Genomic DNA, 102,725 nt, shown 5'->3' with positions numbered 1-102,725 from the left:
TAACCAGCCTCTCATATCCCTTGATAATAGAGCATGCTTTGAGTGACACGCAAGCAGCCAATCATTTAAAAGGTGTATTGTTCTGTCACACCATCGACATTTGACAGAACAACAGAAACAGCGTGGAGTGAGGAAATGAGTGCAGATACTGAGGAGATTGTTGATAAAAGTAAAGCAGTTCAATTCAAAATTATGATGGAGTATTAGGGCCACATTGAGGAAGAAAAAAAATTCTGAGCTTCTGAGAATAATGTCGTAGTGTTACGTGAATAAAATAGTATTAGGAGAATAAAGTTGTAATTTTACAGGAAAAAAGTGATATGTAAGTAGTAATTTTAGGCTTTGTGTTATGTTAGAGGGGAAATATCAGGAGAGCAGCCTGCCGCCTGTGTTAAAATGAGGAACATGGAACATCTTGTGAAGTTATATTTTAGTACAAGTTTCACAAACAACAAAATACTTAATCTTTTGTCACGTCAGCAGCACATTATCATATGTATCAGTACAAGAAACAAGAAACCGTGTCTATTCCAAAGAAAGAACCACATGGACTTGGAGGAAATTGTCTCTTTTGTTAGGATTTTATTCTTGTAATATGATTTTTTCTTGTAATATGATTTTTTCTTCGACTTTTTATCTTGATATATTATGCCTTTATTCTCATTAAATTACGACTTTATTCTCGTAATATTATTACTTTTTTCTCAATTACGACTTCGATCTTATTCTCGAAATCTCAGAATTTTTTCCCCCTCAGTGTGGTCCAATACTCTGTCACACAAAATATAGTCATTAAATTCAACCTTTTTTTCTTTTCTCCTGTAATTTATCAAAATAGGTCATCAAAATCATCCATAATTATCAATATAGACTGAAAGGAAAATTTTTATGAGGATATTTTTTTCAGCTATATCTCCCAGCCCTGAGCCTAATCATAAGGGCTACACGTTTGCCCCCTCGCAAATCTCAAATGCCCCCACTGTCATTGCACCCTGCAGCCGGCCCTGGTATATTTAAAGCAAATAAATCAAGTTGAAATAACCTGAATTCGTGAATTTCCATGTATTACTTGAAATTATTGCAGTCGAAAAAGCCATTAGTTCGACCAACTAAAACCAGTCATGTAAAATGCACTAGAATGAATTATGTTTATCCAAGTCTCACGGATGTCCCTGCCATTGGGAGACTGCATCTGCAGCAACTGTGCGAAAATCACTGGATGGAAAGAAACAGTAAGAGTTCCTTCCAGTAAGGCAGCTTACAGCTCATACAGCTGAGACTTGGTTTTCAATTGTTAGTGCATGCCTATAACACCGAGTTTGTTGTGGTTTTTCAGGTGGTTTTCCATTTAAATGACAAAGAATCTATCATTAGGTTTATATTTACATGTTTATTGAATCTTAATTTGTTAGATCAAACTTTGAATGAACATGCTTTATTTTCGTGGAAAAACCTTCCCCAATGAAATTAAAAGGGTTTTCACACTGTTTCACACTAGACCTGGGTTAAGTGTCCGTTGGAATACACGACTAATGTTCACATTCTACCATTGTTTACTTTACCCCCGTTCCACACTGACACCTTCTAGCCCCATGTTTACTGGAATTTCAGGGGATAACACTTTGCTGGTCAGTACACCGGTTTTAATTTTCCGAACAGTATGAATTTTTCATATACCGCCATTCTGTAACATAGCTGAAACAACAGCTATAACATATCAATAAGCAGTAAATTACATGACGTTGTTCGCCGTTAGAAGCTGGAGCAGTATGCAGAGTTTATTAGAGGGGACCCCTGTGCATATCCTCCTTACACTGTTATAACTTTGACACAACAATTGATTACCCACAACTCATTCTCTTTAATAAGGAAAAGCTCTATAGCTCACAACAATTTGTGACACATACACAATTTGTAATACTAATAATTGTACGTTCACAAAATTACACCGCCGAGCGGCATACTGGGTACAGTTTGCCAGGTAGCATAACAGTCTGTTAATAGCTGGGAGAAACTCCGTTGGTAGATTAAAGAACAGAAAAAAGAGATCGAGGATGAAAAAAGTGGGACTGGAGATGCACCAGAAGAACCTGTGCCCAAGAAAGGAGCTGTGTCTGCAGTTTGGAAGTTTTTTGGTTTGAAAAAAATCCGACGCAGACAAAAGACTCGTCCACACCAAGCTGAAGCTGAAGTTAAAACTGAAAACGCAGATTTTATGTTAAAACGTTTCTCCGTACACAATGTCATTTTTTGTACCATTTTCCAAATTTTCCACGTCCACGCCAAAACGCTGAAACGTTTACAGAGCAGCACTGACTCCATTTCGCCTGCCATGTTTGACTGTGTCTTCAGCACGTCATTGTTTTCTCTGTCCACATTTACAACGCGAACCCAACGTTCTCAAGTTTATGCATCTCATAGAGCGTTTTCAAAAAGTATTGTTTTCTGGGGAGGAAAACACTGTTTTAGTATGGACGGAATGGTTAAACGGAGAAATAATCATGTCTTTTCAAATTTACCTGGGTTAGTGTGGACAGGAACACTTTGAGTATGTTAGGTCAGTTTACAGTGTTTATCGAACTATCTTAAAATATTTCGTTTTAAAAACAAGCAATGTTAAAGTTGTTGAATCTATTTATTTTTAAGTTCTGTTTTTACTATGTTGCAGTTTGCACAATAAAAACTGTTTACATTTTGCAACTGTTTCATGGATATACTGTGTTATTACATATGATGACATATTGTATCTTTTTTCGGGGTCCACGCAAACACTATAACGAAAGGCTTCATTTTACATTCAGAATCTCAGTGATTAATAATCCAACTTGTCTTCCTCTGAGTATGTTTGTAGAAGTAGAAAAAAAAAACATATTGTTGGCAAAAGTATTATTTCCTCATCATATCTTCATTCATTTGTGTATGTGTAGAAAGAAGAAAAGGGGGAGCAATCCTGCAGAACAAAGTTCAAAACAGGCACGTATTCTTGTTTATTATTATTATTATTATTATTATTATTATTACTATTATTATTATTATTGACATTGTTGTTGTTTTCATTGTTGTTCTATTTATTCCTGAATCTCTCAGGATGTTGCCTGAAGTGCTGTTACAGTATCATGCTATTCTGATTTGGTTTGGCGAGTGAATGAGTCTTTAATTGATTTAATTGATAGATTCAATAAAAATAATAATCAGCAAGTCAGTGCTTATGCACACTGATGTTTTTAGGTTGTGTTATTAACTAATTCCGGCAGAACGCTGGGGGCATGTGTTGAACATTGTTTGTTTACTCTTCTTACAGTAAGTTGAGAGAAAAGACAAAGATTTTCCATTTTGGTTTACGGTATAAGGTTTGGTGAACAGGGATCATGTACTTCCATGCTACTGTATCAGGGTTTTTTTTTTCATCTTTTTGTCCATGACAAAGCCACAGCCTCCTGTGTCAAACCATCTACACATTCCTCCACTCCACCCCTCTACTGGAGGAACTGTGGTGAAAACACTAGGGATGATTATCCCGTAGTTGTCCCTGTTCAACCCCTGCATCAGCACAGGCCCAGGAAGTCAAGATCTCTCCTGTTTGGTTAAGGAGCTTTACAATGGGCCACTGAGCAAAGGACAGGGGAGGAACATTTTATGTCTGTGTGATGAATTACTGCCACTTCATAAACTGATATGAAACCCAAGTCATGCAGGAAATTGCTGTTAATGTTGGTAATGAATTAAGACAGGAGCTGGAGCATGTGCTCAGTGGTGTTTGATTGCTCCTCTGATGTTAAGTTTGTGTTGGAGTTTGTGATGTAATAGTGAGTTTGTTAAAACTGCACCAAAAGAGTAACACTGAGAAGTGATTTACTTGATTTTGTTTGTTGTTGTTCTTTTGTTTTGTTTTGTTTTGTTTTGTTTACCCAGAATTTTTTTTTTTTATCGAAATTGTCAAGTCATCATTTAAATACTCTAGAATGAACAGTTATGTAAGTTTATGCTGTATAAAAACGATTTTTTTTAAATTGCTTTACTAATGTGTCTTACAGGACATTCTGTATAATAATGTCCCACCAAGCGGCTTCAGTGATGGCACCAAATCACATGACCCAAACACTCAGGATGACCCAGCCAATCAGGATGATGAACTGTATGCCAACGTTTCTTTTTCAAAAACTGAGTCATCATGCTCTGTCTCTAACATCTGTTACGATGATATATATGCTAACATGTAGACATGGTGACAATGTCATGAAAACAACACAGGCACATGACATTGGATGACAGTGGAGCTTAGAGGTTTCCTCTTTATTTTGTTTCTTTATTTACTCCACAATACTGTTTCTGGTCTGTCTTTTGGGTTAAGCATTTTGGGACAGTTGTCATTTACATTTACATATTTTAAAATTGTACTTATGCATTCATTGTTTAAATGTTAAGTATAATGTTTTTAATGCAATGCTGAGACCAGTGTAAAGTTATTATTTGAACTATTGCCTCTCTGTAGATTGATATCATTAAAAATACTTCTTTTATATTCTACACAGTGTCATTTTGCTGAAATCTGCCATTTTGAGTTCTCGTTTGAAATCATGAAATGAATGTAAATTCCTGATAATCAAAGTTTTAAAATGCTTTTCTGTTATTGTCCTTTAGTGACATTGATTTCAGATGTGTTTTATGTTATGTTTTTATCACAGTTTGATGTTGCCCAATACTGATATGATTTTAATGTTGTATATGTTCAGGAAAATGAATATATTCATTCTCCTGATGTACCTGGAAGTGGATCATTGTTAATGTTCAGTAAACATGTCATTTCAGTCCGTCACTGTGGATGATTCTTGCGTTACTATGGCTACTGAATCTCCAGACTAGAGTGTATGAGCTCAGCAGTATTGAGACAATATCTCTGCTCTGGACACTGATGTCAATCCGTTTGGCTTCGTGGGTTTACCAAATCACTCTGCCTGCCATTAATAAATACCTCACATCTCCACACTTGTGTCCAGCCCAGTGGTAGTCTCTTGACACTGGTAAGACTACATTTTAAAGTGAAACTGAAATTATTAGCACCAGTTTGACTTAATCCAAAAAAAAAGAGGGCAAACTTTCATAGGCAGGCACAGACAGAAAACGGTCACAATCTGTCAAAGAACAGACGCCAGCACAGGACTTAAATACACAGAACAATTGTCTTGAAGGACAGGTGATTGGTGGAAGTAAATGATGCAATGATAGAGATCAGGTGAGGGGCGGGGACAGGAGAACACAGGAACAAACAGAAGCACATGGCAATACTAGACACAAACAAAGGCACATGGCAACACAATACCCAGAATGGCCAGCAGGGCGGCCAAAAGACAAAGTCCTGACAAGAGTGCTGACAGGAACCATCTTCAGTCCTGTAATGGTTACATGCTTTGAAGTGGTGTCTCTACATTTGGTAGATTGACAGCTCTGGAGTGTAGTGACGTTTCCAACCTGTTCTCATGGAACTGGAATTGAACATTAACATGTGTTCACATACACCATGGACAAAACACCAATGTTACTTCCCCGCGAGTAAAATCTAGGGACTGTGGGAGGTAACAACAAAAAAAACTCAAAAAGAAAACAGAAATATGTAGAATTTATTAAGCCAAGAAAAGAGAAAGAAAAGGGTTACAACAAAACCAAATGTAATATTCAAAGCTACTTAATCTCGTCATCCGAATTAAACACACAGCGTAATTGCTGTAACTATGCAATATACACACAGGGATAAAACACACACAGCGATATATCCCTGTTACAAGTCACAAACATACGCGCACGCGCACACACAGCATTAACCCTGCCGTCTGGCCCACTGGCCCCGTCTATCGGTCTCCCCAGGACTTTTAAAACAGCCGGTTCCAGTGAACAGTTAAGCACCGCCGCTGCTAACCATTCATGGTGACAATGAGGACAGGGTAGGGCGTTACCCGGAGAGAGAGATGGAGAGAAAAAAAACCACACCCCAACACCAAAGCCGTAACACCAATAATCGAATTTACTTGAGAAACTGTTGCAGTTCTTTGTTGAATCCTTTAGAGGGCACTAGTTCACCTCTCTCAGTTCTCAATTTCATTTCCAATACGATGTCTTGAATGTCATTGCATTAAGAACTGATATACAAAAGGTTGTTTTAGAAACTTTTCTGATGCTTAAGATTAACACTTATGGGTAAAAGCAAGTTCACAACTGCTATACAATTATGAAGGACAGGCCCAGCAGGTAGACAGCTAATCAAAACAATCCCTGAAGAAGACACCAGTACAACAGAGGGTGAACAGACACATTGACAGCCACTGTCAGAACCGTCTCTTGATGATTCATGCCAAATTTGATGGTTATATATTCACCGGTCTAAGACAGGTTTGCAAAAGAAGGTTTTTTTGAAAAATTCCAAACATGATTTTTTTTTTTGAAAATGCAATACAGTGGACGATTCTGTTCAGTTCATCGTGACCCGGGGATTCAGGGGACATACAGATCACAAATCTAGCACAAATGGTTCAAAAGTCGTAAGCGAAAATGTACTCTGAAATTTGGCCTGTTGGTGGCGCCACAGGGAGTGACAGATTGACCCCCCTTTTTTTTTTCTTTTTTGCTTGTCAGAAACATAAATCATAAAGACAGCAATTAATATTTGAATGATGAACTTTATTAACCTTTTTTTATGGCAGAGTTTGTGTTTTTGAAGCAAAAACAGGAAGTGACAGGGCACCTCGCAATGAGAGAAGTGTGAAAGAACGGAGTGTTACCATAGCAACGGTGCCACGTTGCTCACACATTACTTAGAATAACCTTTGAATTCACAAGTTAAAATTTTATCGATCGCTCCTTATCAAAAGCGAGAGAGAGAGAGAGAGAGGGAGAGAGAGAGAGAGAGAGAGAGAGAGAGAGAGACAGGACTTCCTCATCCTGTGACTGAGTGCACTCCTCTCTATCTCTCATTACATACAAATGACTGACTCTAGTTCATTTTTGGTTGATCTGAAAACTCCAACCAAACTAACATATGGTCTAAATAGTGGAAACTTTGGCTGACTGAACTCACATCAGTCACAGACAACTATTGACATGGTAAGTATTTTGATATCGGGTATCAATATCGGGCATCGATACCAAAGGTACCACCATAGATGGCATGCAGGCAGTTGTTAAGAAATATTGACAGATGTTAAACAGCTAATTAATTAATATTTTAATAACAGCTTTGTCATCTATAATCAATTACAATAATTACAAACCTGGTATAACCTGAGGTAACAATCAGTCTGTCCTCCACTGGGAGCGTTTGTTAACATGTTCATGCTTTTGCACAGCAATTTTCTATTTTGTCTGGTAATTACTAAAAGCATAGAGGTTCAGGTCTGTGTTGGATGCTCAAATGTCTGAGGCATGTAAAAAAATTAAACAAATAAATAAAAAAAGGTCAGTAACCATGACAACCTGTGTTTGAGATAATGCCCTACTGCTCTATCTACATATATATCTGTTAAGAGTGTAACTTCTGTGCTTTGAGTGTTAACCTTCGTAGCATTAACCAAAGATCTTTTTTGGGTTCGTGTGAAAAGTTCAAACCGTATGTCCGCAGTTTCACGCCCCGGAAAGAAACAAACTGTGACAGTTGGTGGCTGATTGGCATCTCCAACCCCAGACACCATAACACTCTTAATGCTGTTTACGCTGCTCTGACCTAAGAACTTCCCTTTACCATTTTTTCGGTGGTTTCATGAGGGCATGCAGCCATCTCAAATCACACACTCAAAGAATTGAGGATCGTTAGTGCTACAGCAAATCTTTTGTTGAAGAGGCCAAGGAAATCCCCCAGGCTTCAGCTCAAAGCCCAGTTAGATGATTCTGGAAGAACCTGTTGCTACTGCAGCTGGAAGGTGATAGAATAAGCTTAGAACATTAAAATCCACCAACTGTTACAGTATCTGACCGGGCCAGACTAGAGGCAACATCTGTTAGTTTGTCAAAATGTGGACTTTTTATGTTCATTTGAATTGTTCTCTCACACACATGCACAACAAGTGTGTGTATGTTTATGTGTGTGTGTGTGTGTGTGTGTGTGTGTGTTTGTGTGTGTGTGTGTGTTTGTGGTCGGGGGCAGAGTTAATGAGATAGAAGAGCGTGTTGTAATGTGATATATCTGTGATAGAACTGATGTTTCTCACTCAGTTGTGTGCCACTCTGCTGAGAGGAAACAGGGTCGCTAAAAAACAGGATCTGTGCTACTGTCTGAAGTTGGTGTGACTGGCTGTAACTGGTCAGAATGAAGATTGTTCCTGTTGTCGTTTGTTGTCTCCTCTCTGGTGAGTTTAGTCTTCCTCTGTTTAGTCTACTACACTGCGTCAGACATTTTACATCAACATGTGAAGAGAAAGGTGATTAGATGAGAACTGTGTCTCGTTTCTTCATGACATGTGTGAATGGTTATTCAATGTATTCTTTTTTAAATTGTTTATTTATTTATTTTTTATTCTCTTTTATTTGTAAGGGACCATGTACAACATTAACCATAAATGTTACCATTTGATGCATTGTACCAGAGTTAGCCTAAGGCTAATTTTCATCGGCAATATCCTGGCAGGTCACAATTAAAACCTCCACTTGGTAACAGAGCAACATTAAGCAAACTAAAGCACAAAATACAAACCGCAAACAATGATGTATCACACACACACCTTGTCAGGACCATGAGTATGTTAAAGAACTTAAAAGCAAAGGTAGTGGAGTACTAATAAAATGAAAATAATACAAAGTCAAGCGAAACACATAGAAAATACAGTCAGTGACTGCAAGGTTGAGAGGCTTTTAACAGATTTTTCAATATGACTTTAAAGCTTTTGATAGAACTACAACACTTTGTCATCTGGTAGTGTCAGGGCACACTCAAGGACTCAGATGCAGATCCAGCAAAATCAGGTTTATTAGCCAACAGTCAAAAATCAGGAGGCAGAAGTCGAAATCCAAAACACAGTATAGGTATACTTGCTGTCCTAACACAGGGACACCAAAAGATGTAGGTGTGATAGAATTAATAAATCAGTCTTATAAAATTTATTAACCATTAATTTGGGTGTTCAATATTTTATAAATTAAACAACTAAGATTAATGGGATAAGCTAGCTGTAACACTGTGCCACAGTCTTAGAGAGTATTGCAGTACTAATGTATTACAATTACACTACTAAACCATAACACTCATGAACAACCAGGTTGGTGAAGGTAACTGGGAGTGCTTTGATGGCAGAGGTTGGCATTCGGTGAATACTGCGGCAGAAACAGACAGGACAACAGTTTATTTCAAAGATACTATTTATTAACCTAATCAACACTACTTGGCAAACTAATACTGATATGGTACAATCAATAATCAGCAGCAAATAGAATGATCAGAGGGTAAATGGTAACAAAATGGTGATGAGTCTATGTACAGGTATTCAGTGTAGGACTGAATGAGTGTTAGACCAGAGATGAGTGAGCGCGTGTGTGTGCGTGAGAGAGAGAGAGAGAGAGAGAGAAAGAGAGAGAGAGAGAGAGCGTGCGTGTATGTGGGCGTGTGCCCAGCTGCGCGCTGAAGAGAGAGGGAGGAGTTCTTTGGAGAGAGGCTGTGCGCATGTGCACAGGCAAGAGGTATGCGTGGCATGTGGATGTAGTAATCCCAATGTTGGAGGTGTGCAATCAGGAAAAGGGAGTTAGAGAGAGAACGCATGCCAGATCAATCCTTCATAAGAAAATAATAAACGGCTAAAAACCGCAGCGTACATGAAATACAGTGTGTACATTAAAACCATAAAGAATTCATATGATAACACTTTCTTCACGTTAACCGCATATAATCTTAATACTAAAGTGTGCCCAGATGCCAGCCTTACTTTGAATAGCTCATTGTGTGGCGACCGAAGGTGCATCTTTGGTGGCCTGATGAGCAGTGCAGTTTGCAGGTCCAGGGAGAAGTTCCTTTCCTTGTCACTTGAAGATCTTCGGGGCTCCGTTACTCGTCCGACGATCTTTAAGGGTTCTTGATTTAGTTCGTCGACGTTTAAAGAAATAAAAAGGGCTCCGGTCGCCTTTTCTTCCGTCGAATACTGTGTGCGTTACAGTGTAACTAGCCGGTAGAAGTTAAAGTTGCAACTGCGCGAGAGAAAGTAAATTAAACTTTGGTTGTACAAATGCTTCGTTGTTACTTTGTCCTTTTCTTCGGCAGAGAAAAAGAGACACCCGCTGCTAGCGAGCTGCTGCTAGAGCGAGCCGCTGCTAGGGGGTTGCAGAATTGCAGAGCTGGAAAGAGAAAGAGTTTGGAATTTTCCGCGGTTTTATGGCGAAAATTGCGTCATCACTGTATATGGTAGCTGGCTCCATTGCTGTATCCAATACCGTTACAGTGAAATCTGAGAAGATGGGTACAGATTACCCATGCGGTCAAGCAGGGAATTATGCGTAATATGTTCTACGGGCCTGACGACCCCTACAACAGGCAGAGTTCATAACCAGGAGAGCAATCAGAAACAGGCAAACAGTCCAAACAGCAGGCAGAGATCAGATCCAGAGACAGGCAAAAATCTAAAAGCAGGATACAGGCAAGCAGAGAATCTCACATCCAAGGGGCAAGAGTAACGTCAAATATACCAGGCAGAGGTCAAAACCATACAGCGCTTACAGAGCAACATGTAATACAATAAGACATGTGAGAAAGGATCATGGCATGCATAAATATCTTGGCTGCATCCACAGAGAGAGAGAGAGAGTTTCTCTGCCAAGTTGAATTTAATGGTTTTTATCATTTTCTTGACGTTTTTTTTTTTTAAATTAAGCTGTGGATTCAATATTACGCCAAGATATTTAAGTATAGTAACTATATCAGTCTTTTCATCCTTAATGAAGATGTCAACATTAGGACGCTGTACGTTGGTTTTGGAGAAAATCATACCTTTTCTCTTAATAATGTTCAAGCTTAAACAGGATTGATCAAGCCATTCAGCAATCCTTTCCATAGAAGCGGTTAGCTTCATACATTTGTAACTCTGTCCCATGGCACTGTTGTGGAAAATCATTAATATACAGTCTAAACAATCAGTATTTTAGACTTTACAATAAGGCTCCCTTTTTCCAGATACTTTGCTCACACAACATTTGTTTAGACACAAATGATCGCCTACCAATGTATTATTAGACATCATGTATAATGATGATGTGTGTTTTATGTGTTTCAGGTATTTATGGTCAGAACTGGGGTGTGAAATATCCTGACAGTATCTGTGTACTGAAGGGTTCATCAGTAACCATGTCCTGCTCCTACACATATCCCAATGATAATACAGTTGAAAGAACTTTCTGGACAAAAGGTGATGGTTCTGACGCCCCTGATTTGTCTGAAGACCCAGGTTATAAAGGCAGGGTTCATTACCTTGGAGATAAACAGTCAGACTGTACCGTGCAACTGATTCATGTGACTCAGACAGATTCAAGGATGTATCGATTCAGATTTATTACAGATAAGGCTTACAAGTGGCTTGGTCAACCTGGAGTTACACTGTCAGTTACAGGTACGTTTTCACACAGAAAATCTCCTGTTCTCTCTGTGAACAGTATAAAAAGCCCATCAGTTGTGTTCATACTGAATGTACTGAGAGACCAAATTGACAGATAACTCTCATTATGCATTGGATGGTTTGACTGTATCTGAGATCTTCTCTGTTCTCTCCTGTTTTCAGACCTACAGGTGGAGACTCCAGAGAGAGTGAAGGAGGGTGAAACAGTCACTCTGAAATGCAGAACCACCTGTTCTCTGAGTAACACACCAACCTTCATCTGGTATAAAAATGGGCATGATTTAACAAGGAAAAACATGAAAAACAATGAACTCTCTCTCCAGTCAGTCAGCTCTGAGGATAGCGGCAGTTATATGTGTGCTGTACAAGGTCATGAGAATCTTCCCTCTCCTGCTGTCACTCTCACTGTCATATGTGAGTAGAAATTTATTTTATGAAACATATTTACTGTGACATCACTCATAGACTTAAACAATCACAGACAGATGTCCGTGAAGATTCTCAGTAATCCAGGTCATGGTTATCCAAGAAGGGGTTAAGTCGAGGTCAACTGGACTTGATCTGTAGATACCTAAAGACCTTTCACCTTTCATCCAAGAGGCTTCTTCAGTTCTGACTGACTGCTGTGGAATTCCATGCATTTAACCTCTGTGGGCTCATTATCAAGGCCATTCATGTCACTTGGTTTGTTAGTTCTCCTGGTAGTTGTGACGACAGTAGATAGAGTCGCTGGCGTCACACGCGGCCATGTGCGAATGATTGTTAAATCTCCTACGAAGGGATGAAAGGACAGCATTGTAGGTGAGAGGTGAAACATCTTCAATGATCTCCAAAGCAAGTCCAGCTGCCCTCCACTTAAGCCCCTCTTTGACAATCACAGACAGCTTACACCTACTTCACATCACAAGGTGAACAGTTATACCTCCATTAGATATCTCTGTAGAAATGCATATATAACTAATGGAGATTAAAATATATGATGTGACTCTTTTCGTGTTTGTAGTTTCTTTCTGGCCTCAGTGGTCACTGTGATTTTTCTATATTTTTGTTTTGACTAGATTCTCCAAAGAAGACCACAGTGTCAGTCAGTCCCTCTGGTCAAATAGTGGAGGGCAGTTCAGTGACTCTGACCTGCAGCAGTGATGCTAATCCACCAGCCACCTACACCTGGTTTATGAAGAATGAAACTGTCACTACAGGAAAAGAAGAGACCTACAGGATCAACAAGATCAGCTCTGAGGACAGTGGAGAATATCACTGCAAGTCCAGTAATCAACATGGACATCAGTATTCAAATGCTGTATCTCTAAATGTTTTATGTAGGTAAGATATGATGTGACTCTTCGTGTTTGTTGTTTCATTATTACCTCAGTGGTCACTGTGATTTCTCTATATTTTTGTTTTGTCTAGATTCTCCAAAGAAGACCAAAGCGATAGTCAGTCCCTCTGATGAAATAGTGGAGGGTAGTTCAGTGACTCTGACCTGCAGCAGTGATGCTAATCCACCAGCCACCTACACCTGGTTTAAGAAGAATGAAACTGTCACTATAGGAAAACAAAAAACCCACAGGATCAACAATATCAGCTCTGAGGACAGTGGAGAATATCACTGCAAGTCCAGTAATCAACATGGACATCAGTATTCAAATGCTGTATCTCTAAATGTTTTATGTAAGTAAGATATCATGTGACCCTGTGTTTGTGGTTTCATTATTACCTTAGTGGTCACTGTGATTTTTCTATATTTTGTTTTGACTAGATCCTCCAAAGAAGACCACAGTGTCAGTCAGTCCCTCTGGTCAAATAGTGGAGGGCAGTTCAGTGACTCTGACCTGCAGCAGTGATGCTAATCCACCAGCCACCTACACCTGGTTTAAGAAGAATGAAACTGTCACTATAGGAAAACAAAAAACCCACAGGATCAACAATATCAGCTCTGAGGACAGTGGAGAATATCACTGCAAGTCCAGTAATCAACATGGACATCAGTATTCAAATGCTGTATCTCTGAATGTTTTATGTAAGTAAGATATGATAAGACTCTTCGTGTTTATAGTTTCTTTATTACCTCAGTGGTCATTGTGATTTTTCTATATTTTTGTTTTGACTAGATTCTCCAAAGAAGACCACAGTGTCAGTCAGTCCCTCTGGTGAAATAGTGGAGGGCAGTTCAGTGACTCTGACCTGCAGCAGTGATGCTAATCCACCAGCCACCTACACCTGGTTTAAGAAGAATGAAACTGTCACTATAGGAAAAGAAGAGACCTACAGGATCAACAAGATCAGCTCTGAGGACAGTGGAGAATATCACTGCAAGTCCAGTAATCAACATGGACATCAGTATTCAAATGCTGTATCTCTGAATGTTTTATGTAAGTAAGATATGATAAGACTCTTCGTGTTTATAGTTTCTTTATTACCTCAGTGGTCATTGTGATTTTTCTATATTTTTGTTTTGACTAGATTCTCCAAAGAAGACCACAGTGTCAGTCAGTCCCTCTGGTCAAATAGTGGAGGGCAGTTCAGTGACTCTGACCTGCAGCAGTGATGCTAATCCACCAGCCACCTACACCTGGTTTATGAAGAATGAAACTGTCACTACAGGAAAAGAAGAGACGTACAGGATCAACAAGATCAGCTCTGAGGACAGTGGAGAATATCACTGCAAGTCCAGTAATCAACATGGACATCAGTATTCAAATGCTGTATCTCTAAATGTTTTATGTAAGTAAGATATGATGTGACTCTTCGTGTTTGTTGTTTCATTATTACCTCAGTGGTCACTGTGATTTCTCTATATTTTTGTTTTGTCTAGATTCTCCAAAGAAGACCAAAGCGATAGTCAGTCCCTCTGATGAAATAGTGGAGGGTAGTTCAGTGACTCTGACCTGCAGCAGTGATGCTAATCCACCAGCCACCTACACCTGGTTTAAGAAGAATGAAACTGTCACTATAGGAAAACAAAAAACCCACAGGATCAACAAGATCAGCTCTGAGGACAGTGGAGAATATCACTGCAAGTCCAGTAATCAACATGGACATCAGTATTCAAATGCTGTATCTCTAAATGTTTTATGTAAGTAAGATATCATGTGACCCTGTGTTTGTGGTTTCATTATTACCTTAGTGGTCACTGTGATTTTTCTATATTTTGTTTTGACTAGATCCTCCAAAGAAGACCACAGTGTCAGTCAGTCCCTCTGGTCAAATAGTGGAGGGCAGTTCAGTGACTCTGACCTGCAGCAGTGATGCTAATCCACCAGCCACCTACACCTGGTTTAAGAAGAATGAAACTGTCACTACAGGAAAAGAAGAGACCTACAGGATCAACAAGATCAGCTCTGAGGACAGTGGAGAATATCACTGCAAGTCCAGTAATCAACATGGACATCAGTATTCAAATGCTGTATCTCTGAATGTTTTATGTAAGTAAGATATGATAAGACTCTTCGTGTTTATAGTTTCTTTATTACCTCAGTGGTCATTGTGATTTTTCTATATTTTTGTTTTGACTAGATTCTCCAAAGAAGACCACAGTGTCAGTCAGTCCCTCTGGTCAAATAGTGGAGGGCAGTTCAGTGACTCTGACCTGCAGCAGTGATGCTAATCCACCAGCCACCTACACCTGGTTTATGAAGAATGAAACTGTCACTACAGGAAAAGAAGAGACGTACAGGATCAACAAGATCAGCTCTGAGGACAGTGGAGAATATCACTGCAAGTCCAGTAATCAACATGGACATCAGTATTCAAATGCTGTATCTCTAAATGTTTTATGTAAGTAAGATATGATGTGACTCTTCGTGTTTGTTGTTTCATTATTACCTCAGTGGTCACTGTGATTTCTCTATATTTTTGTTTTGTCTAGATTCTCCAAAGAAGACCAAAGCGATAGTCAGTCCCTCTGATGAAATAGTGGAGGGTAGTTCAGTGACTCTGACCTGCAGCAGTGATGCTAATCCACCAGCCACCTACACCTGGTTTAAGAAGAATGAAACTGTCACTATAGGAAAACAAAAAACCCACAGGATCAACAATATCAGCTCTGAGGACAGTGGAGAATATCACTGCAAGTCCAGTAATCAACATGGACATCAGTATTCAAATGCTGTATCTCTAAATGTTTTATGTAAGTAAGATATCATGTGACCCTGTGTTTGTGGTTTCATTATTACCTTAGTGGTCACTGTGATTTTTCTATATTTTGTTTTGACTAGATCCTCCAAAGAAGACCACAGTGTCAGTCAGTCCCTCTGGTCAAATAGTGGAGGGCAGTTCAGTGACTCTGACCTGCAGCAGTGATGCTAATCCACCAGCCACCTACACCTGGTTTAAGAAGAATGAAACTGTAACTATAGGAAAAGAAGAGACCTACAGGATCAACAAGATCAGCTCTGAGGACAGTGGAGAATATCACTGCAAGTCCAGTAATCAACATGGACATCAGTATTCAAATGCTGTATCTCTGAATGTTTTATGTAAGTAAGATATGATAAGACTCTTCGTGTTTATAGTTTCTTTATTACCTCAGTGGTCATTGTGATTTTTCTATATTTTTGTTTTGACTAGATTCTCCAAAGAAGACCACAGTGTCAGTCAGTCCCTCTGGTCAAATAGTGGAGGGCAGTTCAGTGACTCTGACCTGCAGCAGTGATGCTAATCCACCAGCCACCTACACCTGGTTTATGAAGAATGAAACTGTCACTACAGGAAAAGAAGAGACGTACAGGATCAACAAGATCAGCTCTGAGGACAGTGGAGAATATCACTGCAAGTCCAGTAATCAACATGGACATCAGTATTCAAATGCTGTATCTCTAAATGTTTTATGTAAGTAAGATATGATGTGACTCTTCGTGTTTGTTGTTTCATTATTACCTCAGTGGTCACTGTGATTTCTCTATATTTTTGTTTTGTCTAGATTCTCCAAAGAAGACCAAAGCGATAGTCAGTCCCTCTGATGAAATAGTGGAGGGTAGTTCAGTGACTCTGACCTGCAGCAGTGATGCTAATCCACCAGCCACCTACACCTGGTTTAAGAAGAATGAAACTGTCACTATAGGAAAACAAAAAACCCACAGGATCAACAATATCAGCTCTGAGGACAGTGGAGAATATCACTGCAAGTCCAGTAATCAACATGGACATCAGTATTCAAATGCTGTATCTCTAAATGTTTTATGTAAGTAAGATATCATGTGACCCTGTGTTTGTGGTTTCATTATTACCTTAGTGGTCACTGTGATTTTTCTATATTTTGTTTTGACTAGATCCTCCAAAGAAGACCACAGTGTCAGTCAGTCCCTCTGGTCAAATAGTGGAGGGCAGTTCAGTGACTCTGACCTGCAGCAGTGATGCTAATCCACAAGCCACATACACCTGGTTTAAGAAGAATAGAACTGTCACCATAGGAAAAGAAGAGACCCACAGGATCAACAAGATCAGATCTGAGGACACTGGAGAATATCACTGCAAGTCTAATAATAAACATGGACATCAGAATTCAAATACTGTATCTCTAAATGTTTTATGTAAGTAAGATATGATGTGACCCTTTGTTTGTGGTTTCATTATTACCTCAATAGTGACTGTGCATTTTGTATATCTTCTTTTCTCTAGATCCTCCAAGAAATACCACAGTGTCAGTCAATGTCTCTGATGAAATAGTGGCAGGCAGTTCAGTGACTCTGACCTGCAGCAGTGATGCTAATCCACCACAGATAAACTGCACCTGGTATAAAGAGAGTGTAACTTTACCCATAGGATATGGACAGAGTTACATCATCAACAACATTCAGTCCAGTAACAGTGGACTATACTACTGTGAGGCCCAGAATAAACATGGCTCTCAGAAAACCACCGCTGTACCAATCACACTGAAAGGTATGGAAACTGTCATAGATGTTGTCATATAAAATCTGACTTAACTAGAGATGCATTTTCACAAGAAAAAATGAATGTGATTGCACTGCAGCATCATCAAATCTTAACTGTAGAAATACTGGATCTGTGTCCAGCTGAAGTTCAGAAACAGAGCAAAAGACCATTGAATCCAACTATCGAGTGCTGCTGTGTGCAATTAGTCATCGTACCCCTAGAGACCCAAAACTTATCCAATTTATTTTCAAAGGGAGAATAAGTTATTGAAAAAAATTGAGTGGATCGATCAAACAAACAGCAGTCAACAATCATAATACTTCAAAACGAGAGCTAACATTCTTATTAAAAGTTCTGTACCTTTTGCAAAGAACCAGTAATTCTCAGCAATGCGCTGGCTACCTGAGCTTGTTTACCCAGCAGATCACGAGCTTTGCGGACAATCGTCAGGCCATGTACATTCAGCAATCACATAAATGACAAAAACAAAACAAAACAAAACAAAACACAAATAGTATTGTTAAAACCGAAAACATATTAACAGAGCTCCATTACATTGGGTTAACAGTACATCAATGGCGCCTAATGCCGTCAATGCCACCTAAGATAAAATTGTTGTCCCCTCAGACCGTGGCCTTAAACTAAGGTGATAAAACGATAGCGATACGTACCGCGATAGACACTTTATCAACAGCAATAAGAAAACTGTTCAACAGAATGTTCTATAGTTTCACTTATATACATTAAATACAAACCGTAAGGAAAGCACATAAGGAATACAAAAAGTTTGTTTGCATGAACAAACCCCAAGTATGCTCACCCCCGGCTCATAATCAGCCTATCATATCCCTTGATAATAGAGCATGCTTTGAGTGACACGCAACCAGCCAATCATTTAAAAGGTGTATTGTTCCGTCGCACCATCGACATTTGACAGAACAACAGAAACAGCGTGGAGTGAGAAAATGAGTGCAGACGCTGAGGAGATTGTTGATAAAAGTAGGGCAGTTCAATTCAAAATTATGATGGAATATTAGGGCCACATTGAGGAAGAAAAAAAACTTCTGAGCCTCTGAGAATAAGGTCGTAGTATTACGTGAATAAATTAGTATTAGGAGAATAAAGTTGTAATTTTACAAGAAAAAAGTGATACTATTACAAGAATAAATTTTATGAGAGAAAAAGTTGTAATTTTAGGCTACGTGTTATGTTAGAGGGGAAATATCAGGAGAGCAGCCTGCCGCCTGTGTTAAAATGAGGAATTCGGAGCATCTTGTGAAGTTATATTTTAGTACAAGTTTCACAAATAATGAAATACTTAATCTTTTGTCACATCAGCAGCACATTATCATATGTATCAGGACTTGAAAAGATTGTGCAGGAAACTGTGTCTATTCCAAAGAAAGAATCACATGGACTTGGAGGAAATTGCCTCTTTTGTTACGATTTTATTCTTGTAATATGATTTTTTCTTGTAATATTACGACTTTTTTCCTGATATATTACGTGTTTACTCTAATTAAATTGTGACTTTTTTTTTTATCAGTTTCGACTTCAACCTTATTCTCGAAATCTCAGAATTTTTTCCCCCTCAGCGTGGTCCAATACTCCGTCATACAAAAAATAGTGGTTCAGTTCAACCTTTTTTTCTTTTCTCCTGTAACTTCAACTTGGGATTCTGGACACCCAATGAAGCAGGAGGATGCAGTACGCTCAAACCGTATTTGAAACAGCTGCGTTCTTGCTGGCTAGAGCTAGCTAGCTCGGTCCTTTAGTAGATGTCACATCTCCAAACATTTAGGACTTTCAAGGGGGCGCTACCGACCCACATTCGGATTCTGAAATGTTTATTTCTTGCCTGAAAAATCTTAAAAACTACATTGGGTGACAGAACAACACTATGTGGTCGCTCATCTGCCACCATTGCTGTTATTTTTGTGAAATTTGAATGAAATGCATTCTGGGAAACCTCCCCCCACAAGTCCACACAAGTCACCTCCTTGAGAAATGGCTATAAAGTTTCTCTTCATGTAGATGGCAAATTACTGAAAATTTAGTTACAATTTGTAAGGAGAAATATTGACCAGATGAAGTGTCAATGAGGAAGCTTTTAATTTCATGTTGTAAATTTAAGCTTCTTGTACAAGTGACCATACTTGTTATCAAATTTATCTACTGTTCTTTGAATATTTGAATATTAGCCAGTAAACAAAGTGTGAGTAATCATATCTGTTTTGCTCTAGTTCTGTGTGGAACATGGCTGGCCCTTTAAGATTGATTGATTCGATTAGGATGTTGAAGGATAGTTGTATGACATGCTAAAACTAGCTAATTCTGGTGGTGTTCTACTTAGACTGCGAGTCAGAGTATGGGTCTCCCCATGTCTCAAAAGTAAACCCATGTCTCAAAAGTAAACCCATGTCTCAAAAGGCAGACAGTAATCTATGCACTGTAGTATCTCTTCTGGCAACTATAGCAACAAAACTACAAGGGATATATTAGCATGTTCATAGACACAATCCAAAATCAATAAATAAGCAAAAAGGCGCTTATATCAGGTGTGTGTGTGAGTGTGTGTGTGAGTGTGTGTGAGAGAGAGAGAGAGACAGTTGAGAGGGTTGTGATGTCTACCCAGTCACTGCGTGCACATGTTGGAGAAACAATTAAAGTGACTTGCTCAGTTCGTTTGGCCAGGGAGGAAACTATCAAGTATGTCTGTATGTAACCATGCAATAAGAGTGACATCCTCATCAAGTCTGATCAGCCATTGATCGGGAGATACACACTGGACGACTCAGGAACAAAGCAGTTCAATAAACTGAAGAAGTCAAACTTAAAGACATAAGAAGTACATTACGTATATTAAAACAGATTTATTTATTGATTGATTAATTGATTGATTGATTTATTGTATAGCCCCTTGCTCCCTTTACCCAATTTCATGATCTTGCCAAATGCCAGATTCTGGGGACCCTCTACTGATTTCCACTTTGACAAAAGTAAAGAATAACAACCTAATCCTTTCCCTACTCTAAAGAAACATACTTTAACGCTTTTAGTTTTATCAGTAACAGCATCCGTCACCCCCACACACACACGTAGTCACTGCTAAATTCAGCAAAGATGGTAAGAGATAGAAGCCAGACATGCTATTCCCCAGAAATACAGTTGTACCATGAGGGACAGGATGCATGACCATATATGGTGATCTGTGAGGCAGTAACACAGGCATTTGGTCTCGCAGAGCAAAAGAGAGACACAAAACTAGTCAGAACCCCCCCCCCCCCCCCCCCCAAAGAATAAGATACGTAATGTAAATTAATGCGACAGTTCATGAAAGTAGGCACGACAGGACAGGATATCAGTATTCTGATACTGTCAGTACATCTGCCAGGATTGGGGAATTTGGCCGCCCTGCTGGCCACTCTGTGTATTGTCATGCCTTGTGCTTTTGTTTGCTTTGGTTTTGCCATGTGCTTCTGTTTGTCCCTGTGTACTCCTGTCCCCACCCCCCACCTGATCCTTATTATTACCTGGCTTGTTTTCCCCAATAGTCTGTCCCTGCTGTTAATTGTTCTGTGCATTTAGATCCTGTGTTTGTACCTGTTCCTTGTCAGATTGTGACCTTTTGTTCCTTCTGCCTGTTTGTGTGAGTTTTGTCTTCTATAAGTTTGACCATGTTTACCCGGGCCTGTTTTTGCCTAACGATTTGGATTTGTTTGCTTTCTGGATTTGTGGCTTTGACCTTGAACTGGACACTGTTTTGAGATTGCCTCTTGATTTTTTTGAATAAACCTTATTCTACCCAGTGGGTCTGTGATTGGGTCGTGGTCAAAACCTCACAGATATGGAGAAGCTGGCTGAGGTAATGAATGTCAGAGGGTCGTGCCTCCAGTCCCTGCTCTGAAGCAGGCCTTGCTAGAGGAAACAGTAGAGGGTGTTGTGTTGTGTGCTTGAAATCAACCTGCTTCTGGATGGCTTAATTAGCCACTCCCCCTTGAGTTTCATGGTTTTGAGATGTGGTTTACAGTGCTGGGGCTTTACAGGACTTTGCCAGTAAAGACACAGCCTGTCATAGTTTGACCTATCAGTTTGACCTATCATAGTTTCACAGTCTGAAAGCACCTCTGTGGGATGAACATTCGTCATATGTTGAAATAAACAGCAACTGATAAAACAGATACAGCCACACTTAGGAATGTACAGAGTTTAAGTCAGTATAAGGTTTAGGAGTCGTTATATGTACTGAGAAGCTATGCCCTCTCTTGGAGACTATGAAACACATTATACATATTTTATTGTTATATTTCTTTGAGTCAGTAGATTAAACAAACTCCATTTAAAATGTACTTATACTTTCCTTCTTTCACTAATATTTCTCTCTCTCTCTCGCTTTCATTCTAACAGGAAACACTGACTTGCAAAAGGCGTGGAAGGTATACATGAGAGTAACTGATGATTATCACAGATTTCAGACCAGTGACCAATGTGCTGTCATAACATTAACTTTTTTGACTTTGATGCAATGTTTATAGTTTCCTTTTTTGAAATAACTTGGCAGGATGAATACAGTTATATTGAACAGATTTATAATGTAGTGACACACTTGGATGTAGGAATTTTATATTATGTTGAAATGCAGGAAAGTTCCAGCAATGATCATGGTGTGCAATTCCATATTTTAAGCTTCATTTTTCCTCATGCGCGAATCAGCAAACTGGAGTCTCATTCTGCCAGTTGCAGTGTCCATTTGCCTTAAGCAGCAATGGAGGCAAAAAAAGATCCGAGAGAAATTTAAAAATGGAAGGGGCAGAAAAGGTTACATGTGCGAGTGATTTAGTGAAATACTTAGCCGTGATGAGTCAAATGCTGGGTATGTCATATGCAACAGCTGCGAAACGTAGACTGCTTTGATCTACGAATACAGACTGATGCCGGCAAATAAGGCACGGAGCCCACTATTCACCATACGCTTTATTTATCGACCTAATACATGGAACATGGAAATACTACGTACATGTGCATACTGCAGACAATTTGCAGTGCTTTCCCATTTTGTTCTGTGTACTCACATGGATGTCTTAAAGTACTCATGTAATATACTACATTCTCTGCCGTTTCCCCTTCATTGGTAATTGCAGTTCAATTAAAATGATAATAAAGTCCCACTTGCAGGAAATACTATAAAAAGAATGACAGTGTAGAAAGGTTTCATTACAAATTTCAGATTCAATATTCATGTTTCAGAGGGCAGCAATTCATATTATCTGTTAATTGTTCATAATTGTCCCTCCTTTTTGTACAGAGTATAACAGCACAACTGGATGAGGAGTTAAATACACTGGAGAGGAAATCTGATAAATCCAGTGAATCAGTAAATCTGGCATCATGGGCAAGCACATTTCTGAACAATTCTGAGACACTGGTCTCTTCACTGGTGAAACCAACAGACACAGAAAAGCTCCTCAACTTTACCTCCAACACCACTGGTACATAATGTCTTTACCCTGACATCATACACACAGTCCTCTCTATCAGATATGTTTACCTATGCATGGATGGGCACCTCCATGTCAAATACATTTAAAACAGATCAGTGTTCACTTCTGACAGGAGTGCTACTGTAGTCCAGGTGTGCTCAGTTCCTGTCTCTGAGGGTAAAAGTCCAACCGCTCTTGTCTTGGATTGTCTGAGAACTACATCCACAAAAACGAGAAGCACTTTGGTCCTCCAGCTCTGGATTTATATACCCCTGTTTTAGACCAGTCTACCTAAAGGGTGCAAGACAACAAAAGCCTAACCGTGTATCTGTAGCTTAATACTTCCTGTTCAGTTAGGAACACAAGCAATGGACTCAAATGTCCGCAGATGTGTTTTAACAGGAACAATGATACACTTCATGGAGAGAAGAACATTACATGTGCATATATGTGTATATGTGCATACCCTTTTTGTCTTCTGATTGATGTGATGTGGAATTGTCTGTTTTAATTCATATTGTCTGTCAGAAGTGAAAGTCTACACTGTCGGACCAAACGCCACTGTAAGGAATGTCCTTCGGCTCAGTAATACTGCCGCTCTCATGGATATCGACATCATCAGTATTGCAGAGAACAACAAGGGTAAGTTCAAAATCTGAACAGTCCATGTTATGCAGAAATTACGATGGTTGGATGTGTGTTTGTAAAGTTTAAGTAAATGTTAAGGACTCAACATTAAACACACTGAGTAACAGAAGGTACTGTGGTGATAATTTTTTGGTAGTTTGGATTTAAAACGTTGTTTATCTGAAACTCAGGACATGCATCTGTGGCCTTCATGACGTACAACAACATGTCAGAAATACTGAAGCCCACCTTCTTCCCCTCAAAGAAAGACACAGTCAACACTATGATGTCCACAGTAGTCTCAGCCTTCCTGCCCGAAACCACCAACAAAACGCTTACCAATCCAGTTAACTTCACCCTGAAACACATCAGAGTAAGCATTTTGACTCCTTAAATGGATATATGGAAGGAAACAGATGGATCGTTACATGATAACAGCATTATGTATGATAAATGAGAAATTATTATGCATCAGCAATAATAACACATGCCACAATAAGCATACTTACAAATCATTAAAAAAAAACATGTGATATACATGTGAATGTACATTTAGACATGTGAGAGGGAGGCACCTGTGTAGTAAGGCAGAAACACACAAGCATTCCATTTCACTTTATTGGATTTTACACTTTTACAAGTTTACACATGTTCCACCTCCACTGACCAGGACATGGATCCTACAGGAACCCTTTACTGTGTCTATTGGGACAAAACTGAATGGAGCACAAATGGCTGTGTGAGAATCAGTGAGAAAAATTCCAACCATACAATCTGTTCTTGCAAGCAATTGTCTACCTTTGCTCTCATCATGCAAACTGAAAAATTACCTGAGGTAAGGGAATGCAGGTACTTTATCATGCAGATAAAAGTAAAATATATTACAGAATGAGAAAGTAATAGCAATTAAATATACATATTACTTCATGTCATCAATAATGTGTGCAGTGAAGTTTTACCACAGCATTTTGATGTGAGAAAGTGTCATGACGTAGTTGTGATGTCACGGTCTGTCCATTAGTGGCCGCTATTTTCCCCATCTCATTTTTACTTTCAGCATGATTTATTGAATTTCTCATTCGTAAAAGTGACCAACAAGGTCATGTTTCCAAAGTCATATTATAGCTTGTGAGATATTTCATAAGGAATGATAGATCAACATTTTATGATGATTTTTAATGGTTTTCATTAGGGCTATACCCGACTCAGAATTTTGTCAGTGGAATCGGATTTAGCGGTTCAACATGACTATTCGACTGTTTGTTCCTTTTTTTCCCTGCCATATAGGTTATCTGACAATCAGAAAATCCATTGGCATGAGTTCCAGTGTATGATTTCGGCCACATTAACATGCTCAAATGCAACAAAATCATGGCAACAAATTTTTGAGCATTTAAAAATCAATAAAAGATTTGAATTGCCGCCTATTTTAATTGCCGACATACAATGTCGGGCTACCATGTTAATTTGTTGGAATAATGAGACAGGCAGCACGCATGTATTTTGTTTAAATTCAGGTCTTGTAGCCTATTTTTTTTTTTTTCATTTCCACTTTAAGCATTAAAAACAACGTGTAGCCAGAAATGAATAAACAAATGAAACAGTTTAAAATAAATTCACAGCATTTTTCAACATTCTTGCATACGGAATTAGCATTTAACACTGTTAGGACTGTCCTTCAAAAGTTCGTAATGCCGCTTTAGACTTCTTCTTAATGCTTTAGACTTCTTCTGTGATATGGTTATAGCCAGCCTAGTTTACCAACCACTCCACCTCAGGTTTCAGCTTCTCTCATCAGTTAACCACCAGCGCATGTTGTCACATGGATTCTTTTTATTTAGGAAGCGCACCAGCTAACCCTGCTAGAATCTAAAAATATATCTATGATTTCCCTTATTTATAATTCTTCACTGAAATGCTATCCCTGTACAACAGTGGACGGGATTTATATAGAAATGTGTGTCAAAAAACACCCTCTGAGCAGCAGTTCTGGGGATAAAAGTAACTCTTCAAACTTCAGAGTTTAAAGTTGAATGCCAGAAATAGTTCAATTTTGCACGAGGATGACAAGCACATGAATTATGGTGCAGAATCACACTGGAGTGCAGAGCGGTATCTTAGAATATGTAAAACTTGACGGCCCCTGTCAGAGATAGGCTTTAGCAAAATATGACCCCACCTGGTTCTGTTTCCACTACCACTACCACCAACACCAACCAGCTGAGTAGAAAAACATCCCAGTGAACCCTGGTTCTTTGTGCATCAAGCTGTGAACAGAGTCTGGATTTAGTGTGAGCAGTAACAAACCGTGGTCACATCCTGTCTAGTAACAAAGTCTGGTTGTTGTGGTTTAATAGTGAGGGAATGATTTCATTAGATCTGTGAGGTCATTTTGAAATAGATGCTGGTACACATAAATGCCACAGCTTACCATAATATTAGAACAGGCCCAGTGCATGTTTCATATTCAAAGTTTATCCTTTACCACTTGGATGTGTTGGATAGGCAGAGAGTTCACTTTTCTTTAGACCTTTTTCAGTGTGAATGTGGAGTCCATTACAGCAGCATGGACCATTATTCCATTGAAACCTTTCGAGCAACTGGTAGGATCAAAGGTCTGAAGAGTTGAGAAAAAGCTCATCTGACCCTGTTCAACCTGAACCACTTGTCGTTTTTTCAGTGGAGTCATCGCTTGGAGCTGCTGAACACCATTGGTTTTGCAGGAGGGCTGACATTGCTGTCCTTGGCTGTTTTCACCTTCATCCTGTTTCGTAAGAACTCGAGAGTGAGCAGCGTACTTCGACTGAACCTCTGCATCTGTCTGCTGCTAGCACAACTCCTCTTCCTGCTTACTCAACGTTTTCTGGCTCACAGCAGTTACAAGGTGTTGTTAATGGCATATCATCCATCATCAGTTCACTTCTATTAATGAAATGATAACAGTGGTATACATGAAAAATAGGTTGATATTAAATTACTTTATCAAAATCACGAGGATGCTGCTGATGTTTTTAGGGATGATGAAGATGATGATGATGATAATGATGATGATAGTAATGGTGACAACTAACATGTTTCTTTCTCTAACATCTCGCCTTCTGCTCAGAGAGCATGTGCTGTGTTTGCTGGAATATTGCACTTCCTTTTTCTTTCTGCATTTGTGTGGATGTTCCTTGAGGCCATAACACTCTTCATCTCAGTGATGAACCTATCAAAGATCAAATCCAGGCGGAGGGAGGTGCTTCACTGGAAATACCAACTTGTGATTGGTTATGTGCTCCCCACTCTTGTGGTCGGTGTATCTGTGTCTGTTCAGTGTGACGGTTATGACAGTGAGACGTGAGTACGGACAGAGGATCCAGTTCTATCCACCATCGATTAAACTTCTCAATTGATTTTAAAGTTTATCAGTGAGCAAGAATATGAAAGTAATTGCACATTACTGAGGATGTAGAAAACAAAGTGTGATTGACAGGATGATGCATTCCATTTCGAAGTGCTGTGTTGGTCAGTATTAAACAATAACAAACCATTTGGTGTAATAGCTTACACTGTATGATTTGTGATGGACACTCTTCTCTTCTGTGTAGGTGCTGGATTAAGTTGGGGACGAATTTTCTCTGGAGTTTTTTGGGTCCTGTTTGCTTCATTCTTGTAGTGTGTATCCTTTAGTAATCCTATTCTGTGATGCTCAGATAGACTTGCCTCTTATACTGTGAATATACTAATACAGAAGGTGATGGGAGTTCCCTAGGTCCTGAACAGGTTTTAACTAATGTACTTAAACCAGTTGTAGAATCAGCAGTTGAAACTATAATTTGCTCTCACCTGTCCAGATGAATTTGATCCTCTTCATCACCATCATCATCACTCTTCAGTGTACACTGATGCACCTGAGCGGTGATGTCTCACAGATCAAAACCAGCAGGTAACACAGAAAGACCCACAACACACGCCTTCACATAAACATCTACATTTTTCTACCACTCCATTACTAATGTCATTAATGCACCTGCAAATAAATTGACACATTTTAGGACTATGGTGTTCAAAGCGCTGGCCCAGTTTTTTATACTGGGTTGCCCCTGGATACTGGGGTTCTCCACAAACATCAGTGAGGGGGCAGAGATCATCTTCCTTCTCCTCACTTCCCAGCAAGGCACCTTCATCTTCCTGGTCCACTGTGTCCTCAATGAAGAGGTAAAGCAGAATCAATTTCAAAAATCTTTGATTTTATTTAGCATGCTTATGTTTCCAGATGTACTGCGACCTGCATCCATGAACTCTGGTCATGATATCAACACCCCCCGCACAACCACCCCACACCCCTATCTTTTTACGTTTGTCTTCAGGTCAGAAAGCAGTACAAAAAGTTGTGGTACACCCTCTGCCCTCACCATGACATCGATGCATTGTCAAATGAGCAGATGACAGAGGTGAGTGACATTAGCTGACACCAGTCAGATTCAAGTGTTATATTTCTGACATGAGTGAGATGTAGTATGTCTTGGCTTAGGACATGACTGGGATTTGGAATTAAAATAAAAGACTTAGGGAAGTCTTGAGTTTCTGAGGTTGCTTTTGCTCCACCAATTCACTGTACAGCATATAAACGCATTAAGATATGTAATGAACTGTTGGAAACAATTATGCTGGTTGGATATCTCCAAAGGGTCTGTTTAACACCTGTTATCAGTGTTAAGGTTACGATTAAAAATGAAAGTGTATATAAAATAATTGTTTTCCCCTGAGTCTGTGACCATTAATTTGACTTTTGTGTGTGTGTGTGTGTGTGTGTGTGTTCTGCAGAACATGAGGACTGTCCAGAGTACCATTTACAGCACTGATGCTGTAAGTGTCGACTTGAATAAAAAGGATTAGCAGGGAGAGGGAGCAGAAGAGAGGAGAGGAGTCTACAAGCAATTTAGTCCTTGGCTTTGTCTTTTAGCCCCAAATTCATTGTTTTCCATATATTTAGAGAACAATCCATGAACAGCCTGGAGTAGCCTGACAGTTCAGTACAAATCAGAGCTGTTTTACTCAGCCCAAATCTTAAACAATTTTTTTATTGTTTGAGTGTCCATTATATGTATGTGTTCTTAAGATCATGAGGACACAGTGCAGGGTTCGTATGGTCATGAAAAGCCTGGAAAAGTCATGGAATTAGAAAATAGCAATTTCCAGGCCTGGAGAAGTTTTGGAAAAATAAATAAACCCTGAAAGTTTTGGAAAAGTCATGTAAATATGCTCCACAGATACCTGTTTAACAGAGTATATGTGGTTCAGTAGGGCTGTGTCGAATGCCACTTTTTGCCAATCGAATTTCAAGCAACCTTTTTCGAACAAAGCTTCAAAAGTCTCTGACGTGATTGTTTTGGTCTGTTTCGGAATACTCTACTTTCTACTCAATAATATGAAAAAAGAGATGATTGATATGAGGGAACTGCAAGTCACATTTTTTATTTTGAAAAGTTTGACACTCTTTACTAGACATTATTTACATCACTTGATCCTGAATTTGCTGTCTTTGTGGTGTCCACGGTTGGCATTCCTTCCATAGCTGAGGAGGCCTAAGGCTAAGCTAAACTTAGGCGTAACTAACGATATTGTACACCTTCATTTACTAAGAGAGCCATTTTACGAATTCAGAAATTAACATTTCAGATGGTTTCCCAGATTTGTTGTTGAGCGATGGTACACGAGTTTTATCTTGCATGTCTGGCACGTTCCTATTTTTTTAAAAAATCATTTTCAGTAAGCTTAAAATGCTTTCCAACCAAGGATTTTTTGGACATTTTTTGTCCAGGGCTGAGAATCACGAAAGAACGTTATTCCTATTTTATCCGCGAATTTAGGACGCCTTCATAGAGAGCAACACGAGGCTTTCGTTGCTGAAATTGAAAAAGTACAATGTGTTTACTGGCAAAATTGTTCGTTAAATGATAATAAAAGTTGGCCGCTTTGACATCTAAATTTCTTGTCTTGCAGTAGCAATAACCTTAAAACTCCAACCGAGCACACCTAATCATAGAATGCTTAGTTTCACAATCGAATGCCAATTCAGTGAACCAAGCCTCGAATTTTTCAGCACCACCCTATGGTTCAGTTAAGATGGACTGAGAAAAATCTGTATTGGTTAAACGGTACTTTAATATTCTGGCAGATCAGTCACGTCATGTTACTTTATGTTGTTCTCTGCGTGGAGCAACGTCAGACTCCGACGTGAGTTGCAGCTTGTACTTTAACAAAATGTAAATTCGCGCAATGCCAGGAAAATGGCGATTTAATCATGTCTGGCTTCAAACCGCACAGCTTGTCATTAATTTTAGTTAAAATATACTGTGATAAATTTGGACATGGATTTTTATTCTTATTTTTCTTTTTATGTATACACAGACATTTCAGAGAATGTAAGGTCATGAAATTTTGCTCATGGAAATTTATTGGTAAAAATGTGTATGAATCCTGACAGTAGTATTTACAGCGCTGATGCTGTCTCTAGTGTTGACTCAGATAAAATGCATTGGTAGGGAGGGGAGCAATCAGTGTATAGTTCAGTCCCCAAGTCTCTCTTTACATATTAGATACTAATGAAACATAAAGAGGACATGACAAAATAAAGGCATGGAAGAACAGGGGGTTAAGAAACCATTAAAAGGCAAAAAAAAAAAGAGTGATTTACAATGCCTCTTTAAAAGCACTGTTAAATGTATTAATGAATGTGTTAAAATGAGTTCATTTTAAAATTGCGAAGTGTATCCATAGCTTTGAGTTCTACGAGGGGATTCTACAATTAGATTAAGCTTAGATTCCTTAACATTAAATGGTTGAATGTCTGTTTTTTTTTGCCTGAGTTCTCTTTCTCCATCTGCCTGTATCTGAATTTGTTCCCTGAGCTCTGTATCCTTCAGATTGTTTTTAATAAAGGGTGATTTGTTCATACATCCAGCCTCCTTCATGATAGTCTGCTTGCACTGTCAGATTTGGTTGTGTCTTTCCTTGCTTTGGTCAGAGTGTGAACTTTCCTAGTTTGTGAACAATCTGTCTTAAAAACAAAAGGAAGTGAGTGAGTGATGCGGTGGAATGGTTTGTAGGAGAACAGAATCAAAAGAACAGGTAGAAAAAGTATTTTTGACACCTCTGGGTAAACTGGGAGTACAACTATGTGTATTGATCACATCATTATTACTGTACTTTTGGCTGTGACTTATCATTAGTCATATCATTTAGGCAGAAGAAATGATAGAATGGACAGAAAACACAAACGGCCAGAAAACAAACAGGGCTGATTGACACTGCATCAGTTCCTCCAGCAAAATATTATGGAAAATGAAAAAACAGAGGGCTGAACTTATACACACCATTATTATTATTATTATTATTATTATTATTATTATTATTCATAATAACAACAACAACAATAAAAATTATTTAGTCACTGCTGACACTATGAACAGCACTAAATGAAGTGTCCAAAGCACGCCACTTATAATCAAATTTCCAAATAAAATCATCACAAAGCCAAAACATCAGTGGGGCCAGAGGTATCACAGTCATGCACATAAATCACAAGCTAAGAATCAAATGCATGTGGTGATTAAATCAGTAATAGTTACAGTCCAGGGAAGCCCTGTCTCTTCTCAGTATCTGTGATGTCATGGACTGAGGGAAGTTCTGAATGGATGTGCAGGTGAGTGAGGAAGTTTATGTGCAAACTTAACAGAAAATGGCCAACAGAGGGGGAAAGAGAGAACCAGGCTGTGACAACTGCCTATCAAAACAGATTTTACCATGACAGCACAAGAGCTTGTTATATGTAATGGCTACGACTACTGTGGTGACACACTTGGCCATGCTTCTGTTATCTGCAAGTCCTTGTTTTGATATGGCCACCTATAATAAACAAATAATTACAGTTAACTAACAGTTTGTTATTAGTGACAGCTTTACTCTGAAGAACTTAACGAGTCTCACATCAGCATAATTTATCATTTAAATGATCAGGTCTCAAATAAACAAACAAAAACACAACTCAAATGGAAAGAAATAGAATGTGAATCCTCATTTAAATACAGCCATTACTCTTTTGCATAGAGGAGCAATAGAAAAGTCAAGCAAAAATGCTGCTTGTTCAATCCACTTATCCTGAGTGTGTTCTAAGTGTAGTCCTCTCAGCCACTAGGTGGCACCACATCCCTTTATCCTCTTCATTGTCTCATAAAAGGGCATAAGGTTTACTGAATCAGTGCAAGTTTATTCAAATAAAAAGTATTCCAGTGATAAATATGTGTGCTATCCATATGCCTTAAAGGCCTCTGTATCACTAATCTAATCTACTTTCTGTCAGAAGGTTGTTGCTATGGGGCCTCTCTCCTTTTCAGACCATTAGTAAAATGAGTGCTCAATACGGTTATCTCAGGTTTGCATGAATTCACTGTATGACTGAATAAAATAAGTTCTACCTCATCAGAAACAGTAAGATACTAATGCAATGTTTTGTTTTGTTTTGTTTTGTTTTGTTTTTCAGTGCCCGTATACTCAGAGTAAGTAGTAAATCTCTTAATAGAAAAGCCCTATGGCTTCATTCTCCTAACAAAATGAAGCCATAGAGCTCTTCTATTAGGGGGCTTATTACTTGCTCTGGGTTAACTAACTCTGAGTTTTTGCTAAATCCGCTTTCTGGAATACACCCCTGGATAGAGGGTGCTGTCCGAGGTGCTGAATCCTCCCTTTTTTCTCTCTGGAATTATCTTTCTTTTACCACTAAGGGGATACCTTCACCTCCGGACTGAATGCCTCAACCTCCATGACAGCAATTACACTGTCTACCACTAGGCCTACTGCAGTTTTATAAAACATGACCACAAAAGGGAGCCTTTATTTAAACTTAATTGGTCTGTTTTCATATTGATGATGACGGTGATGATGATAATTTGCTCCTACAGCTACTTCTGATATTATTGTAGTTTTATTAGCTTAATCCAGTAATTGTATTCCAGATGAGTATCAGAGTGCTCAATAATAATTATGTATGTTCTGTATATTTATGGATTTACCAATTCACATTATTAAGTGGCAAGTCCTTATCTAGCCCAAAATGCTAAAAAAAATAGTAAATAATCTCTGAATCAGCTAGGGTTTCCTAGGTCTGCACGCTTTGGAGTGGGTTTGGAGAAGTGCCTCAGGTTGGAAACAGGAGCAGGGAACCATTTGCCTGGTTGAGAGCCTCGTACACACCTCTTCCTCCGGCTGGAACTTGCCATTGAGCCATAAGAACACAGTCTTCTGTCACTCCTGTCGCATGCTGCAACAAGGGTTTCTATGAGACCCACGCTGGCTAAGAGACTATTCACTATTTCTCTAGCTCTCTGGGCCATCTCTTCACTGATTCCCCGTCAAATTTGGCTGTTCTACTTGAAAGATCCTAATATCAAGAAAACCTTAATGAAGTTCAATTTATTGATTAGATGCTTCTTGGGTGTATTAATAGAGTCTGTAATTTATAACAGAGAAAAGAAAAGAAAAGAAAAGAAAAGAAAAGAAAAGAAAAGAGTAATCTTTTTAAACCAGCTGTGATTTTGATCATGAATATAAGAGTGAAAGAGTTAGATCAGTAAAGGAAAGTAGCAGTAACATGCTAACTGGGATGAGTCTTTTTTATTTTAAGGTGGATAAACAAGTAGTTTTCTCAGTCCACTCACACTGTCTCTGCTCAACTGCACTTTACACATTCCTGCCACTAGAGGTCCTGTCTGTACAAGGAGATGGCATTCAAAGTGTCAAAAAAGTGTTGGTCCAAAAAAACCATCACTGAGCATTTTTCATACTGACTTCTGAACAATGGCCAGAGCTGTAGGACCTCAGTTATTCTTAAAACATAACACTTGTGTGTAATAATGTCAATAATGTAATAATTGCCTTAATTCTGTGTGTTATTATGTCAGTCTGGCATTGCCTTAATTCTGTGTGTTATAACGTCAGTCTGGCCTTGCCTTAATTCTGTTTGTTATGTCAGTCTGGCTTTGCCTTAATTCTGTGTTTTATAATGTCAGTCTGGCCTTGCCTTAATTCTGTATGTTATAATGTCAGTCTGGCTTTGCCTCAATTCTGTGTGTTATAATGTCAGTCTGGCCTTGCCTTAATTCTGTGTGTTATAACGTCAGTCTGGCCTTGCCTTAATTCGGTGTGTAATAATGTCAGTCTGGCCTTGTCTTAATTCTGTGTGTAATAATGTCAGTCTGGCCTTGTCTTAATTCTGTTTGTTATGTCAGTCTGGCCTTGCCTTAATTCTGTGTGTAATAATGTCAGTCTGGCCTTGCCTTAATTCTGTGTATAATGATATCAGTACACTGGTGTGTAACACAGTCATTCTGGCCTTAATTCTGTGACTGATCTGCAGTATGTTCTGCACTTTGATGCTGTTCCATTCAAACTAATGGGGCATATAATTTAAGGGATGTCCTATTTTGAAAGACACGCTGCTGTGTGAGGAAAATGAGCTGTCTCTAAAATGAGACAGACCAGAGTATTTTATGTATTTATTTATTTTGGATTATGTTTTTATTATGTAGGTACTTTCACAACCCAGACTACCGTTAGTTCCGTATGATTTAGTTTTTGAAGGAGTATCTCTTCAGTTTGGATTGAAGTTGCTGTCCAAGGTTCTTCATCCTCCAATATAATCCAGTCAATTCCTTCTTTGACCACTAGGGGAACATATTCACCGCTGGGATCACTGTTAACACATCTTCCTCTCTCAGAGCAGCAATAATATGCTCTACCACTAGGGGCAGTGCTGGGACTACAATAATGGTTGAGATTGGAGTGACTTTTGGAGTCAGTATTCCAGGGGTGTCAAATTCCGGCCCTGGAGGGCCGGGGTCCTGCTGATTTTTGTTTTCACCTCTCAGTTACCTGTTGATTTTCACCTTGAAAACAGGTGTGGACACTCTTCAGCCAACCAGAGATTCTATTTAGTTGATCTACAAGAAAAAGAGCAGGACCCTGGCCCTCCAGGACCGGAGTTTGACACCCCTGCAGTATACACACTTGTCTTATCTGTTTTATGAGTGAACATTACAGTAGACATGATCTCCTCTCCAGGCCTGATCCTACAGGAACAATAGAGAACCTTTTTATATCTTTCTTTCCATCTCTGTCTCTCTGTCTGTCTCTCTCTCTCGCTCTCTCTCTCTCTCTCTCCAAATACATTTCAGAGGGAAAATTCACTGACTCTCTTATCAGATTCCCTGATATAGCTTTTGAAACTCCATCAGTCACCTTTTGTCTTCATGCCAGAAGTTTCTTTTTTATATTAGACCTGTGTTAAGACCTTCTTGTCTTGTCAGATGTTGAGTGTTTGGTAGTGCTGGTTAACCTGGGTCAGGACTGAGTGGATGAAGCTCGTTTTGACAAAACTGTCATTGATCTGCGAGAAAAGACAGTTTAAGCTGACAAACACATGCATGCACACCCACATATGCACACGCTCACACACACACACACACACACACACACACACACACACACACGCACATAAAGCAGCAGTAAGTGTGAAATGGAAAGTGGTCAAACCCACTGTTTTATTCCTCTATAAGACTGTACAAACAGCTGAAGGATGTGAGGGAGAATATATGTTTTACACTCTCTTTTTTACTGTGTGGTTGTCAGTTTCAGGACGAGAGGCACAAACAAAATGAACAATGTTGAACACCATTTAAAATGGGAGTTTAGTGTGTCTGACTAAATGCTGAGAAACTACATGTTCTGCCAAAACCCTTAAAGAAACAATATATTTTATTCATGATCACAACTAAAATGTTCAAAGAAATGTGTTGTCTCAGACCTTAGATCTTTACCATCTAAAGTGATCAGCATAAGAGAAAAGCTCACATCTTTGTGATTCAACTTTTCACCACAAATTTCTGCTCTAAGTTTCTTAGAGGAAGTGATGTCATTCAGTACTCAAGTGACAATAATTTCTTAAAAAAAAAAAAAAAAAAAAACAAAAACCAAAAAATAACCTTTTAGCCTACATGCCAGAAGTTTCTTTTTCAGATGAGACTCACCTTGGTCCAGCAGATGTTGAGTGTTTGGATTTCCTCATTCATTCAGTCCTGACCCATCTTAGCAAGTAAAACACTGTCAATTATACTGTTAGTTCTTTGTGGGTGGAGCTGATTTTGACTAAACTGTCACTGATCTGATCTGTCAGAAAAGGCAGTTTGTTTGAACTGACAAATACACACACACATACGCAAACACACACACACACACACACACACACACACACACACACACAATAAGTGTCAAATAGAAGCTGGTCATACCACACTGTTTGTTTTCTCCATAGGATTTTGCAAACAGCTGCAATGTGTGTGTGTGTGTGTGTGTGTGTGTGTGCGTGTGTGTGTGTGTGCGCATTTACATATGCGAATGCGAGCGTGTGTCTGTGTGTGTCCATGTGTGTGTGTAGTGAGCGTGATTGCATATCTTAAGTAGATGTATTAAGCTCTCTTTTTCTGTGTAGTTCTCTTCTCTAGACTGAGAAAGACAAAATGAAAAAGGTTCAACACCATTGAAAACCACAAACACTGAAGATGTTATTCTGAGTGTGGAGAGAGACAGAGAGAGAGAAAGAATCACTAACACAAACCTAAGTCAAAGTTCTCTTCATCGTACAATAATCAAACTAGCTCTAATGTTTTCATGAGCCTTACTGACTTTACTGTGTCTGACTAAATGCTGACAAACTACAGTCAAACCTCAACTTTCATGGTTTTAACGTCCGTGATTTGATTATTTGCGAGTTTGCCAATAATAATTAAATGAAAGTTTTGCAGCCTACTGCAGAAAATTGCAGACAGTGCATAGACTAGAAAATGTAAACCAAGCTAAAGAAAAGTTTAGTAAGTCATAAATGCATGAAATGTATTTAATATTAATCCATTCTATCATTTACTATCATAAATATATTGTCGCTGTCAGGTGGAAACTTTGTATCTCCATATTTCATCTGTTATTTTTATTCCTAAATCAATGCTATTGTTCACCCTTTACATCTGTCTGTGGGTTTTTATAAATATTCGACTGATAAAGTTTTAAAAAGAGGCCTGAGACAAGCAGAAGCACAGAAGAATGCAAGTAAACCACTGTGGGTCAGAGTGCAGTTCAGTCTAGCATTTGCTCAAGAAAAAAAGAAACTGCTTTAAGTGTGACACTTGTGGACACTTGCCTGTGGATCAGAGATCTCACATGTCTTCACACTCTATCATACCCCAATGCTTATCTCTCTATAGGACTCTGCAAACAGCTGTGGGTGTGTGTGTGTGTGTGTGTGTGTGTGTGTGTGTGTGTGTGTGTGTGTGTGTGTGTCTATGTGTGTGCGTGTAGAGGAACAAATACTTTATTCGTCACACACACACTGAGCAGTGAGCAGTGAAACGCAGCCTTTGCATTTAACCCATCCTAACACCAGTAAGCACACACACACACACACACTAGAGCAATGAGACACACACTATAAGCTATGGGGACCAACTGCAGGTCTTTTTTGCCAGGGCCTTGGTCAAGGTCACCGACTGGAATACTGATACTATTCCTAACATGCAAACTCCCCACAGAAAGGGCCTGGGACCCAGGGCCGTCTTGCTGTGAAACACCAGTGCTAACCACTGAGCCACTGTGAAGCATGAGTGTGTGTGTGTGTGTGTGTGTGTGTGTGTGTGTGTGTGTGTGTCTTAAGTAGATGTGTTAAGTTTTCTTGATCTGTTTCACTGTCACATTTAGACTGAGAATGACAAACAAAGTGAACAAAGTTCAACACCTTTTTAATACTCAAGCACTAAGGATGTGATTCTAAGTGGGGAGAGGAGAGAAACACAGATAGAAAATTCTTTTTGTTCCATAATTATCAAACCAGCTTTAATGCTTTCATGAGCTTTATCCAGTTTAGTCTGACTGACTGAATGCTGACAAAGTACATGTTCTGCCAAAATCCTTAAAGAAATAGTATGTTTTACTCATGATCTGAACTGAGATGTTCAAATTAATGTGTACTCTCAGAGCATCTTTAAAATCTTTGTTTGGCTATCTAAAATTATCAGCGAAAGAGGGAAGGTTTCATCTTTATGGGCAATTTTTTCACCATGACTTCCTGTTTTTAGTTCTTTACAGGGAATGAAATCATTCAGTAGTCATGGCAGCAATCATGTTTAAAAAAAAAAAAAAAAGACACGACTGAAACCCTCCACTCTCTAAGAGAAGGGGGTGGAGTTTCAGCTCCCCTTTGTCATACTATGACTTATGACCAAGCCTTTTGGTGTATGTTATTCATTAACCCTTTCATACTAAGATGAGTGAAGCATTATTATATTATCATAAAGATTTTTGATTCATGTGTGAGAGGAAATGGATAATAGTAATAGTTCATATAATACTTTGCTTTGATAGTTCAGTCTTCTAGTTGTTTAAATCCAAATGGGGAATATTTAGTGAACCATCACTGTAAAGACAAAGAGAAACTAAAGGAATTCTGATCACAAAAGAAAGATTTATTTGAGAGAGGGAGAGAGAGAGAGAGAGAGAGAGAGGGATGGTTTCTAGTTGAAGGTTGATTTTAGATGATTTGTTTGAGAGAGAGATGTTTTAACATGAGAAGAGGAAGTGAGGGAGGGTTGAACAGTAAAACATGTTAACCACACTCTTTAAGGACAGTTTGTCGAGTTGGCTATATTTATATGTGTGACAACTTCAGTGTGGCAGTCAGACGATGGTGCTGAGACCTGCAACACCATGGTAAGAGACACAAGACAGTAACCTTTCTTTCTTAAAGTGCTTTTGCAGTTTTAAAAAACTATATTTAAAATGGAATATAATAACAAAGCTTCTTCTGCTGACTAATGTGAAGACATTAACTGACTCATTCCTTTGACTCCTTTGATACCTGTAGTTGCAGTAATAAGCGATGTAGATTTCAAAATAAAAAACTATATTTGAACTGTATGTTTTTGAAAAATTTGAAAACTGTGATGATGTTGTCTAAACGTGTTTTTGCTTTCTGTGATGTTTTGAATAATTAAACAAACAAAACAATACTATTACACAGGTTATTGTGGTGCCATCATTTGAAATGTCTCTTCCTCCTTCTCTGGTCTTTCTGTTTATGGTTCAGGGTGAGTCTGTTCTCTTTCCTTATTCTTTAAAAATGAAATGAAACAATGTAGGAGGTTTATCTATAGAAAATGAATGCATTTCCTGTACCAACACTAGAGTTGGTCTCTGTGTACTATGTTCTGTGCTTTGTGTTTCACTAAGAAAAGTCTCACTGTATGAGATGAATGTATGTGAAATGGATCAGAGAGACTGTGTAACTGTGCTTAAGACCTCTGTGTACGTTGATCTCACAGTTCACACATCTAGATTAAAAAAAGCGGTACCACTTTACATAAGACTACCCTAATAAAGAGTTTGTGAATGGTTTATAATCAGACTATTAATTAGGTTGTGAACACTTTATAAATCATTAATAAGCTGTTATAAACCATTAGATAAAAAGCACAACAGTCACCTGGTGCTTGCCAGATAGTGATCCCACATTTATGTGTACAGTTAAGCCTCCGATCTCATTGGTTACTTCGCTTACTTTGTCTTCTCCATCAGCCAGCATTTAAACCTCTCAGCCCCATCAGATATTTGTCAAATAGTTACTAGCATTTAACCATCATTAGCATTTCTTAATGGTCAAAAAGTTTCATTTTCAGCATGCTATCAGCAGCCGTCCCCATTATTATCACAGGTATTGATATGACATATGCTATCACATTAAAGTGGTATATTGTGATGCATGTTGGGGGATAGATGGGTGGAGCTTCCCAGCATGCCTTGGGGCGATGAACTGTTGTTTAACCCCAGTTCGCTATTGTTCAGTTTATGTTTCTTGTTGTGGCTTGCAGAAGTTTATGTGTATTGTTCATCATGTAGTCTTTGTGTTGTGTTGTTAATCATTGTGATGGTTTAATGTTATCTGTGTACCGTGAATGTAATTGTCTGTGTGAATCATGTACTTCCTGCCTACCCTACAAACATTTTGGGTATGTTACATCCTGGTTTGAACTGTTGCGAAGTAAAAGGCAGTGTTAGCACTCTAGAGAAAATCTAACAATTCATTAGTAATTGGTGATGTGTTTTATATTTTACAGTTAGGTTCTATTTAACAGTTAAAAATGTTAATAACTCATTAGTAAATGATGATGTGTTTTACATTTTACAATGATGCTCCCTTTTGGCAGTTATAAATGTTAGTAACTCATTAGTAAATGATGATTTGTTTTACACTTTACAATAAGGCTCCCTTTTTCCAGATACTTTGTTCGCACAACATTTGTTTAGACACAAATGACCGTCTACCAAAGTATCATTACACGATGATGATGTGTGTTCTATGTGTTTCAGGTATTTATAGTCAGAGTTGGGGTGTGTGGTACAGGCCTGATAGTATCTGTGCTGTGAAGGGTTCATCAGTAACCATGCCCTGCTCCTACACATATCCCAGCGGTTATAGAGTTGAAACAGTTTACTGGACAAAAAATGAAAATGGTAACCGCCCTGCATTGTCTGAAGAGCCAGCTTATAGAGGCAGGTTTCAATACCTTGGAGATAAACAGTCAGATTGTAGCATGAAACTGAGTGATGTGAGAGAGAGAGATGCAGTTATGTATCTATTCAGATTTGAAACAGATAAAACAGGGGGTAAATGGACTGGTTCACCTGGAGTCCAACTCTCAGTTACAGGTATTTTCACAACATCTATAGGTACATGAAACTTTATCATTATAATTATTAATACAGTATGTAATTAAATGAGCACCAAACATCTCTCATTATTATGATATAATTGAATCTGAGATCTTCTCTGTTCTCTCCTGTTTTCAGACCTACAGATGGAGACTCCAGAGAGAGTGAAGGAGGGTGATACAGTCACTCTGAAATGCAGAACCACCTGTTCTCTGAGTAACAGTCCAACCTTCATCTGGTATAAAAATGGACAAGTTTTAACAAGGAAAAACATGAAGAACAATGAACTCTCTCTCCAGTCAGTCAGCTCTGAGGATAGAGGCAGTTATATGTGTGCTGTACAAGGTCATGAGAATCTTCCCTCTCCTGCTGTCACTCTCACTGTCATATGTGAGTAGAAATTTCTTTCATGAACCATATTTACTGTGACATCACTCATGGACTTAAACAATCACAGACAGATGTCCATGAAGATTCTCAGTAATCCAGGTCATGGTTATCCAAGAAGGGGTTAAGTCGAGGTCAACTGGACTTGATTTGTAAATACCTAAAGACCTTTCACCTTTCATCCAAGAGGCTTCTTCAGTTCTGATTGACTGGTGTGGAATCCCATGTATTTAACCTCTGTGGGCTCATTATCAAGGCCATTCATGTCACTTGGTTTGTTAGTTCTCCTGGTAGTTGTAACGACAGAAGATAGGGTCGCTGGCGTCACACGCGGCCAAGTGTGAATGATTGTTAAATCTCCTAGGAAGGGATGAAAGGACAGCATTGTAGGTGAGAGGTGAAACATCTTCAATGATCTCCAAAGCAAGTCCAGCTGCCCTCCACTTAAGCCCCTCTTTGACAATCACAGACAGCTTACACCTACTTCACGTCACAAGGTGAACAGTTATACCTCCATTAGATATCTCTGTAGAAATGCATAGATATCTAATGGAGATTAAGGTATATGATGTGACTCTTCGTGTTTGTAGTTTCATTATTGCCTCAGTGGTCACTGTGATTTTTGTGTATTTTGTTTTGTCTAGATTCTCCAAAGAAGACCACAGTGTCAGTCAGTCCCTCTGGTGAAATAGTGGAGGGCAGTTCAGTGACTCTGATCTGCAGCAGTGATGCTAATCCACCAGCCACCTACACCTGGTTTCAGAAGAATGGAACTGTCTCTATAGGAAAAGAAGAGACCTACAGGATCAACAAGATCAGCTCTGAGGACAGTGGAGAATATCACTGCAAGTCTAATAATAAACAAGGACATCAGTATTCAAATACTGTATCTCTAAATGTTTTATGTAAGTAAGATATGATCTGACCCTTCTTGTCTGTAGTTTCATTATTACCTCAGTGGTCACTGTGATTTTTCTATATTTTGTTTTCACTAGATCCTCCAAAGAAGACCACAGTGTCAGTCAGTCCCTCTGGTGAAATAGTGGAGGGCGGTTCAGTGACTCTGACCTGCAGCAGTGATGCTAATCCACCAGCCACCTACACCTGGTTTATGAAGAATGGAACTGTCACTATAGGAAAAGAAGAGACCTACAGGATCAACAAGATCAGCTCTGAGGACAGTGGAGAATATCACTGCAAGTCCACTAATCAACATGGACATCAGTATGCAAATGCTGTATCTCTGAATGTTTTATGTAAGTAAGATATTATGTGACTCTGTGTTTTTGGTTTCATTAATTACCTCAATAGTGAATGCACATTTTGTATACTCTGTTTTCTCCAGATCCTCCAAGAAATACCACAGTGTCAGTCAATGCATCTGGTCAAATAGTGGCAGGCAGTTCAGTGACTCTGACCTGTAGCAGTGATGCTAATCCACCACAGATAAACTACACCTGGTATAAAGAGAATGTAACTTCACCTGTAGGATATGGACAGAGTTACATCATCAACAACATTCAGTCCAATAACAGCGGACTATACTACTGTGAGGCCCAGAATAAACATGGCTCTCAGAGAACCACTGCTGTACCAATCAAAGAGAAAGGTATGGACACTGTCATAGATGTTGTCATATAAAATCTGACTTAAGTAAAGATGCATTTCCACAAGAAAATATGAATGTGATTGCGTTACAGCATCATAAAAATCTTAACTGTAGAAATACTGGATCTGTGTCCAGCTGAAGTTTAGTAACAGAGCAAAAGACCATTGAATCCAACTATCGAGCTAATGCCGTCTAAGATAAAATTGTTGTCCCCTCAGTTTTGACCGTGGCCTTAAGCCAGGGTGATAAAACGATAGCGATACGTACCGCAATAGACACTTTATCAACAGCAATAAGAAAACTGTTCAACAGAATGTTCTATAGTTTCACTTATATACATTAAATACAAACCGCAAGGAAAGCATATAAGGAATACAAAAAGTTCATTTGCATGAACAAACCCCAAGTGTGCTCAATCATTGACCAATCATTTAAAAGGTGTATTGTTCCGTCGCACCATCGACATTTGACAGAACAACAGAAACAGCGGGGAGTGAGAAAATGAGTGCAGACGCTGAGGAGATTGTTGATAAAAGTAAAGCAGTTCAATTCAAAATTATGATGGAGTATTAGGGCCACATTGAGGAAGAAAAAAAATTCTGAGCTTCTGAGAATAATGTTGTAGTATTACGTGAATAAAGTAGTATTAGGAAAATAAAGTTGTAATTTTACAAGAAAAAAGTGATACTATTACAAGAATAAATTTTATGAGAGAAAAAGTTGTAATTTTAGGCTACGTGTTATGTTAGAGGGGAAATATCAGGAGAGCAGCCTGCCGCCTGTGTTAAAATGAGGAACATGGAGCATCTTGTGAAGTTATATTTTAGTACGAGTTTCACAAATTACGAAATACTTAATCTTTTGTCACGTCAGCAGCACATTATCATATCGAAATCGAAATCTCAGAATTTTTTCCCCTCAGTGTGGTCCAATACTCCGTCATACAAAATATAGTGCCTTTTTTTCTTTTCTCCTGTAATTTATCAAAATAGATCATCAAAATCATCCATAATTATCGATATAGACTGAACGGAAAATTTTTATGAGGATATTTTTTTCAGCTATATCTCCCAGCCCTGAGCCTAATCATAAGGGCTACATGTTTGCCCCCTCGGAAATCTCAAATGCCCCCTCAGTCATTGCACCCTGCAGCCGGCCCTGGTATAATTAAAGCAAATAAATCAAGTTGAAATAACCTGAATTCATGAATTTCCACGTATTACTTGAAAATATTGTAGAGCCATTAGTTCGACCAACTAAAACCAGTCATGTAAAATGCACTAGAATGAATTATGTTTATCCAAGCCTAACGGATGTCCCTGCCATTGGGAGACTGCATTTGCAGCAACTGTGCGAAAATCACTGGACGGAAAGTAACAGTAAGAGTTCCTTCCAGTAAGGCAGTGTCACGCTGGTGGTGTGGTTCAGGACCCAAGTGCAGAGACACAATGATGAAGGTGACAAACGGAGGACTTTACTTGAACTGAAGATCAAAATACAGGTGTAGAAAAGGAACAAAAAACCAATAACAAAAAGGTGCAGCTTGACAGTGCGCAAAATACACAAACAACGATAGACAATGGACAAGGCAAACACAAGGACTTAAGTAGAGGGAGAACTAAACAGGGCAACACAGGATTGGGTGAAATTAACAAGGTTAATAATTAGACAAACAGGAACAGGTGAGGGGCGGAGACAGACACAGCAAGAGCACAAAGACATAGCAAACTAAAAGTCCAAAATGGCAGTGCAGGTTTTGACAGGCAGCTTACAGCTCATACAGCTGAGACTTGATTTTCAATTGTTAGTGCATGCCTATAACACCGAGTTTGTTGTGGTTTTTCAGGTGGTTTTCCATTTAAATGACAAAGAATCTATCATTAGGTTTATATTTACATGTTTATTGAATCTTAATTTGTTAGATCAAACTTTGAATGAACATGCTTTATTTTCGTGGAAAAACCTTCCCCAATGAAATTAAAAGGGTTTTCACACTGTTTCACACTAGACCTGGGTTAAGTGTCCGTTGGAATACACGACTAATGTTTACATTCTACCATTGTTTACTTTACCCCCGTTTCACACTGAAACCTTCTAGCCCCACGTTTAGTGGAATTTCAGGGGATAACACAGTGCTGGTCAGTACACCGGTTTTAATTTTCCGAACGGTATGAATTTTTCATATAGCGCCATTCTGTAGCATAGCTGAAACAACAGCTATAACGTATCAATAAGCAGTAAATTAAATAACGTTGTTGGCCGTTAGAAGCCGGAGCACTATGCAGAGTTTAGGAGAGGGGACCCCTGTGCATATCCTCCTTGCACTGTTATAACTTTGACACAACAGTTGATTACCCACAACTCATTCTCTTTAATAAGGAAAAGCTCTATAGCTCACAACAATTTGTGACACATACACAATTTGTAATACTAATAATTGTACGTTCACAAAATTACACCGCCGAGCGGCATACTGGGTACAGTTTGCCAGGTAGCATAACAGTCTGTTAATAGCTGGGATCAACTCCGTTGGTAGATTAAAGAACAAGACATAGATCGAGGATGAAAAAACTGGGATTGGAGATGCACCAGAAGAACCTGTGCCCAAGAGAGGAGCTGTGTCTGCAGTTTGGAAGTTTTTTGGTTTGAAAAAATGCTGACGCAGACAAAAGACTCGTCCACACCAAGCTGAAGCTGAAGGTAAAACTGAAAACGCAGATTTTATGTTAAAACGTTTCTCCGTACACAATATCATTTTTCGTACCATTTTCCAAATTTTCCACGTCCACGCCAAAACGCTGAAACGTTTGCAGAGCAGCACTGACTGCATTTCGCCTGCCATGTTTGTCTGTGTCTTCAGCACGTCATAGTTTTCTCTATCCACATTTACAACGCGAACCCAACGTTCTCAAGTTTATGGATCTCATAGAGCGTTTTCAAAAAGTATTGTTTTCGGTGGAGGAAAACGCTGTTTTAGTATGGACGGAAGGGTTAAACGGAGAAATAATCATGTCTTTTCAAATTTACCTGGTTTAGTGTGGACAGGAACACTTTGAGTATTTTAGGTCAGTTTACAGTGTTTATCGAACTATCTTAAAATATTTCGTTTTAAAAAGAAGCAATGTTAAAGTTGTTGAATCTATTTATTTTTAAGTTCTGTTTTTACTATGTTGCAGTTTGCACAATAAAAGCTGTTTACATTTTGCAACTGTTTCATGGATATACTGTGTTATTACACATGATGACATATTGTATCTTTTTTGGGGGGCCACACAAACCCTATAATCAAAGGCTTCATTATACACATGATGAAATTAAAATGTTTTTATATTCTGTGTACTCCTGACAGTAGAATAAGTCACTATAAACCTATATAAAGGCCCAGTCACGAAAAATAAATAAATAAATAAATACTGTGATATACCGTGAAACCTCCAGAATCTTCAAAAAAAAATACAGTGATACAAATTTTTGGTCATATCACTCAGCGCCAGGATAACCCCCCAACCTCGGGGCTAACCCTGCTCTGGACCAGGGCCAGCAAGCCTTAGGCTAAAGTTGGGGTTAGCCCCCAGTTGTAAGATTTTTCTTGTGTAGAAACAGCACCAAGAGCTGTAGTACTTCATCCTACCACTTGAAATAGAACAATATGCGATTGCTGACGCAATCCCATAACTGGAGCTATGATGAAGTGATTTGTACTTTGTTTTCTCAGGAGACTACAACACTATCATTTACGCAGTTACTGGGATCACAGTGTGTGGAGGAACTCTACTTCTCATTGGGTTAATGTGGATGAGGTCAGTCAACATGTGGGAATTTTACATTCAAAATCTCAGTGATTAATAATCCAACTTGTCTACCTCTGAGTATGTTTGTAGAAGTAGAAAAAAGAAAACATATTGTTGGCAAAAATATTATTTCCTCATCATATCTTCATTCACTTGTGTATCAGTAAAAAGAAGAAAAGGAGGAGCAATCCTGCAGAACAAAGTTCAAAACAGGCAAGTGTTGTTCTTGTTTATTATTATTATTATTATTATTATTATTATTATTATTATTATTATTATTGACATTGTTGTTTTCACTGTTGTTCTATTTATTGCTGAATCTCTCAGGATGTTGCCTGAAGTGCTGTTACAATGCCATACTATTCTGATTTGGTTTGGCGAGTGAATGAGTCACACTTAAGCTTTTCAGCAGAAATGAGAATATGAAAATTTAATGATACATTCAATAAAAATAATAATCAGAAAGTCAGTGCTTATGCACACTGATGTTTTTAGCTTGTGTTATTAACTAATTCCGGCAGAACGCTGGGGGCATGTGTTGAACATTGTTTGTTTACTCTTCTTACAGTAAGTTGAGAGAAAAGACAAAGATTTTCCATTTTGGTTTACGGTATAAGGTTTGGTGAACAGGGATCATGTACTTCCATGCTACTGTATCAGGGGTTTTTTTTTTCATCTTTTTGTCCATGACAAAGCCACAGCCTCCTGTGTCAAACCATCTACACATTCCTCCACTCCACCCCTCTACTGGAGGAACTGTGGTGAAAACACTAGGGATGATTATCCCGTAGTTGTCCCTGATCAACCCCTGCATCAGCACAGGCCCAGGAAGTCAAGATCTCTCCTGTTTGGTTAAGGAGCTTTACAATGGGCCACTGAGCAAAGGACAGGGGAGGAACATTTTATGTCTGTGTGATGAGTTATTGCCACTTCATAAACTGATATGAAACCCAAGTCATGCAGGAAATTGCTGTTAATGTTGGTAATGAATTAAGACAGGAGCTGGAGCATGTGCTCAGTGGTGTTTGATTGCTCCTCTGATGTTAAGTTTGTGTTGGAGTTTGTGATGTAATAGTGAGTTTGTTAAAACTGCACCAAAAGAGTAACACTGAGAAGTGATTTATTTGTTTATGTTTGTTGTTGTTTGTTTTGTTTTGTTTGTTTTGTTTACCCAGAATTTTTTTTTTAACAGAAATTGTCAAGTCATCATTTAAATACTCTAGAATGAACAGTTATGTAAGTTTATGCTGTATAAAAACGTTTTTTTTTTTTTTTAAATTGCTTTACTAATGTGTCTTACAGGACATTCTGTATAATAATGTCCCACCAAGCGGCTTCAGTGATGGCACCAAATCACATGACCCAAACACTCAGGATGACCCAGCCAATCAGGATGATGAACTGTATGCCAACGTTTCTTTTTCAAAAACTGAGTCATCATGCTCTGTCTCCAACATCTGTTACGATGATATATATGCTAACATGTAGACATGGTGACAATGTCATGAAAACAGCACAGGCAGATGACATTCAATGACAGTGTAGCTTAGAAGTTTCCTCTTTATTTTGTTTCTTTATTTACTCCACAATGCTGTTTCTGGTCTGTCTTTTGGGTTGAGCATTTTGGGACAGTTGTCATTTACATTTACATATTTTAAAATTGTACTTATGCATTCATTGTTTAAATGTTAAGTATAATGTTTTTAATGCAATGCTGAGACCAGTGTAAAGTTATTATTTAAACTATTGCCTCTGTAGATTGATATAATTAAAGATACTTCTTCTATATTCTACACAGTGTCATTTTTGCTGGAATCTGCTATTTTGAGTTCTCATTTGAAATCATGAAATGAATGTTAATTCCTGATAATCAAAGTTTTTAAATGCTTTTCTGTGATTGTCCTTTAGTGACATTGATTTCAGATGTGTTTTATGTTTTTATGTTTTCATCACAGTTTGATGTTGCCTAATACTGATATGATTTTAATGTTGTATATGTTCAGGAAAATGAAAATATTCATTCTCCTGATGCGCCTGAAAGTTGAACATTGTTAATGCTCAATAAATATCTCATTTCAGTCTGGCAGTGTGGATGATTCCTGTGTTACTATGGCTACTAATTCGCCAGACCAGTGTGAATGAGCACAGCATTATTAGGACTACATCTCTGCTCTGGACACTGATGTCAATCTGTTCGGCTTCGTGTTGCACAAGTCTGCGGGGGTGGTGGGTTGGGGATACCAAATCACTCTGTCTGCCATTAATAAATACCTCACATCTCCACACTTGTGTCCAGCCCAGTGGTAGTCTCTTGACACTGGTAAGACTACATTTCAAAGTGAAACTGAAATTATTAGCACCAATTTGACTTAATCCAAAAAAAAAAAACACTTGCATGTTGGATTACATTAAATCTGAGCATTGATTGTGATTCAGAAAACTGACATAGAACTAGAGCTGGTGCTTAAGTTGATTTCATCCACACCATCACCAGCAGCTGGAAAGAGACTGGAACCATCTTCAGTCCTGTACTGGTTACATGCTTTGAAGTGGTGTCTCTAAATTTGGTAGATTGACAGCTCTGGAGTGTAGTGACATTTCCAACCTGTTCTCATGGAACTGGAATTGAACATTAACATGTGTTCACATACACCATGGACAAAACACCAATAATCGAATTTACTTGAGAAACTGTTGCAGTTCTTTGTTGAATCCTTTAGAGGGCACTAGTTCACCTCTCTCAGTTCTCAATTTCATCTCCAATACAATGTCTTGAATGTCATTTCATTAAGAACTGATATACTAAAGGTTGTTTTAGAAACTTATCTGATGCTTAAGATTAACACTTAGGGGTAAAAGCAAGTTTACAACTGCTATACAATTATGAAGGACAGGCCCAGCAGGTAGACAGTTAACCAAAACAATCTCTGAAGAAGACACCAGTACACTAGAGGGTGAACAGACACATTGACACCCACTGTCAGAACCGTCTCTTGATGATTCATGCCAAATTTGATGGTTATATATTCACCGGTCTAAGACAAGTTTGCAAAAGTAGGTTTTTTTGAAAAATTCCATACAGTGGATGATTCTGTTCAGTTCATCGTGCCCCGGGGATTCAGGGGACATACAGATCACAACTCTAGGACAAATGGTTCAAAAGTCATAAGCAAAAATGTACTCTGAAATTTGGCCTGATGGTGGCGCCACAGGGAGTGACAAATTGACCCACTTTTTTTTTCTTTTCAGAAACATAAATCATGAATCAGTAATTAATATTTGAATGATGAACTTTATCAACCTTTTTTATGGCAGAGTTTCTGTTTTTGAAGCAAGAAACAGGAAGTGACAGGACACCTCGCAATGAGAGAAGTGTGAAAGAATGGAGTGTTACCATAGCAACGGTGCCATGTTGCTCACACATTACTTAGAATAACCTTTGAATTCACAAGTTCAAATTTTATCGATCGCTCCTTATCAAAAGCGAGAGAGAGAGAGAGAGAGAGAGAGAGAAACAGGGCTTCCTCATCCTGTGACTGAGTGCACTCCTCTCTATCTCTCATTACATACAAATGACTGACTCTAGTTCATTTTAGGTTGATCTGAAAACTCCAACCAAACTAGCATATGGTCTAAATAGTGGAAACTTTGGCTGACTGAACTCACATCAGTCACAGACAACTATTGACATGGTAAGTATATTGATATCGGGTATCAATATCGGGCATCGATACCAAAGGTACCACCATAGATGGCATGCAGGCAGTTGTTAAGAAATACTGACAGATGTTAAACAGCTAATTAATTAATATTTTAATAACAGCTTTGTCATCTATAATCAATTACAATAATTACAAACCTAGTATAACCTGAGGTAACAATCAGTCTGTCCTCCACTGGGAGCGTTTGTTAACATGTTCATACTTTTGCACAGCAGTTTTCTATTTTGTCTGGTAAGTACTAACAGCATAGAGGTTCAGGTCTGTGTTGGATGCTCAAATGTCTGAGGCATGTAAAAAAAAAAAGAAATAAATAAAAAAAGGTCAGTGACCCTGACAACCTGTGTTTGAGATAATGCCCTACTGCTCTATCTACATATATATCTGTTAACAGTGTAACTTCTGTGCTTTGAGTGTTAACCTTTATAGCTTTAACCAAAGATCTTTTTTGGGTTCGTGTCAAAAGTTCAAACCGTATGTCTGCAGTTTCACGCCCCGGAAAGAAACAAACTGTGACAGTTGGTGGCTGATTGGCATCTCCAACCCCAGACACCATAACACTCTTAATGCTGTTTACGCTGGTCTGATCTAAGACTCTCCCTTTACCATTCTTTCGTGGATTTCATAAGGGCATGCAGCCATCTCAAATCACACACTCAAAGAACTGAGGATCGTTAGTGCTACAGCAAATCCTTTGTTGAAGAGGCCAAGGAAATCCCCCAGGCTTCAGCTCAAAGCCCAGTTAGATGATTCCGGAAGAACCTGTTGCTACTCCAACTGGAAGGTGATAGAATAAGCTTTGAACATTAGAATCCACCAACTGTTACAGTATCTGACTGGGCCAGACTAGAGGCAGCATCTGTTAGTTTGTCAAAATGTGGACTTTTTATGTTCATTTGAATTGTTCTCTCACACACATGCACAACAAGTGTGTGTGTGTGTGTGTGTGTGTGTGTGTGTGTGTGTGTGTGTGTTTGTGGTCGGGGGCAGAGTTGATGAGATAGAAGAACGTGTTGTGATGTGATATATCTGTGAAAGAACTGATGTTTCTCACTCAGTTGTGTGCCACTCTGCTGAGAGGAAACAGGGTCGCTAAAAAACAGGATCTGTGCTACTGTCTGAAGTTGGTGTGACTGGCTGTAACTGGTTTGACTGGTCAGAATGAGGATTGTTCCTGTTGTCGTCTGTTGTCTCCTCTCTGGTGAGTTTAGTCTTCCTCTGTTTAGTCTACTACACTGCGTCAGACATTTTACATCAACACATGTGAAGAGAAAGGTGATTAGATGAGAACTGTGTCTCGTTTCTTCATGACGTGTGTGAATGGTTATTCAATGTATTTTTTTTAAATTGTTCATTTTTTTTATTTTTATTCTCTTTTATTTGTAAGGGACCATGTACAACATTAACCATAAATGTTACCATTTGATGCATTGTACCAGAGTTAGCCTAAGGCTAATTTTCATTGGCAATATCCTGGCAGGTCACAATTAAAACTTCCACTTGGTAACAGAGCAACATTAAGCAAACTAAAGCACAAAATACAAACCGCAAACAATGATGTATCACACACACACCTTGTCAGGACCATGAGTATGTTAAACAACTTAAAAGCAAAGGTAGTTGAGTACTAGGCAAAATGAAAATAATACAAAGTCAAGCAAAACACATAGAAAATACAGTCAGTGACTGCAAGGTTGAGAGGCTTTTAACAGATTTTTCAATTTGACTTTAAAGTTTTTGATAGAACTACAACACTTTGTCATCTGGTAGTGTCAGGGCACAGTCAAGGACTCAGATGCAGATCCAGCAAAATCAGGTTTATTAGCCAACAGTCAAAAATCAGGAGGCAGAAGTCGAAATCCAAAACACAGGCAGAGTTCATAACCAGGAGAGCAATCAGAAACAGGCAAACAGTCCAAACAGCAGGCAGAGATCAGATCCAGAGACAGACAAAAATCTAAAAGCAGGGTACAGGCAAGCAGAGAATCTCACATCCAAGGGACAAGAGCAACGTCAAATATACCAGGCAGAGGTCAAAACCATACAGCGCTTACAGAGCAACATGTAATACAATAAGACATGTGGGAAAGGATCATGGCAGGCATAAATATATTGGCTGCATCCACAGAGAGAGAGAGAGAGTTTCTCTGCCAAGTTGTATTTAATAGTTTTTATCATTTTCTTGACATGTTTTTTTTTTAAATTAAGATGTGGATTCAATATTACGCCAAGATATTTAAGTATAGTAACTATATCAATCTTTTCATCATTAATGAAGATGTCAACATTAGGAGGCTGTACGTTGGTTTTGGAGAAAATCATACCTTTTGTCTTAATAATGTTCAAGCTTAAACAGGATTGATCAAGCCATTCAGCAATCATTTCCATAGCAGTGGTTAGCTTCATACATTTGTAACTCTATCCCATGGCACTGTTGTGGAAAATCATTAATATACAGTCTAAACAATCAGTATTTTAGACTTTACAATAAGGCTCCCTTTTTCCAGATACTTTGCTCACACAACATTTGTTTAGACACAAATGATCGCCTACCAATGTATCATTAGACATCGATGTGTGTTTTATGTATTTCAGGTATTTATGGTCAGAACTGGGGTGTGGCATATCCTGATAGTATCTGTGCCCTGAAGGGTTCATCAGTAACCATGTCCTGCTCCTACACATATCCCAATGATAATACAGTTGAAAGAACTTTCTGGACAAAAGGTGATGGTTATGATCCCCCTGATTTGTCAGAAGACCCAGGTTATAAAGGCAGGGTTCATTACCTTGGAGATAAACAGTCAGACTGTACCATGCAACTGATTCATGTGACTCAGACAGATTCAAGGATGTATCGATTCAGATTTATTACAGATAAGGACAAGTGGCTTGGTCAACCTGGAGTTCAACTGTCAGTTACAGGTACGTTTTCACACAGAAAATCTCCTGTTCTCTCTGTGAACAGTATAAAAAGCCCATCAGTTGTGTTCATACTGAGTGTACTGAGAGACCAAACTGACAGATAACTCTCATTATGCATTGGATGGTTTGACTGAATCTGAGATCTTCTCTGTTCTCTCCTGTTTTCAGACCTACAGGTGGAGACTCCAGAGAGAGTGAAGGAGGGTGAAACAGTCACTCTGAAATGTAGAACCACCTGTTCTCTGAGTAACACCCCGACCTTCATTTGGTATAAAAATGGGCATGATTTAACAAGGAAAAACATGAAGAACAATGAACTCTCTCTCCAGTCAGTCAGCTCTGAGGATAGAGGCAGTTATATGTGTGCTGTACAAGGTCATGAGAATCTTCCCTCTCCTGCTGTCACTCTCACTGTCATATGTGAGTAGAAATTTATTTCATGAAACATATTTACTGTGACATCACTCATGGACTTAAACAATCACAGACAGATGTCCGTGAAGATTCTCAGTAATCCAGGTCATGGTTATCCAAGAAGGGGTTAAGTCGAGGTCAACTGGACTTGATTTGTAGATACCTAAAGACCTTTCACCTTTCATCCAAGAGGCTTCTTCAGTTCTGACTGACTGGTGTGGAATCTCATGTATTTAACCTCTGTGGGCTCATTATCATTCATGTCACTTGGTTTGTTAGTTCTCCTGGTAATTGTAACGATCGTAGATAGAGTCGCTGGCGTCACACGCGGCCAAGTGTGAATGATTGTTAAATCTCCTAGGAAGGGATGAAAGGACAGCATTGTAGATGAGAGGTGAAACATCTTCAATGATCTCCAAAGCAAGTCCAGCTGCCCTCCACTTAAGCCCCTCTTTGACAATCACAGACAGCTTACACCTACTTCACATCACAAGGTGAACAGTTATACCTCCATTAGATATCTCTGTAGAAATGCATAGATATCTAATGGAGATTAAGATATATGATGTGACTCTTCGTGTTTGTAATTTCATTATGGCCTCAGTGGTCACTGTGATTTTTCTTTATTTTGTTTTGACTAGATCCTCCAAAGAAGACCACAGTGTCAGTCAGTCCCTCTGGTGAAATAGTGGAGGGCAGTTCAGTGACTCTGACCTGCAGCAGTGATGCTAATGCACCACAGATAAACTACACCTGGTATAAAGACAGTGTAACTTTACCCGTAGGATATGGACAGAGTTACATCATCAACAACATTCAGTCCAGTAACAGTGGACTATACTACTGTGAGGCCCAGAATAAACATGGCTCTCAGAGAACCACTGCTGTACCAATCACACTGAAAGGTATGGAAACTGTCACTGATGTTGTCATATAAAATCTGACTTAACTAGAGGTGCATTTTCACAACAAAATATGAATGTGATTGCGCTGCAGCATCATCAAATCTTAACTGTAGAAATACTGGATCTGTGTCCAGCTGAAGTTTAAAAACAGAGCAAAAGACCATTGAATCCAACTATCGAGTGCCGCTGTGTGCAATTAGTCATCGTACCCCAAGGGACCTAAAACTTATCCAATTCATTTTCAAAGGGAGAATAAGTTATTGAAAAAAAAATGAGTGGATCGATCAAACAAAAAGCAGTCTACAATCATAAGACTTCAAAACGAGAGCTAACATTCTTATTAAAAGCTCTGTACCTTTTGCAAAGAACCAGTAATTCTCAGCAATGCGCTGGCTACCTGAGCTTGTTTACCCAGTAGATCACGAGCTTTGCGAACAATCGTCAGGCCATGTACATTCAGCAATCACATTAATGACAAAAACAAAACAAAACAAAACACAAATAGTATTGTTAAAACCAAAAACATATTAAGAGAGTTCCATTACATTGGGTTGACAGTACATCAATGCCGCCTAATGCTGTCAATGCCACCTAAGATAAAATTGTTGCCCCCTCAGACCGTGGCCTTAAGCTAGGGTGATAAAACGATAGCGATACGTACCGCAATAGACACTTTATCAACAGCAACAAGAAAACTGTTCAACAGAATGCCCAATAGTTTCACTTGTATACATTAAATACAAACTGCAAGGAAAGCACATAAGGAATACAAAAAGTTCGTTTGCTCACCCCAAGTATGCTCACCCCCGGCTCATAACCAGCCTATCATATCCCTTGATAATAGAGCATGCTTTGAGTGACACGGAACCAGCCAATCATTTAAAAGGTGTATTGTTCCGTCGCACCATCGACGTTTGACAGAACAACAGAAACAGCGTGGAGTGAGGAAATGAGTGCAGATACTGAGGAGATTGTTGATAAAAGTAAAGCAGTTCAATTCAAAATTATGATGGAGTATTAGGGCCACATTGAAGAAGAAAAAAAATTCTGAGGTTTTAAGAATAATGTCGTAGTGTTACGTGAATAAAATAGTATTAGGAGAATAAAGTTGTAATTTTACAAGAAACAAAGTGATACTATTACAAGAATAAATTTTATGAGAGAAAAAGTTGTAATTTTAGGCTACGTGTTATGTTAGAGGGGAAATATCAGGAGAGCAGCCTGCCGCCTGTGTTAAAATGAGGAACATGGAGCATCTTGTGAAGTTATACTAATAGAAGTTTCACAAACAACGAAATACTTAATCTTTTGTCACATCAGCAGCACATAATCATATGTATCAGGACTTGAAAAGATTGTGCAGGAAACTGTGTCTATTCCAAAGAAAGAATCACATGGACTTGGAGGAAATTGCCTCTTTTGTTACGATTTTATTCTTGCAATATGATTTTTTCTTGTAATATTACGACTTTTTTCTTGATATATTATGTCTTTATTCTCATTAAATTGTGACTTTTTTTTTTTATCAATTTCGACTTCGACCTTATTCTCGAAATCTCAGAATTTTTTTCCCCCTCAGCGTGGTCCAATAATCCGTCATACAAAAAATAGTGGTTCAGTTCAACCTTTTTTTCTTTTCTCCTGTAACTTCAACTTGGGATTCTGGACACCCAATGAAGCAGGAGGATGCAGTACGGTCAAACCGCATTTGAAACAGCTGCGTTCTTGCTGGCTAGAGCTAGCTAGCTCGGTCCGTTAGTAGATGTCACATCTCCAAACATTTAGGACTTTCAAGGGGGCATTACCGACACACATTCGGATTCTGAAATGTTAATTTCTTGCCTGAAAAATCTTAAAAACTACATTGGGTGACAGAACAACACTATGTGGTCACTCATCTGCCACCATTGCTGTTATTTTTGTGAAATTTGAATGAAATGCATTCTGGGAAACCTCCCCCCACAAGTCCACACGAGTCACCTCCTTGAGAAATGGCTAGAAAGTTTCTCTTCATGTAGATGGCAAATTACTGAAAATTTAGTTACAATTTGTAAAGAGAAATATTGACCAGATGAGGTGTCAATGAAGAAGCTTTTAATTTCATGTTGTAAATTTAAGCTTCTTGTACAAGTGACCATACTTGTTATCAAATTTATCTACTGTTCTTTGAATATTTGAATATTAGCCAGTAAACAAAGTGTGAGTAATGATATCTGTTTTGCTCCAGTTCTGTGTGGAACATGGCTGGCCCTTTAAGATTGATTGATTCGATTAGGATGTTGAAGGATAGTTGTATGACATGCTAAAACTAGCTAATTCTGGTGGTGTTCTACTTAGACTGCGAATCAGAGTATGGGTCATGTCTCCCCATGTCTCAAAAGTAAACCCATGTCTCAAAAGTAAACTCATGTCTCAAAAGGCAGACAGTAATCTATGCACTGTAGTATCTCCTCTGGCAACTATAGCAAAAAAACTACAAGGGATATATTAGCATGTTCATAGACACAATCCAAAATCAATAAATAAGCAAAAAGGCGCTTATATCAGGTGTGTGTGAGTGTGTGTGTGTGTGTGTGTGTGAGTGAGTGTGTGTGTGAGTGTGTGTGAGAGAGAGAGAGACAGTTGAGAGGGTTGTGATGTCTACCCAGCCACTGCGTGCACATGTTGGAGAAACAATTAAAGTGACTTGCTCAGTTCGTTTGGCCAGGGAGGAAACTATCAAGTATGTCTGTATGTAACCATGCAATAAGAGTGACATCCTCATCAAGTCTGATCAGCCATTGATCGGGAGATACACACTGGACGACTCAGGAACAAAACAGTTCAATAAACTGAAGAAGTCAAACTTAAAGACATAAGAAGTACATTACGTATATTAAAACAGATTTATTTATTGATTGATTAATTGACTGATTGATTTATTGTATAGCCCCTTTCTCCCTTTACCCAATTTCATGATCTTGCCAAATGCCAGATTCTGGGGACCCTCTACTGATTTCCACTTTGACAAAAGTAAAGAATAACGACCTAATCCTTTCCCTACTCTAAACAAACATACTTTAACACTTTTAGTTTTACCAGTAACAGCATCCGTCACCCACACACACACACACACGTAGTCATGGCTAAATTCAGCAAAGATGGTAAGAGATTGAAGCCAGACATGCTATTCCCCAGAAATAGAGTTGTACCATGAGGGACAGGATGCATGACCATATAAGGTGATCTGTGAGGCAGTAACACAGGCATTTGGTCTCGCAGAGCAAAAGAGAGACACAAAACTGGTCAGAACACCCCCCCCCCCAAAGAATAAGATACGTAATGTAAATTAATGCTACAGTTCATGAAAGTAGGCACGACAGGACAGGATATCAGTATTCTGTTTGTCCCTGTGTACTCCTGTCCCTGCCCCCCACCTGATTCATATTATTACCTGGCTTGTTTTCCCCAATAGTCTGTCTCTGCTGTTACTTGTTCTGTGCATTTAGGTCCTGTGTTTGTACCTGTTCCTTGTCAGATTGTGACCTTTTGTTCCTTCTGCCTGTTTGTGTGAGTTTTGTCTTCTGTAAGTTTGACTGTGTTTACCTGGACCTGTTTTTGCCTAACGATTTGGATTTGTTTGCTCTCTGGATTTGTGGCTTTGACCTTGAACTGGACACTGTTTTGAGATTGCCTCTTGATTTTTTTGAATAAACCTTATTCTACCCAGTGGGTCTGTGATTGGGTCGTGGTCAAAACCTCACAGATATGGAGAAGCTGGCTGAGGAAATGAATGTCAGGGGGCTGTGCCTGCAGTCCCTGCTCTGAAGCAGGCCTCGCTAGAGGAAACAGTAGAGGGTGTTGTGTTGTGTCCTTGAAATAAACCTGCTTCTGGACGGCTTAATTAGCCACTCCCCCTTGAGGTTCATGGTTTTGAGATGTGGTTTACAATGCTGGGGCTTTACAGGACTTTGCCAGTAAAGACACAGCCTGTCATAGTTTGACCTATCAGTTTGACCTATCATAGTTTCACAGTCTGAAAGCACCTCTGTGGGATGAACATTCGTCATATGTTGAAATAAACAGCAACTGATAAAACAGATACAGCCACACTTAGGAATGTACAGAGTTTAAGTCAGTATAAGGTTTAGGAGTCGTTATATGTACTGAGAAGCTATGTCCTCTCTTGGAGACTATGAAACACATTATACATATTTTATTGTTATATTTATATTTATATTTCTTTGAGTCAGTAGATTAAACAAACTCCATTTAAAATGTGCTTATACTTTCCTTCTTTCACTAATATTTCTCTCTCTCTCTCTCTCTCTTTTATTCTAACAGGAAACACTGACTTGCAAAAGGCATGGAAGGTATACATGAGAGTAACTGATGATTATCACAGATTTCAGACCAGTGACCAATGTTCTGTCATGACACTAACTTTTTTGACTTTGATGCAATGTTTATAGTTTCCTCTTTTGAAATAACTTGGCAGGATGAATACAGTTATATTGAACAGATTTATAATGTAGTGACACACTTGGATGTAGGAATTTTATATTATGTTGAAATGCAGGAAAGTTCCAGCAATGATCATGGTGTGCAATTCCATATTTTAAGCTTTGTTTTTCCTCATACACGAATCAGCAAACTAGAGTCTCATTCTGCCAGTTGCAGTGTCCATTTGCCTTAAGCAGCAATGGAGGCAAAAAAAGATCCGAGAGAAATTTAAAAATGGAAGGGGCAGAAAAGGTTACGTGTGCGAGTGATTTAGTGAAATACTTAGCCGTGACAAGTCAAATGCTGGGTATGTCATATGCAACAGCTGCGAAACGTAGACTGCTTTGATCTACGAATACAGACTGATGCCGGCAAATAAGGCACGGAGCCCACTATTCACCATACGCTTTATTTATCGACCAAATACATGGAACATGGAAATACTACGTACATGTGCATACTGCAGACAATTTGCAGTGCTTTCCCAGTTTATTCTGTGTACTCACATGGATGTCTTAAAGTACTCATGTAATATACTACATTCTCTGCCGTTTCCCCTTCATTGGTAATTGCAGTTCAATTGAAATGATAATAAAGTCCCACTTGCAGGAAATACTATAAAAACAATGACAGTGTAGAAAGGTTTCATTACAAATTTCAGATTCAATATTCATGTTTCAGAGGGCAGCAATTCATATTATCTGTTAATTGTTCATAATTTTCCCTCCTTTTTTTACAGAGGATAACAGCACAACTGGATGAGATGTTAAATACACTGGAGAGAAAATTTGATAAATCCAGTGAATCAGTAAATCTGGCATCATGGGCAAGCACATTTTTGAACAATTCTGAGACACTGGTCTCTTCACTGGTGAAACCAACAGACACAGAAAAGCTCCTCAACTTTACCTCCAACACCACTGGTACATAATGTCTTTACCCTGACATCATACACACAGTCCTCTCTATCAGATATGTTTACCTATGCATGGATGGGCACCTCCATGTCAAATACATTCAAAACAGATCAGTGTTCACTTCTGACAGGAGTGCTACTGTAGTCCAGGTGTGCTCAGTTCCTGTCTCTGAGGGTCAAAGTCCAACCGCTCTCGTCTTGGATTGTCTGAGAACTACATCCACAAAAACGAGAAGCACTTTGGTCCTCCAGCTCTGGATTTATATACCCCTGTTTTAGACCAGTCTACCTAAAGGGTGCAAGACAACAAAAGCCTAACTGTGTATCTGTAGCTTAATACTTCCTGTTCAGTTAGGAACACAAGCAATGGACTCAAATGTCTGCAGATGTGTTTTAACAGGAACAATGATACACTTCATGGAGAGAAGAACATTACATGTGCATATATGTGTATATGTGCATACCCTTCTTGTCTTCTGATTGATGTGATGTGGAATTGTCTGTTTTAATTCATGTTGTGTGTCTGTCAGAAGTGAAAGTCTACACTGTCGGACCAAACGCCACTGTAAGGAATGTCCTTCGGCTCAGTAATACTGCCGCTCTCATGGATATCGACATCATCAGTATTGCAGAGAACAACAAGGGTAAGTTTAAAATCTGAACAGTCCATGTTATGCAGAAATTACGATGGTTGGATGTGTGTTTGTAAAGTTTAAGTAAATGTTAAGGACTCAACATTAAACACACTGAGTAAAAGAAGGTACTGTGGTGATAATTTTTTGGTAGTTTGGATTTAAAACGTTGTTTATCTGAAACTCAGGACATGCATCTGCGGCCTTCATGACGTACAACAACATGTCAGAAATACTGAAGCCCACCTTCTTCCACTCAAAGAAAGACACAGTCAACACTATGATGTCCACAGTAGTCTCAGCCTTCCTGCCCGAAACCAACAACAAAACGCTTATAAATCCAGTTAACTTCACCCTAAAGCACATCAGAGTAAGCATTTTAACTTCTTAAATGGATATATGGAAGGAAACAGATGGATCGTTACATGATAACAGCATTATGTATGATAAATGAGAAATTATTATGCATCAGCAATAATAACACATGCCACAATAAGCATACTTACAAATCATTAAAAAAAAACATGTTCTATACATGTGAATGTACATTTAGACATGTGAGAGGGAGGCACCTGTGTAGTAAGGCAGAAACACACAAGCATTCATTTCACTTTATTGGATTTTACACTTTTACAAGTTTACACATGTTCCACCTCCACTGACCAGGACATGGATCCTGCAGGAACCCTTCACTGTGTCTACTGGGACAACACTGAATGGAGCACAAATGGCTGTGTGAGAATCAGTGAGAAATATTCCAACCATACAATCTGTTCTTGCAAGCAATTGTCTACCTTTGCTCTCATCATGCAAACTGAAAAATTACCTGAGGTAAGGGAATGCAGGTACTTTATCATGCAGATAAAAGTAAAATATATTACAGAATGAGAAAGTAATGGCAATTAAATATACATGTTACTTCATGTCATCAGTAATGTGTGCAGTGAAGTTTTACCACACCATTTTGATGTGAGAAAGCGTCATGACGTAGTTGTGATGTCACGCTCTGTCCATTAGTGGCCGCTATTTTCCCCATCTCATTTTTACTTTCAGCATGATTTCATGAATTTCTCATTCATAAAAGTGACCAACCAGGTCATGTTTCCAAAGTCATATTATAGCTTGTGAGATATTTCACAAGGAATCATAGATCAACATTTTATGATGATTTTTAATGGTTTTCATTAGGGCTATACCCGACTCAGAATTTCGTCAATGGAATCGGATTTAGCGGTTCAACATGAAAATCCATTGGCATGAGTTTCAGTGATGATTTCGGCCACATTAACATGCTCAAAGGCAACAAAATCATGGGAACAAATTTTTGAGCATTTAAAAATCAATAAAAGATTTGAATTGCCGCCTATTTTAATTGCCGACATATAATGTCGGGCTACCATGTTAATTTGTTGGAATAATGAGACAGGCAGCACAAATGTATTCTGTTTAAATTCACGTCTTGTACCTATTTTTTTTTCATTTCCACTTTTAGCATTAAAAACAATGTGTAGCCAAAAATGAATAAACAAATGAAACAGTTTAAAATAAATTCACAGCATTTTTCAACATTCTTGCATACGGAATTAGCATTTAACACTGTTAGGACTGTCCTTCAAAAGTTCGTAATGCCGCTTTAGACTTCCTCTTAATGCTTTAGACTTCTTCTGTGACATGGTTATAGCCAGCCTAGTTTACCAACCACTCCACCTCAGGTTTCAGCTTGTCTCATCAGTTAACCACCAGCGCATGTTGTCACATGGATTTTTTTTTATTTAGCAAGCGTGCCAGCTAGCCCTGCTAGAATCTAAAAATATATCTATGATTCCCTTTATTTATAATTCCTCACTGAAATGTTATCCCTGTACAACAGTGGACGGGATTTATATAGAAATGTGTGTCAAAAAACACCCTCTGAGCAGCAGTTCTGGGGATAAAAGTAGCTCTTCAAACTTCAGAGTTTAAAGTTGAATGCCAGAAATAGTTCAATTTTGCACGAGGATGACAAGCACATGAATTATGGTGCAGAATCACACTGGAGTGCAGAGCGGTATCTTAGAATATGTAAAACTTGACGGACCCTGTCAGAGATAGGCTTTAGCAAAATATGACCCCACCTGGTTCTGTTTCCACTACCACTACCACCAACACCAACCAGCTGAGTAGAAAAAACATCATCCCAGTGAACCCTGGTTCTTTGTGCATCAAGCTGTGAACAGAGTCTGGATTTAGTGTGAGCGGTAACAAACCGTGGTCAAATCCTGTCTAGTAACAAAGTCTGGTTGTTGTGGTTTAATAATTAGGGGAATGATTTCATGAGATCTGTGAGGTCATTTTGAAACAGATACTGGTACACTTAAATGCCACAGCTTACCAGCTTAATAGAACAGGCCCAGTGCATGTTTCATATTCACAGTTTATCCTTTACCACTTGGATGTGTTGGATAGGCAGAGAGTTCACTTTTCTTTAGACCTTTTTCAGTGTGAATGTGGAGTCCATTACAGCAGCATGGACCATTATTCCATTGAAACCTTTCGAGCAACTGGTAGGATCAAAGGTCTGAAGAGTTGAGAAAAAGCTCATCTGACCCTGTTCAACCTGAACCACTTGTCATTTTTTCAGTGGAGTCATCGCTTGGAGCTGCTGAACACCATTGCTTTTGCAGTAGGGCTAACATTGCTGTCCTTGGCTGTTCTGACCTTCATCCTGTTTCGTAAGAACTCGAGAGTGAGCAGCGTACTTCGACTGAACCTCTGCATCTGTCTGCTGCCAGCACAACTCCTCTTCCTACTTACTCAACATTTTCTGGCTCACAGCAATTACAAGGTGTCGTTAATGGCATATCACCCATCATCAGTTCACTTACATTAATGAAATGATAACAGTGGTATACATGAAAAATAGGTTGATATTACATTACTTTATCAAAATCACAAGGATGCTGCTGATGTTTATAGGGATGATGAAGATGATGATGATGATAGTAATGGTGACAACTAACAAATTTCTTTCTCTAACATCTTGCCTTCTGCTCAGAGAGCATGTGCTGTGTTTGCTGGAATATTGCACTTCCTTTTTCTCTCTGCATTTATGTGGATGTTCCTTGAGGCCATAACACTCTTCATCTCAGTGATGCACCTATCAAAGATCAAATCCAGGCGGAGGGAGGTGCTTCACTGGAAATACCAACTTGTGATTGGTTATGTGCTCCCCACTCTTGTGGTCGGTGTATCTGTGTCTGTTCAGTGTGACGGTTATGACAGTGAGACGTGAGTACGGACAGAGGATCAAGTTCTATCCACCATCGATTAAACTTCTCAAGTGATTTTAAAGTTTGTCAGTGAGCAAGAATATGATAGTAATTGCACATTACTCAGGATGTAGAAAACAAAGTGTGATTGACAGGATGATGCATTCCATTTCGAAGTGCTGTGTTGGTCAGTATTAAACAATAACAAACCATTTGGTGTAATAGCTTACACTGTATGATTTGTGATGGACACTCTTCTCTTCTGTGTAGGTGCTGGATTAAGTTGGGGACGAATTTTCTCTGGAGTTTTTTGGGTCCTGTTTGCTTCATTCTTGTAGTGTGTATCCTTTAGTAATCCTATTCTGTGATGCTCAGATAGACTTGCCTCTTATACTGTGAATATACTAATACAGAAGGTGATGGGAGTTCCCTAGGTCCTGAACAGGTTTTAACTAATGTACTTAAACCAGTTGTAGAATCAGCAGTTGAAACTATAATTTGCTCTCACTTGTCCAGGTGAATTTGATCCTCTTCATCACCATCATCATCACTCTTCAGTGCACACTGATGCACCTGAGCGGTGATGTCTCACAGATCAAAACCAGCAGGTAACACAGAAAGACCCACAACACACGCCTTCACATAAACATCTGCATTTTTCTACCACTCCATTACTAATGTCATTAATGCACCTGCAAATAAATTGACACTCTTTAGGACTATGGTGTTCAAAGCACTGGCCCAGTTTTTTATACTGGGTTGCCCCTGGATACTGGGGTTCTCCACAAACATCAGTGAGGGGGCAGAGATCATCTTCCTTCTCCTCACTTCTCAGCAAGGCACCTTCATCTTCCTGGTCCACTGTGTCCTCAATGAAGAGGTAAAGCAGAATCAATTTCAAAAATCTTTGATTTTTTTCTAGCATGCTTATGTTTCCATATGTACTGTGACCTGCATCCGTGAACTCTGGTCATGATATCAACACCCCCCGCAGAACCACCCCCCACCCCTATCTTTTTACGTTTGTCTTCAGGTCAGAAAGCAGTACAAAAAGTTGTGGTACACCCTCTGCCCTCACCATGACATCGATGCATTGTCAAATGAGCAGATGACAGAGGTGAGTGACATTAGCTGACACTCAGTCAGATTCAAGTGTTATATTTCTGACATGAGTGAGATGTAGTGTGTCTTGGCTTAGGACATGACTGGGATTTGGAGTTAAAATAAAAGACTTAGGGAAGTCTTGAGTTTCTGAGGTTGCTTTTGCTCCACCAATTCACTGTACAGCATATAAACACATTAAGATATGTAATGAACTGTTGGAAACAATTATGCTGGTTGGATATCTCCAAAGGGTCCGTTTAGCACCTGTTATCAGTGTTAAGGTTACGATTAAAAATGAAAGTGGATATAAAATAATTGTTTTCCCCTGAGTCTGTGACCATTAATTTGAAGTGTGTGTGTGTGTGTGTGTGTGTGTGTGTGTGTGTGTGTGTGTGTGTGTGTGTTCTGCAGAACATGAGGACTGTCCAGAGTACCATTTACAGCATTGATGCTGTAAGTGTCGACTTGAATAAAAAGGATTAGCAGGGAGAGGGGAGCAGAGGAGAGGAGAGGAGTCTACAAGCAGTTTAGTCCTTGGCTTTGTCTTTTAGCCCCTAATACATTGTTTTCCATATATTTAGAGAACAATCCATGAACAACCCAGAGAACAATCCATGAACAACTCGGAGTAGCCTGACAGTTCGGTACAAATTAGAGCTGTTTTGCTCAGCCCAGATCTTAACAAACAATTTTTTTTTTTATTGTTTGAGTGTCCATTATATGTATGTGTTCTTAAGAGCATGAGGACACAGTGCAGGGTTCGTATGGTCATGAAAAGCCTGGAAAAGTCATGGAATTAGAAAATAGCAATTTCCAGGCCTGGAGAAGTTTTGGAAAAATAAATAAACCCAGAAAGCTTTGGAAAAGTCCTGTGAATTTGCTGCACAGATACCTGTTTAATAGAGCATATGTCGTTCAGTAGGGCTGTGTCGAATGCCACTTTTTGCCAATCGAATTTTAGGCAACCTTTTTCGAACGAAGCTTCAAAAGTCTCTGACTTGATCGTTTTGGCCTGTTTCGGAATACTCTACTTTCTACTCAGTAATATGAAAAAAGAGATGATTAATATGAGGGAACTGCAAGTCACATTTTTTATTTTTAAAAGTTTGACACTCTTTACTAGACATTATTTACATCACTTGATCCTGAATTTGCTGTCTTTGCGGTGTCCACGGTTGGCATTCCTTCCATAGCTGAGGAGGCCTAAGGCTAAGCTAAACTTAGGCGTAACTAATGATATTGTACACCTTCATTTACTAAGAGAGCCATTTTACGAATTCAGAAATTAACATTTCAGATGGTTTCCCAGATTTGTTGCTGAGCGATGGTACACGAGTTTTATCTTGCATATCTGGCACTTTGCTATTTTTTTAAAAATCATTTTCAGTAAGCTTAAAATGCTTTCCAACCAGGGATTTTTTGGACATTTTTTGTCCAGGACTGAGAATCACGAAAGAACGTTATTCCTATTTTATGCGCGAATTTAGGACGCCTTCATAGAGAGCAACACGAGGCTTTCGTTACTGAAATTCAAAAAGTACAATGTGTTTACTGGCAAAATTGTTCGTTAAATGATAATAAAAGTTGGCCACTTTGACATCTAAATTTCTTGTCTTGCAGTAGCAATAACCTTAAAACTCCAACCGAGCACACCTAATCATAGAATGCTTAGTTTCACAATCGAATGCCAATTCAGTGAACCAAGCCTCGAATTTTTCAGCACCACCCTATGGTTCAGTTAAGATGGACTGACAAAAATCTATATTGGTTAAATGGTACTTTAATATTCTGGCAGATCAGTCACGTCATGTTACTTTATGTTGTTCTCTGCGTGGAGCAACATCAGACTCCGACGTGAGTTGCAGCTTGTACTTTAACAAAATGTAAATTTGCGCAATGCCAGGAAAATGGCGATTTAATCATGTCTGGCTTCAAACCGCATAGCTTGTCATTAATTTTAGTTAAAATATACTGTGATAAATTTGGACATGGATTTTTATTCTTATTTTTCATGTATACACAGACATTTCAGAGAATGTAAGGTCATGAAATTTTACCTCATGGAAATGTATTGGTAAAAATGTGTATGAATCCTGACAGTAGTATTTACAGCACTGATGCTGTCTGTAGTGTTGACTCAGATAAAATGGATTGGTAGGGAGGAGAGGAATCAGTGTATAGTTCAGTCCCCAAGTCTCTCTTTACATATTAAATACTAATGAAACATAAAGAGGACATGACGAAATAAAGGCATGGAAGAACAGGGGGTTAAGAAACCATTAATATAAAAAAAAAAGTGATTTACAACATCTAGTTAAAAGCACTGTTAAATGTATTAATGAATGTGTTAAAATGAGTTCATTTTAAAAATGTGAAGTGCACCCATAGCTTTGAGATCTACGAGGGAATTCTACAGTTCTACAATTCTACAATTATATTAAGCTTAGATTTGTTAACATTAAATGACTGAATGACTGAATGTCTGTTTTTTTGCCTGAGTTCTCTTTCTCCATCTGCCTGTATCTGAATTTGTTCCCTGAGCTCTGTATCCTTCAGATTGTTTTTAATAAAGGGTGATTTGTACATACATCCAGCCTCCTTCATGATAGTCTGCTTGCACTGTCAGATTTGGTTGTGTCTTTCCTTGCTTTGGTCAGAGTGTGAACTTTCCTAGTTTGTGAACAATCTGTCTTAAAAACAAAAGGAAGTGAGTGAGTGATGCGGTGGAATGGTTTGTAGGAGAACAGAATCAAAAGAACAGGTAGAGAAAGTATTTTTGACACCTCTGGGTAAGCTGGGAGTACAACTATGTGTATTGATCACATCATTATTACTGTACTTTTGGCTGTGACTTATCATTAGTCATATCATTTAGGCAGAAGAAATGATAGAATAGACAGAAAACACAAACGCCCAGAAAGCAAACAGGACTGATTTACACTGCATCAGTTCCTCCAGCAAAATATTATGGAAAATGAAAAAACAGAGGGCTGAACTTATACCCACCATTATTATTATTATTATTATTATTATTATTATTATTATTCATAAAAACAACAACAACAACAATACAAATGATTTAGTCACTGCTGACCCTATGAACAGCACTAAATGAAGTGTCCAAAACATGCCACTTATAGTCAAATTTCAAAATAAAAATCATCACAAAGCCAAAACACCAGTGAGGCCAGTGGTATCACAGTCGTGCACATAAATCACAAGCTAAGAATCAAATGCATGTGGTGATTAAATCAGTAATAGTTACAGTCCAGGGAAGCCCTGTCTCTTCTCAGTATCTGTGATGTCATGGACTGAGGGAAGTTCTGAATGGATGTGCAGGTGAGTGAGGAAGTTTATGTGCAAACTTAACAGAAAATGGCCAACAGAGGGGGAAAGAGAGAACCAGGCTGTGACAACTCCCTATCAAAACAGATTTTACCATGACAACACAAGAGCTTGTTATATGTAATGGCTACGACTACTGTGGTGACACACTTGGTCATGCTTCTGTTATCTGCAAGTCCTTGTTTTAATATGGCCACCTATAATAAACATATAATTACAGTTAACTAACGGTTTGTTATTAGTGACAGCTTTACTCTGAAGAACTTAATGAGTCTCACATCAGCATAATTTATCATTTAAATGATCAGGTCTCAAATAAACAAACAAAAACACAACTCAAATGGAAAGAAATAGAATGTGAATCCTCATTTAAATACAGCCATTACTCTTTTGCATAGAGGAGCAATAGAAAAGTCAAGCAAAAATGCTACTTGTTCAATCCACTTATCCTGAGTGTGTTCTAAGTGTAGTCCTCTCAGCCACTAGGTGGCACCACATCCCTTTATCCTCTTCATTGTCTCATAAAAGGGCATAAGGTTTACTGAATCAGTGCAAGTTTATTCAAATAAAAAGTATTCCAGTGATAAATATGTGTGCTATCCATATGCCTTAAAGGCCTCTGTATCACTAATCTAATCTACTTTCTGTCAGAAGGTTGTTGCTATGGGGCCTCTCCCCTTTTCAGACCATTAGTAAAATGAGTGCTCAATAAGATTATCTCAGGTTTGCATGAATTCACTGTATGACTGAATAAAATAAGTTCTACCTCATCAGAAACAGTAAGATACCAATACAATGTTTTGTTTTGTTTGCTTTTGTTTTTCAGTGCCCGTATACTCAGAGTAAGTAGTAAATCTCTTAATAGAAAAGCCCTATGGCTTCATTCTCCTAACAAAACGAAGCCATAGAGCTCTTCTATTAGGGGGCTTATTACCTGCTCTGGGTTAACTAACTCTGAGTTTTTGCTAAATCCGCTTTCTGGAATACACCCCTGGATAGAGGGTGCTGTCCGAGGTGCTGAATCCTAACTTTTTTTCTCTCTGGAGTTGTCTTGCTTTTACCAGTAAGGGGATACCTTCACCTCAGGACTGAATGTCTCAATCTCCATGACAGCAATTACGTTGTCTACCACAAGGCCTACTGCAGTTTTATAAAACATGACCACAAGAGGGAGCCTTTATTTAACCTTAATTGGTCTGTTTTCATATTGATGATGACGGTGATGATGATAATTTGCTCCTACAGCTACTTCTGATATTATTGTAGTTTTATTAGCTTAGTCCAGTAATTGTATTCCAGATGAGTACCAGAGTGCTCAATAATAATTATGTATGTTCTGTATATTTATGGATTTACCAATTCGCATTATTAAGTGGCAAGCCCTTATCTAGCCCAAAGAGCTAAAAAAAAAAAAAAATAGTAAATAATCTCTGAATCAGCTAGGGTTTCCTAGGTCTGCACGCTTTGGAGTGGGTTTGGAGAAGCGCCTCAGGTTGGAAACAGGAGCAGGGAACCGTTTGCCTGGTTGAGAGCCTCGTACACACCTCTTCCTCCGGCTGGAACTTGCCATTGAGCCATAAGAACACAGTCTGTCGCTCCTGTTGCATGCTGCAACAAGGGAAACCCACGCTGGCTAAGAGAATATTCACTATTTCTCTAGCTCTCTGGGCCATCTCTTCACTGATTCCCCGTCAAATTTGGCTTTTCTACTTGAAAGATCCTAATATCAAGAAAACCTTAATGAAGTTCAATTTATTGATTAGATGCTTCTTGGGTGTATTAATAGAGTCTGTAATTTATAACAGAGAAAAGAAAAGAAAAGAAAAGAGTAATCTTTTTAAACCAGCTGTGATTTTGATCATGAATATAAGAATGAAAGAGTTAGAGCAGTAAAGGAAAGTAGCAGTAACATGCTAACTGGGATGAGTCTTCTCTATTTTAAGGTGGATAAACAAGTAGTTTTCTCAGTCCACTCACACTGTCTCTGCTCAACTGCACTTTACACATTCCTGCCACTAGAGGTCCTGTCTGTACAAGGAGATGGCATTCAAAGTGTCAAAAAAGTGTTGGTCCAAAAAAACCATCACTGAGCATTTTTCATACTGACTTCTGAACAATGGCCAGAGCTGTAGGACCTCAGTTATTCTTAAAACATAACACTTGTGTGTAATAATGTCAGTAATGTAATAATTGCCTTAATTCTGTGTGTTATAATGTCAGTCTGGCATTGCCTTAATTCTGTGTGCTATAACGTCAGTCTGGCCTTGCCTTAATTCTGTTTGTTATGTCAGTCTAGCTTTGCCTTAATTCTGTGTTTTATAATGTCAGTCTGGCCTTGCCTTAATTCTGTATGTTATAATGTCAGTCTGGCCTTGCCTCAATTCTGTGTGTTATAATGTCAGTCTGGCCTTGCCTTAATTCTGTGTGTAATAATGTCAGTCTGGCCTTGCCTTAATTCTGTGTATAATGATATCAGTACACTGGTGTGTAACACAGTCATTCTGGCCTTAATTCTGTGACTGATCTGCAGTATGTTCTGCACTTTGATGCTGTTCCATTCAAACTAATGGGGCATATAATTTAAGGGATGTCCTATTTTGAAAGACGCTGCTGTGTGAGGAAAATGAGCTGTCTCTAAAATGAGACAGACCAGAGTATTTTATGTATTTATTTATTTTGGATTATGTTTTAATTATGTAGATACTTTCACAACCCAGACTACCGTTAGTTCCCTATGATTTAGTTTTTGAAGGAGTATCTCTTCAGTTTGGATTGAAGTTGCTGTCCAAGGTTCTTCATCCTCCAATATAATCCAGTCGATTCCTTCTTTGACCACTTGGGGGACATATTCACCGCTGGGATCACTGGAAACACATCTTCCTCTCTCAGAGCAGCAATAATATGCTCTACCACTAGGGGCAGTGCTGGGATTACAATAATGGTTGAGATTGGAGTGACTTTTGGAGTCAGTATACCAGGGGTGTCAAACTCCGGTCCTGGAGGGCCAGGGTCCTGCTGATTTTTGTTTTCACCTCTTAGTTACCTGTTGATTTTCACCTTGAAAACAGGTGTGGACACTCTTCAGCCAATCAGAGATTCTATTTAGTTGATCTACAAGAAAAACAGCAGGACCCCGGCCCTCCAGGACCGGAGTTCGACACCCCTGCAGTATACACACTTGTCTTGTCTGTTTTATGAGTGAACATTACAGTAGATATTAGCAGTAGACATGATCTCCTCTCCAGGACTGATCCTACAGGAACAATAGAGAACCTTTTTATATCTTTCTCTCCATCTCTGTTTCTCTGTCCGTCTGTCTGTCTCTCTCTCTCTCTCTCTCTCTCTCTCTCTCTCTCCAAATACATTTCAGAGGGAAAACTCACTGACATTATTATCAGATTCCCAGATATAGCTTTTGAAACTCCATCAGTCACCTTTTGTCTTCATGCCAGAAGTTTCTTTTTCATATTAGACCTGTGTTAAGACCTTCTTGTCTTATCAGATGTTGAGTGTTTCATAGTGCTGGACTTGTTAACCTGGGTCAGGAATGAGTGGATGAAGCTCATTTTGACAAAGCTGTCATTGATCTGCGAGAAAAGACAGTTTAAGCTGACAAACGCATGCACACCCACATATGCACGCGCTCACACACACACACACACACATGCACATAAAGCAGCAGTAAGTGTGAAATGGAAAGTGGGTGCACTGTTTTATTCCTCTATAAGACACTGCAAACAGCTGAAGGGTGTGTGTGTGTGAGAGAGAGAGTGTGTGTTTTACACTCTTTTTTACTGTGTAGTTGTCACTTTCAGGACGAGAGGCACAAACAAAGTGAACAAAGTTGAACACCATTTCAAATGGGAGTTTAGTGTGTCTGACTAAATGCTGACAAACTACATGTTCTGCCAAAACCCTTAAAGAAACAATATATTTTATTCATGATCACAACTAAAATGTTCAAAGAAATGTCTTGTCTCAGACCTCAGATCTTTATCATCTAAAATGATCAACATAAGAGAAAAGCTCACATCTGTGTGATTCAATTTTTCACCCCAATTTTCTGCTCTAAGTTTCTTAGAGGAAGTGAAGTCATTCAGTACTCAAGTGACAATCATTTCTTAAAAAAAAAAAAAAAAAAAAAAATCACCTTTTAGTCTACATGCCAGAAGTTTCTTTTTCATATGAGACTCACCTTGGTCCAGCAGATGTTGAGTGTTTGGATTTCCTCATTCATTCAGTCCTGACCCATCTTAGCAAGTAAAACACTGTCAGTTAAACTGTTAGTTCTTTGTGGGTGGAGCTGATTTTGACTAAACTGTCACTGATCTGATCTGTCAGAAAAGGCAGTTTGTTTGAACTGACAAATACACACACACATACGCAAACACACACACACACACACACACACACACAAACACACAATAAGTGTCAAATAGAAGCTGGTCATACCACACTGTTTGTTTTCTCCATAGGATTTTGCAAACAGCTGCAAAGTGTGTGTGTGTGTGTGTGTGTGTGTGTGTGTGTATGTGTGTGTGTGTGTGTGTGTGTGTGTGTGTGTGTGTGTGTGCATATACATATGCGAATGCGAGTGTGTGTCTGTGTGTGTCCATGTGTGTGTGTAGTGAGCGTGACTGCATATCTTAAGTAGATGTATTAAGCTCTCTTTTTCTGTGTAGTTCTCTTCTCTAGACTGAGAAAGACAAAGTGAAAAAGGTTCAACACCACTGAAAACCACAAACAGTGAAGATGTTATTCTGAGTGTGGAGAGAGACAGAGAGAGAGAAAGAGTCACTAACACAAACCTGAATCAACATTTTCTTCATCGTACAAGTATCAAACAAGCTCTAATGTTTTCATGAGCCTTACTGAGTTTACTGTGTCTGACTAAATGCTGACAAACTACAGTCAAACCTCAACTTTCATGGCTTTAACTTCCGTAATTTGATTATTTGCGAGTTTGCCAATAATAATTAAATGAAAGTTTTGCGGCCTACTGCAGAAAATTGCAGACAGTGCATAGACTAGAAAATGTAAACCAAGCTAAAGAAAAGTTTAGTAAGTCATAAATGCATGAAATGTATATATTATTAATCTACTCTATCATTTACTATCATAAATATATTGTCGCTGGAAACTTTGCATCTCCATATTTCATCTTTTTGTTTTCATAAATCAATGCTATTGTTCACCCTTTACATCTGTCTGTGGGTTTTATTAAACGTTTAACTGATGAAAAGTTTTAAAAAGAGGCCTGAGACAAGCTGTGTGTGTGTGTGTGTGTGTGTGTGTGTGTGTGCGTGTGTCTGTGTGTCTGTGTGTGTGTGTGTGTGTGTGTGTGTGTGTGTGTGTGTGTGTGTGAGTGTGAGTGTGTGTGTGTGTGTGTGAGAGTGTGAGTGTGTGTGTTTGTGTCTGTGAGTGTGTGTGTTTGTGTCTGTGTCTGTGTGTGTGTTTGTGTCTGTGAGTGTGTGTGTTTGTGTCTGTGTCTGTGTGTGTAAGTAAAAGAAGAAGAAGTACCTTATTTGTCACACACACACTGAGCAGTGAGCAGTGAAATGCAGCCTCTGCATTTAACCCATCCTAACACCAGTGTGCACACAGAGTTGGGGCCATGGGTAGCCGCTGGCGATGGTGCCAGGGGACCAACTCCAGGTCTTTTTGCCAATGCCTTGGTTAAGGTCACTGACAGAGTACATGGAGGAAACCCACAGGAAATCTATGCAAACACAGGGAGAACATGCAGACTCCACACAAGGGACCTGGAATGGCCAGAATTCGAATCCAGGGCCATCTTGCTGTGAGGCAACAGTGCTAAGCACTGAGCCACCATGAGGCTGTGTGTGTGTGTGTGTGTGTGTGTGTGTGTGTCTGTGTGATTGCATGTCTTAAGTAGATGTAATAAGTTTTCCTTTTCTGTGTGGCTGTCACCTTTAGACTGAGGAGGACAAACAAAGTGAACAAAGTTCAACACTTTTTTAATCCACAAACACTGAAGATGTTTTTCTAAGTGTGGAGAGAGACAGAGAGAGAAAGACACTGATGTAATTTTCTTCATCATATAGCTGTCAAACTAGCTTTGATGTTTTCATGAACTTTATCCAGTTTAGTGTGCCTCACTAAATGCTGACAAAGTACCTGTTCTTACAAAATCCTTAAAAAAATAGTGTGTTTTATACACTGAACTAAATTATTCAAATTTTATTCAAATTTATCTGAACTAAAATATTCAAAGAAATGTGTACCCTCAGACCATCTTTGAATGTTTTGTTTAGTTATTTAAAATGATCAGTGTAAGAGAGAAGAGAGAAGCTTTCATTTTTATGAATCATTTTTCTAAGTCAACTCTCTGTTTTCAGTTCTTTATAGGAAGGGAAGTCATTCAGTAGTTATGGCAGCAATCAACAACAACAACAACAAAACTTGTGAAACCCCCCACTCTCTAAGAGAAGGGGGTGGAGCTTCAGCTCCCCTTTGTCATACTGTGAATTATGACCAAGCCTTTTGCTGTATGTTATTCATTAACCCTTTCATAATAAAATTCCTAAAACATTCTTATATTATCATACAAATTTTGATTCATGTGTGAGAGGAAATTAATTACAGTAATAGTTCATATAATACTTTGCTTGGACAGTTCAGTCTTCTAGTTGTTTAAATCCAAATAGTGAATACTCAGTGAACCATCTCTATAAAGACAAAGAGAAACTAAAGGAATTCTGATCACAAAGACAAAAGAAAGATTTATCAGAGAAGAGGACAGATGGTTTCTCGTTGAAGGCTGATTTTAGATGATTTGTTTGTTTGTTTGAGAGAGATGTTTTAACATGAGAAGAGGAAGTGAGGAAGGTTTGTACAGTAAAATGTGTTGCTCACACTCTCTGAGAACAGTTCATTGCGTGGACTATACTTATATATGTGACAACTTCAGTTTGGCAGTCAGACGATGGTGCTGAGACCTGCAACACCATGGTAAGAGACACAAGACAGTAACTTTTCCCTCTTAAAGAGCTACTGCAGTTTTAAAAAGCTACATTTAAATGTAATATTAAACCTTGTTCATGCTGAATTATGTAAAAAATGAATTGACTCATGTCTTTGACTTTATTGTACCTGTAGTTGGAGTAATAAGCGATTCAGAAAACCTTTTAGAATAACAAACTATATTTTAAATGTATGTTTCATATAGTATTGAAGACAGCGATGATGGTGTCTAAAAGTGTTTTTGCTTTCTCTAAAGATACTGTAACTCTAACCAGTGACTTCCCCAGCAGAGAAGAAAGTCTGACTGCAGAAAATGAATGCATCAACACTAGAGTGTAATTTTCCCATTGGTCTCTGTGTACTATGTTCTGTGTTTGTGTTTCACCTAGAAAAGTCTTACTGTATAAGATGAATGTATGTGAAATGGATCAGAGAGACTATGTAACTGTGCTTAAGAGCTCTGTGTACAATGACCATACAGTTAACACATCAAGACAAAAAAAAAGTTTTCTTCTTTTTCTTCCGCCTCCTGATTGGCTCTCAGGTTCTCAGCTCAGTGACCTACACACAATATGACTCTGAGATCCTTAGACAAACCCACATGTTACAGCTCCAACAAAGTTTTCATTAACCTTAATATCAAAACCTTACTCAACCGTGAATGTTGTTTATTTCAATTCACTTCTCCAGACACTTTGCTCACACCACATTTATTTAGACACAAATGACTCTGTTCTAATATATCATTATGCATCATATTTGATGATGATGATGATGATGATGATGATGATGATGATGACGATGATGTGTGTTCAATGTACTGACGCTTTTGTTATGTAAAAAAATATCATAATGATGTGTGTTATGTGTTTCAGGTGTTTATGGACAGAACTGGGGTGTGACATATAATCCTGATAGTATCTGTGTCCTGAAGGGTTCATCAGTAACCATGTCCTGCTCCTACACATATCCCAATGATAATACAGTTAAAAGAACTTTCTGGACAAAAGGTGATGGTTCTGACCCGCCTAATTTGTCTGAAGACTCAGGTTATAAAGGCAGGGTTCATTACCTTGGAGATAAACAGTCAAACTGTGCCATGCAACTGATTAATGTGACTCAGACAGATTCAAAGAGGTATCGATTCAGATTTACTACAGATAAGAACAGGTGGCTTGGTCAACCTGGAGTTCAACTGTCAGTTACAGGTACGTTTTCACACAGAAAATCTCCTGTTTTATATAAAAAGTCCATCAGTTGTAATCACACTGAGTGTACTGAGAGACCAAACTGACAGGTATCTCTCATTATCCATTGGATGGTATGACTGAATCTGAGATCTTCTCTTTTCTCTCTTGTTTTCAGACCTACAGGTGGAGACTCCAGAGAGAGTGAAGGAAGGTGATACAGTCACTCTGAAATGTAGAACCACCTGTACTCTGAGTAACACACCAACCTTCATCTGGTATAAAAATGGACATGTTTTAACAAGGAAACACATGAAGAACAATGAACTCTCTTTCCAGTCAGTCAGCTCTGAGGATAGAGGCAGTTATGTGTGTGCTGTACAAGGTCATGAGAATCTTCCCTCTCCTGCTGTCACTCTCACTGTCATATGTGAGTAGAAAATCAATTTATGAAATGTTTACTGTGACTTCTTTCATAGACATGAAAAATACCAAAAAGATGTATGTGCCTATATTCTTCTTCTGCTTTTTCTTCTTCTTCTTCTTTACTTTTCCAACTGTCTCATTTAGATCCTCCAAAGAAGACCACAGTGTCAGTCAGTCCCTCTGGTGAAATAGTGGAGGGCAGTTCAGTGACTCTGACCTGCAGCAGTGATGCTAATCCACCACAGATAAACTACACCTGGTATAAAGAGAGTCTAACCTCACCTGTAGAATATGGACAGAGTTACATCATCAACAACATTCAGTCCAGTAACAGTGGACTGTACTACTGTGAGGCCCAGAATAAACACGGCTCTCAGAAAACCACTGCTGTACCAATCACACTGAAAGGTACGGAAACTGTCATAGATGTTGTCATATGAAATCTGTCTTAACTAGAGCTATGATGAAGTGATTTGGACTTTGTTTTCTCAGGAGACTACAACACTGTCATTTATACAGTTACTGGGATCACAGTGTGCGGAGGAACTCTACTTCTCATTGGTTTAATGTGGATGAGGTCAGTCAACATGTGGAAACCATTGTATGTTTTAAATTCTAATTACCAGCGACTAAAACTCCAACTTTTGCGTATGTTGTGGAATCAAGAACCAAAAATATTTTAGCTCTTGATTCATCTTTTGTTTAACAAATACATCTTTTGTTTAACAATAGGAAGAAGAGAAGAGGGAGCAATCCAACAGAACAAAGTTCAAAACAGGCAACTTTTATATTTTTGTGTTAAATAACATTTATCTTTGAGAAATGTTTTGTATCTCAAAATGTCAGGGAGAGATTTAACCTTCTCTTCAGTTATTACCAAAAGTACTGTTACAATGCACTGCTATAGTGATTTGGTTTGGTCACATCGAGGTCAGTGTTCTATGTAATGTGTGGCTCTACAAGCAAGAGTCACTGTTATGGATTTCAGTGTAAATGACTTTTAAATAACAGTAAAAGACATGGTATCAGTATTCAAACCATAAATAATAAAAGTCTTATTGAAACATACGAATCTAAATAAACTACATCTAATCTGATTGCATTTTGCTGCGGGAAGTTATTTTTCTTGTTTCTCTTTGTCACTGTAGCTGTATGTTTGTCTGAAAGAGGTCCGAGCAGTCGGTCGTCGTTTTGCAGTGTGTGTAGTCTGCAGTCCTGAAATGTAGGACCTTTTGGTGATATGGTAGCAGTTGGAAATCTTGTCGAGTTTCTGATGAAGAACCTTAAAACATACTAATACTTACATTTCTACCACTCATTGGAAGGGCCTTAAAAACTGTTGCTCAGGTGTAGTTTTCTTATTGATTTTTTATTTAAAGAAGAACTTTAAACTAAAATGTACTGAAGGTTAATTTTGTATCATTCTTATTTGTGTGGAGCTTTGTTGCTGTTCATGTAAAATTTCTCTTTCATTTCTGAGTTGATTCCATTTTCTTTCAGCCCAACAGTAATACAATCTGAAGCATGGCCCAAACACCAGTGAACAATTGTTTAATAGGGTGAACCGTTACACGTCTGGTGGAAACTAAATATACCTTAGCGCTTCTTTCAACAACATTTTGTGGTAAATTAGAACAAGATCTCCTCACAGTATGGAGGTTAATATTATTGATCTTCACAGCGATGAACAGTATTTCAAATTTTACAATTACAACAAGAAGCTAACTCTCAGAACGCAGTGCACTTTGTGTCTGTTACAAAAGGACAGCTGTTGTAAGTGATTGAGAATTAATTGACGCTGTCTCGGTTACCCCCCACCCCTCCCCACTTTTTCAGCTTTTCATCCGTGAGTTTCTCCATGACAAACACACAGTCTCCTTTGCCACACCATTCACATAAAGACTCTCTATTCTTCTTAGAGTTGAGTGAGAGTTCAGCTTCTCCTGTCTCACCCTGTGCCACTGTCTTGTTTTCTATTGGAGGCCACTGTTTGGTGAAAACACTAGGGATGATTACCTTCTAGCCGTCCCTGATCAACCCCTGCATCAGCACAGGCCCAGAAAGTCATGATTTCTCCTGTTTGGTTAAGGAGCTTTACAACGGGCCACTGAGCAGAGTACAGGGGAGGAACATTTTATATCTTTGTGTTGAGTTATTGCTACTTCATCAACTGATATGAAACTCAAGCAGTGCAGGAAACCACTGTTAATGTTAGTAACAAATTAAGACAGGAGCTGGAACCATGTGCTCAGTGCTGTTTGATTGCTCCTCTGATGTTAAGTAAAGAGAGAAAGTAACGTGAAGTTTGTGCTGGGTTTTGGGATGTATTAGTGAGTTTGTTAAAACTGTACTGAAAGAGCTAACACTGAGAGGTGATTTACCTGTTTTTGTTTTTTTGTTGTTGTTGTTTTTGTCACCCAGAATTTTTTAACAAAAAATTTTCAAGTTATCCTCTCCATACTCCAGTGTAGTGGCCTTTCAACGTTTTCCATTTTCCAAGTTAAGGTTGTGGAATGAATGAGCAGGTAGTTGTTTCAAACACACTTTCGAGTCCCTGTTTAGATAAAATAAAATGCATTCATTGGCACAAAAAATATCGACCAAAAATACTTGATAATTCCAATAATACATAAAGGAAAATGAAAATGAACTGAAATTGAAACATGAACATAAATGAAGTGAATCAAAAGTGATCAAGAAATTGTATGCAACCACCATCACTCAATCCGCCATTTACCAAACAAAGTTCCAATTCAAATCTGCCAGGTTCTCCCCTTGATGAGTTTTTTTAAGTTTATACTTAAACCTAAGTCTAAACTATCATCTTGAATGTCATTTTACCACTTTAGCACATAGATGCACAGATGCATATTCAAAGGCATAAATAATGTTAACATTCAGACATATTTACATGACAAAGGTCATTAATTCACGTAATGGCTATAACATCCAGAATGAACAATTATCTAGATTCAGTTATCTAGATCTTGTATAAATATTCCTTTTTTTGCTTTACAAATGTGTCTTTCAGGACAGTCTGTGTAATGATGTCCCTTTACAAGGCTTCAGTGATGGCACCTCATCACATGACCCAGACAGAGCCAATCAGGATGACCATCAGTATGCCAACATTGCTTTACCAAAAACTAAACCTTCTGTCTCTAGCATGTTTAACAAAGATCTATATGCTAATGTACAGAGAGATGGTGACAATGTGAAAGAAAACACACAGGAAGACAACATTGACTATGCTACTGTTCATTTTCACCATCCTGCTCCAGCCAAGACGTGAGTCACACCCAGTTATACTTATTTTATACATTTTTAATTTTGAAGAAAGAAAGAAACCAACATTCCGACGACAGGGAATCAGAGTCTTAATACCATGACTATTAATCAGTCAAACATGTCTGTACAGCAAGGACTCATACATAAAAATATCCTGTCTACTGGCCTATGTCGTTGATGAGACTATTTGGCACCATGGATTCTAAGGCCTGTTGGTTAGTGCAGCCTGACTGTTCATTAATACTAAAAAATGCTTAAAAAGTCATAATAATGTCATTTGTGACTTAGTAATGAATTATTGTCTTCTCCAGTGTAGTTTAGAAGGTTCATGATCATTATTAAATTTTCATTTACAGTGGATTGTCTGTATACATGATTATTATTAAACTCATAGTTTAGTGTGAGTTGTCTTTATCAACGATTGTTATTGACCTGGTAATTTAGTGTGGATTGTTTAAATAGAAATTGTTATTAAAGTTTAATCTATTGTAAAGTGTCTATAATAATTATTCATATTAAACTCATAATTCAGAGTGAATTGTCTATATAATTTGATTATTAAACCCTATATTTGGTATGAATTACTTTTATTATCTTTATTATGATCAAACTAATAATTTACTTCTTAAACTAATAATTTAGTATGACTTGTCTATGTAAGTGATTATTAAACATACTAAAAGATTAAGTGTGAATTGTTTATATAATGATTCCTGTTAAACCGATAGTTTAGTGTGAATTGTCTATATTATGATTATTAAACTCCTAATTTATTGTGAACTGTGGTATTTCCTCTCTGCAGGACTCCTGTCCAACCTGGTGAAGATCAGTCAGTGATCTATAGTTCTATTCTGAAGAAAACATAAGAACATCTATAATGGTCGCTTCAGCTTTGTAGTGAAATCGTACAGGACCCTAAAGACATAATTTTCATTGGACCTTGTCCACAAGAGGAGGAACTTGGTCATGTGACCCCTGTAGGAATGCGATCACAGAAGTAAATCTGAAAAAAAAAAACCCAAAAAAAGAAAAACCCCAAAACAAACAAACAAACAAACAAACAAACAAACAAACAAACAAAAAAACCCTGAAGGTTATTCAGCATCTAGATCTTTTTTTTTCAGCCTTCAGACTGTATCCATAGAAACCTGGGATCCTTTGCTGGAGTCAAATCAAGGATCCCAGATGGAATCTACCACATTCCTTAGCTGAGGACAGGAAAACAGTTTCTCACAAGATCCCAATTGGAGATCAGTGGAGATCCTTAATGGAGTTTACAACTAATTTGGAGCTCTGCTATAGGGCTTCCCAATTTTGCTTGGATTTCAATCAAGTGATTCCAGTCGCTGATTAAGCCTACTCTGGATGTTCAAAATGTCCAGTGGACCTGAATGATCAAATCGATCTTGGAATGTTATCACTGGATCCCTATTTTCAATCCAACAACATTTCTTTCAACTGTCAGTGCCAAATTCCTGAGCTAAAGCCAAGAAATCTCTGTTGGAAACCATGTCATATGTTGATATTGTACATAATATTTGAGCCATCTGCTGGCAGAATTGTGAAATTGCTTGTTGCTGAATGGACCTTCACTGTTTAAATTTTAAAGAGTGAGTGTGATCACACCAGGTTATTTAACCAGCTTTAACAGCCTGTCTCATCTTGTGACCATGTTCAGACATGCAAAAAAAAAAAAAGATCCTTCAAAATGCTTACATGATTTTTTTTTTATATATAAGTAATGCATTTTTTATAGCGCAATAATGCACATGCACGCACAAACACACACACACACACACACACACACACACACACACACACTTAAAATAAATCTAAGGGTAGCAGACTTTTGAAAAGTATAATTGTTTTAAGATGATGATGATCCTATGGTAACGTTGATGGTAGAATGTGGAAAAGACTCGGACGTCTTCTTGGCCGAGCAGGTTTCAAGGTAAACTGTCTCAATAAGAATCCCTTCTGGGAACTCTGAAGTGAACTAGATGACACTTCCTGGATTTCCTTTGCTTATTTATTTTGTAGAGTACATAAAGAATCTAGTGGGGTCTGCTATATATCTCTCTATGGAGTAAGAGAGAGTGTTATGGGGTTAATTTTCAGTCAAGTGGATTATAGACTCACTCATTTCTGCTACCATATTGACCTTCATAACAGAAGGGAGCGAATGTACAGTATTGGCTTTGTTGATTATACCTTGTATAAAGAATAATGAATAAAATCTTTTTGATCACAGCTGAAGTTGCTGAATATCGTTATTACACATGAACTCCACTACAGGGAGCTCTGGTCACTCACCTAATGGAGTGCTGCCAGCTAAAAACCTCACAATGTCAGTAAGCCCAAAGGAAAAAAACAACATGTTTTTGTTCAGTTTAATCTTCAAATAAACCTTTAACTTATCAGTATCAGTAGATGTCGGTATAATAGTTAAAGGGTTTAAAGAACTTAAATAAACTGAAAGATAATCGAAAGTATTGCATGTATTTGTGTATTTGTGTGTGTGTATGTGTGTGTGCACGCATGTGCGGGTTTCCTCTGTCTCTGGTCTTTCTTTCTTGTCTTTGGAATAAGACAGGGCTGGTTTCCCATCTCTTTTCATAAAAAAATAAATACATTATTTCTGATACTGTTGAAAATCGTCTTGAACATTTGAACTGAAAAGGAGTTGAATCTGTGTAACTTCTGTGAATATCAGAGTTCAGATAATGAGTGTCTGTTTAGAGAATTACGTGATGGGTTCTAACTGTAACTGTGGCTTTAGTGTATTATGCTCTCAGACTGAATGTACACATCCAAAAAAGGGTTTCCTGTTCTCACCCTGTCCTTGGCTCTCAGAGAACGTCTCATTGGTTAATGGGTTTAAGTTCATTATGCTACATTCAACAGCACAAACGAGGAAGTGATATCAGCACCGCAGATAGACAGACAGATTTCAATACACACCAGAGCAACATTCCCCTGAGCACATGCAGTAACTGTCCAGTTAAAATTAGCCTTAGTCTTTTACATTTCTGCCAAACCAGCAGTTTACTTCTGCACTCAGTTAAATCATTGCTGAATATTTTCATTTTCTGAATTTGTGTCTTGGACCATAAACCAAGAGACTCTCATGTCTTCCTGGTTCTCAACATGAGTGTTTACCCTTTCTCTCTGTTCGACAGGCAGCGGAGTCCTTCAGCGGTCAGTTAAAACAGTGGTTCTGAAAGTGGGGTCCCTGACCCATAGCCAGGGGGTCCGCGAAATAATTTGCTATCAATTATAAAATTATGCTGAATCTTTAAAAAATGCATATCTACAGATGGGGACCATTTGCACCAATAAAACAAGCAGACTGCATCTATTATTCTGCACCCATGTTAAATTTGGGTCAAAAGAAACTCTGATATGATTTTGACACATCACATCAGTCTGTTAGGTCTGAGGTATTTAGGCTGAAAAGTTTTGGAATACAAACAGATCCAATGACATCTAAGGGTACTAATGTTAATAAGTATATGCTTAATCTGTGTTGTGATTATGAGGGGGCCCTTGGAAAAATTTCTCCCGTGTAGGTGGTCTCTGGCCCCAAAAAAGTTTGAGAACCCCTAAGTTAACAGATTTACCATGACACAAATCACCTCTATCAATGTGTCACGCCCTGTCTCTTTTGTTCTTGTGTTTTGTTGTTTCTTCCCCCTCTGGTGGTCAATTTGGGTTCTCTTGTGCACCTGGGTTTTGGTTCAGTCCTGTTGGTCCCTTTAGTTTAGTCTCCTTTTGGTTTAGCCCCATTAAGTTCTGCTCAGTTGTCTTTAGTTCATTAAGCCTCATTTAGTTTGGTATAAATACTCCTTGGTTTTCCTGTCTCTTTGTCTTGTGTTGTTTGCTGTTCTGTGGAGAGTGTCTGTTCTGTTTGCCAGTTCCTCAGTTTGTAAGTTTTTGTAATCTTATTTGACTTGAAAATTAGAACGTAACTTACCACTCGAAAATTAGAACGTAAATGGCGCCAAACTAAATTGGTAGTATTCCAGTTAGCATGGAAGGAGAGCCTCCTGAGCTATAGAAAAGCTCTTAGTGCCGCTAGATCAATGTATCTCTCCACCCTAATAGAAGACAACAAAAATAATCCTAGATTTTTATTTAATATCGTATCAAAACTAACTGGGAATAAAAGCACCTCGGAAACAGGCACACCATCAATGTTCAGTGGCGACGCATTTATGAATTTTTTCAATAGCAAAATTGAAAATATCAGGCAAACAATCCAGGCTATAAATTTTAAACCAGATAATTTGATCACTAACACTGTAGATAACAATATAACTAGGCCTATATCAGATCAGCGATTAGAATGTTTTACTCCACTTCAGGCGACCGAATTGACCTCACTAATTTCTTCATCAAAATCACCAACTTGTGTACTAGATCCCTTACCTACACGTTTCCTTAAGCAGATACTGCCAGTAGTCATCGAACCGCTTTTAAAAATAATCAATTCGTCCCTTAGTACTGGCTATGTACCTAAATCTTTTAAACTAGCAGTTATCAAACCCCTAATTAAAAAACCTGACCTTGACCCCTGTTCATTGTCCAACTACAGGCCAATATCTAACCTCCCCTTTATTTCCAAGATCCTAGAAAGGGTTGTAGCACAGCAGTTATGCTCATACTTACATAAGAATAACATCCATGAACTGTATCAGTCAGGATTTAGGCCTCATCACAGCACAGAGACAGCACTGGTTAAAGTTGCAAATGACCTCTTACTGGCCTCTGATCAGGGTTGTGTCTCCTTGCTTGTGCTACTTGACCTCAGTGCAGCCTTTGACACCATTGATCATACCATTCTCCTTGATAGACTAGAAAATGTTGTTGGAGTTAAGGGAACAGCCCTCTTATGGCTTAGGTCCTACTTAACTGATCATTATCAGTTTGTTGATGTAAATGGTGAGTCCTCTGCACATACTGAGGTAAAGTTCGGAGTCCCGCAAGGTTCTGTTTTAGGCCCACTGCTTTTCTCTTTATATATGCTACCTCTAGGTAATGTTATTCGTAAACACGGTATTAGCTTCCACTGCTATGCTGATGACACACAGTTGTATGTCTCAGCGAAGCCAGACGAGAGACACCAACTTAACAAAATTGAGGAATGTCTAAAGGATATTAGGCACTGGATGCTTACGAATTTCCTCTCACTCAACACTGAAAAAACAGAAGTACTTGTACTAGGATCACATGCAGCTAGGACTAAGCTTTCCGACCACATAGTTACTCTGGATGGCCTTTCTCTTTCATCAGGTGCGGCAGTAAAAGATCTTGGTGTAATTATTGACTCCAGTCTTTCATTTGAAGCTCATGTAGATAATATTACCAGGATAGCCTTCTTTCATCTTAGAAATATTAACAAGATAAGAAATGCATTGTCATTTCAAGATGCTGAAAAATTGGTTCATGCTTTCATTACCTCTAGATTAGACTACTGTAATGCCTTACTGTCTGGATGCTCTATTAGGTGTATAAATAAGCTACAGTTAGTTCAGAATGCAGCGGCCAGAGTTCTTACTAGAACCAAAAAATATGATCACATCACCCCTATCTTATCCACACTGCACTGGCTCCCAGTCAAATCTCGTATTGATTATAAAATCTTACTATTAACATATAGAGCATTAAATGGTCTTGCGCCACAGTACCTGCGCGAACTCCTGGTCTTTTATGATCCACCACGCCTACTTAGATCAAAAGGTGCAGGCTATTTGTTGGTACCTCGAGTTATGATGGCTACAGCAGGGGGCAGAGCCTTCTCTTACAGAGCCCCACAGTTATGGAACAGCCTCCCAATTAATGTTCGAGACTCAGACACAGTCTCTATGTTTAAGTCAAGGCTGAAAACTTATCTGTTTAGCCAAGCCTTTTGCTAATAGCTCTTTACTAGGCAAAGGAGCAGATCTGGAGGGTTCTCGGGCATAGATTGTTTGGTGAACTGGGATGTTTGGATGCTGTCGCCCCCCCACTTTAACATGTTCACTCAGGTTTGTTGACTGTGGAGTGGGTGGCCACCTTGTGTCCCAGAGTGCCATCATGTCCATATTACCTTCTAGCTCTCCCTTTTAGCTATGCTGTACTAGTTAGTCTTGCTGGAGTCCCTGCCTGCACTCGGCACACGATGTATATTTACCTTAACCATTATGTGGAAATGAACATCTAACAATGTGCCTCTCTCTCTCGCTCTCTCTCTCTCTCTCTCTCTCTCTCTCTCTCTCTCTCTCTCTCTCTCTCTCTCTGTCGAGCCACACATGCTACTCCTGAGACACCAGTGATCCTGACTCCTCCCGCCCTCTGGACTGATCCATCCTGGTGTTATCATCTTCCATCCCCCGTCAGCCTCCTGTCTACATCACCATCCCCTTTGTTCATGCCCCAATTTACTTTCAGCTGTAACTGCCCACGTGGTCGGCACCTATTGCACACCTGTCTGACTAAGGAGGGGTCTCCTCTCTCTGTGGTCCTCCTCAAGATTTCTCCCATTTTCCCATTTCCCTCTTGGGTTTTTGGGGAGTTTTTTCTTGCCCGCAATGAGGATTAAGTCAGGGGGTGCCGTCATATTTTGATTACACTGTTGTGGCCTGTAAAGCCCTTTGAGACTGTAAACTGTGATATTGGGCTCTAAATAAACTTGAACTTGAACTTGAACTTGAACTTGAACTTGAATAAAGCGATCTGCACAGGATCCACCCTCTTCAACCAAGCCTGACACAATACTTGTGAAATGTGCTGCCCCAGAGAAAAGCAGGAAGTTGAAGTTCCTCTTTGTTGTTTTTCCGTACAGTATATGATCATGGCTTTTGGTGTGTGTGTATGCAATAAAATGTCCATGTTATGTTTCATATTCATGATTAATCTGTCAGACAAAACTAGCAACAGGAATAGATAATGAACCGTTGCATGTAAACATTTAAGTCATTAACATTCAAGTTTTTGAAATTCAGCAATGTTAATAGTCAATTAACCGTTATTTGTGATGCAATAGTAGCTTCAATGAAATGAAAAGCCACTAAAAAGGAAAGAGAAAGTCTGATTTGAGATAAGGAAGTAAAATGTTTAGCAATGCCATTTTTAAACGTGTCAACCACTTTCTCAGTGAACCTCACTGAGCACAGACTCTTATCCTTGGTTAGTTTGATTTTGGCTCTTGACTTTAGCAAAACCTGCAACTTCATGGTAAGAGACACGCACGCGCACACACACACACACACACACACACATCGGTATTTCAACATATCATATTCATTAAAAAGAAAAGAATGAAAAAAAGAAAGTGAGAGAAAATGGCATTAAGTTCTGTAAGTTAAACTTCAGAACAGTTTTCAGTCAGAAATGCTTCATTTCTTTTTAGTGAACATTGTGTAAATGTAGCTGTAGTACTAAGCGATCGAGGAGAAATTGTGACTAAGAAAACACTTAGAAAAATGCACTGTTATTGAATTGTATGTGTCTGGTGATTCTGAAGACTTTGGTAAAGGAATCAGAGAACTGATGGGTATTTCTATGGTGTTATGAATAATAAAGAGATATTAAATATTGTCACAGGGTGCATTCAGATCGTCTTATCATCTTTCTCTGCTCTATCTACTTATTCAGGGTAAGTCTGTGCATTTTATACACTTTATTTATTGACAGCTACACTGAATTACACACATAAACATACACACACACACACACACACACACACACACACAAACCTAAGCTAAATCACTCTAATTTCATTAAACTAGTCTGACTAAAGTCAGCGACTCTGTGAGTAGTTTAGACTTTCCGGTGTTAGAGTGTGATAGTAACCCAGGCTTCAGTGTGCTATGACCTCAAAGCCACTATGTATGCTCACAAAAGGACTTCCTGCTCCTGGGCTCCCTCTGATTGGCTCTTCTATTTTTGTCTGTTTCTCAGCAGTTCTTCAGTCTCTTGCCATTGGATGTGAGTGAAAAAGAATTTCATCAGTAAAAGGCATTAGAGTTTCTTTTAATGAATCTGCAATTTAAAATGACAAACAGCTTCATGCATTTCACCCTACAGATGAAATGTGAAAGATAAATCTGAAAGAAACTGTGTGTTTGTTACACACTGGTTCTCTCTGCCTGCCTCTGCTGGTCATGTTTATGTTAGGCTTTCTTCATCCCTTCCTGGTTTTTCTTGGTTCAGTTAATTATTCAGTCATGGCCTACACTTGGTTTTGGTTAATCGAGCCTGGGCTGCAGTCGAATAGTCTTTTTTGCTTAGGAAGGTTCCTAACTAAAATGACCTGGAAGTATCTTAGTGGCAGTCACGATAAGAGCTGGTTGAATTCTCTGAATGCTAAGGAAAGGTGCTTCAATGTTTCCTTTCTTGTCTCCTTTAGCATAAGGTACACTGCACCATCCTTTACGAAAGGAGAGGAGACAATGCCATCCCACAATTCCTTGCGGCTGCAACATTTAAAGCGATGCACCATTCAGCCGTTCACAAAAAAAAAAAGATCAACGTGATGATATGTACAGTAGTAGATTTGTAAGCCTAACATGTAATGCCTATATTGCATAAATTTAAGAATTATTTTCATAAGTCATACTAATTGGGATTCATGTTGATAAATATGAATGGACGGGGGGGGGGTGAGTGTGAGCAGGTCGAAGTATCTAAGATACACTTTCAGTAGTCCATCTTCGGAATGCTGTAGCTTCACTATGACTGACCCAAGTCAATAACATTTGCAGTTGCATAATTACGTAGCCTAGTGTAAGTGCAGTCGGTTTTTTCTTAACACAGCGGTTGTCTTTCCCTAAGTCCTTATGAATTCTCCTTCCCATCTTTCCCTGACCTCATGACGTTTTCCATCGAGGTCAAGGAAAAGTGGTTAGAAAAAGACATAGGTCATTTACATTTACATATTTTTGACAGTTTGATTGCAGCCCTGGTTTGCTCTCTGGGGAAATATCCCCTAGTCTTCCTTAGTTTCGTTTGTGAAGTTGTTGGGTTGTCTGACATAGTCTGAAGTACTTAATGAATAAGTCTGAGAGTTATGTTGAGATCTTGTCCTGTTCTGGTTATGTGTGTCTCCTGCACCTGCTTTCTGCCACCTGCCCTTTGTTAAATAAACACTTTCAATTTGCACATCCATCCAGTCTCTCTACCAACTGGTGACAGTGAAAATACATTATACAGCTACCAGGATTTATGTTTTTGTATCGCTTTGTATGCTTTTACTGCATTGGTCAGATCCTCCAAAGAAGTTGTCAGTGTCCGTGAGTCCCTCTGGTGAAACAATGGAGGGCAGTTCAGTGACTCTGACCTGCACTTTTGATGCTAACCCACCAGTGGAGGAGTACAGCTGGTTTAAGATAGATGGAAATATTGTCTTGACAAAAGGAAATGAACAGAACTACAGGATCAACAAGATCAGCTCTGAGGACAGTGGAGAATATAAGTGCAAGTCCAGCAATCAACATGGATATCAATATTCAGATAGTGTATATTTGAATGTTTTATGTAAGTAAGATATGATTACACTCTTGAATAATGTCTGTATTTTTTTTCGCTACCTCAGTTTTTCTTTTATTCATTGTATTGTTTACATTACATTATTTTTGAGTACATCGTAACAAAAACAGTAGACTTCATGTGGATAAACGTGTTCCTACATCTTGACCTTGACCCTAAACATAACCCTAAGGGCAATGGTTATTGTTATGTTGACTATGACAATAACAATAACCCTATCATGAATCCTGACCCAAATGCAAAAAAGAATCTTGACCCAGGCCCTAACCCTGACCATTTCCCTACCAATAACTCTACAGACTTTATTTACACAAGTTTTACATCCTAAGGATACTTATTACATAATCACGGACAACAACAACAAAGTGGTTATTTTAGACTTTCCTATGTAGATTGTTATTGTAGTTTGTTTCTCAACTTGATGTTATTATAACGTCTCTCCCATTCAGATGCTCCAAAGAAGACCACAGTATCAGTCAGTCCCTCTGGGAAAATAGTGGAAGGCAGTTCAGTGACTCTGACCTGCAGTAGTGATGCTAATCCACCACAGATAAACTACACCTGGTATAAAGAGAATGTAACTTCACCTGTAGGATATGGACAGAGTTACATCATCAACAACATTCAGTCCAATAACAGTGGATTGTACTACTGTGATGCCCAGAATAAACATGGCTCTCAGAAAACCACTGCTGTACCAATCACACTGAAAGGTATGGAAATTGTCATAGATGTTGTCATATGAAATCTGTCTTAACTAGAGCTATGATGATGTGATTTGATCTTTGTTTTCTCAGGAGACTACAACACTGTCATTTATACAGTCATTGGGATCACAGTGTGTGGAGGAACTCTACTTCTCATTGGTTTAATGTGGATGAGGTCAGTCAACATGTGGGAATTTTACATTCAAAATCTCAGTGATTAATATTCTAACAGGTCTACCTCTGAGTATGTCTGTAAGGAACTGAGGAAGAAGAAACCCCAACATTGTTTACAAAAATATTATCGCCTCATGTCTTCATTTATTTGTGTATTAACAGAAAGAAGAAAAGGGAGGGCAATTCTGCAGAATTAAGTTCAAAACAGGCATGTATTGTTCTTGTTTTATTATTATTATTATTATTATTATTATTATTATTATTACTATTATTATTATTATTGTTGTTGTTGTTGTTGTTGTTATTGTTATTGTTATTGTTGTTGTTGTTTTATTGCTGAATCTCTCAGGATGTTACCTGAAGTACTGTTACAATGCCATGCTATTCTGATTTGGTTTGACAAGTGAATGAGTCACACTTAAGCTTTTCAACAGAAATGAAAATATGAAAATTCATTTGATACATTCAATAAAAATTATAATCAGTAAGCAAGTGCTTACACACTTTGATCCTTTTAGAGGTCAGTCCAGTTCAGGTGCTTTCAGTCCGGAATCGTTCAGAGTAGATATTCTGAGCTCAGTCCGGTTAGGTGCTTTGTTGAGTTTTGGTTGTGGTCTCATGTCCAGCTTTGCACAACATGGAGTTTAAATCTATTGGCATAATCTGTAGCAAATAGCAATGTGTCAGCTGCCATGTTTGAGTGCCCTCTAGACGAACTGGATCAGTACAGCGTGAAGTTAAAGTTAGTAAGGCGGGACATTTTATGTGAGTTACAAAAATAGTGTAGGAGAATTGTCATAAGTGTTATTAAGTAATTATGGCAGAACATAGAACTTTGGGAGCATGTGTTGAACATTGTTCGTTTGTTCTTCTTATGGTAAGTTGAGTGAGAAGGCAGAAATTTTTCGTCTTGTTTTGAGGTGTATGGTTTGATGAATTGGGATGACGGACTTCAGTGCTGCTCTTTCAGTTTTACATTTATTTCTTTTTCTTTTTTTCACCTTTTAACCTGTGAGTCCATGACAAACCCACAGTCTCCTGTTCCAAACCATCCACACAAAGACCCTCTTTTGGAGGAAACTGTTTGGTGGAGGCCATTAGGGATGCAGGGGCTGCCCCTGATCAACCCCTGCATCAGCACAGGCCAAGAGAGTCAAGATCTCTCCTGTTTGGTTAAGGAGCTTTACAATGGGCCACTGAGCAAAGGACAGGGAAGGAGCATTTTATGTCTGTGTGTTTAGTTATTGTCACTAGATCAACTGATATGAAACTCAAGCAGTGCAGGAAACCACTGTTAATGTTAGTAACAAATTAAGACAGGAGCTGGAAACATGTGTTCAGTGCTGTTTGATTGCTCCTCTGATGTTAAGAGTGGAGAGAATTTAACCTGAACTTGGGTTGTGTGAAGTAATAGTGAGTTTGCTAAAGCTGCACTGAAAGTGGTAACACTAAGTGATTTACTTGTTTGTTTTGTTTTGTACCCAGAATTTTTTTTAACAGGGATTTTCAAGTCATCTTCTAAATACTATAGAATGAACAATTATTTAGTTTTTTGTGGTATAAAAACTTTTTTTTTTTAATTTGCTTTATTAATGTGTCTTTCAGGACCATCTGTATAATGATGTACCACTAAGAGGCTTTAGGGATGACACCAAATCACATGACCAAGACACTCAGGATGACCCAGCCAATCAGGATGATAATCTGTATGTCAACGTAACTTTTTCAAAACCTGATTCTTCGTGCTCTGTCTCTAACATTTGTAATGACGATCTGTACGCTAACATCTAGACAATGTCATAAAAACAACACAGGCAGATGACATTCAATGACAGCTTAGAGGTTTCTTCTTTATTTTGTTTCTTTACTTACTCAACAATGCTGTTTACAGTCTGTCTTTTAGATTGAGCCTATTAAAACAGCTGTCATTTACATATAGATTTACATATTTTAACATTTTACTTATGCCTTCATGTTTAAATCTTACCTATATGTTTCTAATTCAATGTTGAGATCAATGTAAGTTATTAACTGAACTACTAACTGAACTTTCTGTAAACTGACTTACAATTAAAAATGTGTCTTTTACTTTCTGTACAGTGTCATTTTTTTTTACTGAAGTCTGCCATATTGAGCGTTTGTTTGAAACATGAAATGAAATTAATGTTAATTCCGGATAATCTATTTTTTTCCAGTGCTTTTCTGTGATTGTCCTTTAGTGATATTGATTTTAGACATGTTTTAGGTTTTTATCAATACAAAAAATTCTGAGATGCTAGCCTTTTTGTTCCATCCCAGACGCCACATCGCTGTTCTTATATTATGTTACACTACAAGGGGTAAAGATGTCCGTTTGTCATTCCTGATGCTGGAAGTTTGTCCATGATGACTAAATCATGTCAAAATCGGGTTGTATTTGTGAAGTCTGAACCCGGTATAAAGCTCAAATTAAAAAGTATAAAACTTTTTGCTAATGGGCTAAATTCATGGTTTACTTGCTAGCATTGGTCACTTTGAAGCCATATCTCTTGCATAAGCAATAACATAGGGCTACCCTATCTTTACTCAGCCTACAACTAATCAAGATTATTTTCAAAGCAATGACCCTACGAGGCGAGTTAAATCCTAGGCTGTAAATCATATTTGTCAACATCAGTAGAACGATCTTTGGGCAATCAGAACTTCTCCAGCAGTGTGTATTATTTTCCTGTCTAAGATTGCTCGCATTTACTGTCAGTCATGTTGTTACCAGACAAATCCAGAGAAGGCTTTGGCCACTGATGCTGTCAACAGAATTCGCCCGCCTCATAGAACTAGAACAATTTGATCACCATGATATCTCACAACCAAAATCAGATATCCTATTCATTTACCCCACTGAGGACGTGGTGAATGATTTAGAAGGCGGAGCTTCATGGAGAACGAAACAAGATTTCGTGGGTAGCCGTGGTCTAAAGGGTAGAGAACCGGGCTTGTGACTGGAGGGTTGTCGGTTTGATTCCCAGACCCAACATCCACAGCTATGTGCCCTTGAGCAAGGCACTTAACCCCAATGCTCCCTGGGCACTCACCAAGGAGGCTGCCCACTGCTCTCACATCTGGTGTGTGTTCACTACTGGTGTGTTGGATGGGTTAAATGCAGAGGACAAATTCACTGTTCACAGTGTGTGTGTGCAATCACTGAAACTTAACTTAAGATTGGATAAAATGTGTTTTCTCCCCTCGCTCTCTGTTACCACACTGTTTAATGGGAGTAGGAAGCAATAGGATTTTGTGATTCACATCAATCCATAAAATATACAGTACGATATACTTCTATATCTCCTATGCTTCTGGTTTGGCTAAATTAAATTTCATGATTTTTCCAAAACTTTCAATTAATTTACTGAATGCCATGACTTCTCCTGGCCTGGAAAATATAATTTTAAGTCCATGGCTTTTCCAGGATATCCATGACTGTGGGAACCGTGCAAACTGAGTGACAAGCCCTGTCACAAAGTTTGGTTGGATGCCCTCACATATGACATGACACTCAAGACTGATCATCCAGCGTCCAAAAGTCACATGATCTGTTCCACCTAACAAGTGAAATTAGAGTAATTTCAGGCACCATCCTGACTTGTGTAAATATCTCTACTTGGAACAACATTCATGCTTATTATAAGGAGTCAGGGGCAGGGCGAGGGTCCTCTCGACATCAGCCATTATGGCAGACAACTGTTGGGCATATACAATAAAACTGTGGTGAGAATATTTGTTTCATGAGATTATTTTCAAGATGGCAACAATTCAATTCACTATGAACGAAGACAGAGGAGACACAAATTAACGTCTACAAGAAAGATTAGCCCATCTGCAAAAACACCCGCCAATCTCTGGGGGTACTGAATCATGATATTTTGACAAACGATGAGACACTGGGTGGGGCTGGTCTCTTGCCATTGGCAATAGTTGAACGGATTTCCAGGGGCATTCGGTCTCATGGCACTTTGAACATTTCTGTCCATATCTTAGATATGTGGGATGGAAAACTTCTGCTGCTTGGACTGCTCCAGTCTGGCAGGTTAGACAATTAAGTGGCTGGCAGAGGTAATGGGCTGGACAGTGGTGAACCGCTGTCTAGTGGTGATGGGCTGGAGAGTGGTGTGGGGCTTGGAAGCATTTGGAGATCTAGAGTAAGCATCTCTGTCTCTAAAACAAAGAAAAAAAAAAACATTAGTGAATGACTGTTAAAAGATGTCGACCTGAGAAAGTGGCTTGTAGAATTAAAGAACTTATGCACACAGCCAAAGTTTACCAGTGCTAGCTGGTGGCTAGTGTTCATTGAGTCACATTTGCATTACCTGATTTAATGCATCCAACAGCTTCCGGAGCTGAATAACAGGCAAGAGGTCACTTATGTCTTCCAATCATATATATTTCAGGTCTTCCCTTGATTCTAAGCCAGAGCATTGAAGCCTAGAAATTTATTGCATTTGAGTCTCTTCAGATAGATTTGACAATGCCTTGAGAATGATGCCCCGGATTTCCTCACCTAAAGTGGACATTGACCTACAATGAGAGGAAATAATGGTGGAGAGCTATTAACACGCCACCCACAATGTATTCAGGTAAAGGATGGTAATGAAGCAGGTTTTCTTGGTTAACACAGCAGTAGCTTTTCTGGCTTTGTGTAAGGCAATGAACACCTATATCAAGGAGACTCACAGCCAGGTATTTCTCAGTGATAAAATGCACTGCTGAATCTCTATGGATGAGTCTTACTTTAATTTTTCCTACGGCGAGCCCCTCCTCAACATCGTCAATCACAATGAACTTGTTCTTTTTGTATTTTGTACCCTTCACAGTCACCTCATGGGCTGTGAGAGTGTTTTCTGGCTCAAAAGTATGATGTGCAACTGATTCTCTGATGTTGTCATTGTCGTCCCCCAAGAAAAACTCTGTACCCTCCTCTACTACAACAGCAGGTGGGAAGAAGTTGTCAGCACTCAGAAAAGCCTGATGCCTCTCTGCAAGAGAGGAAAGGTTCTTAAAGATATGCAATTTCCTTGCACACAAGCCCACAAATTGTACAGTAAAAAGTCTCTCTTCCAGTTTCTGCCAGACATTTGAGTGTGTTAAGCACATGTGGTCCCTGCTTTATTTTTCTGTGCATTTCTGACTTTAAGACAGAGAATAACATGTGTTCACCACCAGTCAAAACCACAAGCACTACAGACAGGACACTCTGAGTCTGGGCCGAGACAGAGAGAGAGAGAGAGAGAAAGCGAAAGAGAGAGAGTGAGAGGGATAGGGATAGGGAGGGAGAGAGAGAGTGAGAGAATGAGAGAGAGGGGGGGGGGGAGGGAGAGGGATGTGATGTAATACAATCTATCATCAGGTTTATTAGTATATAGTGCACATTATATACGAAACATTATTTTGATATGTTTCACATTCAAGATTAATGTAACAGAAGAAACTAATAACTGATTATGTGTGTGAATGTTAATTTCAACTTCATTTGCATTTAGGAGGAGGATGTTTTTCACACAAGAAAGAACAAGTAAAAGGCTCTGCTAAAATGACTCATCATTTTAGTGTTAAACTTGTTAACCACTTTCTCAGAGAGCAGTATCACCAGTGAACTCTGCCATCGTTAAGTTTGGCTTTGCTGCTGATACGTTCAACGCGATGGTAAGAGATCATGAGAAATAATTTCCATCTATCATTAAGGGAAGTCCCATTTATAAAGAACTATATTAGAAAATGAAATTTAACATTTAACCTGTTTGTCGTGAGAGACTTGTAAATTTATTTCATAGAAGTTAATTAAATTGTAACCATCACAGTTAGAGACTGAGAAAAACTGTTCAGAAATGACCTGTAGTTTTGGTCATACAAATGAGACAATGTCAGATACAATGGAATTATACCAGAGACAAGCTGTTTCTTTCTATAGTGTGATGAATGGTTAAGAAATGTATGATCTTCTAACACAAGGGACTGTGCTGTTGTTATTCAAAACATCTCTTCCTCTTTCTCTTGTCCTCCTGCTTATGGTTCAGGGTAAGTCTGTCTTTTTGTTTTATTCATTAATAATGTGATTGAATTAACCTACTGAAGAAGAGAATAAAATCTTAAAATCTCTGACATCAATTCATGAGTTTATGAGCAGTTCAGAGTTTCTACAGGCAGAGATTAATTGTAACCCAGGCTTTAGTGTGCTATGAACCGTTGATCTGAACATACATGTCCATAACAGGACTTCCTCTTCTTCTCCTGCCTTCTGATTGGCTCTTCTATTTTTTCCTGTTTCTCAACACTGCCTCAGCTTTTCGGGTGTTCAGTATCTGCAGTCAGTATCACATCCAGGGCTGTTCTTTCTTAGACAAGGATTAAACCCAGTTCTGGACTGAACTCCATTTTGAAGAGATTGTGCATTTAAAATGCATTTTAGTCCAGGACTAGTCTCTGTCTCTCAAACTGTGGTCCTGATACTCAGTTACGGTGGGAAAACTCTCAGTAGTCACTGTTACAACACAGTAATCATTAACTATAATACCATACACCATTTCACTTCTGAGATCATATACACTAAAACCTCACAGTGAATTTACGAAGACATACATGACTCTCAACTAATCTGTTGTGTAAAATTTTGGTAATGTAGTGTTGGGTTTTATGTGTTTCAGGTGTTTATGGTCAGAGTTGGAGTGTTTGGAACAATCCTGATAATATCTGCGCCCCGAAAGGTTCATCAGTAATCATGTCCTGCTCCTACACATACCCCACTGGTCATACAGTTCAAAAAACTTTCTGGACAAAAGGTGATGGTTCTGACCCCCCTGATTTGTCAGAAGACCCAGGTTATAAAGACAGGGTTCATTACCTTGGAGATAAACAGTCAGACTGTACCATGCAACTGATAAATGTGACTCAGACAGATTCAAGGAGATATCGATTCAGATTTATTACAGATAAGGATAAGCGGACTGGTCAACCTGGAGTTACACTGTCAGTTACAGGTATGTTTTGACACAGGATCTCCTGTTCTCTCTTTTCACTGTATAAAACTCTCATCAGTTGTGTTCACATCGAGTTTACTGACAGAGGAGCTTTTTTAAACCGAGATGAAAATCAAACATTTCTCATTATCCATTGGATGGTATGACTGAATCTGAGATCTTCTCTGTTCTCTCCTGTTTTCAGACCTACAGGTGGAGACTCCAGAGAGAGTGATGGAGGGTGATACAGTCACTCTGAAATGTAGAACCACCTGTTCTCTGAGTAACACACCAATCTTCGTCTGGTATAAAAATGGACATGTTTTAACAAGGAAATACATGAAAAACAATGAACTCTCTTTCCAGTCAGTCAGCTCTGAGGATAGAGGCAGTTATATGTGTGCTGTACAAGGTCATGAGGATCTTCCCTCTCCTGCTGTCACTCTCACTGTCATATGTGAGTAGAAATTTATTTTAATGAAACATGTTTCCTGTGAGATCACTGATAGATGTGAAAAATCACAAAAAGCCAATTTAGACCAAAGGGTCAACAGAGTTATACCTCAGCTCATATAAGTGGTGTTGATGTCAGTAGTTCACAAAAGTACCATGTAAGAATTCATGGAATATTTTGTGATACTTTTGTGATAATTCTGTATTTGTATTTGCATAGTACGTTTTAATCAACTGTCTCATTCAGATGCTCCAAAGAAGACCACAGTATCAGTCAGGCCCTCTGGTGAAATAGTGGAGGGCAGTTCAGTGACTCTGACCTGCAGCAGTGATGCTAACCCATCAGCCACCTACACCTGGTATAAAGAGAATGTAACTTCACCTGTAGGATATGGACAGAGTTACATCATCAACAACATTCAGTCCTGTAACAGTGGACTGTACTACTGTGAGGCCCAGAATAAACATGGCTCTCAGAAAACCACTGCTGTTTCTATTCCACTTAAAGGTATTTTATAATGAAATACTTAAGTCTCTCATTTGTGAGAGCAATGTTTCTGTAATGATGATGAGATTTTGACATTTTTCATTCAGGTCCTCTGAGCGGTGTTATATATGCTGTTATTGGATTCTGTGCTGGGGTCTTTACTGGTGCCATCATTCCCATAGGCATTCTGTGGAGGTGGTAAGTGAATCAGTTCTGTTACACTTTAAGACTCTGAACAGACTTTCTGCATTTGAGGGCAGAAAGGTGTATGTAATATGTTAGTAATGTTCTGGACTATAAGCTGAGAGAAATTCCCTCTCACCCTCAAAAGCTTTCTGTTTTTTTTTTGTTTTTTTTTTTATCAAAAAATGTCACTTTAGAGCTTGAACCTCATTGTGTGTTATGGATTCATGGAAAAAATGATTATGCAATGTGGTGAGAAGAAGCTGTAAGTGTCTGAAACACTGGGGGGGGGGGGGGGGGGGGGGGGGGGGAGTTCCACGTGGCCAAGAATAGAAATATGATGGAACTGGTCACTTAACTGGCAAAAAAGAGAGATGAAATGAGAAAAAAGTCAGGAGTAGAATTGTCTCCCTTTGATCATGACAGTTCATTTCTGTCAACAGGAAGAGGAAGCGTGAAGGAAAGCGTGACCAACGACCTCACCGGGTGAGGAGTTACATTCCATTCTGGTTTTACAGATATTACAAACAACAGATTATAAATAATCAGTCAAGATTGGAATGTGGCAATGTTTATTAGACCTTCTCCAAACATCTCAAGTGTTGCATTCTTGAAGTTCAGCATTGTAGAAATGTTTAAAGCAGAGGTGTCAAACTCTGGTCCTGGAGGGCCGGGGTCCTGCTGTTTTTCTTGTAGATCAATTAAATAGAATCTCTGATTGGCTGAAGGGTGTCCACACCTGTTTTCAAGGTGAAAATCAACAGGTAACTAAGAGGTGAAAACAAAAATCAGCAGGACCCCGGCCCTCCAGGACCGGAGTTTGACACCCCTGGTTTAACAGGTGTGAAATGATGGTACTGTCCATGGTGCTGAATTGATACTTCTCATTAGTGAAAACCTGAATGTACGGATCCCCCTACAGGCCAAACTTGGTCTTACAGCTAGTTCTCCCATCACATTGGCTTGTGGCTAGTGCTGCGGATTTCAAATGATGCAGTGAAATTTAGATAGTGAAAATATATAACAACAAGTTTTCAGCTAGTTTTCATTCATATCGGCTCAGCTATTCAAAAATAAGTGCTAGTTTTGTGCTTGCCCCCACACCCCTAAATTTCACAGTTGAATTACATAGATTTTGTATTTAGTGTTCACCCATGTGCTATTAGACAGGTGTGTGTGTGTGTGTGTGTGTGTATGCATTAGAGACTTGAGGTCTGTGTCCATTACCCATTTTTGTTTTTCATTCTCTCCTTTTCTCATCTCATGGTCTTTCACCCCCCCCCCCCTCTCTCTGTATGTCTGTTGCTCAGCCTTCCTGTGATGACACGTACACGACTCTTGACCTCACGTCCAGATCTGATTCAGTCTATGACACATTCACAGTGAGTCAACACTCAAATCTGTTTCTGGAAGATTTTCATTTCCCTCTAATGTGGTTAAAAACTCCAAAATCATAGATAATGAAAAGTTAATCATTACTCATAATACTATTTCTGTTTTCAGACTTGCACATCTGTCCTTCCAACACTTCTTTCCTTTTGACTGCTGCAACATCTGAGAACTTGTGTTATTGTCTGTCTTTAACAGGGAAGAACTCCAAAGTGAGACCAACTCTCAACTCCAAGACTAAAAGTGCGTGACAGCTATGGAGAGAGAATGAGAGAGAGAGAGAGAGTCCTCAGCTAGTATTATTGTTTTCTGGACTTATAATAACTTAATAATGAAGTTTTCTATTTTTGATTTCACTTCTTTTTCGTAGTGCATGAATGATGAATAAATGTAAACTTGCTGTACAACTTTGTTCTTTTAGTTTGCTGTCAAGAGAGCAACTCTTGTGTCTTTCTCAATTTAAAGTTGAATAAATGAAAATCAGAAAAGTTATTTGAATCCAGATGGGAGTTGCAGGAGACTGTGATTGGATGAAATGTCTCTTGTCTCAGGCTGAAACCACCATTTAGCCACAAAGATAAAGGCTGTGGTGATGTCATCCAATATTCCCAGCCTTTCAGCTGCCATGCCCCCTTCTCTTAAAGAGACAGAGCGGACAAAAAGAGCCCTGTCGCCACTGCCATGAAATGTCTCTTTGTTCTTTTTTTGTCTTTTCAACAGTTTTACACACTTTCTGAATACTTTGGATACTATTTTTGGTCTTTATATCGTAATAAACTGTGGTTGGCCTGTGTCTGTTTTTTGTCAAATCCACAGGAAGTTAAGCCAGGTGTCTCTTCCCTTTTTATCTTTTCGGAGGTCCTGTTCTTCTACTTAAAAATACTTGGTGACATAGTTGACTTCTCCTTTAAAGCGACATTAACTTATGTGTATAATTGGCGTTTTTATTCTAATATATTAATATTGAGAAGCGCTTTTCATAGAACTTACTGGACCATGTTTTCTCAGCTAAGAGACAACTCTGAAGGCAAACATTTTAATGATTCACCATAGATTTTTGTAAAAATATTAATACAACTTAGCTATAACCATAACCAGTTAAAATACAGTTATTCTGAAAAAAAACTCTGTTTATAGCTTAGAATTCTGACTACTGAACCTAGAAATTATTCAAAATAACTCTTCATTGGCATTAACATATGTTAAATTGTAGCATTGAAAACACCAGTACAATAATACTCCATGAATTCAGTACTCCTAGATAACCCAGTTCCTAACTAAGGCAAACTTGCCAATCTCTCTCTCTCTCTCTCTCTCTCTCACACACACACACACACACACACAAAATCATATAAGCTAGAAGCAGAAGAGCTGTTTAAGTTCAGTGTACCAGAATGACAGAAACTGTGTAAATGTATTTGAATATCTATCACGAAGAGGTAAAAGAAGTTATGTAAGGACTGTTCTAGTTACTTATAGTTTGGTAGCAAGGGGGAATGGAGCAGAAAGAAAATGAAAGCAGGCCCAGTCCAGGTTGATCGGATGTAGGGGATCCAAAATTAGTGGAGAGTTGCGTACAACGGGACATTGATTTGGAAATAGACGAGGGCTTGAAGTCTCAGGTGTTCTGAAGTAATGAGAGCTGGGTGATTTTAATTCCAGGGTCGAGAAAGAGCCTGTTCAGTAAAAGGAGCCTAATCATTTCTGCATCAATTTACGCCTTAAGACACCAAAGAGAGAGAGACAGAGAGAGAGTGATGGGGAGAGAAAGATGAAGAATTAGAGCAGTTTACAAATTCAAAATGAATGAAACTCTTAAAAGCCCACAAATTGCACGGTAAAAAGTCTCTCCTCCAGTTTCTGACAGACATTTGAGTGTGTTAAGCACATGTGTCCCCTGTTTTCTGTCTCTGTGCGTTTGTGACTTTAAGACCGAGAACAACGTGTGTTCGCAACCTCTCAAAACCACAAATGCCACAGACAGGACACTGAGTCTGGGCCGAGACAGAGAGAGGGAGAGAGACAGAGAGAGAGAGAGAGAGAGAGAGAGAGAGAGAGAGAGAGAGAGAGAGAGAGAGATAGGGATAGGGATAGGGAGGGAGAGAGAGAGAGAGAGAGAGGGATAAGGAGAGAGAGAGAGAGAGAGAGAGAGAGAGAGAGAGAGCGAGAGATAGGGATAGGGAGGGAGAGAGAGAGAGAGAGAGAGAGAGAGAGAGAGAGAGAGAGAGAGAGAGAGAGAGAGAGAGAGAGAGAGATGTGCTGTGATGTGATGTGATAAAATCTATCATCAAGTTAATTGTTGTATATATGAAACATTACTTTGATATGTTTCACGTTCAAGATTAATGTGACAGAAGAAGCTAATAACTGATCACAGAACATCTGAAATGCTCCACTCTTTTAAATCCAAATGGTGAATAGTCGATAAACCTTCAATAAAAAACAAGGACAAATAAAACTAAACAAATTCTCATCATAAACAAAAAAAGTTTGTGTGTGAATGTTAATTTCGACTTCATTTGCATTTATGAGGGGGATGTTCTTCATACAAGAAAGAACAAGTAAAAGGCTCTGCTGAAATGACTCATCATTTTAGTGTTAAACTTGTTAACCACTTTCTCAGAGAGCAGTATCACCAGTGAACTCTGTCATCATTCAGTTTGGCTTTGCTGCTGATACGTTCAACGCGATGGTAAGAGACACGAGAAAAAATTTTCATTTATCATTAAGAGATGTCCCTTTTATATAGACCTATATTAGAAAATGAAATTTAACATTTAACCTGTTTGTCGTGAGAGACTTGTAAATTTATTTCATAGAAGTTAATTAAATTGTAACCATCACAGTTAGAGACTGAGAAAAACTGTTCAGAAATGACCTGTAGTTTTGGTCATACAAATGAGACAATGTCAAATATAATGGAATTATGTCAGAGACAAGCTGTTTCTTTCTATAGTGTGATGAATGGTTAAGAAATGTATGATCTTCTAACACAGGGGACTGTGGTGTTGTTATTCAAAATGTCTCTTCCTCTTTCTCTCATCCTCCTGCTTATGGTTCAGGGTAAGTCTGTCTTTCTGCTTTATTCATTAACAATGTGAC

General features: G+C 38.7%; 7 protein-coding genes across 7 annotated transcripts in view; all 7 read left to right on the top strand.

Moving 5' to 3' along the window:
- Positions 1–2,054: 2,054 nt before the first annotated feature.
- LOC115815896 (B-cell receptor CD22-like) lies at positions 2,055–16,255 on the top strand (the record flags this gene model as incomplete). The annotated part of the gene is made up of 7 exons (XM_030778865.1): positions 2,055–2,127; positions 11,238–11,570; positions 12,987–13,247; positions 13,688–13,948; positions 14,741–14,862; positions 15,817–16,054; positions 16,146–16,255. Coding segments are annotated over exons 1-7 (1,398 nt in total), but the record flags the coding sequence as incomplete, so codon positions are not given.
- Positions 16,256–26,726: 10,471 nt separating this feature from the next.
- On the top strand, positions 26,727–29,134 carry LOC115815895 (adhesion G protein-coupled receptor E1-like). Its single transcript, XM_030778864.1, has 6 exons — positions 26,727–26,899; positions 27,151–27,217; positions 27,397–27,488; positions 27,598–27,760; positions 27,913–27,996; positions 29,051–29,134. Exons 1-6 carry the CDS (start codon positions 26,727–26,729, stop codon positions 29,132–29,134), a joined length of 663 nt encoding a protein of 220 aa, XP_030634724.1.
- A 9,556-nt stretch (positions 29,135–38,690) lies between these two features.
- LOC115815894 (B-cell receptor CD22-like) lies at positions 38,691–42,382 on the top strand. The gene is made up of 6 exons (XM_030778863.1): positions 38,691–38,733; positions 40,013–40,351; positions 40,493–40,656; positions 41,412–41,646; positions 41,737–41,997; positions 42,087–42,382. The coding sequence occupies exons 1-6, from the start codon at positions 38,691–38,693 to the stop codon at positions 42,380–42,382; spliced, it is 1,338 nt and encodes a 445-aa protein (XP_030634723.1).
- Positions 42,383–44,912: 2,530 nt separating this feature from the next.
- LOC115815893 (B-cell receptor CD22-like) lies at positions 44,913–54,136 on the top strand. The gene is made up of 4 exons (XM_030778862.1): positions 44,913–44,985; positions 52,456–52,785; positions 52,954–53,205; positions 53,841–54,136. Exons 1-4 carry the CDS (start codon positions 44,913–44,915, stop codon positions 54,134–54,136), a joined length of 951 nt encoding a protein of 316 aa, XP_030634722.1.
- Positions 54,137–57,225: 3,089 nt separating this feature from the next.
- LOC115815892 (adhesion G protein-coupled receptor E1-like) lies at positions 57,226–65,693 on the top strand. The gene is made up of 10 exons (XM_030778861.1): positions 57,226–57,247; positions 60,033–60,146; positions 60,323–60,504; positions 62,755–62,859; positions 63,169–63,401; positions 63,653–63,719; positions 63,899–63,990; positions 64,100–64,262; positions 64,416–64,499; positions 65,610–65,693. Exons 1-10 carry the CDS (start codon positions 57,226–57,228, stop codon positions 65,691–65,693), a joined length of 1,146 nt encoding a protein of 381 aa, XP_030634721.1.
- An 8,965-nt stretch (positions 65,694–74,658) lies between these two features.
- Positions 74,659–91,916, top strand: LOC115815891 (B-cell receptor CD22-like). The gene is made up of 8 exons (XM_030778859.1): positions 74,659–74,680; positions 75,691–76,023; positions 76,181–76,432; positions 76,573–76,836; positions 88,963–89,232; positions 89,694–89,957; positions 90,795–90,871; positions 91,731–91,916. The coding sequence occupies exons 1-8, from the start codon at positions 74,659–74,661 to the stop codon at positions 91,914–91,916; spliced, it is 1,668 nt and encodes a 555-aa protein (XP_030634719.1).
- Positions 91,917–102,598: 10,682 nt separating this feature from the next.
- Positions 102,599–102,725, top strand: part of LOC115815890 (myelin-associated glycoprotein-like) — a 3,635-nt gene continuing 3,508 nt past the window's right edge. Inside the window, exon 1 of the mRNA XM_030778858.1 lies at positions 102,599–102,686. Within this exon, the coding sequence (XP_030634718.1) occupies positions 102,599–102,686 (88 nt within the window). The remainder of the gene's footprint in view (positions 102,687–102,725) is intronic.

This window comes from Chanos chanos, chromosome 7 (assembly GCF_902362185.1).
Source record: "Chanos chanos chromosome 7, fChaCha1.1, whole genome shotgun sequence".
Lineage (NCBI taxonomy): Eukaryota > Metazoa > Chordata > Actinopteri > Gonorynchiformes > Chanidae > Chanos > Chanos chanos.
The sequence above is the reverse complement of the archived record's forward strand: the minus strand, read 5'-3'. Positions and strand labels throughout refer to the sequence as shown.

What these genes read in the sequence shown, in the direction of transcription:
- LOC115815891 (XM_030778859.1), top strand. Translation starts at nt 74,659, where the DNA reads ATGAGAAGAGGAAGTGAGGAAG. An exon ending in TGTACCAATCACACTGAAAG is followed by an intron (nt 76,837 to 88,962) that starts GTACGGAAACTG and finishes TGCATTGGTCAG; the next exon opens with ATCCTCCAAAGAAGTTGTCA. An exon ending in ACAGCGTGAAGTTAAAGTTA is followed by an intron (nt 90,872 to 91,730) that starts GTAAGGCGGGAC and finishes TGTGTCTTTCAG; the next exon opens with GACCATCTGTATAATGATGT.
- LOC115815895 (XM_030778864.1), top strand. Translation starts at nt 26,727, where the DNA reads ATGTTCCTTGAGGCCATAACACTCTTCATCTCAGTGATGAACCTATCA. An exon ending in ACTGTGTCCTCAATGAAGAG is followed by an intron (nt 27,761 to 27,912) that starts GTAAAGCAGAAT and finishes GTTTGTCTTCAG; the next exon opens with GTCAGAAAGCAGTACAAAAA. An exon ending in CAAATGAGCAGATGACAGAG is followed by an intron (nt 27,997 to 29,050) that starts GTGAGTGACATT and finishes ACTCTTTACTAG; the next exon opens with ACATTATTTACATCACTTGA.
- LOC115815893 (XM_030778862.1), top strand. Translation starts at nt 44,913, where the DNA reads ATGAAAAAACTGGGATTGGAGATGCACCAGAAGAACCTGTGCCCAAGA. An exon ending in GCTGTGTCTGCAGTTTGGAA is followed by an intron (nt 44,986 to 52,455) that starts GTTTTTTGGTTT and finishes TATGTATTTCAG; the next exon opens with GTATTTATGGTCAGAACTGG. An exon ending in AGTTCAACTGTCAGTTACAG is followed by an intron (nt 52,786 to 52,953) that starts GTACGTTTTCAC and finishes TCCTGTTTTCAG; the next exon opens with ACCTACAGGTGGAGACTCCA.
- LOC115815894 (XM_030778863.1), top strand. Translation starts at nt 38,691, where the DNA reads ATGTCTCTTCCTCCTTCTCTGGTCTTTCTGTTTATGGTTCAGG. An exon ending in ATGAACTCTCTCTCCAGTCA is followed by an intron (nt 40,657 to 41,411) that starts GTCAGCTCTGAG and finishes ACCACAGTGTCA; the next exon opens with GTCAGTCCCTCTGGTGAAAT. An exon ending in TGTATCTCTAAATGTTTTAT is followed by an intron (nt 41,647 to 41,736) that starts GTAAGTAAGATA and finishes TGTTTTCACTAG; the next exon opens with ATCCTCCAAAGAAGACCACA.
- LOC115815892 (XM_030778861.1), top strand. Translation starts at nt 57,226, where the DNA reads ATGGCTAAATTCAGCAAAGATG. An exon ending in TCACCCTAAAGCACATCAGA is followed by an intron (nt 60,505 to 62,754) that starts GTAAGCATTTTA and finishes TCATTTTTTCAG; the next exon opens with TGGAGTCATCGCTTGGAGCT. An exon ending in CTGTTTGCTTCATTCTTGTA is followed by an intron (nt 63,720 to 63,898) that starts GTGTGTATCCTT and finishes TCACTTGTCCAG; the next exon opens with GTGAATTTGATCCTCTTCAT.